The sequence below is a fragment of the Psittacula echo genome (assembly GCF_963264785.1).
Source record: "Psittacula echo genome assembly, chromosome: 2".
Lineage (NCBI taxonomy): Eukaryota > Metazoa > Chordata > Aves > Psittaciformes > Psittacidae > Psittacula > Psittacula echo.
In genome coordinates, this window is record NC_137737.1 from 70,683,668 (window position 1) to 70,814,564 (window position 130,897).

At 42.1% G+C, this 130,897-nt stretch overlaps 1 protein-coding gene across 2 annotated transcripts; it reads left to right on the forward strand.

Moving 5' to 3' along the window:
• The first annotated feature begins 47,681 nt into the window (after positions 1–47,681).
• Positions 47,682–113,222, forward strand: F13A1 (coagulation factor XIII A chain). 2 transcript variants are annotated; one of them, XM_080610603.1, is made up of 16 exons: positions 47,682–47,804; positions 49,856–50,042; positions 51,991–52,142; positions 57,684–57,872; positions 70,017–70,268; positions 77,429–77,547; positions 82,998–83,105; positions 85,748–85,922; positions 90,205–90,343; positions 96,667–96,770; positions 97,560–97,648; positions 98,585–98,738; positions 99,394–99,678; positions 103,770–103,930; positions 106,964–107,100; positions 111,009–113,222. In XM_080610603.1, exons 3-16 carry the CDS (start codon positions 51,992–51,994, stop codon positions 111,151–111,153), a joined length of 2,208 nt encoding a protein of 735 aa, XP_080466729.1. In that variant the 5' UTR covers positions 47,682–47,804; positions 49,856–50,042; position 51,991; the 3' UTR covers positions 111,154–113,222. The 2 variants fall into 2 exon arrangements, with proteins under 2 accessions (XP_080466729.1, XP_080466728.1); XM_080610602.1 differs by lacking the exons at positions 47,682–47,804; positions 49,856–50,042 and adding an exon at positions 50,919–51,035.
• Positions 113,223–130,897: the final 17,675 nt, after the last annotated feature.

The window sequence follows — 130,897 nt, forward strand, 5'->3', positions numbered from 1 at the left end:
TTCCCCAGTCTTATTAAAACTTGCCAGAACAAGAAAAAATGAGCTAAATCCACAGTAAGCTCATTCTGTCTTAAGAGCAGAGAGGCTGTTGCTCCTCACAATGGTGGCTGAGTCAAGGCTGGACCCTATTCAGTGCAGAAAGTGGAATAACTGTCCTGGTGTATCAGTAGGCATCTGCAGTGTAGGATGGGTTATTTGTCCTAGATTGTATGGGAAAAAAGTGGTAGAGAAGACAGAGAGGCCAAGACACTGACCTGCATTCACAATCTGAGCATGTAGGCAGCATGGCAGCAACCTCATCCCTGCCCAACAGGCATGTCTGGCTGCAACAGCAATAAAAATAATGTAACAGTGAAATTTATCATCTTCTTTCTCACTATGGTGTCTTAGATTGTATTCAGTCACATTCACCAAGATAATTGCCCTGAACTTGTGTGCTAATGGCATGTTAATGTGCAAGAGTGGAGCTGACATCTTCAGGTCACTCATTAAAAGAGAAAACCTCCCTTCCCATCTTGAAAAAAAAGTGTGAAAGACTATTTTTCTCTTTTTCTTTTTTTCCTTTTATTTTTTTGGTCAAGTTTTCAAAGGTGCAATGGAATATCTACCTATGGGTTGAATTGGCATCTGATTGGATTCAAGGCTTTTTGGCTGTACAAGCTCATTGTTTTGCTCATTCTCACAGTAATCAGACCAGTGTGTCAGACTTGATACGTAAACTCCGTACAGAGGAGATTCAGGAATTGCTTTGTTGGGGGAAAAAATTGAGCCATTGTTTGCAGGTAAACTACTTCTTTTTAAAAATTGGAAAAAAATCCCTTTTTGTTTATTTGCCATTCTGAATAATTGATGTTTTTCTGTTTTCCACAGCTATTTTCTGACATGCAAATAGCAATTTATTTTTATGTGGGATAAGTCCTTCCTGTGTGCTTCCCACTCTGTGAAATGGGTTGGGGGGAAATACGCCCTTTTCCATGAAAATACTAGTGACTGCATCAAAGCATGACTCAAGTGGGCACTGTTCTAAGTAATAATATCAAAGTTGTCACAATTGTGTGTGGGCTTTAATGTTCTGGATGGTACTTGCAACTAGTCTGCAGATCCATGAGTCAAGGCAACTGCTGAAATCTCTCCAAACATTAGGTGGGGTGACTTATTTTTTGACGTCCTAATAGAATCATTTGAAGGTATAGCAGAACTGACTGAAAAACAGGGCCCACTGAGAGCATAGGTGATGTAGGCTGCTGCCTTGGGCAGCAGCAGCCTGCCAGGGGCACAGCAAAATGGTCATGTCTTCGTCGCTTGCTTTGCCTCTGTCTGCACCTGGGGAAATCAGGTTTGCTGCCGCTTCCAGGACAGGGATCAGGGTGTGTGAGATTGGGACCAGCTGCCTTTAGTGGTCACTGCTCTTGCCTGGCAATTTACCTTCTGACAGCAGGAGCTGCCTGAGATGAGATGTATAGGGTCATGATTTAAGGGGATGCTTTTTCCTTGTGAACATACAGATAATCCTTACCAACTGTGATGGCTTGTTCAAATCTTGCAAGATTTGTAGCCTCTGTGACCATGGGTAGAGTCTCTGATATGTTCCTGCTTATAGGCCTGTGGCAGCCCAGCTGGAGGCTGTAACCCTCCTCATCTTCCTCTGTCCTCTGAGCTAAGTTTTGTATGACTGCCTGGTGTTCCCATGACTGGGATGTGGCGATAGTTTGGAGCTCTGACAGCTCTGCAGTACAGGCAGGGTGGTTATATTTTCCAGCACATGGTGGATGTTGCCAGTACATTTTATAGTGAATTTCAATGTGAAGAAAATAAAGTAAATTTTATTACAATACATAAAACTCATGTAATGTGAAGAAAACTTAATAAAAACACCTGCAAAGATGTGACCCTGACATTCTGGAGTCAGTGTTGCTTGTGATTGGTCAGACTCCTTATTGCTTTGACCCTCTCTGTCCATGCTGATTAGTCTTGGTAATTAAGACAACCATTTGACTCCCCTTTACAAAATTGTTGTGTCTTCCATGATCTTCCACAACACTGGGACTGCGCAGCAAATGAGTTGGAATCATAGAATGGTTTGGGTTGAAAGGAACCTTTTAAGGCCTCATCTAGTTCCAGCCCCCTGCCAAGGCCAAGGACACCTTCCACTAGACCAGGCTGATCAAAACCCCACCCAGCTTGACTTTGAACACTATCAGGGGTGGAGCATCTACCACTTCTCTGGGCAGTGTGTGCCAGTGCCTCACCACCCTCACAGTAAAGAACTTCTTCCTAATTTGTTTCTTTAGGGAAATCTCCCTGTGATTTCTGGAGACAGAACCCTCTGCATAGCATAAGCATCAGGTCGGAGTGGCTTTCTAGAGGATGTGTTCAACTTTCACCATCTAATTTGATGACTTCTCTCTTCAGCAAGAACTCTTAGTGAAACAGCACAGTCCCAGCAGTGTACTCACAGTCCGAAGCAGAGAGCTAAACAGAAGTGGGCAGATGTTCTAGCTGGAAAGGTGACATTTTCTGGTAATCCTCACCCAGTGCCTACACATTCTCTTCAGGCAGTTGTATTAGAACCAGGTGTGGATACAGGAGTATTGAATAGTTTCAGGAACAGAATGGAAAGATTTTCTTTGAAAGCCAGAAATAATTTTGCAATTGGCTGTAGGATGAATGTCGTTACTTCTGAAAGCAGCAGTGCAGGGCAGCGTAACTGGCTTGGAACAAACATCCCAGGCAAGGCTTGCTCAGGTGATCTTTCTAAACACTTCCTCCTTTTTTTCCTCATAATTAAAGAAGTATTTGTATGGGGGAATATGTTGACCATTTTTAACCCAGATTCCACTCATTAATGTCACAACAGTCATCTGACACTGCCATAGTGGTATTGCTGGCAGAAAGTGGTGGCAGAGTACCAGAGACTGGCAAATATAGGGTTATAAGTGAATTTCTTCTCGTAGATATAAAAGGTGAAAGTTTCTCCTTTGCTGTTCTGAAAGAGTATTCAGCAGCAATCTTATGCATCTTTATTTAGAGATATTTCTGTACAATTGCAAATTACTAGTTTATTGTGGCTGACCAAGTGAGCTCTCATCAGCCAGCTGAACTGTGGCTACTGAGCACACACCTTCTTGTAACCTGTCCCATCTGCTAAGGAAAACATTAGCACAAACTGGTCCCTGGCTGTCTTCAGTGTAATAAGTCTCGTATGTGGCATTTCAGATATGAAGAAAAAAATCCAGGTCACTGGAGCTCTTTGTTGATTGTGGTGAGATTTCAGATGTAACTGCTGTTTACTGGTACTGCAGTAATGAGTGAGGCAGTATATGTTTTTAGCTACATACATTATTTTTTTACATAAAAGGGAGCATATTTGATCTTGGGATTATGGTATGTGGGGTGGGTTCATACTTACTTGTAAATGTGCAACCTTTTTACAGTAGGAAGTATCTGATTGAAAGTGATTCCTCAAAAAGGGGGTGCCTTTTCTGAAAAAGCCCATATATCTCTGATGGATGTGCACATTGCCTGAAAACTCTTTGGACTGCTGCGGATTGATACTTGACCGATCGATCCTAGGAGTGACCTAGATGACTGTAGCCTCAAAGAAGCTTCAGTACCTGGTGGTGAACTTTAAGTCCAAGTGCTGCTTAAAATGAAAATCAAATTTCAAATTGTATGTTCCTGGCAAATAAGTTGCAAGTTACTGCCTTATTGCAGAGAAGTGTACTCTCAGTAATTCTAAGGCAGTTGTCACTGTTACGTAGGCACTGGTACTGCCACTGCATTGCCTTATTGCAGCAGCAGCAAACAACTGAATGGTGAATATTTAATGAAAAGCTTGACGTATATCTACAGTGAATCATTTGCTACAGAATTGTAAATAAAACAGTATTTTTAATTCGCTGCCTAGGGCTATTTAAGTGTAACAGGTATGAGTTATGTCCACAGGGCAGAAAAGCTAAGGTTAGAGTAGCCTGGGCTGCAAATTTGGCAGCATATAAATATGAATTTTTATCTGCTGGCAGCAGGAGTTTTCTGGGTCAATTTTCAACATAGGATTGTGTCTCTGTGTGTGCGTGGTGTTGTCTGTGCACCAAAAGCTGAATGTTTAAATACACCTTATTTAAATTAATCCATCCAAACCCTTGATTTGTCTCACCATCCTTTTCCTCAAATATGCGTGTGAGTTTCCATTAAGACAGTCTTCAAGTAAGGGTCACACTCACTTTGGACTTCTCATCTCAGTCAAGATGGTTGGTGCTTTTTCATTTCCTTTTATTTTCCTTTACATTACTCCATCCTCTGAACCCCACACTGAATACAAACTTCCTTCAGGGACTGCTAATGCCCTAATCATAGTTTCTAAGCTGTTCATGAACAAGGGGGAAGTTTTCTCCCCTCAGCTAGCACTCCATTGAAGTGAAGTGGAGTTAGCTCCATCTCATATGTGAGCCTCTGAGGTGCAAATGTTAAAGCTGTTACTGCCTGATATGCCCACTCATTTTGGATTCTATACCCTGGGATACAGGGGGTGGGGGAGACCAGGGTACTTAACATTTTGGTCCTCTATTTGCCTTTAAAGCATAGCCTCCACTGACCTTCAGTGGGAGGTGGGAATTTTTTATTCATGTACCAGATGTCACAAAATGGACACCTGAGAAATGAGACTTGGGTACGTTTAGGATCCTGGCTTGGGAAGGAACTCTATGATGCAAGAAAGCTGTGCCCAAGAGAAGGGTGAAAATCTTGTTTTCTAGGGTGACACAGAATTGCCAGTATTACAAACTCACCCTTCTAAGGCACTTTGAAAGACAGCTCAATCTGGCTGTCAAACCTGCTGATGGAATTACAGCTTGTCCCCGGGTCAGGTGTTTTGGCTGTGCCCGTCCCTCTGATGTTGACAATGTGGGTACTTCTTACTGTCAGCCCCTCCCTCCACTGCTGAATTTGAGGGTGAGGACCTCTGGGCCTGAACAAGGGAAGATTCTCTTCAAAACCTACAGAATTCCCATATCTTCCCTTCGGGCTCCTTTCACAGCCCCAGAGGTTCCCACCCACAGGATTTGGCATATAAGTGTTTTTTCCTTCCTGCTCTGCCACACACTCCTAATGATCTTGCAGGAGGGGATTTAGGACAAGAAGAGGGGCTCTTGCTCTACACTAGGAAGCCTTAGCTCCTCTGTGGCTATTCAGGAAGGCAGTCTCTGACACACTGCATTTGTACAGCCACCTTATCTCCAGGTTTAACATTAAAGGGAAGCATCACACATCTCCCAACTTCTGTGACTGTGAATCTATCAGAACAGAGACCACTTTAACATGCCCCTCTTTGCATCTAAAGAATTCATGCTATACATTGAAGGAGGTTGGAAACTGTGGGAAAATACTATATAATTAGATGTTGGATTCTGGAGTATACAGTCCATGGGAAAGAATTAGGGTTTGCACAGGCATCTCCCAGAGGCTAGCATTTGCAACACTTTATTTCTTTGAACTGAGAGAAATGGACTATGTGCCTGGTCTTTCTGAAGGGGAAGGAACTGACCTCTGCAAGCTGCCTGAAAATGAGTCTTTGATTTATTTTTTTTTCTCTCTGTGGTTATGTGATTTCTTAAGACTGACTTTATTGCTGAACTTGAGCACCTTCCTTGACAAGTAGCCTCACAAGTTCAAAGCAATGTGCTACAAAACAGAACTAGTATAAAGATCAGTATCTGGCAAGACTGGCTGTTTCAAGTGCTGTAGCAAAATAGCAAGAAAATAAGTGTATGTGAGACCAGAAGGCCATTTATCCTACTAGCAAATCTCATATTTGCTCTCTCAAGCTTACTGTGACATACCCTGGGGACTCAGTCTAATGACAGAAACATTAAACTTTGGCATTAATGGAATGGACCGTGTAAGTTGGTTGGCAAAAATAAGGCATATTGTCAGCGAACAGAGACACCTGTTTTAAGTATGTTAGGAGAAGAGGAACCAGGACAGATTCAAAAGCCAGAACTTCACAATAGTCTAGTGGGTGGGAAAGTCTCTAAAGATTATCAAATCCTCCTATTTCAATAGAAAGTTGGTTGGCAAAATAAGACTGCTTCATCATAAATATTGTAGGCAAAAATAATAAAACCTCTTGCTTCAGCCTCAGCTTTCTAGGAATAGGTCTTATTTTGTTTCCTTCTGATATTTTCTGTTATAAGAAATGTTGATTTAAAGAAACTGTGCAGAAGCAAGCAAACAGTAAATTTCTCAGAAATGTTTCCGTTCTGTTTTTGCAAATGTTGTAGGCATCTAAAAATCTGAGATTTTTCTGTGAGACAGGATAAAAACAGAGATGAAGATCAGTTTGGGGTTTTGGCAAACTGTATATATTCGTGGGGCCAAAGAGTGAGAATAACTTGGTATCATACCAGCCAGGGCTCTAAGCAGGGAACAGGCACCTGGTTTAAATACATTAGGAGAAGAGGAACTAGGAGAAATTCAAAAGCGAGAACTTCAGAATAGTCTAGCAGGTGGGAAAGTCTCTAAAGATTATCAAATCCTGCTCCTATTTCAATAAGAAGGAGAACCCTGCTCTTCAGCGTCCCTGATGAATACCTTAATCACGGAACTAGTGGAAAACAGTCAGACTTCCCTAGCCCACTGACTTGGTGTGAAGCACATGTGTGAAAAGGTCCCCTTCGCCACTTTCCTTATGCTTTGATTCATACATTAAGTCTCATCCCAGACTGATTTCCTTTTCCTTTCCCTTGAATTTCCATTCTTTCTGAGGGAGATACATCCCAATGTAATTGACTATCACTTCCTCAAACCGCTGACGTGAGCCATTGCAGCACGGATCCTTGCAGGGCTTGCTGAGCCTTGAGGGGTTGTTAGTGAGGGAATCAGCCAGAGCTGCCTTAGTCAATGCTGCCTTTGAGCTGTTAATGCTTCAGCTCTCAGCCTGACAGAGAAACAAAATGGAAATCAGTCAGGAGCATGAACCAAAGTGGAGGTGCTCCTGGTACCAGAGGGAGAGGCAACCCAGGTGCCTTTGGCAGAGGATTACGGATGTCAGCTTTTGTGTTTCCTTGGTGAATGAGTCACTGTGGCTGCGCATCTTCCTTTTTTAAACATTCACAACAGCATTTTTTCCACGTTCATATGACTACTTCCAAATACTAACTTCAGATACATCCATGTGGGCTTTTGCAAATCTGTCTGAGCCCTCTCTGCTTTCCTGGATAGAAGCCAGCTTTGACCCAGCAGACATTTAACCATGTTAGTGTGGTCCAAAACTTGGCCTGATCTCTCTGTCAGGGTTTAAAAGCTCAAGATCAGATTTTTCTGGCTGGCTTTCCATTATAATAATGGGCTCTTCTGCAGATGGATCAAAATAGAGGCAGACAAAGCTTGTAGTTACTTGCAAAGTAAGTCTGACTTTATCCTATGAATTTGCAGTATAAGAAACAACAAGCTTAAATAGCATGACAGTTCTTGACTCCATTTTTCATTGCTTCCTCTATTCTGGGGGAGCTGCTACCTTGTCAAAATACGATATGTACAAGAGAAAATCCCAAAAGGAAAATCAAACGACATATGGAACATTCTCATCATGTTGAATTTTGTGGTGCAAAATGGAACTCTGAGAAACCATGTACTAGAGATCAGGCCATGGTGCATAACCTTAATTTGAACTTTTTCGCTGCCGGTTTTGTTGTGTCAGTGTTTGAGTACTCTGCTGAGTTGGCACTGCCGGAAGCAGGTTGTTCCTTATCAAGTGCTGGCAGGAAATGTTACATCAGAAGGGTGGACACAGAGACCCTGGCTGCTGGGCATTTGCAATGGGAGATAATTTCCTGAGTGTCATGAGACAGCGTGGTTTGTTCATCATGTAAAAAGCCCAGCTCTTGGGGTATTTTCCTCTGATTGCTAAGTCCACTGCAGAAGTGTAAAAACATATGATACTTAAAAATAGGATATATCCTGAACTGTTGCAGATGCCATCTGTTCTCAAAGAAACAACTGGCAGAAAAAAATAACCTTGGGTTGAAACCTTGCATGAAGTTGCCATTTAAAATAAGCGGGGTTGGCTTTGTTATTTTTATTTTTTTGAAGGTGTGGGGAAAGGGCTGTTTGATGGCAACTGACAGAAAACAGAAATGTGGAACTAGAATGTATGCATTACAGACATGTAGAAAAGTCGTGTTGTGAAGACCTGTTAAATAGCAAACTCAGAGATCAAAAATCACAGTGATACTGGAAGGGACCCATGTACTGTTTTAAATAAGCTCATGCAGAAGACTGCAGTAAAGTGTCTGCCCACTACCAGAAGGTGGTTTCTAGGGAAAATGTCTGCCTTACTAGTCATAAGCAAGTAAGACCTAATTTTCTAGTTGGGCTCGGTTCTTTGGTGAAACGTATGGCTTCTTTACCCATTCAAATTCCATCTAGTCTGTCAGTGAGGGGTGGATCAGTAGCCATGGGAATACTGACTCCATCCCTGTATGTTGTTCCCTCAAATCACACCCAGAGCCTATGGAACATGAGCAAAGTCTCTTTGGGCTTTGGCTTTGACCCAGCCGTCAGCACTGGTTCTTCTGATCCTGTTGGGGTGTGATTACATGATTGAAAAGAATTGAGTTTTCACACAGTGACAAGTTGCTGTTTCCCAAAGAGCTGCAGTCACTAGCCATGCCAGCTGCCCCAAGTCTGATGAAAAATCCCAAGAGCCCATTAGTGGACTTGGTCACTTGTGCTGTTTTGGATACCCTTCTGAGAAGTCAAGTGGGATACCTTTATCATATTCCCATGATTTTCTTTGGTATTGGTACAGTCTGAAGGTGAACCACCAGTTACTGAGCTGAGGAGCAACCCACCTGCTTCCTTTTACATGAGCTGGTGGCTTCAGAACATCTGTGGGCTACATGCAGGTGTGATAGCAGGTGAAACTGGCATGCCACAGTTGGGAGTCTTATACAGGTTAAAGGTCTGAAAATGGCATGCCTGCATTTCAGTGAGTTTACTCCTGTTCTACACTAATGTGGAAGGCAGCAGACTTATACCCAAGGTACATGCCAAGAAACTGTATGCAAAGTAGAGCATGAACACGGCATGGCGTTCTCTTAAACAAGAGAGTCATGTTCCAAGGGAGGGTCCTAATCCTGTCAACCTCACTGTTTTTGCTAATCCCAAGTGGCACAGTGTGGTGAGGTAAGAAAAGGGTGTTTTAAAGAATAGGATTGATAGTGATATTTCTGACTCTGTTCTTTTTTTGCATCTCTCAGCCCAGGAATAGCTGCAGTGATGTAATGTTGCTATTTAGAATTTTTTCAAAGCATGTTTTGAGTTTGGTGTCTGTGGGATTGATAATTTTACTTTGGAAATGAGTGCACCTAAGGTAAAAGGCTGTGTGCATGCATTTTCAGGCTCTGTCAGTCTACCTGAATTTGATCTGCCATACTTCCAATCCTCTTATCTCCAGTCTGAACATCAGAAGATTTGAATGATATTAGCTTGTGCTCAGGCTTTGTGACAAGCAGCTGAGGGATGGGACAAATCTACTGAACACATTGTCTGCTGTGCAGGGCAATAAAGCAATAATCTGTTTGCCAGTGTTAGGCCCTAGTAGACCTAACTCCTGAGATTAAGACCTTTTGGTACTTGCATCACGGAATGAGAGATTCTCTTGTGATGTGTTGCCACAGCACGTTTCTGCATTCTGGAGGTAGACCTTAACGTGCTGCAGCAAAACCTGGCTGGATTGCCCTGCAGTAGAGCGAAAAACCACTGCGGCCTCGAGGGTAAAACTCCATGGAAGCATGAAGAGTGATGTGCCTGGAATACTTCACAGTGGGTGGGAGAGCAAGATTCTGATTTCATAAGTGACAACACGACAAAACCCTCAGTTTTGCAGGAACTATTTCTCCACCAGCCCCCAAAGTATTTTCATACTGAAACAGTGCAGCTTACTTACCAGCCCAAGAAGAGGGGTAACACTGAGCCCTGTTTAAGACAAAATATACTGTTCTTGCAGCACAGCTCATATTTCTGTATTTGAGCCTTGCATGTGGGTCAACTATAGATAATGTTTTAATAATCTAGCAATATTTCAAAACCACTCTGCTTTTGTTTACAAGCATTTCCATTCCTTGGCAATGGCCGTCTTGATCTCCCATGGCTGAAGTTTGATATCTCTGAAGTTGAAGTAAAACCTTCTGTACTCGGAAATACTGGATCAGCCTTTTTTTTTTTTTTTTCTCCTGACTGTCAAGCGTAATGCATTTTTTAAAGCATTCTACTTCTTTAAGATACAGCTAAGGTTGTGGGTAGTGAGTATGTAACAGTGTGTATATATTTACTGTACATGTATGTGTTCATGAGAGACCTGAACTGAAAACTGAATTCTGCTATCGTCTAAATTTAATGGAAGTTTAGCCCTGCTCCCAGGTTTAGATCCAGCTGTGAAGTTTGTAGTTTTGTGGATCTTTATAATGATTTAAATGAAAACTCAGGTTTTAGGCAGTACTGCATTTTGACCCAAAATTTATGGCTTGCAGTACATTCCCACCGTGAGCTTCTATGTCTGTATCCTATCACGTTCTCTTCTGTGACTTCCACCTCATATTTGCCATGCTGCCTAATTAGCTCATTAGATATGTCCTTGTTTTAAAAATATGAACTGCATTTTTCAGGCTATGGACCAACATGTTAAAAACCATCTGTGAAATCAATTGCTCAACTTATGCTCTCAGAGAAGCCTGCTTTACTTAAGGCGAGTGCTCCGTACTTACAGAAAATGAAGATGGTCATTAAGGACTTGAATTCACTTTTGAATATTTCAGCTGAGACTGTATCATTATAGCTTGTATTATATCTAACCCTGTGGGCTCTATTGTTAATGTGGAAGGGTCAAGTTCTGTCATTCATCCTAGTTATTTGTAAGCCCGAATGTGGAGTTAGGTAACTGATTTTGAGCACATAACCTTCAAAACAGGTTCTGGAAGTGGTGAGTAACAACTAAGAGAAATTCCACAGGTGGATGCTTAGGTAAAATGTCCCTTTGGCAGTTCAGGTTAATGTGATTACCAGGGGAGGCTTCTTTTTCCTGAAGCATTTATTCCAGATACATTTCACTCTCTCCTGCTTGGCTGACTGCAGCCCATTCTTGCTCTTCTGTACATGAATAAGCTGAATTGTTAGATAGCAAAGTAGGAATTCTGTTCTGCTGTCAGAATGATATTTAAAGAATGTAAGAATATTTCTGACTATAACAAAATGTATATTTCTAGGTTGTATTTTGTAAGCCACACTGGTATGGCCAGTGGTTGTTGGTTATATGGCCAGTTGGTTATCTAAAATTGTTTCATTGTAAAATGCAGCAGAACTGACATAGAACTGAAGGGGGAAAGGCATGTCACACAAAAATTCTGTATTTACAAAGTGACCTTCTGCACTGCAGGGGCATTTTAAAGAGGAACATTAAGGTTGATAAACCTTAGTTGTAAAGCTCTTCAGAATTTTAGTCCTTTAAAACATATTTGATGATCAGTACCTTATGCCATGTAGGAACAAGAAAGGACTCCTCAACACAACAACTTGAGATAAAAAATCTCCGATGGTTTCTTATTTCATGCTCATTCTGCCCTCAGCCACTGGAAGTGGTGGGCATCTTGATTTAAGCAGTGAAATAGACAGGTTTTCTGCAGGTCACTGGGCATTTCTACTCTGTCATTTAGTTCAGAGAGAAAAAATTTAAACATACACCACCCCCCCCCCATGCCTGGGCTGTGAGCTTTTTAGACTAATGCTTAGATGTAACCTTTGAATAATGTAACCTTACATCCAGGTTCTTCAGCTGTGTCTTTTTTTTTTTTTTTTTCTCCCAAGAATTTGAGGACTTCAAACTTCTTCAAGAATTCCAAACGGTTTGGAATGGTTGGAGCAAAAGTAATTGCTTATATTGCATAAATAAATTTGGGCTAACAGCCACACCTTCTCTGCACACACTCTGAAAGCTATGTATACTCCCTACTGCTCTAAGTCCAGCCAGCATGGGGCATGGACAGTGAAAAGTTTGAGTCTATGACAGTCTGTGTACAAGTGCTCTTCTGCATTTCCCAGTTAACATTGTGGCTTGGGTCTGTCTTGCAAAGCTGCTGTCAGCCACTCAAAGTGGCCCATTCTTCCAGTAAAGATTTTAGATGCCCAGAAGAAGTCTTTTGTTGTCAACTGTGGCTTATTGCAACTCTTCAGAATTCCAGTATCTTTGTGCAAGACTCTATTGACCATTACAATTTGCGTAAGACATGTTGAATCATACTGTACAAACCGTCTTTGGTCATGTACAGACTTGGCTGTTCACTGACCCCTGCACAGCCATCTATTTCCACCAGTTCCTTCCTCAGGTCATGGCTTTGGTCAAGCAAGACTCCAGGCTCACTTCCGTACTTCTAGCTTTTCCTAGAAATACACACGTTTGATTAGTTTGTTGTCAGCATTCTCTGATTTGTTGTTAGTGTCTTATTAAGTGAGACACCAGCAGGTTTTGGGCCAGTTTGCTGATAGAGTACAGAAAGTAACACAGTAATGTGAAGCAGCTCTATGCCAGGACTGGGATGGTCCCCACACTTCAAGTTAATGTAGTTGGTTTGTATTTTTATAGAAATGTGGGTTGAAAGTTTTCACGAGCCTTACTTGGTTTAGTTCTTAGTTGCTACATTTTTTTTGTGTTTTGGTTTTGGATCACCTTAAAAATTCTCTTTTCATACAAGGTTCCCAACTTACCTAACCATGTGAGTATATCAGCATCCATAATAAAGTACAAAGACCTCATTAACACCTTTCTTTATAAAATAATTGGGATTGTCAAATTCTGATGGTGTAGTCGGTGGCTGAGTTACCAAGAGTAGCAAAGTTTCTTCAGAGTGGAGGTCTGCTGCTGTGCCTGGCTAATTAGCTCTCCCATTTTGTGACCACGTGGTTAGAGCTGGAATTAAAAAGCTAAAGAAAAAATTTACTTCTTCATTTAGCAAGAGCTTGTGGCCAAATTAAATCACCTGGGGCTAGTGACACTGTAGAAGCGCAGAACACTGTTGCTGATAACACTCTCAAATTTGTTGCCATTATCACACTAGCCAAGCATGCAGAAATGGTATGAATTGTGTTAAGTATTGTTCTGCTCACTGAGAGAAATGTCTGAACAGAAACACAAAACCCCCTTGTATTGGCTGATGAAGTTGATCAAGGTTCTCAGAAGCAAACGAGATTCTGAAACTGTTACCTTACTAAAGCAAAGAAAAAACCTGTAATGCTGTGACTCAATTCATGCTTAGCTATGCTTTACCTAAACAGCTATTTCTGTTCTTACTTTATTATACACTAGAAAAGTAGTTTCTGGATAAAGATCTTAAGTTTTCAAACAAAACTTTCTTTTCCAGTAAAAGTCTGTATCCTTTGAAATTAAATTTTTGATACAAATATATTTAAAACAACGTACAAAATGCTTTTTCTTAAATCAGCTTTCTTCACTTTCAAATATGAATAAAGAAGACAATGTTGTTTTGATGAAGAGATGTGAATAGGGCACTTGGACAAAGTGTTGAGTTTGGTGCAAATATGGCCCATTTCAATAATTGCGTAAGAAAAGGGTTATTACACTCAGCTCTGAACCAGGAAATAATGTCCTTGCAGTGAACCCTCTTTCTTTTCAGACTGTCATCTACAGTTTCAAATGGTAGCAATGATTCTAATATTTCTGACTGAGAAACGTGGACATTAATATTTTCACAAAGAACTCACAACAGTGACTGTAAATTACATGGTACTCTACAAATGCAGCAGGAGGTGTTTCCATCGTTGGGCAGTTTAACACAGGGCCTTCATCCCATAGTGTATTACCCATGTTTAACTTCATTTTGAGTAATATCATTGTGTCAAATAACAATGTTGTGGAAGCTGTAGCACATCTCCTCCTGGATAGAGGGCTGCCAGGAGTGCCTGTCCATTCAGGTGAGCTGTCCTTCATGGTCTGTGGCTTATCCTGTGTGAGAGCAATGAGACATAAGGTTTGGACTGACATCTTCTATTTTCCTAGGGATATACCTACTTGTAGGTAAATCTTGGTTTTTAACAAGATTTATGAGGATTAACTCTTTCTTAGCCTTTAAAAATATCTGTCTGCTTTATTGTCTTTACTGACAGTGATGTCAGGTTTGGAGAAGTTTCTTTTGCTTCATCTGGGGCCATTTTTTGGGGTGTGAGATTTTCTTTTTTTTTTGAGTGTGGGATTTTTTCAAAATAATCAGAGTATCAGATTGAACATTTTGTGGACATTAGAGAAGGACTCTGTCTGAACAGCCTGTGTTCAATGTGAGGGGAGGATAGCATGTTCAGCTGGCATGTCTGTTTTAAAGGGGATCCTTCTAGGAGTTGTTCCACCTAACACTGGTAAATAGCAATAATTGTTACTTACTCAGGACAGATGAAGACAAATTTACGTAACGACAATACCTTCAGCTGGAGCCAAGTCATTAAGTGGTGCTTAAATTCGTATTACAGTGTAAACTTTCCAAGTAATTGTTCAATGAAGATGCAAGACAACAAATGTAATTTTTAATTGTTGAATTTTAAATGTTTTTTGCCATGTTTTGCATCTCTTGACACATACTTAGACTAAAGTTTTTAATAGCTTTTCTTTTTTTACAGCTGTTAAAATAGACCAATTCAGTGTTTAGCAAGATGTCTCAATTCAGATCTTAGCGTGCTGCTGTTGGCAGGTAAAAGTATAATTTTTTCACATGCTTTAAGTACAGGAGTTTCTCTACAGGCAGTTTTTCTACACATTCGTGCAAAAGCTGTGACACAACAGTGTTGCTTGGCTACCTGGTTACTTCAGGCATGCACTAGTGGACTAGTGGAGAGGGTGGAGGAGGCAACATTCTTGGATGCTGTCCCATCCTTGGCATGTGATTCCAGGAAACAGTACTAGCCTTTGCTAGCACAATACTCATCTTTGAGGTGGGTGGGGAGGGACCCAAATGCATGTGGAAATAGAGGTACCACAGTGCTAGGTTAGGGGGAAACAACCCTCAGAGAAATGGAGGAGTTGGTGGAGCACTGCATATATTCTTGAGGAGCTCTGCAGGGATGGGACCTTCCCCACTTTTACTTCTGTATTTCCAAGACCACCCCAATGGGGAAAGGGATGAGGTCTGAACGATGAAGTAACTCAGCATTGTTCGTGGTTTGATCCCACCTGAACACTGCCTGTGAAAAACTACATCGTCCTGACAATAAATCAGCTGCTGCCTGAAACCTTTGACTTTGAGGTAAAGAGAAACCTGGAAGTTGTGTGTGTACTTGCATAGGTAAGAGAAGGGCTGGTGAGTAATCACAGTCTGTGTGATGAGTTAAAAAAAATTACTGCAAAGAGTCTGAACAGATCTGACATGTCTCTCAAGTAGGATATTAAGGTGATGGATAGTTTGGCCACAAATATTTTCTCACTGATATTTTGGATCAGGTGCATTGGTTAATCATGAATGAGAGCCAGAAAACATTGTTTAGAAGATCGTATGTGTACTTAGAGGAAAAGTGCCAGAATCTCTACCACCTTAGGACAACAGTTTCATTTTGAAGTTACCCAAGTACAGCTCTGTGCCAACCTGAAACATCAGTCTCTTTTGGCTAATCTTACAGAATTAGATACCTTCTGAGGGCAAAATAATGGCTATAGGGTTTGGTTTTATGAAGAAAAAGTTGACAGTTTTAACAGATGGGTGTGCTTGTTACAACCCTACTTGTATGTCAATGAGAACTCGAAAGCACTTACCGTTCTTATCTTTTACATGGTCCTGAGGCAAGGAAAAAAGGACTCCTATCAAGCATTTTCATAACTCTCGGATCTGAGGTCAATAATACTCCTATCTTTATTTACTGTGACATAATGCTATAAAGCCATTCCAGCTTTGAGTGTAAAAATGAGGAGCCTGAGACCTGTGCTTTATCATTTGTCTCCCTGGCAGCGCAGGGCTGGGCTTCCCTGTCCTCTGGGAGGATGCTCACAGAGTGATTTTCACAGCCTTGCTGCAGTGTTCTGTCTCAGCTGGCAGAGCAACATGTTGCCACAGGTCTGAGTATTTCCACGCACACTTTGTTTCTCAGCCTGTGCTTTCATTTATGCATGCAGAGGAACTGTGGCCAAATGCTGTGCACGAGGTGGACATGGGGGATCTCTGGGAGACCATGGAGCAAGGCGAGCAGGAGCCTGGGCATGGCTCTGATTGCATGCCAAAAAGTCAAGTTCTCTTGAATTTAGATGTGCGGCTAATAAATGAATAATGCCTAGAAAGCAGTTCTGTGGAAAGGGACCTGGTGGACAGCAAGCTCAATATGAGTGAACAGTGTGCAGCTGTGACAAAGAAAGCCAACAGGATGCTGGGTTGCATCAACAAGGTCATCAACAGCAGAGATAAAGAAGTCATCATCCCACTCAGTGCTTGTCAGGAATACTGCTTTCAGTTTTTGTTCCTGCTATGCGAAAAGATGTGGACAAGCTGGAGAGGGTCCAGAGATGGGCCACAAAGATGATCAAATGACTGGGAAGCCTGTCGAGTGAGGAGAGGCTGAGAGAGATGAATTTGTATAGCCTTGAGAAAAGAAGGCTCAGGGGAGACCTATTTAAAGTCTTTAAAAGGTGGCTACAAAGAAGATGGAGACTCCCTTTTTACAAGGAGTCACATGGAAAAGATGAGGCATAATAGGTATACATTACTCCTGGGAAGATTCTAATTGGACACAGGAAGAAAATTTTTTACAATGAGAACAATCAGCCATTGGAATAATCTCCCCAGGGAAGTGGTGGATATTGGACACTTCTAAGATTCAGCTGGATAGGGTGCTGAGTCATCTTGTCTGCACTGTGCTTTTGCCAAGAAAGATTGAACCAATGATCCTTGAGGTTCCCTTCCAACCCTGTGACAAGCAGTGGCCAGTTTCTTTCATTACCTTACTTTTCACCTTTTAGTCTTTGGCTGTGCTGTGTGCTGCGTGCTGCGTGCTGCTGGTATCAAGAACCATGAGTAAAGTGGAGGTCAGTCTCTCAGCTACTGGTAGTTTAAATGCAGAATGGAGAGAGAGAATTGTATCTTTTGAAATACCTTAGCTGCTTCTTGGGCAGGCTGCCTGAAATCTGGGGATTTACCTTGCTAAACATACATGGAATGTGGCACTTAGCTTAAAATGAAGACTCCTCTTTCTCCTCCCCTGGAAACCTCTTCAAATCTCAGCACACCCACACACTGAAGGTCGGGCTCATTTGATGTGTACCCAAGATCTCCCTGGGTGGTACAACACCCTGCCTCTGCACATCTTTCCTCTTAATCTGCTGTGGGGCTTTTTTTTGCAGTCAGGCTATTGCAGTTTCTCAGAAGCACTTTACACTATTTCTGTGAGAAAAAGGGTGAATTTTTAAAAACTATGTACTGCCTGTCTTTATAAACAAACATGGGGTTTGTCTTAATGTGAATCTGTAGCCTTTGCTGAAGTATTTGTTGATATGCAAAGAAAGATTTTCTTCTATGAAACATTCTGTCTTCTAATTCTTTCTCTTACGGTAAACCTCAAGTCCTGCTCAAATTCCCATTTTGGTTATCCAACCCACTTTCAGCATAATGCTGAAATAGAGTGAAGGCAAATTATGTTATAGCTGTCATAATGGAGGATGCTATTAGCACAGTAATAATGGGATGATTCCTAGTTGGTGGAGTCAATACATTCAGGGTTGAATTATAGTATCTCTTGACAATACTTTCAAAAAGTGGATGGAGGACCAGGAAATGCCTTTATTTGTGGGAATTTCTTGCTAATCCTCTTTACTGGAGGAGAATGATCTTAGCACCTGCTGTTTTGACTCAGTTTCATGGCTTGCTTTTCCATATTGCTATCTCTCTGTTGGTGTCTGTTTTGGCACTATTACCTGAAATAAATACATCACAGAAAAAAAGAAAAGAAAAATGTAGCTTGGGAACTTTTAAAATGCATCAAGTCTTTAAAGTGAGTAAATCATGGAGAGGGAAGTGTTACAGAAGATGGAAATGAGCAAAATGGAAAAAGGTTAGGTCTTTTATGTTATACCTATGGTCCACCAGATTTTTACCACATCAGTTTGTCTTAGTCCTTCACAAATCAGAATGAAGTTCAGCCAATGACTTAAAGCCTTAAGAAGAGTCTACTAAAATGAAGCAGAAGTGACAAACATGAGGAATAGAGGGATTTCTGTCCTTCAGTGTATCAGGATTTTCTTTGTATCCATGTCTACTTTAGGGCACATCATTCTCAAGCCCAGGTGACATTCTCAAGGTGTCTAACTACTAGGACTTGGTGATCTGAATTTCCTTTGTATCTTTGAGTCATATCTGTATATTTTCTGAATCTGAATATTTAAATGTTATTGATGGACAAAAAAAGTGTTTTTCATTTCAATGCCTTCAGTTCACTTGCAATTGTGATACTTCTTACAGTGGCAAAGGAGAAACCAACATCCCTTATGCATTTCCTCAGATAAAGAATGGCTTGTTGAACTACAGTACTTGTGATGGAGATTCATGGTAAAATTCCTGTTCTGCTGCTCTCATGTCTTGGATGAGTTCTCTGAAAATCAGCAAACAACTGCTGCTCTAGAAGTCAAGAAATCTCAGAGAAACCTTGATTATGATTTTGTCAGAACTGTCATTTCCCTGAAAGAGATTCTGATGACCAATTTAGTATATTCTAATATCAGAGCTTGCTCTGGAGAACATTTTCGTAATCTCATATGAATAGCTTGTGTAAAGAGTTCTGGCCATAACTGGAATGCAAGTTAGTTCCAGGGGATGAGAGATGGGAAGATGGATCGCAGCACTTCTGGAACAAGTTAGAGGCAAATGCCCTGTACTTGTTCCAAAGCAGACTTTTGCAGTCCCAGCATTTACTGAACTGCAAAGACAAATAACAATTACTACCCTTCTCAAACTCTTGTTCCACCATGGCAGGATATCTCTAAGTAATACAAACCATGGAAGGTCTGAGTATATCTCCAAACAATTATCATGCAGCATTGCTCTATCAGATAGCCACTGTTCAGTGGTGGCTAGTGTCTAATTCAAGTCTCAGATCATTTAAAGATCTTGGCATCATTGAAGATGAAAGGTATAAATCATTTTGAGAGAAGCAGATTTAAAGTAGAGACATTTTCTCTGAGGAGACAAATTTAGAAACACATTTATTGCCGTTTATCAATTTTACATCTGAGATGCCTCAGCATATCCTGTTCAATTTTCTGTTCTTGTATGAAGTCTAAAAAGAGTATTTCTTGGTTTTCCAGAAAGTTGTAACTAGCTAGGGAAGCATCATTAGGTCAATTTTTAGTTTGATAATAAGATAATAGCCCAAAGTTCCAATGCTGACCACTGAAATGCTTCTTTGAACACCTCTTTTGAATAGTGCTGGCTGTAATGGCAGTAGCAATCCCACTTGGAGGTCCACGTGAGGAACATATGTTTCTGTAATAGGTCAAGTTGGTGTTCTCTTTCTTACATCTCATGCAAATACATATTAAACCAATAGTCAAGGGGTGAATTTATTATTATGGTCTGTTACTAAGAGCCTCCAGGAGATTCATACAAATGGTGCTTGTTAAGTCCAGCCTTGTAGGGAGAGGTCTGTGGCTGAGCAGATGATACTGTGTTAATGGAAACAGTTGTCTCTAAAGAAATTGGATCTCTTGGCGTTTTAGTGAAGAAAATAACAGGCTTCAAAGATTAGGCAAAAAATGCAACCATCACAATGTGCAAAAATGCATTGCTTAATATCACAATGCTGCACAGCTGGAGAAAAATTACTGTGATGGTTTGTTGAAAGAAAAATCCCAGACCTCTACCATCTCTTCTGATCAATAGTCATTTTTATAAAATCTCAGGTAGAAAAGTTGTTTCTTTAAAAGCTGTAAGAAAGCAAGCGGGTGGTGAACAGAGGTGGCCGGGGTTTTTGGAATTCTGTGGAAACACTTGTGTCATAAACAATAAATTTGAAGCACCATTTGTCAAGTTCTCTTAGGCAGCACCCCATTACTGACTCAATAAATGCATTACTGGTGCTGCTATGCCTCTCCAGAGCACAGGTACCTTTGCGCAAATCTGTTTTGAGTTTTGACTGTACAACATTAACCACCGCTGTAGCCATAATAGGCTTTCCACAATTCTTAGTAGCACCATGCGATTCAAAAGGTGTATTAGTCTTTTTTCAGAAGCCATTGTACTTCCAAGAGCAAACGTAGCCCTTGTCTAAAAGGTTGAGCTCAGCTAGGTTACATGTGGAGCTAGGTGTTGCTGGTGCTAGCATATGCAGAAAGTCTCCATACCTTCTCACATCCTCTCTCTTAATCTCTCATACCACCCTGGCTTCTGACCAGGTAGCTTTCTTGGTGACTCTGTTTCTTTAACTTAGATTCTCATTTTTGGCAGATTCCAGGTATTTTCCTAAGGTGCCTTCCTTAATATAGTATGTCACTGCTTTCCTTCGTGTGAACCATACTCAGTTCTAATGTGCCACACGTCAGAGCCTTTTGCTTTCTGTTGTTTAGCTGGAACTGAGCAATGTGTGTGCCATAGGCCTTAATATTCTTGCTATTACAGGATAGAACATTAATTTGGCATAACCTACCTTACATTAAGGAGCCATTTAGAGCGATGGCCAGCATAAGGAATCTTACAAAGAATTTGAAAAAGCATTTGACAGGGTGAAGTAAAAATATTTCATGCTCTTCTGTGCAGCGTGCTGGACTATAAAGAAGAGGTTATTTTGAAATGTTTTCTTTGGTATATCAGCATGTATTTGTATTGAGAATAGGGAAAAAAAAAGACTTTCTTGAAAAAATTTTGAATTTGAAAAATTATTTTAAATCACATTTTCCCTTGCCTTTTCCCTGCTCAATCCTCTTTATACATACATGCATACATACATATGAAAATAAGAAATGGAAAAATAAGCTTAATTTGAAGGAGCGATGCCTATTTGAAAGGATCTCTAAATAAGAACTGGTAAAAAGGAGAATTTCACTTCATTAATTTGAGTTCTGTTTGTGAGAACACGAAAGGAAATTTTTTTATAGTTTAGAAGTTTTTGTGAAAGCTTGTTTATACTAATTCTGAAGAACCGGGGAATGCTAATTTGGCAATATTTCTGGAAAATTGAGCAGTTGAAGGGATAAAAATGTTTGCTATCTTTGGGTTTTTACTGTTACTTTGCTTAGAGATTGCTATATAAAATTCAGTTACCATCAAAAGGCCTCACAATCATTATCAATTGCTCAACTATTGTTATATTAATAATTTATTTTGCAAAACTTATTTATTATCCAGTATCTTACCTAAATAGTATCTGGTCTTATTAGAAAACAGAGCAAAACAGAGAAACAAAACTTATAACCTGGGTTTCTTAGGAACTGAAATATTAATTCCACAGGGAATTCTGTTATTTCTAATGCATTTGTTTGAACTTCAGAAGAAAAGCTAAATATTATGTATTTCTTGGAAAAAACAAAAATTGCTTGGATTTCAAGTAAAGGATATGAAGATATTTAGATATGACATCCTTTTTTTTTTTTTTTTTACTGTGTTTTTACTCATTCTACATGCATTTACTTTTAAGTTATACCAAGATATCAGTAACACTAGATGTATGGCAATGCAGTGTCCTAAATTAGGCTCTTTGAAACACAAGCTGTGTATTCACTTCTTCAGTGAGCTTTTTTTCAGGATGAGGGTGTACAGACACAGCCTGGATTGGGACTTGATCTCACAGGAATCAGGGGTGGGAAAAGGATCTTCCACAGACTAATGACATCAGGGAAAAATGTGTGGCTTGTAGCAGAGAGTGAGCAGATAGCCACAGCCTTGAAGATCAGGAAGGAATTTCTGACTCACTCATGGACTCAAAATGTGGGATTTAAAATGGCATGTTCATCCAGAAGCAAGAGACAGATGCTTCAGTAGTGGGCTAAAGAAATACTCCTACTTTTCCTGCTTTAGAGTACCTGTAAATCAGCACTTCCTTATTTCTGTATGTCTTTTGAAATTTCTCTGTTCAGAGCATACAGTGGCTGGAAAATCACAGGAGTGCCTGAAACCCTCCAGAGGAGACTGAGTGATTCAAAGGATATTCTTAGACACTGATGGGAAATGGAGAACCACACTTCAGGTGTAATCTGGAGAGGAGTTTGCTGCCAGCAACATGTCCCTTGAGGTAGTTGCAGCTCAAAAGATTGCTGAAATGAGCAGAGCTGGAGTTTGACTGGAAGTGAAGAAAAAGAGTAGCTCAGGTCAGGTAATCTACCTCATTGCATGTGGGGGATCTGTGATATAACACTGTCTCTGCCTGCTCTGAAATAGTGTAATTGAAGGGATATAGTCTTCAAATGTATCCTTGCCTGAATGGTAGCTGTTAGGGCATGCTAGACACCACTGATGTAGGACTCAGGAAAACTGCCCTAGAGAAACATTGGAACCGGTGAGAGAAATACTCATGTAGTAGCTTGTACGGCTCACAGAAGGCATCTTTGGGGAGGAATATGAAAAGTATGGAGACATTTCATATGAAGCATGAAGACCAAGCTCTTCAAAGGTATGAAACATCTTCTGTACAAGCAGCAGCTGAAGAGAGTTGGATTCTTCATCCTCTCAGTGGTGGAGTGCCATGACAGAGACTGATAAAATTATGAGTCTGAGCTTCTTGGTGACTTGAAGGTGACTTCCAATTTTGCTGTTATTCTTAGTCAATATTTAGACACCCTAAACCCTGAGCAAACCTCCTGTGCTTTACACATAGCTTTCTTGACATGTCTCAGACACAACTGAGGGTACTCATTTTTGCAGACACAGGAGGGGATGCAGGAAGCAGAAATACTCAAAGCTAAATGGATAATGGAGCTTGGAATAAGAAGCATTCAAAGAGGTGAACTGAAATCTTGGGGGAACACGCTCACCATCACCTCTCCATTCTGAAGAGAATTTCAATTCCAAAGTGGTGATATTTCAGTACTCTGCCGATGATCAAAACAAACAGAGAAAACTGTAACTATTGGAAGACGAAATGTTACTTGAGGTTTTTTAAAAAAAGGTTTTAAAAAAAACCAACCCAGCAAACACCTCTCTCTTTCTTGGAAATAATCCCCACTTTCATCATACACGCACTCTCACACCTATCCACAGTCTCTTTCCCCCACATCCTAAAGGGCAAAGCGCTCAATGAATGATGAAGAAATTAAGAAGTCTTAGTCCAGCTGCACAAGGGGATATCAGCCGACGGCAAAGTTCTTGTTTGGCTTCCCAGTAAGGGTAGAGGGTTGGTGCACTTCTGGAAGATACCTCTGTATTTTCCCTTTAACCATCCCTGAGTTCTGAGAACTCTAGTGTAATTGCTCTTTTCACAAATCTATAGCTATACCAAAAAATTTTGTTGGCCTGAGTTCAAGATTGAGTTGTGCTGTGTCATCACTGTAGCCTGTTCTGATTTCTGGCTCTGGCAGGCTGGCTACCTGGCTTCAATGAAAGTAATCTCTGTGAACTCCAGTCCAAATCCGAAGATATAAGCAAAAAATTCACACTGGTGAAGTTGGATCATTTGAATGCAAATCTGAATATTGTAAATAGATGCCTGTACTTTCATCCACAGATTTCGGAAATGTGATAGGTATTTCCAATAAAGTTTCATCTGATTCGTAATGGTTGCTGCTGTGCTAACTAGGTTTACAGTGGATCTGCTGGATTTGTTGATCCCTTGAGCAATAAACCTTGCAGTTAGAAACAAAGAAAAAGCAGAAGGATTCTAATGGAATTTCCACTTAGAAAATTTCATTTGACCGTAAGCCAGAGAGACATGCACAGCTAAGGAGAACCTGATCTTACAAACTTCTCCCATTCGCTACCATTTACTACTGCTGATTTTCCTGACCTTGCATCTCACTAAATAACCTGCCTTGGGCAACATTTCAATTCTCTTTTTGGTGCTGTATTTGAGGTCTCTTCTGGGCATTACAGTCCTACTGAAGGGCTGGCTGTGAGAAGCAACTAAAGAGTGTCTGTTTGTGGCCCTGGAACTGTTGAGTTCTCTGTACTTTTCCCTTGGTGACCCCAATTAGGGGATATGACACCTGTTTTTTTTCTCATGTGTGCAGCAAGATCTTACAGACTTATGGAATAGGCAGCATCCATTGAGATAGAAAGGTGACTGTCTTGCTTTGGGTGCTCCGGGCATCCTGAGCAGCACTATCACCTAGGCATTTCTCAGGAGGACTCTAAAAGAGAAACCAAGACATGGCCACTGTGTGTTTAGTTACCGGTCGTGCATTCATATGTAATCTGTATGGAAAGAGTATTGATGCTGGAGTACTTTTATCCTGTGGGTGTATGTGCATGCAAACATGATCAGTCACTCAGGGACTACATGGTGCTGTGGCTGGTGTAGGATTATGTGTATTACTTGAGCTGTGGTTTTGCCAGTTGTACAGCTTATAAGCTACATGGCTTTTCCTAGAGCATAACTCAGTAGAAGTAATTGAGAACTATTTTAGACAGATTTGGAAAATATGTAGGATCTTGTTTTATCTGTTCAAAAAGACAAATGCTTTAGTTAGAAGTCCTAATTTTTAGATTTAAAAAGTGACCATAAAATGCCAGAAAAAATTAAATAACGTCGTGGTACTAAATTAAAGTCTCAAGATTACAACTAAGTCCTTTCTGCTCCCTGTAAGACCTGAAATTTCCCTGTGGCCTTTGTCACAGAGCACTTATTTCTGTGTTGGTAGGATGGGAGAAGAGAAAACTGAAAAATCTACCAATTATTTGGCTTTAGGGTAAGCAGCTCATTTAGAGCAAAAAGGAGGGAAGCTTTACCAGGTTGATTTATAAACTGTTATTACTTGGATTTACCTGTAGAATTGTGATGTGTTATCGTATAAATCACAGAGAGATGGATGACTAGACAGAGGAGAGGGAAAGCCACAGGATTGATTCAGGTATTAAAAACCTGCAATTTATTGTGTTGTGATCCCAGCTAAGGGTATGGACATCATTTTCACATGGTAGCAAGGATCATGTAATATAGAACTAAAGAGTTCAATTCTGCATGGGACTGTTACTGGCTATTTTCCTCTCTGGTTTACAAACATTTGCCCAAGAAAAAAACTTCTTTACTGTGAGAGTGACAGAGCACTGGAACAGGTTGCCCAGGGGGGTTGTGGAGTCTCCTATGTTGGAGATATTCAAGGCCCAGCTGGACAAGTTCTTGTGTGATGTACTCTAGGTTACCCTGCTCTTGCAGGGGGGTTGGACTAGATGATCTTTTGAGGTCCCTTCCAACCCTTGGGATTCTGTGATTCTGTGATTCTGTAATGGAAGTAAAGCTCTATTCGCTTTATCTGTGGGGAAGTATTTTAAGAAAATATGTTTGGGGCAAATGCTGTTCTAAATCTCACTGGGTTACTTTCTTCTTTAGTGAGATGACTTGATTATCTTCCTGGGGTTTTTATCAATATAGTGGTTGTGGTTGGAGTGAAGGAAGGGTCCTATGTTTAGCAATTTTTTTCTGGCAAAACTCAGAGCAATACATTGAGTTCTCTCTTTTTTATTTTTATTTAATATCATATAGGCTGCTTCTTTTCCAGGGTTGGCAATTTCCTCCACTTCCAATTTCTTCCAATTTCCTTCCTTCCTTTCTGTCTAGAAGTCTTTAAAACCATTGTGAATTTGTCTCTCACAACTTAATATTGATGTTGTGATTTGGAATGAAAGCTCCTGGAGAGGGCAAGATGAGGTGTCCAGCCTTTATTTGCTATGCATCCTTTTTTTAGCCTGTAAGACTCAGCTCTCGTAAATTATGTGGATTCTGAATCATAGATGATATCGATCCTTTGGTTTGTGGTTCTCAGTTTGAAGACATCAGACTCCAATGAATGTAAACATCTGGGGGTTGGATATGAGAAACCACCCAGGGTTTTCAGCCAAGTGGTGTGGGATCTGGGGGAAATTGGGGTTTTTTGGGGTGTAGGTTTTTAAAAGAAATAATCTACTAATTAGCTAAAAATACATAGGTAAACTTTGTTCTAGGTAATACCTCAAACTATGCTACCATTTTCTTTCAACTCATATTCATTTACTGAAAGACAAGTGGAATACTATATCTCAAACTGCCATCAGATTGCAGTATTGCACACAGGATTGAGGCCGGCCTATCAGGAAAGCTGTAACCTTCCTGCACCTCCTTATCACCTCAAAGAACACTCAGGAGGAGACACAGGTAGAGCATGTGGCCTAGTTTTTGCTGCCTTTTGGTGAAAAGTTTGTGTCTGACTGCTATTTCTAAGTTCATAATACTTTTTTTTGCATTAAATAATAGTCTGAATTGTGTTACAGAAAATCCCTTTTTCTGATGCCCACTTTTATATCTCCCTGATGGAAAACTTTCTGTTGCAGTACTCATGTGACAAATTGAAATGTTTTACAGAAACATATATTGGCTCTATTGACATTTTCATTTCAGATATATTCCATTCATTTATGCAAAAGTCAAAAACATAGTGACTTTATGCAAACAGTCCTTTTGGGCTTTCCAAAAAAAACATTCAAATGAAACATTTATAGGGGATTTTGTTTCATGAAATATTTGGATTTTTCGACTTTGAAAAGTTGTGTAAAAAGTTTTGTGACGGTTTCTTTTGTTTGTTTGTTTGGGTTTGTGTTTTGTTTTGTTTTGCTTTTCCTTGAATCAAATCTAGGCCTTGAGATGAAATGTAAGCCTTGAGAGGTTTTGTAGGGGCTCTAGTTTTCAGAGATTGCCCTGCATGTAAGCAGATGTCAGAAACTTGCAAACATCTGCACATGACCTTCCTAGCTAAACCTCGGGCTGGGCTTCTTCCTGTGTTTCTGAAATGGACTCTGTTGGAAGAAGAGCCACAGGACTCTGCTTCTCTTCCTGTTTTTATCTCCTACTGGTTTTGTCATGAGGATCCTTTTGTGTGAGGATCTTCCATGCAGATACCACTGCCTTGCTATGCCTTGGTGTCTCAGGAAGATCAGGACAGGTCTCAGATGCAGGACGCTGCTCATTTTGTGCCTTCTGTGTCCAACCAAAGTCGAACAATGCATAGTCAAGTTAGAGGCTGCACATCTTCATTGACAGCAAGTCCTACTTATAAACACAAAAGAATTAAATCTGAGGACCAGCACAAGTATGACCAAAGAATGTAGTTTCATCCTTGTGAGAACCTGTGTTGGGTAGACAAGCTGATGAGTTTTTAAATAAATTAAATAAGTACAGGTAATGATTGTTATATTTTAGCTTCTGAAGACAATAAAGGTAAGAACAAAGTGGACGAATCAACAATTTAAAAATATTTATAGTCTAAAAGAGCACAGCCATTTGTGTGCTTAAAGGAATTGGAAACTTGTATGTTTGCTGATATTCCAAGTATCCCTCTGAGGATGTAAAATGCTTAACTGGAATGGACCCTGATCCTTGGCTGTCACTGAATTCACTGGAAGCAGGTTTGGGCTTGTGGTCTGGAACAATACGCAAGGTGGGCTTTTAAGCCGGGGATAAAAGGAATATCTATGAATTTCTTAGTTTCTCTTCTTTTTCTTTCCCTACTCAACTCCCCCAACAGACTCTCCCTCCAACTCTTTGACAATATTATGAGCCCACTAAGGGCCGATTCTCTTTCAAGTCTTCTAGTAAACATGGGGATTTCTCACTAGAAATCCCCTTCCCTGTCTTTCACAGTCAATCACATGCAGCAGTATGAAATGTCTCACTCTTCTAGGTCAAGTGGGCTCCCATCGTTCTCACATACATGGCCAGGCTCTGCCCTTTGCTTTATCGTTGCCTTCCGCAGCACATCAGTGAGGTTCACAAGGGCAACCTTTCTTTCTTCACTTTATGAGCACTAGCATGATTCTACTAAAGACCACGTATGGTAACTCAGCCTGGCGTTTGTTCATTATTTCAGCACTTATTCTTTCCCTGGCAGTATGGGTAGTCTGACAACATATTTTGGTGGTCTGTCATACAGACTCTTTTTCATGTTTGCTCAGTGGGCTAGACTTTTATTGGTTTGTTTGGGGTTTGTCTCAACAACCAGAAGAAGATATTTTGAACAGTGTTTTGGACAATGTCTGCCTGAAAAGCTGTACAAATTGGCAAGAACTGAGAGACCTGAAATAACTTTTAACTCTATTATCAGGATATATCCAAAACTGAAAGAATATCTGTTTAGAAATCAGGAGAAGAGATTGAATTGTTTTACAATTTTAAGTAGGACTTGTTGTCAATAAAGATATGCAGCCTCTGACTTGATTGTGCATTTCTTAGGACAGACTCATAAGGAAGGACATAAAGGAAAAACGAAACTATAGATGTGGGTATCAGTAAAGTCTTCAAGATTCCCATTTACATTCCTGGTAAGAATAGACTCCTGTCATGGTTTAAACCCAGTCAGCCATAAAACAGCCATGCAGTCTCTCTCTCACACCCCCAAACCTTCCCCCCCCCCCCCGGCCTTTTCTTCCCCCTGCTCCTGAAGGGATGGGAAGGAGAATCAAAAGAATGTAACTCCCACGGGTTGAGATAAGAACAGTCCAGTAACTAAGGTATAACACAAATCACTACTGCTACCACCAATAATAATAATGATAAGGGAAATAACAAGGGAAGAGAATACAACACCTCACGACCCATCGACCAATACCTTGCCCCCACCCCACAGCGTTCTAGCCTTTCCGGATAATTCTCAGTTCTACATCCTGGACATGACGTGCTGTGGTATGGAATACCTCTTTGGCTAGTTTGGGTCAGGTGTCCTGTCCCTGCTTCCTCCCGGCTTCCCCTCCTCCTTGGCAGAGCATGAGACTCACAAAGTCCTTGGTCAGACTAAACATTTGAGCACTAACTAAAAACATCAGTTTTATCAGCGCTGTTCCCTGGCCAAAAGTCAAAAACACAGCACTGCACCAGCTACTAAGAAGGAGAAAAAATGACTGCTGCTGCTGAACCCAGGACAACTCCTAATGATAATGGGAAAAGAGAGAAGAATTGAGGCAAAGAGAAAAGTATATATGAGATTATTAAGGAGAATCAGACTCAAGAAAAGGTGAATTTGTTAATTTACAAAGGAGGCAATCTTTTCACTGAATAATGATTATTTTTTTGTTGTTGTTGTTGTTGTTATTTTGAAGATTGGGGTGGGAAGATCAATCTAAATTTCTCTCTTTTTATTAATGGTATGTTTTGTAAGCATATATAGAGATTTCTTTCTTAAAATTGGCATTCTGTATTACTTGGGAAATAATTAAGAAAGGATTCCCTGCATACAGAAAACACTTTCCAAAATCAAGGTTCACTTAGCAAGGAGAGGGAATCAACTGGTGCTGTAATGACTTCCTGATTCTGAAAAAAATTGGAACGACATGGTGAGCAAAGAAAGAAATATTCATACGTCCAAGGTGTCCTTGATAAAAACAAGGCTTCTAAGGCTTAGAAGATAAAGCAGCAAGCTCTGAGGCTCACAGGGGCAGAAATTAATGGCTAACAGAAAAAGAATTAAAAGGCTTCAGTCATTAGTAGTTTCAAAGGAACAGTTTCCTTTGTTTTCCTTGCCTTAAATGGAGGCTGATGAGGATCCTGGAGAACTAGGTTTAACCTTGATACAGAGTTTTAGAAGTTTGAAAGAAACATTTTTGGCTGTTGACCCAAATGAAAACCTAACAGTGAGCATAGTGTTGCACAGGAGTCAGCTCCACAGATCAGTGCTGAATATGCCCTTTATGGTCTTCACAACCTCCTGAGGACACCAGAAATCACCATTCCCACCCCTCAGCTTGAAGGTGATAATGTAACGGAGAGGACATCTGGGTTTCCAAAGTAGTGAACCTCTCCATCAGTCAGTCAGTGTCTGTCTTTCAAATCTTTATTGTTGATGCTCGAAGAGTGGCACTGCCAAACTGTAGCCATCTAAATGTTCAGCTTCTCATCTAAAAGCATGTTGTCCAATCTCCTGCTCTCTGAATACAGTGGGATGAACAATCCTCTGGATCTGTCTCTCTTCCTTTACTGCAGAGAAATCATAGACAACTGATTTGATTTAGGCTGTATCAAATTCCTAGCTGGCTACGGTGAGAGGAGAATTATCCAACCGTAGCTTGCTGGGTCTAGGTCTGAGTATGACAAAGAAAGCGAAAAAAAGAGAGTTACAGTGAAAGTGAGTAAGATAAATAGACAAAAAGATGACAGATCCTTACTTCAGGCTGTGTAAGGTAAAACGTCATGTGTGAATGTGGCTGGGTTAATGGCATTTGCTGCAATAACTTTGCCTGCTGAAGCTTGACTATCCCAAAGGACAGGGTGCAAGAGCTAGTCAAAGGGCTAGCAGAATCAGCAAAGTCAGAGAAGGAAATGGGTCCAGCCTTCCCGAAGAAGCCTTATTCCAGAAGGGAAGTTTAGGCATGTTCAGCTGAGGGGAACTATGTTTTTGGTTTTTATCAGTCTTAAAGTGACTTCATGAAAGAGAGAGGCAAGATATCAAAGATATATTCAGGGTAATGTGGTGTTGAGATCTGGGTCATTGGGCTGAGGTCTAAAAAGCTGAACAGCCCTAGGAGAAAGCAGTGGTCTCTGGCTCCAAGTTCCTACTCTCTTCACAAGGATTGCAATATGAAGGGAAGACAATATTTCTCCCTGGGGTAAGCAAAATTTGGCTAACCAAGTACCTTGATGCTTTTTTCATTTGTGCATTGTTTTGGGGTTTTTTTGTTTGCCTACGACCTCTTCAGACAGTTACCACCTGGAACATGTTGTGCTTGCCATTTCATTCACTTTCTTTCTATGCAGGTGGAAGGCGTGCAAAGCCTGTTGAAAAATACATTCATTCAGGAGCTCTAGGTAACACTTGTGAGTTCTTTGATCATTATTTGAATTTCTGAATTTATCTGCTTTTGCACCCAATCTACAAACTGAGAGGAGTGTCTATAATTCTCAACCAGGGAGGTGAGGTAGCCACAAGATTTTCACAGGGTTCACACCATACCGAAATAGGCCAGTGGGAGGCTATGATGGGGATGTCTAGCAGTTTCCATTCTAATTTGGAAACAGCCCCTCAGTATATCTGGTTGCTCTGGTCCTAAGCTGTTACCTTAGACCAGAACAGAGATGGCTGGTGATCCAACATCAGCTGCATCTATATGAGTGGAAAAAGTAGATGGAGGTGGTTTGGGCATAGTGATCCCTGAATGCTAATGTAAAGAGAAACATATTTGGCACCATTACAAGTGAGGCACTCTGAGGATTTCAAAATCGTGTCCTTTTTTATAACAATAATAAATTTGTCAGTTATGTGGGCAAGCATTTTGAAAAATGAATGTCTTTTACTGCGTTCAGAGCCATTGCTCCACATCCAGTGAGATAATGGCCAATAAAACTGAGCTGGGAGGTTGAGTTCTGCATTGCTAAAGCCTTCATTATGTATGGTTTTAGAAAATGTACACATGTGCCAGAGTGTCTCATTGTTCTTTTGCCGTTTTATTATTTTGTCAGTATGAAGTGGCTCTGATTCCAGCTATGAAATGCAAGTTTAGCTTATATTGATCCTGCTGTCCATGTATAGGTCCTTAGCAGCTTTGCAGGATGCTGTTAAGAGCAATTAGGTTTTATTTGCAGCCGAACCATACTGTGCTCTGTTCCCTATTGAAACAAAATTGCATCTCAGTCCAAATGTACTTGCTTTATGCTTTTTATTTTTCATTTGTTTTCATTATAGAGGGGCATAGTTGAGATCCCCCAATTCTTTTGAATGCTTAGAGAGAGTCGAGAGTCAATCTGTTTCAATCTACTTGGGCATCCCAAGGCAGGGAATGTGGCTTTGCGGTTCCCAAAACAGCATTGTTAAATGGCTGTCTCTGCTATGGGTTCACAGTATAGCATCCACAGTCTGACCAGACTACTCTTGTCTTTATAGACTTTTTAGATATTTAGGCCAGATTCTTCATTTGGTGTTAGGCTGAAGCTCACCATTACATTATGTGTTGCAGCTCCTAGGGTAACTCAGATTTCCTTTACATCTTTGACAAATCCAGTAACTCCTTGTTTGTCAAAAGTTTATAGTTTCTCAGGTTGGCAAAAACTTAGGAGTCCTCTAACCAGGTTCAATTTTCAGCACTCAGTGAAAGTCCTCCCTCTCATGAGAAGTTAGCAACTGAATTTGTAGGCATGTCACAATACCAGTCCACTTGTTGGTTCTTTAAATGTTATAAATCCAATTCACAACATCACCACTTCCCATGTAGTGTCTTTTTTTTCCTAACTGGTGTACAGTTTAAAAAATTATGTATATGCTGCACCCTTTATCAGATGCTTGGAGGGATGGCGTTACAGACACGACGACTTCAAACAGCACTGAAATATTGCAGCCTTTAGGGTTGGATATGTGAGGTCTTTTTGTAGTGAGACCAAAGCTATGCTAGGAAAAACATAACACCTCAGGCTGAAACAAAGCTAATAGACAAGGGCATGTGCTTGCATACAAACACTAGCCAGGTTTATCATAGAATATTTTAAAATATAAGAACGATGTGGTACCAAAGGAATGAATGAAGGAATCATTGGTTAAATGTAAACCAGGCAATGTTCTGGCAACATCAAAGGTCTTACAAAATGCTAGGAGGACTAGTGCACCATCACTGGTATATCTGATCAGATCCAAACTGAACTCCTTGAGGGACTGTGCCATGTATTTTTTTCAGCACAGATGGACAAATGCCTGATGAAATGATAGTTATGAACAGCATTGTGCCATTGCAAGGAAGACTTGGGCACACAGCACATTAAGACTTTACCATTTAAAACACTGTGCTGGAAGAATGGTGGCAGGACAGTTGGACATGGGCTGGCTCCCACCATGCTCTACTCCAAAGGACACCTTTCTTGGGGGCCAGCAATGTATTGGTTGTGGGTCCCCTCCTTGGGTAAGGAAAGTTCAGTGCCGGCAGTACATCAGCCAGAGGATCAAAAAACGGAAATCGTTATTCTTCACTACTACTTTCCTATCTCTGATACCTTGTCTGTAGTGCATAGTTTTAGTGTAATACTGTCCCATGCACCTGTCTGGGGTTGTGTAATGGGTGTGCTGTACCAAAAGAGTATAGGGAGATTTCCTGTTCCCCCTAGTAGGTTACAGCACAGACATCACTAGGAAAGCTGTACTTGAAGTCACCTGGCCAGAATTTGTTGCTGGTCATATACTTTTGGAGAAATGCCATAGGCTTCAGTACTATCCATTGGATTGTACAGGCAATGGGGGGGGGATCAGACCCTTCTTTTTATGTAAGGAGTCAAAAGCAATTGCAGCCATTCATAGCTGTTATAAGACCTGCCTCAAAAAGTCTGTCACAAATGCCAGGGGACCAAGGCGCTCGTTTCTTTTTAGACTAGACTCTGACACTACAGCAAACCTAACAGAAAAATCCCCAGGAGTGTTTGTAGACATAGTGGCCACACAATGCAGAGTGCTGGTGCCACACGTATCATTCAGGTATGGTTCAAATGTCAAAAGACCGTGAGGTTGGAAATGGCAATGGCAAATTTTTTGCCAGAGCAGAAATTACCTGTATCTCAAGTCCTACGACTAACTTGATAGAAATGTAGTCTTCTGCCCAGATCCAGCCCAGATCAAACTTGTCTTGCTGAACAGTCTGCTGGTGGAGAGATCCAGAGCCTGTTGCTGTGAAACCCTGGTGTGAGACCGTTTTACCCCTCTCCTCCAAGTATCAAACATCCTAGTTCTATGTCATGTGCAACAGATGGTACAATAGAAAGACAGAGCTGTTGGTTCTCTGCCTGTCACCTGAAAGCTGTCTGTCTGGCCTAGAAGTAGCTTCTCAAAGATAGTCTTCCTGCTTTTCCTATGGTCAGACCACACTACAGAGAAAGAATTTATTAAAACACAAACAGGAGAGAAGCAGGACGGTCCTGGGGAGCCTGGGATGGGATAACTTTTGCTTGAAATAGTGCAATGAGGTTGTGTTAGGATCGGACCCTGTCATGGAAAATTAGACCAGAAGACGACTTTGAGAGATCATTAAAACATCTTTCCATCCGAAGGAAAGTACAACTATAATGACATAATCCTTAACAGAGGTGTATATAACTCCTCCTTAAAGGCTTGAAGTTGAGGTCTCAAAGATCAAATAAGCATTAGCAAGCTATAGCAATGAGCAGCTGTGATTACTAGAATTAAGCCTGTATTCTAAGAAGGCGGAACAATTAATCATCATTTTAAAATATCAATGTGTAGGCTAATTAGCCAAGCCACAAAGCTAATTCAAAATTAAGCTCTGGAGAAAGGTGAGACAGTAACTATCCTGTTCTTGCTATTTTTATTTTCCCCTCCTTCAAAACTGAGCTTTCCCTGTGTCTTTTATGATACCAATTTGACTAAAGATACATAGCATCTTAACACCTTTTGGTAGTGGGAAAGGAGGAGGATTGCAGTCAGGAATGAAGGCATTCAGCCTCGTTTTAACTGCAAGTTTCCTTCTGCCTTATTTCACATGGGGTGGAGGTAAGCAGGTGGTGTGTGGTAAGGCAGTAACTAGTTAAGACTCTCTTAACTTCTTACCTGCCTTGACTTAGAAGCCGTTAAGCTCCCCTCTATGGATTTGCAAAAACTGCTGCTGAAAATCTGTATTGGTTACTAACTTGAGTTTATTTAGTTTAAGTATCAGCCAACAGGTTTTGTCTCTTTTGTGCTTACTATGGCCTTCTTTTAGCAGTCTCTCCTTCCAGAATTGCTGAGGGATATATGAAGAAAATTATCTGTGAACTGTAGTCTTGACTTCAGAATTGGGTCATGAGTTACTGTCTAAGAATTGGTCCTTAAAACTAAACTGTCAGCAGGAATCATCAAAATTGCTAGGAGATACACTGTTAGAAAATTCAGCTTGTTTTTACCTGCACAACTTCTTGTCAAGCTCTGTGAGGATTTGATTCCAAGCCCCGTACAGCCAAAGGAGATGACTGTTTGTACTTCAGGAAGGCTGGGATTTGGACATAAGTTAGGCTTGCTTTATAGCACAGACTTAATTCTATCACATGCCTTCATCTCTCTCTCATATTTCACTCTAGAGCCAAAGTAGTTAAGGCCACAGGATTTTGAGCTGAGTGCATCTTTTACAGATATAAATCCCTTTTCTAAAACAAGAAAAAGAGAAGTATACTGTTACTGACAGCTCAATCTGAGCTTTGCATCTAAGCAAAACCCCAGTCCGCGTGCAAGGCAGGAAGTGAATTGCAGAGCTTCAGAAATAGCACAGAAACCTACATTCTGCTTGCAAATGCACTGTTCATAGCTCCCGCAGGGGCTGTAGCTCAGCCCCGTGCAGCAATCTGGGTGTGGAATAACACGTAAAAAACCGTGTTATGATATACACTCACAATAAGGCTGCCTTACAGCAAGTAGGAAATCTTCTAATTGTTTGGAGTATGTGTCGGAAGGTTGCCTTAATGCAGAGAGTTTGCACAGGAATGGAGCTGAGTGTGGCAAGAGCGGGATGTAGAAGGATCAGCCTGGTCCCATGAAGCTCCAGTTCGGTCAGGTCTAGTTCATGCTAAGGGGAAGTGAGCCAAAATCCAGCACCTTTGGCTGAGCATGGGAAGCAAGACCTGGCATTTATGGCTAATGAGAGGTGTCAAAAGTAGTTCTGGGCAGGTTGGGCTCCATCCCTCAGTCTGCTTCACTTTGGTTTCTTCCTCTTACAGTGGGACTGGGCTTAAATTACAGTGGGTGTGTGGAGTGAAGTCTGACTCTCTTAAAATGACCCAGAAAAGAGGTTCAGCTGACCCTGTATGCTTTTTCCCAGTTTCCAGGGCTGCCACTTCCTTTCTTTGCAGAATTCTCTTATTTCTAAGGTACAACGTGAGCAAGAACACACGTGTACACAATACGTATAAATGCATGCCTGCAGATTACTTTGGTGGTGGTGACATCACAGTATGTGATAGGGCATGGAAAAGGCCAAGATGAAAGCAAACCAGCTGTCAAATCCTGACATCCCCTGTCAGTGCTAAATCAAGAACACAAGCTGGATTGTGCCTTGTATGGTCTGCTGAGGGAATTGGCATGGAGCAGTGACACGCTGGCTGCAACTATGGGAGGCCTGCTGGCATCGTGCATATGAGCACAAGCACAGCCTTCCTCTTCAGCCACTGTGCAGAATCCAGGGCATCCCCAAAGTACCGTGCAAGGTACAGCTACATGTGTGTCATCCATGTCTGATGCGTTGCTTCTAGGGATCAGTGGGAAAGCAGAGTCCAAGTGTCCTCACCAGCTGTTGACAATTGGAAAGGATTGGAGAGGTGTTAGGAAGACATGTCCTAATTCCACCAGTGAGGGACAGGCTGTTTTTTTGCACCTCTGACGTCATTTGCTGCATCAACAGGCTGCTGAATATACCAGCATCTATTCAGGGAGTGTTAAGACCACAGGGAATTGAACTGCTTTTTTGAAAGGCATGAGTTTCTAGCACTTACTGAAAACTTGCGGATGAAATCAGAAAAATCCTGACATTCCTAGAGAAGCAGTTAGAAACAAGAGACATGGGCACATGCATGCTGTTGTATTCTGTCATCGTGTTTAATGTAGTTCATAATAAATGTGCATGTGTAAATACACATCTGTTTGTTAAGTAGTTCCTCTACTTATGGTCCTAGGAGTTTTCTTGTTAAAATGAAGAAAATGTTTTATTTCATCTCACCTATATTCGCAATCCCACTGCAAGAGAAGGTTTTGTGGTAGCTTCTGTTAGTGCATCTCAAGAACAAATATCTGAATATGGTTTATTCAGATATACCAAGCACATTTGATTGCAATGATGGAAATTACAAAACCTTTTAGAATGTCACTTTTTATTCGCCTGAATGGAAAGTAAACAAGCCCCTTGTTCACTCCCACCTCAAACAATAAGAATCTGGAAATTGTTTTAAATGCTGGAAAACACCCATAGGAGATACAAAATGGAGAAACAGGATTGTCAACTTTCCCGAATGATTAATCCTGTATTTTAAAGTAGGCAAACAAAGTTTCATCTCAGACAATAATTTTCAGAAAATCACGACTAAATGAGAGGACAGCTTTCCACCAGCCCAATTGAGTTTTTATTTTCATCTGTACTGCATGGTAGCCTTTCTTGTGATTAATCCCAGGGGAGAGCTTGGTGTGAGGCAGGTTACAGGAAAACAGTCAAAGGAAAGTGGTTTTGCATCTTTTAAAACGCAGCTATTTTGCTACACGAAGTGAAGGAGGCAAGCACAGGATATTTGATGGCTGGACTTCTACCCCCACCAGCATACAATGGCAGAGCTTAGATTTGGGCTGGGGGGGGGTGGGTGCTACCACCCTTACTTTGGTAGAGCCCTGCAAGAATGTCTACATCCCAGGCTACAAATGGGAATAACTTGTCATCAGCCACTTCCATCGGTAGGAGAAGGTTTGTACTTCTTTTCTTACTGTGCATAATAGTTTTCCCTGCCAACAGCTTCATTGATCAGGGTTTAAATGCAGGCAGGGAGCTGACATTTGCTGTCCTCTCCCCAGAAAGAGAAATGCTGGCTCTGCAACCTCATGAATGAAGGAAAAAAATGAAATCACCTTGCTCCCCTTCTACAGAGCAGTCATTAACCTCACTAACAAGGAAGAAGGTACTTTTTTTAAGCCCCATGCCTGAGGGATTATACATGCAATTACTCTTAATGTCAGCATTGATGTTTCTGAGTAAGTATGTACCCTCCTGAAAACATATCCCAGGCAAGCAGAGGTTCTGACTATGCAGATTTATACCAAGAGAATGGAGGAGAACATAGGTTACAAGATAAAGGCCAAGCCAGCCCTGTTTATGATAAAGGAATATCTATGTGTTTTCATTTGTAAAAGTGAATTTCAAGGAATATACATACATACATACATACATACATATAATATTGCATGAAAACCAAAAAGCTATTCACCAGTAATTTAATATTGTGCCTTAATAAAACAACACTTTCCAGAGCCAGTCATGACTTTAAGCCAGATCATGGCTAAAAATATTAAGGAAAGGATCACCACAGCAACAGTCACATTGCTCCCCTTTTGCAGAAGAAATGGAAGAATACTCAAACTTTGCCAACCTGAATAAATTTATCCAGATTATCAGAACTGTAAGGAAAGCTGTGTGTAATCAGCTCTTTGTGCTTGGGTGCCAGTGAGAGTATGCAGGTGTGTTAAATGGATTGCAGCCTGTTAAATACGTATGTCAAAGGGGACAGCTATGAAAATACCTCCAAGAGAATTACAAATTACCATGGTTGTACCTTACTCGACCAGCAGACATCATGTGCAGTGTGGTGCTCTCTGCAGCACTGGGGGACTCCCATCCAGCTGCTGGGCTGGGCTCACCTGCCTCTGGGGGCCTGGAGATGGGATGGAGGACACAGGTTCTCTCTTGCTCCTGCTTCAGTGTGAAGCCAGGAAATGGCTAACATGCTCACCCTGATTCAGAAGCACAGACTCACTCTTACTTCAGGCTGGCAGTTGTTTTTGTGTTGGTCACAGTTTGCTTTGCCAAGAAAATTGCCTCATTATCCAGGAAGGGAAAAAACAGGGTAAAAGTGGGGAGGGGGGCAGGAGAAATGTCGTCACTGCTTGGCTTTACGCACCTTGTGCAGGCGTCTTCACTGGAAGACTCCTCTTACCAAGCTGCCTGTATTGTCAGCAAAGAGAGGCTGGCTTTTTAAGAAGCAACCCAAGGAAAGGACGAGACATAGGATAATGGTAATGATGTCAAGATCTTTAACAAATTCAGAATGCATCGAAGACTTTAAAGTCATGTTAGGGAAGCCCAAAAGCACGTGGCTTTTGAGCACAGGAAGATGAGGTAAAGCTTGGAGTGCAAAGGCTGTGTGCTTCCATTCCTGGCTCTCTTGCCATTAGGAAGAGCACTTGTTCAGCTCTTTGTTGGTCTGGTACTAAACTCTGGATTGTCAGCCAGCCAGCGGGTTGCCATCGCTTTCTGGCTTGGATTTCTAGCTAGAAACAACCTTCAGTTTTTCTGGAATCACACATTTTAAACAAACAATGTGTGACTGGTCTGTGTCTTCAGCCTTTTGTTCTTTCCTGGCTCACAGATGTTTTGCTAAGGAGGTTCATGCTCCTGCTGAAAAAAATTCAGCCCATTCATAGAAGACTTGCTTTTGGGTTTTTTTTAGTTTTCTTTGCAAGCCAGTGCAGACTGGGCTCAGTTAGATGAGCTAAGTAATCCCAGTAGTATCCTGGCCCCCACTGGAGCATCTACCAAATGGTGGGTCCAGCATATACTGTAATGTTGGGGCAGACCGAATTCCAGTAATGACCTATACCTGATGGTAATGTGCCTGAAAAATGGCTAAGATGACTGCTGTCAGAAGTGCATGGGGCTTTCTTGTGACTTGCAGTACATGCTTTTCAGGGTCTTTGGGTGCCGGTGGCAGAGGTGTACATGAGAAGCAGGAAGTTTGTTTGATCACAGCTGCAGAGCCTCTCTTGCTTTCACTGTCACTATGTCCACCTTGTTGTAAAGAACAGTTTGGGGCAAAATTAGTTGCTTTGCAATATTGTGCTTTTCAAATTATTTATTTTTTAATTTGAAGGGTGCTATGGGCCCATCTACCTTTTGCTCTCTTTTCTGTCCTTTGATATTTTCCACCTTGCTGTGCCCACTGTGGTTGCAAGGCTGGCAGCCTGCTGAACTGCAGTCTTGCCACATGGCATGTGCTTTTGGGCAGGGTTTTGTGCTGGCTGACAGTGATACTGAACTATTGCAGTGGGGGAAAGCTAACAGCAGCAGCTGGAGTTAGTGAATCATACATCACCCAGGAACGGGCATGGAAATCCAAGAACTCAGGGGGTTTTCATGGAGGTCTGTGGCAGTCTTGATGTGTGAGTGACTGGGGGAGATGAAAGCACATCTGGATGGGCTGAGGAATACATACGCACTGGAGGGGTTTTTGTGATATATTTAATTCAGTGCTTGTGCATTAGGGGTTTTTTCCCCCATCCCTTTTTAAAGTCTGCTTGCTTTTCTGGGTAAGGAAAGACATGAGTGGTGCATATGGTTAGATGAATGTCTACTACGATTCTGTTATTGTGTGCTGGACCTTTAAAAATAAAGTGTTCCCTAGGCTGTAGTCTAGGAGGGATTGCTATCCATCAATGCAAGATGGCCCTTACAGTGAGTTACATGCTTGTTTTTCTCTCATGTAGTTGTCGTTTCTCTCCTTGCTTGTTTGATTTAATTTAAAACAAAAGCTATTTTGGTTGTAAGTAATTTTGATTTAGGTGTTCAGGAAATGGAAAAGGATTAGGTCTGTGGAAGACATCACTGAGGAAATCCTACAAGAACAACATACTGCTTCACCCACCATCAAATCAAAGCCAGGCCTGGTCAGGATGTCTCCTCTGTACCACCCTGACCTACCTGTTAGGAGGACAGATTCTGAATGATAATCCACACTGATTTTCTTTTTCCTTCAAACTCTCTCCATTCAAACTAAGGGACCTTATATTATACCCAACAGTCTGCTCTAGAAAGCTGAATAGATTCTTGGCTGAAAAACTCCTATCTGTATTCCTGATAATGTGATAATATCTAAGAAGCTACCAATTTCTTTAATCCAGATCTACTGGTTGAAAGTCTCAAATATCAGGGTTATATCTAGACCAGCTGTTGGTCAGATGCTTCTGCTATGTATATATTTTTGTCACAGAATCAGCTTGCTTGCATTATAGCTGCATTGCAGCCTCTAAGCTGAACTCAGCCTCACGGAGTGCGTTCCTGAGGGGCTATTTTATTCTCCTTGTTGTACCTTCCTGTCAAATGTGATGGGAAATCAATGATGAATAGGAGATCCCTAATCTCCATGGATACTTGTCCCTGCATGGTGTCAAAATCTGAGTTGAATGTTTAGTTTCTCATATTTCACATGCAACTAATTTACTTAGGAAGGGAATGGGAAAGGAGGAGGCTATTTGGGGTTCAAATAAAAAATGAAAGAAAGAAAATTTAGCAGGGGTTCTCAACTGGAGCTGCTGGGAGGCCTCAGAATCCTGTCCCATGTCTGCAACCCCTGAGCTTGTCATCTGCTCTCACGCTTTGTTCTGTGCTCACAGTAGGGTCTCGAGGGAACACAGCTGCTGCAGCTGCTTGTAGACCAAAAGGTGACCTTTTGAGTAGCCGAGGAATGATGCATTATTTAGTGCATTCCTGGCTAAAATGGAGATGAAATGATTTCGTGAGCAGAATGATTTGTTTGTCCTTCCACTTGGATGCATACTCTTTGCATCACACAATAGTATAGCGTGCACAACACACCTCATGGTTTCTTCTGGGTAAAGGTTTCGGTGAGGCAGGTATTGCACTTTAAAAAACACTGACTGTTAACTAGAAAGACCCTACTACCCAGATGTAATAAACTTTGGTGTAGAGGTACTAAGTTTTCAAAAACTAACTTCTATTTAAATAACACGTAGGAGTAACAGCTTCCTGGTGAAGTATATGCCTCTAGATTATCAGCTGATAGTGGTATGTACCATAACCAGCTGTTATTTCAACACAAAGTATTTTACTTCTTTCAATTAATCAAAAGTCTCTTGGAAGGTGCCATAGCAAGGCATTCATTACAGGGATGTTTAATGAATAGAATATTTGTCATTTGCATAAACAAGAGGCTTCAGCAACTGCCTCCCAGTCATATGTGATAGCCAGGTACTTAGACACTCTGCATATCTGTTGGGTGAAGGCGGGGAGGCAGACGGGAACAATTTTTCAGAATGTCTAACTAAGTTTCCTATGTGGTCTTTCAGACAGAGATTCAAAGAACCTGAAGCTGGAACATACCTCTCCTGCTGACTGTGAATGAAGACTGCAGTATACTCTGCTGCAAGTCCATCTGCTCTTGAACTTTATAAATACATTTAAAAAGATTTATCTTGCAGAATTTTTCCTTTGAAGTTTCCAATACCATTTATGAAGGCTTGAAAATGATATTATTCACGTATTTCAGATAGAGAGCTGAATTGTCAAGGTAACAACTGATTGGAGAATTGACAGTTTTGTCCTATAGACGAGCACATGGAGGGACCTGGGGGAAGATCCAGTGCTTATCAGGGATTTTACTGAGCTCAACAAGCCCTGAAACATAGGAAGGAAAAGAAATCTGCACAAATGAAGAGGTGCCCAGCAGACCATGTTATCTCACTGGAGAGCCCAGTGTTAAAAATTCTCCATAAAATGATAGGTACCTGCTTCTATGGGTTTATTAGTAAAGGATTAGATGAGGTAAGGCGAGTAAACAGGGATTCCATAAATCATAGAATTATAGAATGGTTTGAGTTGGAAGGGATCTTAAAGATCATCCAGTTCCAACCCCCTGCCGTAGGCAGGGACACCATCCAACCTGGCTTTGAGCACTGCCACGGATGGGACAGCCGCAGCTTCTCTGGGCAACCTGTTCCAATGTCTCACCACCCTGACAGTAGAGAGCTTCTTCCACCCTTTGGCATTGTCTTAATTGTTACAACACACAGCACAAGATGACAAAAAATTACCTTTCTACTCAGAAGATAAAATGCCTTTAAAAAGAAAGGAATGAAGCACAGCTCTATGGTTTCTAGGATCCCAGTTAATTAAAATGACTGGAGAAGCACAAACACCTGAGCAGCTTCCAAGACATTTCTCTGGCATATTCTTAATAACTCTGAGCCCTAATTTCCAACTACGGTGTCTGCTCATCCTACTGCAGCACCCTTCAAACCGGTATCCCCTGCAGGATCCAACAGATGTGGTCTGAGAGAAGAGCTGAGCACAAGCTGGTAAGCATTCACTGCGGGGAGTTCTAAGTGCTGTGGGATTTAGTCAAACAGCAAAGTACAAGCTTCTACTATGACTCATCTAGTGTAAAACTAGTGCTAAGTATTGTACATAATTAAGACAACATTATTACAGTGAGATAGCACTTCTTTTTTTGGCATGGTTAAAGTCTTGAAAAGGTGTAATGTTTTCAGCCTTCAGAGCTGTGAAGAAGATGAAGAGTTCTGATGGGAGTTCATTCTAAAAAATATCATGACTACAGTGAGTTTAGATCATAATTTGCGTTATTCCTGAAGCTCTGCATGTATATTTCAGTCATCTTCATGGAAGGTTGTGGTTTTGCTGAAAATAAACACAACCTTAAAGTAGCATTCATTAGATAAGATGTGCAACAGCGGCCTTTCTAGGCATTCCAAGGGTTTTCTGACTTTTATCTCCAGAAATCACTTATTTTACTTTGAGTCACGTTCTTAAAGAGGTACTATTGGTATTTCAAATAATGGACACGAGAAATGACATTTACCATTGAATGCAATAGAAAATGTTGGCAACAGTGGTGTTAGCTATAGATTCAACATTTGAACATGGATTGTCAGCAGGTATGGAACAGAAGTATTAGGTAGGCAATGGCCTTACCTATGAGAAAAGTTAAACAAATAGGTCATTACAACTTCCCCCAAATTTTTATTTCAGATATCAGAAAATCAGCTTTGATTTTTATAAAAACATGTTCTTGATTAGAATTTATTGTAGTATAATGCCAAAAAAATTCAGCTAATTGGTTCCTCAAAAGTCATTTATTCAAGGTTACTTGTTTCTCATTATTCTGAACTAGTAACTGGTTTTTATGGTGTTACGATGCTGTCATTCATTAGTTGTCTGACTTGAAAGCAAGAGGTGGGAAAGCAGACTGCAAGATGGTGACATGGAACTTTCTAAGCGACAGGACTTTGGAGGAACCCATTTCTATCCGTGTATTCCACTGAATGCTTTTGATGCATGTTCATTCTCTCACTTGAAAATACATTGGCTACTTCTTCAAGATAATGTTACTGCCCCTTTTCTTACCATTTCCTAATATGCTGCTTGCACCCATTTTCATGCACATCTCCAGGGAATTATCCAAGTTACAGGGACTGCAGAGTTTCAGGAGGAATCCCGGACAAACAAGGCTCTTGGGTCAAGACACCTGAGCCACAACCAGTGAGCCCCTTCTTTTTGTGTGAGTTGAACAAACTGTAATTTTTTAAAAGTCTTAAGATTAAAAATTCCAAGAGCCTTTCTGAGAAAATGATCATTTAATATGGGAGATAGATCGATCAATTCCCATTTTATTTGCACTGCTGTTTTCCGGATGAGTTTCCAATCTATTAGTGAAGTAGTAAGTGCTCCCCTAGCAACAAACCATTGATGTTTTGAAAGAAAATCAAAAGCTGTGCAAGGTTGTTGGAGAAAAAGTCTTGAAAGCAAAGGAGTGAAAGATCATACCATTCTTATGAGGCTGCAAAAGCTAGTGAAGATTAGAGCTGAGAGTGATGGCCAGAGAGAGACCAAGGAGTCAAGGAGAAGGTATCTGCCTGCAGAGCTTTGCCCTAGCATGCCTTCTTTCAGGCTCACAGCCTAAAACTTTATAGTGGTTGACCTGTTAGGGTCACACAACCAGTGTGGGAGAGGATGGATAAACGTCAAATGGAGAGGGCACCTGTTGTCTGTGGTTACTGCCTTGAACTTTGTATAGCTTTGACAGAATGTACACAGCCTCTGAACATGTGAGACAAATACTGTGCATGCCTGTTCTTTGTAATATAGGGTTTTAACATCAGCTGAGGAGCCAGGGACCTTGCTGTGAGTGCTGGAGATATCCTGATGCAGTCTCAGCTGATCTGACTTATCTTTACTCCAACCATGAGCTCACTACAACCACAAAGGGAAAAGTATTTGTATTCCACTGTGCACATTGACAGTAATATTGTGGATGCAGCAAAGCACTATTGAAAGAAACAGGTATATGGAGCATTTAGAAGGCATTAATTTTGGCTTACATTCTTTTTCAAACCACACTGCAAAAGGTTATAGTGGGAATAGCAAAGGAAAGAACTTGCAGACTTCACAAAAATCAAAGCATACAGCTTGTGCTGGATGGGTATATTTGGCACACATCTGTGATTATGAAATTACTTTTAAATTGCTTTTGAACTTCATCTGGATAATGATTCATCCTTTCAATTTCCTTTCTCCCTCCAGAACATCCACTATTAACAAGCCAACCAGTTGTGATGTTTTACAATCCATATTTGAACCTACTTCTCAAAACATTGCACACTTCCTTAAATAAGCAATTACTCAGCTCATATGCACAAAGATAAGGTCAGTCTTGGGACTTAAGGATGGATCAACAACCCAGTTTGGCAACCATCCTTGAAGCAAATCGAGAAGCAGTTGCACTAGACTTGTTAAGCTGCAACATCATGTTGCAGAAGTGCAACATTAACAGGCAGCTTCAGTGTTTCTGTACAAACAGATATTATACAGCCTTGATTTGATTGAGCTAAGCCTCTTACAGGATTCAGGCATATGCCTAAAGATGGAATTACTTACAGGACTGAAGTTAAGATGTGCTTAAGTGTTTTGTTGTGTATGGGCCTACACACTACATCTGTGTTTGTATTAAGATGAAAATCTGTTCTACAAGACATTCTAGTGTTTTAAAATGTATTTTTGTTCTGAACTGGAACAGGAAGTTTTACTCTGATATGAAATTTAGGAAATCTTTAATTCCAGAAATCTTGTAATTGAGTGTACTTGAAACATGGTGTGTCAGTAATGTTGAAACGCTTTGTGGTATTAAGACTGAAACATTGCATGTCCACATATGTTACTAAATTAATTAGAACCAACTGTGAACCAAGCATGCTGGGATTGCCTGGGCTGTGTATTACCCACACCCCGGCTGCACGAAGAGCTCTGGTCTGATCTAGCTTCTTGGCTGAGGTGTAATGCTCCATGAATGCTGCTGTTCAGCCTACCACTAACGCAAGGATATTCATCTGTGTATGATGTAGAGCTGGACCTGATAGACCCTGCTCAGCCCAAATGGCTTTATGTAGGGATGTTTCGAGTGTATTTTACTAGGTTTTTGACATGAGTCCTTCAGGGATGCTGGGCACTGACTCTGTGCTTGTGCTTGTAGGTAGTTTGGGTCTTCCTGGGCTTATCGATTCTGGCCTTGATGTATCCAGGACAACTCCTTGCTGTCCAGGAGCCATGGTAATTTGGGCACAGCACAAATGGATGACCTTGTTTGTATGTGATGCTGTGCGTGACAAGCGAGCTCCTCTGGAGCTGTGGGATGAAGCTTTGCAGCAGCCAGTCTTGGTGCATGACTGGGCTGCAGCTACTTAAACTCAATCTAGGTCTTTGCAGAGGCTTTAAGGTTCCCTTCCCTGAGTTTCCCAAGCCTGTCCTGCCATAAACATCCCAGCTCGGCTTCTGTCTTACTCTTCCTGTAAGAAACTAGGGCAGCCCTCCGTACACAACCAACTGAATGCTTTGGATTCAGATGTCAGTAAGAATAGGAGTAGGAACCTGGATTGTATGTTCATAACAGGCAGTACAGTTACTTTCTTATTTTGCTGCAGTTACTACACACAAAGTTATATTTTTGTCTGAGGAAGCAAAAAGCCTTCACAGAAAAGTACAAAAAAAAAAGCATGTGTTTTCCCAAGCCTGAACTCATGAGCTTGTATGTGCTTTACTGTAACCTGACTCTTCTTGTAAGAAATATATTTTACATAATTGGCAGCGGCAGCCACATATTCTGAGAGAAAAACTGTGTACGCTGTGTATCATTGATGATGATTTGCAGCTGAACCTTCCATAAAAGTAAAGGATAATTTAGCACTTGAAAGCCAGGCCTCAAAACAAAAATAAAATGTTTTTCGTTTTCTGTGCCTAGGCTAGGATTCATCTCACCTCACTGTAGACACTGGCAGTGTAGACACATATGGTAGGACCCATCACCCAGCTCCCTTTGCAGTCAATCCAGGGAACAGGCACTTTTTAGGCCGTGATTCATCTGACCTATTTACATGTCTGCTGTAGGAGGAGATGAATCACTGCCTAGACTAGATCTGTGCGGAGGATAAAGGGAGCCTAAGACGGCTAGCTCAGATGTAGATGCATATACAGAGCTACAGTTTGAATTTAGGCTTGCAGTTTGGAACAACAATTTTTCAGAGAAGAGTTAAATTTCCTAAGCCACATTTTCCTAGCAGAATGTGTGTATGAATATATATATGTTTTTTTTTCTTCCTGCAACAGAAACATTTGCAACAATATATTTTGAAAACTAGCCCTATATCCCCTCCTACAAATGTTCCACCATCTGAAGAGCTACCATTTTATCTCTCTCTGCCTCTGCCCCTCTTTCACACATGCAGACATGTGTACCCATGCCACGCTTCAGAGCTGGGCCTCCTGAATTTTCAGCATTAACTCAAAATATACTTCGCTGTGTGTGGTAGCCAGAGCTGTTACACACAGATAGATATATTATCTGGGGGGGTTCGTTTGTTTGTTTGTTTGGGTTTTTGTTTGGTTTGTGGTTTTGTTTTTTTAAGTGAAAGCAAAACATGCAAACAAAACCATCAAATGAACATCCCCAAAATTTTCTTATGTTTAAAAGTAATAATTTTTTTTCATGCTTTCTGCTAGAATTTGCTCTACTCTGCCTGCAGCCTTGGTGAAGCAAGGCATCGTAGGAAGAAAAACATCAGTTTCTGGGAGACAAGCACTGATGCAGAGGAAGAGGGAAGACAGACTTGATTATCTGGAAAAGGGTTGCAAGTTCCTGAGTGAAGCTCTGAGAAGACGAGAGAGGTAATGTTATATTATTATGTATAGAAGATCAGAGTTGAAAGTATCTCGTGTGTGCAGATTGAGGATGATGTCCTCACAGGAACACTAACACACTTGCTGCCCTATAATGTCCCAGTGCATCTGAATATCCATTGACACTGCAAATGGCAAAAAAGTAATATTTAAAAAATATTTAGATGTTTTTAAAAAGGAAAAAAGGAAGCCACCCTTTTGCAGAGCTTTACAATGCTCAGTTGGTGCTGAGCAGTGCTTGTTGTAGCTACAATAGTGGTAGGCAAAATCTCTCTCACATCCAGCCATTGGCACACAGCACAGCAACCCATATATGTGAGCACCTGGTTGATCAGTTTGCTTGTGACAGGTCTTGGCACACCATCTCCGCTGGCTGTACAGCTTTACAGACTCCTGTGTTTTGTGGGATTTTTTATCTTTTCCCCCACAAGCTCTTGTCTGCCATGGGAGAACTTGGAACAGAGCAACACTGGCGCTGGCAACAACAGGAAACTGCATTTTGGATAACCCTTTACGGTGCAAGTTTTGCAGCCATTTAAGGGCTTTTCTGTGGGGATCGGGAGGAAAGGCTGTCCGTCATCCAAAGTCCATTGCAGAGGGAAGGGTACCCATGACTGCAAAGGTCTTTGACAAAGGCCAGGAGCATCTGAAGGCCACCTCTGAGAAATGGGCATGGGCTTATGGTTTCCCACAGGGTGCAGTGCAGAAGAAGCTTGAAGAAGAAAGAGTGCTCCTTCACCGGTCATCCCAGTGCATCATTCATTAAATATAACGCCCTACAGGAAAACCAGGGCTTCGTGTTCTCTCTGCCCCCTCCTGCATCAGCCCTGACGTCAGCAGTTTCGAGACATGGAAGTTAAATTAAGGCCAGTGCAGCCTAATAGGCGAGGAGAGCAAATGCTAAGAAGTCCAGGTAATGAGAAAATACCTGCCATCTGGAGCTGTCATAAGCTTGAATTTACATCACTTCCCTCAAAATAAATATATTACAGCGTGGAGAACATTACTTTCCTTGGATGCAGTGCTCCCCTACTGCCCAAAATGTTGGCCTCCCTGCTTTCTGTGTGACTGGTGGCTTCTGCCAAAAGCCCCAGAGAGATGTGCATGGGCACAGGAGGCATCTGCAACCGCTGGCTGTTCAAGCGCAATGGCTGGAGTGGGATCTGTTTGGCTGCATCCGCTCGCTCCCTTCCTCGCTCTGATGGAAAGTTTTCCTCCCAGCTCTGACAGCACCGCAGCCACTTGGGGAAGCACATGACTTCCTCGGGAGCCGGCATTTCTTATTTGTGTTGCAGGCCTCCAGCAGGCATGGCACTGAGGCAATATTTATATCAGTTTTTGTAACATCGTGGCAGCAGCTGCAGTTTTGGGAACTGAAATGCTGGCTGGAAGTGGAGAGAATGGCACAAAGCACACCACGCCACGTAGAAATCAGGGTGGAAGAGGGAAAAAAGGAAGGAAAGGGAGAAAATCATCAATCAGCCTCCTCCCCTAGAAAGCTCGTTGTGTTCCCATGTGCCAGGTGTGCCACTTGCCCTCCAGATGGTTGCCACAGGGTCCATCTGTGTGAGACTGAGTCAATAGAAATTGCAGCTCAGGATGACAGCAACAGGACCAGATCTTTCCCCACAGGGTGCTCATGTTCCGGGGGGCACAGGGCAGGGGAAGGGGAGTCCCCTGGCTGGATGATTTTCTGTGCTACATGCCTAGCAGCTCACTGCGGGGGTGGGGGAGAGCTCCAGCCCTTTGGCTATGAAACAGCACAGTGTAACCCTCCCGTGCGGCTAGCAAGGCTGCCTCCAAAAGCAGGGCAGCCCAGCACCATGCCTTGGCAATCAGCCTTACCAGGCTTATTAACCTGGCTGCAAAGCCATGCTGGTGCATCCATGCTGCTTTCAGTTCTCCAGCTGGCATCTTTGCCCCATGCTATGCAGGTGTCCCGGCTTATGTGAGCTACCTCGCTGTGGCTGGGCAATCCCCAGGGAGCTAGGGTGGGGGACCTGTGTTCCAGATGATTTACTTGTTGCTTTCCATTACAGGAATGTGACACGATTCTCTCCACTTTTGCCTCCTGGCTTGATTTCCATGGTGTTAAGCCAGCAGACGTTTGAGGCTTCACTATTGCTATGGGCCTGGAAGTCATAGCTGGCTGAAAGACAGTGGAGACCTCTTCACTGTGTCTCCACTTCTTCGTCTACCCTGCAGCTGAAGCAAGTGCGCGCCATGGTAGGTCCCATGTGTGTAAGAGGGGCTCTCCGCTACCCATGCATGCTCTTAGTAGGTACCTTGTACCTCTGCTGCCAAAGAACAGTGGCTTTCAGGAGAGTGGTCCTGAATTCTTCCCTGTACACTGCTTGTTCTCTGCGCCATTCCATTGATCTGTGGAATTATGTCTGACAGAGAAGGTATCACACAGTCCCCACTTATCTTAGAGCTCAGTGAAACTGAACAAAGTTGGCATGGAACTAAAATGTTTCCACCAGACTGCTCCAGACTCCAGTTATTATGTGATGCACATTTTATCATGGGCAAGAGCTGAAAGTCATTTGCCTTAAACATAGCTGTTTAGTGCAAAATACCTTCACTCTCCTGAACTACACAGGGTCTCAAGAAAAAGGCCTGTGGGCCTTTGATGGGCCACCAACGAGCATTCCATGTCCATATGCCCCACAGTCCTCTGAAAGGACTGCCATGGAGCACCAGGCAAGGGAACCATCACTGTCATCTGCCTGGGTGTGCAATAAAAACTGGCACTTTAAGTTGCACTGCAGGCAGCCTGAGGTAGAGACACCATTAAAAACTGGTAATATTGTGAGCATGGCTACTTGGGCTGTGTCCCTCAGAAAGCCTCCTCCAGACTTCCAGTTCCTAAGCCCTTGTGCCATGAACAGTTCTACTCTATCTCACCAAGAACTGAAACCTCAGTGCCCAAGCAGTTTCCTTAGCCCAAGCACTCTGAAATGCTCCTGGTGAGCAGGGCTGGGGTAATACAGGCAGGGAGAGGGAGGGAGTAAGCAAAGACGTGCGGTCAGTGGTGGCAAATCCTCAGAGGTGGTACGAAGAGGAGGGCTTGGCAGCCCTTTTGCCACTGTCCTATTGCAACAGGAGGGAGGAGGATATACAGAGGTTACTTAAAAGCTCCCAACTTTTTCAGGCTTCTATTGCACTTCAGAAATTCTGCAAGTGAGAAGGGAAAAAAAAAGACTATCTGAAAAGAAGGTACCCCTGCTAACTAAAAAACTGCCTTTAGGAGCTTACCGCTGTTAAATAATTGCCACATTTTGAATTGCTGTTTTCAGGAGCTTTGGGAAGAAGTTGAGTTCTCATCCATGAATATTTTCTTAGAAGGATGGCATGGCTTTTTCATTGCTACATGCTTACACTGAAATAGATGTGAAAGCAGTTTTGACTAGCTCAAAGAGAAGTCTCTGATCAGCCTACATCTGAGAATTCCCTTAAGGTCGTTAGTGGGAGAGAAATAAGTGGATAAGTGCTTTTTTCTTCCTCCCTCCCCCCCACCCTTTTCTCCCTTCTCTTTCTTTTTTTCTTTCCCACTTTCCCATTTTTCTCCCTCTCTCTCTCAAAAGTGGATTCTCTACATGCAGGAGTTAGCCCTTTAGATACTGGGTGTTTGTGTGCATAGGGACAAAAGTACAGTTCTCCAGTAATCATCCAGACTGTTGTAGGCTGTAGTGTTTGATATGATTGCAGTATAACTTTGCATGTCATTTTTATTAGGGGAGATAGTATGTGATGCACTTTCTGGAAATATAATTTGATATTTTGGATTCAATAATGCTGTTTTGGAGGGTGGGAAAGTGAATGATTTTCCAGTTCTGTCACCCAAAACTTCCTGATGTTTTTAATGCCTTGCTTCTTCTTGGCAAATACTTCTGTTAGGCTTCCCTCTCCTTCTTGTGCCCCTCTTCTTCTCTAATTCGTGTATTATGACAAACACAAAATGCCTTCCAATCCTTAGAGAGCTGTGCTCCATCATTATACTGATGTTTTCTGCCTCTCAGTTTTTGTTTATGTGAGTTTAAAAATGTGTGGCTCACTGATACCCCACACTGTTTCTGGTTTCTCCCATCTTACATGTGCCATGCTGGCTCATGTTTGCTTTTTCCTTGTACTCTTTCTTTCTTTCATTGTGTTACAACATTTTTTAATACAGGATGTCTGAAACAATGAGCACCAATGAGGAAAAGAAGAAACCTCCCCTGAATGGGAGACGAGCCATCCCATCAAACAACTCCAACGAGGAAGAAAATGAGGTCCCTGAGATAGAGGCTTTTGGATTGATACCTAGAGGATTTAATCCAAAAGGTATGGTGTACAATTAACCCATGAGTCTATTTTTGCATCTTCCAAACTCACCTCTGCCCAGCTCTGTGAATTAAAACCAAACCACATTTTTCCTTACATGTCTTGATCTCAGATAGCTTTTATTGCTTCTCATGAGAAAACTAGCTAAAAATACCCTCCCCTCTTAATGGCCCCTCTGGTTTGTGTGGCCTTAAACTGACCGTGAAACTACTGCAAAATGTTGGCTGGCAGGGAAAACTTGTGCTAGATGTTCAGCTCACTCGTAAAAACGAATGTGAAACTGAAAGCAATCTCCATATTTTTAATTTTTCTCCTGTGAAAAGTGTTTCAATCATTTGGCTGGGGAGACAAAACAGTATCATTGTAAGCGATGGGTAAATCAAGCCACATTCTCAGCGCCGATTCTTTGGAGTGAAGCTGAATAAAAGTAGGGAAGATTTGGTTTAAAAGAAATCAGGGTTGTCTCCTGAGGGAGTCACCAACCAAACAACGTTAATTTTTTGGCCTATTTGAAATGAACAGGAGAACTTGTTGAACATGGCAACTCAGGTTAGCCAGATGTAGTAATACTTACTACTCTGATGGGGCTTTTCATCCAGGGTTGAAAGAGTGCTTAATAAATGTAGACAAGCATTAATTACTGCATTTTACACACTGGGAAACAGGCACTTTTAAGTGACAAGTTCAAATTTCTATTGCAAAGCATTATTTCTGTAATCCTGATCATGTGCCTTAACCACACATCCCCCCCATTTTAATACACACTCCTTTCTTTAAAAAGCATTTCTTTTTAAAAATGCTTGAGCAAACCAACTGTCATGTTAAAACTGTAGAAATTTCGCTTGAACCTTTTCAAACAACCCTGTAGCTCTGGGGCAAGTATGTGTGTTGAAATTGTCAAATGTAATGCGGTACAGGTCCTGACTAGACATCATTTCAAACCCAATATGTTCCCAGAAGCTGGGGACGTGTAAGTGTGGGATACCTTAGAAGGAATGCAGCCTGTAGCTAAAGCCCACCAGTACCAGAAGAAAGATTGCTATTGCTTTTTGATGTGCTTCACATGATGCTTTGAATGAAGTGCAGTGCTGGTGGGTGGGAGCCTCTTGCTTTTCAGAAATGCCATGGAAACTTAGGAATGTCAGGTCAAGTGAGTTGAGGCAGGAGCCTAACATGTGCTTAAAGTGATGCTGCTGGTGAGAAAAACAGCCCTTGTCCAAAGCTAGGGTTTGCATGGCCATAGGATAAACCTGGCTATGGAACTGGTATGACTGAAAAATAAATTTGTGTATGACAGCAAAGCTCTTTTTGTACAGCTAGATCAGCTCTGCTGTGCAGTTCAGCTCTGTAATGTTTGCAGCAACAACATGAAATGGGTGACCTGAAGGGAAGGGCCAGCAGCAGTGTTGCTGTTTCAGTGCACATCAGCAGTGATCTAAGCCTTTGATACCAGCTGATGTAAGTGTGATCCCTGGACACACTCTTTTGGGCAGGATGCTTAAGTCACCTGTCAGACCATATTAAAGTTTTATAGCCTAATGGAGCTCAGGCTGGGACTTACATTCAGGAGCTGAGCCTGCCCAGAGCACTCGCAGTGTTGTGCTTGGGGAATAAAGTGAGTGCTGGCAGAGCAGGAGCAACAGAGTGTGACGGGGCTCTAGTGCCACAAGCACATCCTTGCGGAGAACTGCTTGTGCCACCTCCTTCTCCTTCTGCACACCTCTACGTTTCTGCGTTGTCCAAATTTTTTGTAGTGGTTCCCATGTGTCATTGCCATTACACACTGAACAAAGCATGCAAATGCTTTTATCCCTGCTGCTGCAATTAATGAGTTTCCTAGCCTTTGGGGTAGGACAGGACACCTGCAGTAAACACCCAAACATCACTGTTTTCACATGTGCCAGACTGTAATCAACACAGAGATACTCAGTGAGTGGAGGTGAAGGCACAGGCTGTCCGGAGGGGCAGTGGGTGTCACTTCCAGGGTGATCTGTAGCCTTCTCTCAGCTTTGCTGGCTGCAACAACAAGCCACCAACTGACCGTAATAACAGGTTACATACCAAGCTCACTTCGTTTAGATGCCTAAATTTAACTGAATCCTTCCCTTGATCTGTGCAGTGTAGGTGTCTACAGCTGAGCTAGTCACCCTCGTTTCCCTTGACAGCCAACAGAGAGAAACAGGCATTTTTAGGGTGTGATTCATTTGACCTATTTTAGCTACTACTCCAGGATGAGGTAAAACCTTGTGCTTGACTAGCTCTCTGCTGACACCCACTTCTACTCAGCTGAATCACAGCCGGAGCAAGCAGTGGATGCTGTCAAGGACTGCTGCCTCCCCAGTCAGGTCAGTGGGCTGCCTGCTGCTGGAGCCCGACTTGCTGGCGGGAGGAGATGCTCAGTGAGGAGGATGCGGGGCCCCTGAGTGCTTCTGCATCAAGAAGCCTGTATCTCCATGAGCACGCCTGTGCCGTGTCCTCCCCCTGGCTCTTCCTCGCCAGCTCATCTCACTGCAATGTGTTACGAGTGGGCCTGGTGCTTACAGCCGCTTGGTGGGAGGACACAGCCCTGCGGCCCCGCGGCCCCGCAGTCTACAAGCTCCCCACGCACCCTCCTTTGCGAAGTTTGGCAACTCACCAAAGAATCGTGCTTCCCCTGTCAGCAGAGTGATGGGCACCTCCTTTGGAAACTCACGCTATTGGGTTTGTAATCCAGAACCCTTTCTCTCTGGACCTCCAAGAAAACCTGATGTTTGAAAGCTATTCTTGTTACTCAAACAAACAACTCAAACTTGTGGTCATTTATTTCCATGCAAGCTTAACATTGCAAAAGCTTTAAGAAAGCATCAGACTGCTGCCTCCTGTGCAACAAACCTGCTTGCACTAAACAGCAGACCAGGCTAAGCTAAACCATCGTATGCACCTGTCTTCAAAGGGGGTCTTGATGATGACCCTTTGTGAAGGACAGATGCCACATCTGTCCCTCACAAACAGATGAGCATAGACTGGAGCCTTCATTTTGATTGCACCCTAGTGACGGTGTTAGCAGATCGCACTATCCTGTTAGGTTTTGTCCTCTGTAATTACCATTAAACTAACACAGGCTCGGTCACAGGTTATCTTCACCTGGCAAGCTCAATATACATTCTAACACTGAGTGCAAGTGGAATATGCTGTCCACAGATGTGTGTGGTTGTGTTTTAACAGGAGCCATGTAAGTCCTGAGATGAAATGCAGCAAATGGTGAACTGAAGGCCCAGGGTGGCTCAGCTTCGCAGTTCCTTGAAGGATTAATGTGAAGGAATGGCTAGGTCACTATTGCCTTTTATTTCAGAACATGAGATGAAAATACAACAAACCCTCAAATTCATTTGTATGCTTCCTCAGAAGGAGGGAGAGGCTGAGCAAAACTTACTGATAGCTTCACCCCTCACAGAGCCCCAAGACATGCAGCCTTTTCATGCAGTGCTTTCAGCCTGGGAGGGGTTGGGACAGATGAGGGGAGAGCCTCTTCCTTGCCCCCATTTTGCCCACCTCCAGGGAATCCCCACCTCATGTAATTTGATTGTGAGCTTTGTCAGCATTATTGTGAGCGATCATCAATTTTTTTGCAGGGAGAGAGGCAAAGCGTGCCCCACTTCACAGAGGGGCAATGAGAATGATTTCTGAGCAAAATGTGTTTAATGTTTCACACAAAAACCATCTCTGTAACTTCAGCCAGTGCTAAAGCCAGCGAGGATCTACAAAAGTTACTCCAGAAGCCTGGTGAATTGAGCAAAGAATAACAATAACATTACCATGGGACTTTAAGCCTGGCTCAGGATTGAACAGGTATTCCAGCCTTTCCTCAGGTTAAGGTTAGCAGGATGGTCTGGGGTTCAGTTGTCCAGGACTTTTCCATGAAAGGATCTTTATCTTGCTGTGTCCTTGGGCATTTTCCTTTCCGTTTCCCAAAGGGCAGGGTGAGGCAGCTGATGATGACAATGCACAAGCAGTACCTGCTCCTGCTGCCCTTATTTTCCCCTCTCCTGTTATCTGTAGCCCAGAGCCCAGGCTGTGTGGTTTGGTTGGAGCATGAGAAATATCATGTTGGTGTCCAGGGGAGCTGCTGCCTGCAGGGCTCTGCTGATGTCTTGAATGCATCCCTGCAGAATGCCTGCTCCCCAGAAGGAGTTGCTTTGCTGCTTGTCCAGAGCTGGCAACTATGCAGTGTTCCACTGCCCTCAAGGAAAAACAGTGTGCAAGACTGTTTTCTGAGCTTCTGTGAAATGGGTTGTGTTCAGCCTTCAGTGACTTGAATATCCAATTCATTCGCTGAGCACATCATTTCTGCTCACAGTGTACTCAGTAACAGGCCAAATTAACCACCATCATGAGTACACACAGCTCCACCAGCTGCTGTAAATGTGCACCTCTTTCTGCCAGGCATGAGTTTGGCTCTGTTACCATCAGTATAAAATGCAAAAATTACCCAGTTTCTAACTGTCAGCACCTGGAAAGGCAAGCTGAGAGCTTCAAATCAAGCTTTACTCTTCTGTCTCTCTCATGGTGGTGAGCAGTAATGGTCATCCTGGCAGAGGTTTTGTGACTATCTGCCCAAGCATGTAGGCGAAAGAATGATGCCCGGTTTCATTTTCATGTGGTTGCTTGTTGTGTGTGAAGACTCCCATTGTGAAGATTCCTGGTATGGTACAGTCACGTAGCTCATGGTGACTGCAAGCACCTTTGGCTATCTCAATGCCACCACTGGACATTAGCTGAGCAGACTGTCTTCTAGCAGTGGTAGGCTTTTGGACAGCCCTGATTTGAACAGAGCAAAGATTTGCTCATGCATGTTACAGATACCTGCTGCTGTTTGCCTATAACTCTATGCTGTAATTATATACTGTAATGTTATATTTGGTTTTCATAAGAAGACACTAATAGCAGTGGAGGTGTACTAAGAAGCTGAGTCTAGACACATACAGTACAACAAAACCTTATTTAATACAGACAATCCAAGCTCTCAGCTGAATGAAAGATCATTAGCTGCCTCTGAGGTTCTCCAGCACTCGATAGTGGTAGTGCTTTGCAAACATTATAGTATTTAAGTGCCACAAAACCCCTATAAATTTGCATTTTGCAAATGGAGGGCCGCAAGAAGTGAGACATGAAGGCACAACTGTCAAGGCCCACAGATTACTCTGGTAAACTTGTGAAAAGGAGGCCCAGACTTGCAGAAAGCTGAGGCCAAAGGAATGTCCATCTTAAGGACATTCAGTTCCACAGGAACCTGTTCATTCTGCAATTGCTTTAGTCATTCCCTAGAAGCCTGGCAACCTCTGTGAAAATGGCAGGTGGGCAGACAAGTGTCAGTCCATAAGTTTCTTGCTCACCCAGGAAGATATAAGTCCCAAATAGATCCAGTGTGCTCTGTCGCGCAGTGTTCCTTGATGAGGCAACGCATAGGAGGCGGAGGACAGGGTCTCTAAAAACATTGATATCGGTGCTGACATTCCAACATACTGACTCCTTCCTTCTCTGTTCATTTACGTGTCTCTGCAGATTACCTGCGTGTTGTGGACATTCATATGTTCAAGGAGCCCCACGAGATCAACAAGCAGCAGCACCACACTGACAAGTACTACAGCCCCAAGCTGATAGTGCGTCGGGGACAGATTTTCCAAATCCAGATTGACTTCAACCGACCCTACAAGCCAGAGACAGACCAGTTCTGGCTGGAATACTTGATAGGTAAGTGCCTGGCAAAGTCTGTGTCATATCAGCAAAGCAGAATTGAAGAGTCTCCCATAAACAGGAACACAGCAGTACTTAATGGCTGTCTCAATTAATAAATCAAAAAATACCAGGCTTAACTATAGGCAAGGAACTGCTTTTCTAAATAGGGTCTGAATCCTTACTCAAGAAAATCAGCAGAAATACTTGTGACAGAAGCAGGAGCAGTATTTGTGGCATTCTGTTTAGCAAGAAACTGTACTTCATTGAGCTTTCAGACTTACCCCTGGTTAATGCCGTATGTCAATGCTGAAAGGTAGGTGGAACACAAAACATCTTTTATTAGTGTTTAGGAGACGTACAGAGGAGGAGTCTTGTTTGAGGTGGAAGAGATGACTGTGTAAGAGGTGGGCAGAGAAATTACACAGAGTGGAAGAATAGGAAGCCCTGCGACTTTGCAGCCTGCATTTACAGCCAACTTGGTGACAAGGGAGAAGGTTCAGAGACTGTAGCTTTGGGCCAGAGACTTACTCAGGCTCACATCAGAGGCTTCCTTGATTTACTGCAAAAAGGGCAAGAAAGCATTTTTCCTCTCACTGAGACATTTTTGACAGGCCCTAATGTACCTGTTGGCTTATGAAGGTACAGGACTAGGGAAGGGTCAAAAACAAGTGATGGAGTGGAGCTTTCTGCTGTGCTCCAAAGATGGCCACACCGAATGCCACTCCCTGCATGACAGCTCTGGGAAAGCCCCAGCTTCATCTAGAGTTATCTGGGAGTTTCTGTGTTAAGACATCAATGTTCTCCTTATAAAGTCTTTAAAGTAGATTTGAATTGATGTTTTAATTTACCTTCCTGAGAGATGCAGTTCCGAAATTTGTAACATTGATTTTTTTTCCCACTGCTGAATTATGATGATGTGGCCATTTATTAGATTTGTTGCCTTTTAAAGCTAGATGGGCGTTTATCTCTTAAACATATGTGCAGTGAAAAGGTTACTATCTGCACACTTTTTTTCATGGATCTCTTCTTTCGAATTTAAATTAGGGTTGGGAGGCATGTTATGACAGTCCAGTGAATGATTGGCTGAACAGCCACAAGTGCCTTTAAAAATTTAATATGCATAAATATCATTAGTTCTTTGGGGATTTAATTAAATTCAAGACTCTTCCCTTAATCTTTATATGCTTAAAACAAACAGCTGTAGCAAGAAGAAGTGGAAAATGGAACATTTGGTTTTTTATTGCATTGTGTGCAGTTTGCATTTGTTTTACTCAGTTATTCTATATTGGAAGAAGAAATTTAACACTTGTTTTAACATTGCACAGTCCACTTAAAAGAACATATTCACTTATTTTCCTGTTGCTCTTTCCTAACATGCCTGTATGTAGTTTGTACCTTGAATCTCCAAACATGGATAAAAATCTCCTAATCCCCAGCCACAGTAGGAATGGGGTAAAACACAACTCAAGCCAGGGGAGACTTTGCTACAAACTCAGATCTGAATGATTACTCTGGAGTCAGCTTTGAGCCTGTGGCTGATTTCCCCTTACCATTCTTCAGTGTTACCGTCCTTCCTGTGAAATGGGAATGGTAATGCTGGTGTCTCATGTGTGGTGGCTGGCAATCAGCTGAATGGAAGTGCTGCATATACAGGACAGTATACAATACTATTGCTCTCCCCTGCTTTTCAGGCGTCTGCTTCCGGGAGCACCACTGCACTCTTGCCACAAGGAATTTAGCTCACAGAGATTCAAGTGGGAGATGTGCAAGCTCTTTTTCTAGGAACTGGTTAATTCTCAGTGATCCACAAATGTTTTCTCTTCATGCACATGTGGTGAAAACAATGTACATTTGTTCTCAGGGACTAGCAACAGAAAGCAAAAAAAAAAACAGTCCACAAAGGAGAGCGCAATTGTTTGGAGATGATCTGTTTGACTCTTGCTATGTCTCCTTCTACTGGCAAGTCCAATATTTAATGCCCTGAAGAGGAGAAAGAGGGAACTTCCTAAGTATAACTTAGGAAAGGGCACTGAGGGCACAAGGTTTCAGGGTTGTGCTCTCAAACCATTTGTCATGGGGAAATGTGGCCATTTTCATCTAGGTTTTTTCTGTTCATCTGCCTGAAGAGCCAGTATGCACCTCTCATGATGCTAGCTGCCTGAAAGTCAGAGCCCAGTCCAAAAGCTGTTGCCTAGGCTGCCTCTGTAAGCCGAGGAGGGAGGCAGGTACCTCCAGGTGGCAGTTTAGCCTTTCTGTGTTAGCATGGGATGGATGAACTGTCTTCGGGATATTTTTTCAGTTCCTCTGTTGACTCTCCCCCATAGACCAGCCTCTGAATTTTAAGATCACCAAGACAGGGGAGATGAGTCCTGCCCTTTGGTACTCTCAGGTAGAAGCATCACAGAATCATAGAATCATAGAATAGTTAGGATTGGAAAGGACCTTAAGATCATCTAGTTCCTACCCCCCTGCCATGGGCAGGGACACCTCAAACTAAACCATGCCACCCAAGGCTCTGTCCAACCTGGCCTTGAACACCGCCAGGGATGGAGCATTCACAGCTTCCCTGGGCAACCCATTCCAGTGCCTCACCACCCTTACAGTAAAGAACTTCCTCTCTATCTCCAATCTAAACTTGCCCTGTTTAAGTTTAAACCCATTATCCCTTGTCCTATCGCTACAGTCCCTCCTGAAGAGTCCACCTCAGCATCCTTGTAGGCCCCCTTCGGATACTGGAAGGCTGCTATGAGGTCTCCACGCAGCCTTCTCTTCTCCAGGCTGAACAGCCCCAACTTTCTCAGCCTATCTTCATACAGAAGGTGCTCCAGTCCCCTGATCATCCTCGTGCCCCTCCTCTGGACTTGTTCCAACAGTTCCATGTCCTTTTCATGTTGAGGACACCAGAACTGCACACAATACTCCAAGTGAGGTCTCACAAGAGCAGAGTAGAGGGGCAGGATCACCTCCTTCGACCTGCTGGTCACGCTCCTTTTGATGCAGCCCAGGATACGGTTGGCTTTCTGGCCTGTGAGCGCACACTGAAGCCAGCTCATGTTCATTTTTTCATCGACCAACACCCCCAAGTCCTTCTCTGCAGGGCTGCTCTGAATCTCTTCTCTGCCCAACCTGTAGCTGTGCCTGGGATTGCTCTTACCCAGGTGTAGGACCTTGCACTTGGCATGGTTAAACTTCGTAAGGTTGGCATCAGCCCACCTCACAAGCGTGTCAAGGTCCTTCTGGATGGCATCCCTTCCCTCCAGAGTACCAACTGAACAAAGACACCTGGGGACTGACTCAGACAACAGCCATACAGCAGAGGCAGCTTGAGCTCAGAGAGGCTTTTTGCGGTGACGTAAGGGGTATACCTCCCAGAAAAGTGCTGAGTTTGAGAGGTTAACGTGATGGAATATACACAGAAATATTGGCAGGATGTTCTAAAATGACCTTTCCAAGGAGCTCTCTGTGTGCCTGAGCAGTGGATTTCAAACAGTGTAGCAGAACTGTAGAATAACCTACTTTGGAGGGACCTTCAGCAGACTCATGTCCAAGTCCTTGCTCAAAGCAGGTCCAGGTTGCTCCAGCTGCTCAGGGCCTTGCCCTCAGGGCTTGCTCAAAACCTACAGGTTTTGAGTATCTCCAAGGGTGGGGATGTTACCACAAACAGTGTGTCCAGAGCTGTAGAATATTTTGGGTGTTTAAAGGTGCTATTCTCATAAGGTACAAAGATACTTTTGATGGGGATGGATGGCCTTAGCTCCCAGGAATTCAGTTAGAGCTGGGAAATCTCAACGTCTCTTTCTTCAGGGCAGTTCCTACGGTGAGGTCTATTTATACAACAGCACCACAAAAAGCTATTCAGAAATTATTAGTTCCCATCACTGGAAATTTCCCAGCACTGACGTTAATCCATCACAGAATTTTTATCCATTAAAGACTAATTTTGCTCCTGAAAAATGTGACAATGGTAATGACTTGATCCTGTCTTTGTGCAGAACTATTCTATTTCCTTTATGCCCTAAAATGTAGTTTTACGTCTCTCCTTCTCCTCCTATTTTTGCTTCTTTTGCATCATTAAAAAGATGATTAATGAGGCAAATAAAGCAAGTAGAGACTGCTTAATCCTTCTAATTGATAATGAATCAAAGGTACCTGGGACAAATGCTTCTTGTATCATGCGGAACTAGGTCTATGACACTCACAGGATAATCTTCAGTAAAAATCTTTTTTAATCCACAGTCCATTTAAAGACCATTTACACAGAGTCTAGAATTCACAAGCTAAATTGTATAAACAAATATATATACGTGTGTGTAAACATGTAAATATGTCACCTTAATCTCTTGAAAGCCACTTTTATTGATATTCTTCTGCGATGGTTCCTTATGCCTAAAGCAGGTTTTGCTTTAACAGACTGTTTTCCATAGAGTAATTATTGGTGAAACTGGCTGAAGTGCTAACATGTGAATTATTTTAATTCAGTTTTGTACATAATGCTTCATTAAATTAGGACCATACTTGTCTGCTAAAGTATGGAAATCAATAAATGTGCCAAAAAATCCAAATGGAAAAATATCCATTTATAAAAAGTAACGGGATGTTATTCCAGTTCTTGTGCTGGACTGCATCCATACATCAGTACCTGTGGTTTGGGAGCTGCACCATCACCACATATTTCCTTTCTCGCAGCCCACTTCCTGGCTTTAATGAGAGAAAAAGTGAGCATCACCCCTTGGGAAATACTCATTTTATTGGCCTGGGATTGAGATGAAAGAGACAAAAAAAAAGTGTAAATGCTGTGCTTACATCCAGTTCCTCACACCAGGAACAATTTCAGCTTGCTTGGAGTCCCGGGGACCCAGAGATTCCAATGACCCCTTCACCCATCTTGATCTCTCCTGACTACTGCCTTTGTGGTCATGGGTATACTTTGTGCTGCTCTTAGCTTTCTCCTCTGTGGGGGTTGGGGATCAGCCTGACTGAGCATGGCTCTCACACCTGGGGCAGTCAGTTTGGCCAGAGTGCTGCAAAGTTTCCACAGTCACTGCTGCACTGGCAGTGATTTCTCTGAAAAGCAGATATATGATTAGATGGGCTTATATGGCCTTCAATCTTACTTTTAGTAGTAGTTTCCTGTACGTGGCTGTAAATAAATTCTCATAATTTATTATGTATAAATAATATATATAATTATTTACAGATAATATAATACACCATATAATACACCATATAATACAGATAATATAATACAGATATATATAATTTATTACAGATAATATAATTATCTGTAATAAATCCTCATAAATTGTTGTCTATTTGTGTTTTCCTTAAATGGCTTCATAAATCCATATATATTGGTCTAGTCCTAAATATTATTATGAATGTTTTATCCATTGGCACACTTCTGGAACTGTCATAAATCCCAGTCCTCCAGGCTACTATCACCTTTCTACACATGTGCATGCTTGGACAGTCATGCACCCACTAATATGCACTTCTCAGGGTTCTATAAATCATTGGCTTTTGGCCTGAGATGAGAGCAGAGACTTACTGTTCCTTTTTCTACAGTCTTCCCAGGCCTCCTGCTCCACAGGAATAGTTATAAACACATGAAAGCTGCTAAGAACACAAAGATGCTAGAGCTGATCCCATATGGCTTATTTAGGTGACACCAAATTCCCACTTATAGTCAGATGGGCATCTGAGTACAACAAAATAACAGGTGTCCTATTCAAGACACCCGTGCCAGAATCGATGGAGCTCCTCATACTGTCCTACAGTGTCTACAGCCTTTCTCTAATTTCACAGCAGTGCTGGGACACGGGTTATTCCAGGAGGGTTGAGGGTTTGTTCCTTTTGTCAGGCAGTAAATCTGTCTTAGTGGGAAGTATTGCTGCCCCTGCTGTCACCTGTCCACCTCAGCAGCTCTGGAGCAGGGCAACTGATAGCTAATGGAGTGGCTGAGCCATGAGGCATTCCCCAGCACTTAAGATGGGATGTCAAGATGAGTTCTGCCTCTGGGGCAAAGTTGCTCATTGGAAAATTCTGGATCTTGATATTTTGTTAGGAGCCTTCTTGGCATTATACAAGACCAACTGACTCTGGTGCTAGGGTCAAACTCTGTGGTACATAACACAACATTGAGGATTTATTAAATCACCATCTAAACTGATTATTTATCACTGCTAAACTATTTACCATTTAGGCTTGGCACAATTTGAGGCTCTGTTTGACAAAGAACTATTAGATTTGAACAAAGATACAGAAACACCGGATAATCTAAACAGGGTGTCCCATTTGGGAGGAGAAAGAGTAATTTATTAGCAGTGGAACACATTTCTTACAGCTTGACTGCAGACAGAGAAGAGATCTGTTTTACAGCTCTTAGAATACAACAAACCTCTCCACTTGCTGAACAAATTCATTGGGGTATTTTTTCCATCCCTCTGGAATTCCCAGCCAGGCCCCAGCTGAGCAGAGAGGATGGTTTCCCTCAAAATATTCCATGAATGCAGTATTTCATGCAAAGAAATCTTTATCTTTATTAAGTCCTCTTCTTGTACTCCTGCAGCAGCAGCAAGTGGCACATAAAATCTAGCTCTGTTTTTTAATGATTTGAATAGCTAAGGTGCATGACTCCAATGTGTGTTTTAAAACTGTAAAATCCTATAAACATTCACTCCCGGAACTGAGTGGTCAAATGTTAAGGATTCTTAACTGGAGTCATAAGCAAAAAATATTTCAAGACATTTGGGTTTCCTACATTTCCAAGTTTGTATGTAGCACTTCTGAAGGCAATGGAATTTGAGGGTGGGAGGAACGCAGGTGTGATACTAAAGCAACGGCTTGAAGACACTACTGGGTTCTTTTACAAAAATTTGTCTCTCCTTCTTGCTTGTTTTGTCCTTGTTTTACTTTTCCATGTTTTTTCTCTTCTCTCTTTCTTCCTTCTCTTCTCCTCCTTTTTCCTTACTCCTTTTTCCTCACTCCTTTTTCCTCTTTTGACATTTGTTGTAGTTATTTATAGTGATTAATAAGGCATAGTCCCAGTATGCTAACACCCATTCTCAGGTTGCTTGCTACAAGTAAGGCTTATCTCTGTTACACACCTACTGTACTTGTGGGTTCCAGCTCAAATTTATTTATTAATCTTCACAATTGTTATACTTCCAGGGTTGACATTGAAATAGATTCTTTACCCTTTGTATGAAAGAGTGTATCTAGGTAAACCAAATGAACCTATGAGGAAAATTGTTAACCTTACTGTGTATAATGTATGTCCCAAAGGGAGACAGATTCCTCAACTCCTTTAAAAAACAGTCTTCTAAGGAGGGTTCGTAAAAAGACTATTGAGAAATAGCTGTGTTCACCTTCCTGTCTTCTGCAGTATCCTACTTCCATCAGGGGGGAAATGTCTCTAAAGCTCACTGTATCTCTAATCTCTGTCCTACCAAATTTTCCCTCCTCCCTGTTGAAAGTAAAACATCTACACACTTATGAGTAAATGGACCTATACAAGGGCACCCGTTGGTGCTTACAGTGGCTGTGCTAACAGCACAGCCCTAACTCACACACACACAGAGGGTATTGTATATGTTCACTGGGGATCAAGGAAAAAACTAAACTAGGTGGAGATATGAGCTTCCAGGTACTGGGCAGGGAAGGAAGATGATGAGTATCATCTGAGCAAGCCCTGGTCCCTGTTAGTCACTTGTAAGGAACAGCAGCAGAATTGGATAACCGGAGGAGGAGCACTCATGTTTTTCTTCCTGAACTTGCTGTACTTATCTCTCCCTTTCCCTCTGTTGCTGTAAATCTCTGTGGTGTGGCAATTTAACCCAGAATTAAACACAGCTTGCCTCCATGCCTGACAGGCCCAGAGCTGACATGCTAAGGAGCTAAGGCATATGTTAAAAATAACTCACTTTGCGTGTGTGCTTGGCCACAGTTCTGTGTTTCAGATGGCTCATTCTTTTGCTGCTGCATAAATGGGCTTCGGCAAGCTCTGACAAACACTGCACTCTACTTTTTGCCCCTGCAAATTGTGTGTATGTTGCAGCACCCCATCCATGCCCACATCTACACATGCCTAATTCATGGTGCATTTTGCCATGTAGAACTTCACTCTCATTTGTTTGTTTTCAAGGCCTTGTGATGCAACACTGAGGGAGCTCCTTTAATAATGACAGCAGCTATATTAAAAGACAGCTTCTCTTTTCCTGGGTGCCTGGAAACCCCAGGAGTTGCTGAGCTGAGCTGCAACTGAACTGAGCAGGACCTTTAGGAGCCCAACTTGGATAGCTACAGAAATCAAGGTGGGATAAAAAAGGATAAGAAAGAAGCATCAAAAGTTAACAGGCCTGTGCACTGTGCAGCAGTGGAAATAGATATGTTTGTGCCATTAAACCTCCTGTACAAGGGAGGTTTCTGTAAATACAATGTGTTCTGGCAATATCGCAGCTCAGTATCTAGCATTGAAAAGCAGAGAGTGGGAGGCCCATAAAGAAAGAGGGTCACTGAATTTTCTCCTGTACTCTCCTGCCTTGAAGGCATGGCAGTCAGCAGCCCCCGTCACAGCCTGATATCTTTTAATCTCCAAAGGAAATCTATAAAAAAATTCACTCTGTGCCTGGTGGTAACAGTGCAGCAACCTTCAGGCTTTCTGAGCTCTCAGGCTGGATTTTCCCATTTCCATGTGCTGTTAGAGCAAACAGGAACATCCCAACAGCATGATGTCACATAGCAATTCCCTTTCACAGAGCAATTGGCTGTGAAATGTCCTCATCTGAGGGCCAAGGCCTCCTACACCCAAAGCACACGAGAACATCAGGCAGTAAAGCACCCACAAAGAACTGGCTGTGGAGTGTTTCAGACTGCCAACTCCTGGAGCAAATCAGAGTAGGAGAGATCCTGAGCCAGCTGATGCTGCTGGCAGAAGGGCCCTCCTGTCAGCATAAAAAGGGCTTATCTTGTTTACATGGCTCCTGGTCCTGACATGCACCCAAACATTCCTCCTGCCTCTCTATAGGTTGGGTTAGCACCAGAGACCCTGCAGAGAGTGATCTGCCAGACATTCCTGAGCTCTTAGTAATAAGTCTTTGGATAACATTGAATATTCTTGCTTAGAAACTAACCCAGAGAATGAAATCACTACTGCATGCTATCCATTCTGAGGAAGGGCTGACATTACAGATATCCCAGCTACGAGCCAAAGTTGACCCTACTTCTCCACTGCAGCCAGAAATGTGTGCTTAAGATGTAGATAAAAGTCAAATGGAGTCCTGAGAGGACTTCCTTATGATGTTGATAAACATAGTACTGAACCTACGTAAGGATTCTTTTGCCAGCAGCCTTAGCATGTAATGCCAAAGTTACTCAGCTTTATAGCACTTTAGTATCAAGACAACAGATGTGTGTATATGGTACAAGTGCGGCTGATGCTGTCAGGTGTCTAGATGTGTGATTACGATTCAGCTCCACAAGCTCCTGTCAGAAGTAACAATTCCCTTGCTCTTCCATTTGCCATTCAGTTTTTGTTTAAGAAAATTAGGGAACCCCTCCTGTTTTCAAAGAAAACATTGGAAATTACTCACTGTGCTCTTCTCAGACTTCCTTATGGGTTCAGGATTTATGAGAACATTAGGGAGCACCAAACCCTGCTCATCTGTCAGAAGAAAGCAATGTTCTCTTGTATTTACTGTTTATAACATCTGCAAATTATTCTGACTTCTAGGATATCCTTTCTCTGACATCCCTGCTATGTCTGCAGGGATGCAGGTAATACCCCAAGAGCACCTCCTTCTCACAAGTGAGCAAGATAGTGCAGTGGACTCTCTTACTGCATGGGAGCAGCTTTGTGGGGCATGCACAAGCTCTGGGCTGGAAAGCACCTTGCATACTCCTCAGCACCAGCTACCTGTGCTCTCTTGTCAAGAAACAGGTATATTAGGGTGTCTTGTGGCTTTGCATGCAACAGGGACCTTTGTTTGGAAGAGCAAATGGAGGTTTCAGAAAAGTGAGCATGTTGAGGTTTCAGAAAAGTGAGGCTTGGTACTTTGCCAAACCTGCTATGTGGTGTCAGTGACATGGTTTCCATAAGAATGTTTTGCAAAGGCTTCATTGCCTTTTTCAGATCCTATCTTGTTCCTACAGACAGCTTTACTGGGGAGTGATTCTGCAGCCTCCCCACAGGTACCTGTGAGGTACATGACATAGTAGTGCAAAGCCCCCGCCACAGCACAGCTCCTTCTGCCTCTGTAGGCTCCTACACAGACATGCATCTTCCAGTGAAGATATCAGTCTATTCCTAACCATGTCAAAATAGAAATCTCTGCCCCCTCCCACCATTCTGAAGGAGATAAGGGAGGTATTCTTAAAAGTAGCACTTGTTAATTGTTTTCAAGAATATCGGTTCAATTACTTGGTTTGCTCTGCTGCTTTGTTTGAGTGGACTGCTTTTTAAAAAAAACAGTTATGTCAAAACTAGAAGCAAAATATCAACCGTAGAGGCAAGCTGGGTCATACCCAGTTGCACTACAAAGAACAAGAATATGTTCAGCTCTTAGATCGCAATTGTTAGCAGGCACAAGACTCTCATCTCTGCTACCTCTATAGGCTCTTCTCTCTAGGCTGGCTTTTCTTTGATGGCTTATATTTGAAGCATCCAGTGCTTTATCTTCTAGTGTTTTCTATTGATTTTGCTCTTATTCTACTCCTTTTTTCTTCTGTAGTTCTTTGCCTTCTGTTGTATCCCTTGCTGATCTGAATGAGTTTCATGGATTACAGCATCCCTTGCCAGCAGAGCAAAGCGAACTATTTATGTGAACTGAACATCTGTAAAAGGGAAATTCACATGAGCTCAATAATCTCTCAGATGAAGCACAGTAGCCCCAGATTTCACAGATATTGTGGCAGCTCATAAGCTTCAGATTCAAAGCTGGAGTTGTCCTTTCCCAGAATGTATCAGTGCTCAGATTCGGGATTATATTTAAATCAGTTGTATAAAAATAAGCAAGCAGGAATATCAACGCCTTTGTGAGTTTAAATTTGAAGTTCTTAAATAGTAAGAATGAAAAATATAGAAGTCTGTCTCTCTGCCATCGTTGTGTTTCATTACCCTATTTTTGAATGAGAGTCTGATTTTCAGCCTAAAATATGAAATGAAGAATAGATTTGAGAATGAGATAAGGAACTCAGCCTTCTCACAAGTGTCTTTTCTGTCTACACTGCTGGTTGGCTTCCAGATATAGTTTGGCTCTACCTCGCGCTCAAACAGTGGAACCTCACACAACTTTGAATCCTGGCAGTGTATATGTTCACATGTAGCCTATCTGTCTAGATGTTTTTTATAGTTGGCAGAGTATAATAGGCTTCTCTGGGGCGTGACTTGTCTTACTATGAGGTAGACTAACACATGAAGTACTTTGGAGGTAAGTCATACTTTGGGACACATTGCTTGCAGACAAAGTTTGACTATCCAGGCCAGATGTCTTCATCTGTACTACTGGTGTCCAGAGTTGGTTCACTCTGTCCATGAGAAATGGACACTTGGGAGGAACTAGCATTGGGTATCTGTTGGTGGACTGACTTGGCTTTCCTCTATCTATCTATGTGAACTTGCATGAAAGAGCACTTGGTCTCTGCTTTTTATCACATTAATGCAGTGAGAGCAAGGTTCGGCTCTGCTTAAGAGCCCCAGGGTTGATGTCTGAGCCCCAGTGGGCACCTGTGTGCTAGTGAAGAGGGTGGTGGGTGCATCTAAACTGAGGACAGCATTCTTACCTAAGCTTACCAGCAGTGTACCTGACACCAAGGCAAGGAGCAAGCTGGAGTGCAGCTTGCTGCAATAGGATAAACAGTGGTGAGTAAGGAAAGCCTGGGACAGCCCCTACTCATGCTGCTAGGACTACACTCCTGGCAGTGCCCTAATCAGCAAGACTGAAGCTTGCTGGAGCAAGATGGGTGGGGGTGGCAGCATGAACTGCCTGCTGGGAGGTGTTGCATGTATTTGTATGGCTATACAGCGAAGTGACCAAGCACTGTGCAAAGTAATGAGGGATGTAGGTGGTTTCCACCCACTAAAACTTGCCACCTCTGCTGAAAATAAGGCAGAGGGACAGAGAACTGCCAGGAAATTAAGAACCTCTTCACCTCTCTCTCTAGGTCGTTACCCACAGCAAAACAAGGGCACCTACATCCCAATCCTAGTAGGTAATGTGCTGAAACCCGGTGAGTGGGGAGCCAAAATTACCCACAGAGAGAACAACTCCATTCGCCTGTCCATCATGTCCTCTGCCACCTGCATCGTTGGGAAGTTTCGTTTGTATGTTGCTGTCTGGACTCCCTTTGGCATCATCCGGACACAAAGAAACTCAGCAACTGACACTTACATCCTGTTCAATCCCTGGTGCCAGCGTAAGTACCTTATCTAAGTCAAAGGTTCACACTTTCTGCTGCCAGGCTCATCGAGTTTTGGGAGAGTGTGGTCCCAGGAAGGAGAGCTTAGTATCAGGGAGGTTGAAGAAATGCCAGTTTGGGTCTGGAAACTGTATAGTAACTCTGCCAAGAGAATTTGGTGTGGGACAGGATCTGTCAAGTTACATCACTGACCACCACATTTAGGATTGAACGTCTGCAGTCAAAAACTTGCATGAATTCAACCTGCTGTGGCATCACTGGTGGTGGTGCCTTCCTGCCACTACATGACATTTGCCCTTTTAACATACCCTTTACTGGTGACTAATTAGCAGCAACCATGCTCTCTGTGAAGAACAAAACATTTGGCAAATTAGTCCTTTTTTTATTACCCAGTGGGTTGAAAAAGAATTTGTATTTTTAAATCTCCCCAGACCAGATCTTAGACTGACAGAATTGTATTTTACCCAATGAACTCTGTGTGGCTTTAAGGAGAGGGCATGGAGGACCAGAGACGTTTGGCTCAGCCTTCTGACAGGCTGTAGCACTGTGTCTCAGCTTCTGACACTTGTCAGGCTCCAGGTCATACATATTACTGTATATTGAGGTCAGCAGCTGACTTTAATATTTTCCTGCCATCCTCCCTTCATCTTTAAACCTTTTACCAGAGTATTTGCATCAAATAATCCCATACCAAACAAGGGCCATCCTACCTAGTGACAAGTAAGTTTGGCATTATTAATAGAGCCCATTATTCAGCTGCACCACTGTCAGTACATTGCATGATTTGTGCTGAATTCATTACTTGCTGTTGGTCCAAGGGAATATAAGCAATGATTAGTTTATGCATTATTTAAGAACATATATGTTAATGCTGCATAAAGCGGAGTTAGTTAAGTGGGAACAGGAGGGAAGGGCAGGGCCCAGGGCCCATGACACCGTGAAATGCTTCTGAAAGCAGTGCAGAGGTAGGTACCTTACAGCAGCATGCTAGGAGTTTGTTCTGGGAGAGGCAGGAGAGTGTGTAACAAAAAGAGAGGAAGCATTGCCAAAGTTATGACCTACTGTGAGCAGACAAAACTAAAGGTTTGTGAAGACATTACCAGCCTCTCACAGCTCCAGCTAGGGAGGTGTAATTCTCCACCCCAGGGTAGAGCATCCCTTGGCGTTAGTTCTGGGTGTCCTAACTGCCAGTTTTTTAGCCAGCATGGTGACTCTGCAGTGGCACAGCATCTACTTGTAAAGGGATAAACCCCAAAGAAAAAAAGCTTCTTAAATTGCCTCATTACTAGCACACAACAAGCTAGGGCGGCATGCAGCCTTAGTGTGGAGAAAAAATGTGATGTGGGGGGCTTGGCTACCCCACAGTGGTGTGTCTGGGACTACACAGGCTGATCAGAGGCACTAGTCAGGGGGTGGGAAGGGAAAAATCAATCCCTTCTACACACCCCTTTTCCCACCAGCCCTGTGTGCTGACTGATCCACTTCAGTTTGTGACTGGGCACTATGCTCTCCTGTGCCCTCCGTCCCTCACGCACACCAGAGCCGAATGGGGCCAAAACTGAACAAGATTAAAACCATGGCATGAGCAACCCAGAGGGAGCAAGACATGCAGCAGTTTCCTCCACCAGCAGCAGCCATCCATTGCCCTCAGACCCAGGAGAGGCAACTCGATGTCACCCCTGGAGGACCACATTTTCACCACTTGCTTACATATTCAGGTACCTTGATGGTTCCAGGTCCTGTCCCTTGTTGAATATTACAGGTTTCATTTTCTGCATGTTTCATGTGGATTTATTCTCATTTCTTGCCCCTACTTTGACTCCTAGGTAGTTTGAGCTAATTGACACCTGTATCTGCCTTTTCCCCTTTCCTTGTGTTAGAAAGCCAGAGACTGCCTTTCCTTGCTTTATCCCCTGGCTGGAAAAGATTGTTCAGTGGAATGACAAAAGGGCATAAAAACTCAGGCAGTAAAGTGCAGAGAAAACAATAGTTTGAAAATCTCCTAGACTTGTTTGCTGGGTTAATAGCTAAGCAGAAAAGTCTGAGTGAAAAGCACCATTAAAAGGAGAGAAGGCTGATGCCAGGAGTGAATGGGGATTGGGGATTGTTGCAACAGGCAGCAGAGTATGGGCTCTGTCAGTGTCTAGCTCAGCTTTCCAACTCATCATTTTGGAGAAACATCAATGTGTCAGTATAAGCTTTTCTTTAAGACAGAGGCATTTGTGCCCTTTCTTACTGCTCCTTTTCTCACTGTAGTTCAGTGTTGACATATCTTCCCAGCCAGGGATGTGGGGTTTTTCCTGCTGTTTCAGAACAAGTTTGGATACCAGTCAAGCTACAGAGTACTTTGCTTCCAAAATCATCAGATGCTTTCTTATGTTTTAATCCCCTTAGCTACATTTAAGGCTGATCACCAAGAATATTTTAAAGATGCAGATGCAGGGCTTGATTCTGCCAAATGACATGCACCAGCCCAAACATGTGGGAATTCAGCAAGCTAATGGATTGAGATTTCACATACTCAGGTGGAATTTGCATTACTTAGTGAGCAAAGTAAAGCCTGTGAGGAGAGGCATCATCCTTTCTTCAGCCAGCTGACATATTTGGGAAAATCAGGTTTGCTTTTGGGCATGCAGAGCCCTCTTCAGTTCCCTCTTCAGTTCTGAAACACGATACAAATGGCAAGTAGTTAAGGATAACTTCTAGGAGTTTATCTTAACTCTTAGCAGTATCAGACTACATGAAAGCAGAGAAAGGCTCCTTTGATCTGGATACTTGTAAGCTGTTTCCAAGGAGGCGCTAACTCCTAGCAACTTTCTGCCGGGGAACATTCAATGCTTATCAGGACAAGACCTTGCATTGACTTGTGTGGCTCTCACCCTCCCTCAGGTGGAGATTCATAGTGCATCTGAGCAAGCTGCAGACTCTCAGAGCTGAGGTGTGCATTTCATTCACCCAAGCTTCCTGCAAAATGCATTATATGTAAGCAATTGAGTATATTGCAACTTTATTGAGTCACAGTATCACAGTATCACAGTATGTTAGAGATTGGAAGGGACCTCAAAAGAGCATCTAGTCCAATCCCCCTGCCAGAGCAGGAACACCAAGATAAGGTTACACAGGAATGTGTCCGGGCGGGTTTTGAATGTCTCCAGAGAAGGAGACTCCACAACCCCCCTGGGCAACCTGTTCCAGTGTTCCATCACCCTCACTGAGAAGAAGTTTCTTCTCAAGTTTAAGTGGAACCTCTTGTGTTCCAGTTTGTACCCATTACCCCTTGTCCTATCATTGTTTGCCACTGAGAAGAGCCTGGCTCCATCCTCAGGACACTCCCCCTTTATATATTTATATACACTAATAAGGTCACCCCTCAGTCTCCTCCAAACTATAGAGACCCAGCTCCCTCAGCCTTTCCTCATAAGGGAGATGCTCCACTCCCTTAATCATCTTAGTTGCCCTGTGCTGGACTCTCTCCAGCAGGTCCCTGTCCTTCTTGAACTGAGGGGCCCAGAACTGGACACAATATTCCAGATGCGGTCTCACCAGGGCAGAGTAGAGGGGAAGGAGGACCTCTCTTGACCTACTGACCACCCCCCTTCTAATACACCCCAGGATGCCATTGGCCTTCTTGGCCACAAGGGCACAGTGTTGGCTCATGGTCATCCTGCCATCCACTAGGACCCCCAGGTCCCTCTCCCCTACGCTGCTCTCTAACAGGTCGTTCCCCAACCTATACTGGAACCTGGGGTTGTTCCTGCCCAGATGCAGGACTCTACACTTCCCCTTGTTATATTTCATCAAGTTTCTCCCTGCCCAACTCTCCAGCCTATCCAGGTCCCGCTGGATGGCAGCACAGCCTTCTGGCGTGTCAGCCACTCCCCCAGCTTAGTGTCATCTGCAAACTTGCTCATAGTACACTCCATTCCCTCATCTAAATCATTGATGAATATATTAAATAATACTGGTCAGTGACACATTTCTCCTGCTTAAATATTCTAATACAGTTTGAGGATTAGTAACATGTGGTTAACCTTGGACTCTTCTTAAGTGTTACCAGTCATCCAAATTTGGCCCAAAAGCATTTTCTTGCACTTATAGCTAAATCCTAAATTTGATCTCTCATAGCATAGATTCCAGGTGGGCAAAATGCACACAGAGCTTCATCCTTCTGCTATATTAATACAGACAAGCACTAGCAGCTGCAAGGCAGCATACTGATCTTGGTCCTGGAGGTGGAGTAGGTTTTGTAGATAACCTTATTTAGCTCTTGAAGCTTTGTGCTCACTTTAGTGCCGTCCTCTTCCAGTGAGACCCACTCCTGCATTCCTGGATTCCCATGGGAGTGTGTTAAATGGAGGCTGAGTATCAGGGCAAGATTGCCACATCCACCCATCTGTGGTGCTGCTGTGCTCAGCGGTCACTGTCTGCACTACAAGATAGAATTTCCAGCTCCAGGCAGTTGCTGTAGTGGGAATGGGGTCCCCCCATAGTGGCCAGGGCCCTCTCATGTTTACTCACTTTCGCATATGGAAAGGGCTGTTCTTCATTCCTCAGCCTTGAGCCTGGGAATTGAGTGGGATTCCTCGCCTGCAGTACTGTCTTCCCGTGGAGTGTATTTTCACCTTATCCATCTTCAAACAGAGAAGCACAGAGGCTAATTTGCTTCTTTGTAGCATTGCTAGTGTCTTAGTAATTTCCCAGGATGAAAGAAGTGAGTAAAAAAACCCCTTAAACTGCTAGAGAAGAAGAACAAACAAACCCAGCACATTTCCATGGAATTCTTCCGTTTGTCAGATGTGAGCCTCCACTTGCACAAAATAATTAGGAGTTGTACTATGTAGAGCACGCTTAGCATCAAAGTAGTCACAGATGCCTCATATTTTCTTCTAAACAGTCTCAGGGGCAGTGAAAGCTGTCAAAAATCAAAGCAGCTGGTTTCTCTGGGAAACACAGAAACACTTTTTACTTTGTCAAAAACCACAAATATTTTAAAATAATTGACAGAGAAGTTAATCAATTTTCATCTGATTTAGCAAAGATCAGGCAGTCTCAAAATAACATAAGCATCTCAATTGATACCAACCAGATCAATATTGATATTTTTAATCCCTGAAAGAAAACAACAGCTGTCAAGAAGGCATATGCACACACTTCACTGAATACAGAACTGTACAGAGGAAGGTGTGAGTTCTCCTTCTTTAAATGCATTCTCTGCACCATTTGTGTGGATGTGCCTTAAGAAAATTCAAAGCTCACTGAGAGAATGCATATAATTGTTCAGTCAGCAAATCAGGCAGACCTAGCCTGATGAAACAGAGCCTAGATGATCTGTAACATCTGCAACATTTTTAGTGGGATGTTATGCAGAACTTGTTCAGAGCTGGGAGCTGGCCCTTAAAAAAATAGAGTTTCGTAAGTATCAGAGTCCTTGCTGGCATAAATGACTGCACCTTTTTGATTCACTGTCAAGTTTTAATGCTTTCTTTCACCTAATAGCCTTTAAATATAATAAACCCATGACCTTCCACTTTGTCCTTGGGTAAAGGTTCACTAGGTCAGGGGTAATGACAAGCCTATATGGAAACTTATTGATGCCCCAGCCCTTAGAAGCCTGGTGAATACCAACACTCCACCAAATGCAAAAGTGGGTCTCAGACATTCCCACCTTAGGGAAAACCCAACAAAACCTGCTGCTTCTCTGTTTGCTTGGATTTGGAAGCAGTTGGCAGAGGCTGTACAACATCCCTGTCAAAAGCATAATAGGAAACACTGATCTCCTCAAATGCAATAAAGGTGTGTTGTATCTAGCACCTGCTTCTGTATCATTCGTTGCAGACTAATGTGGAGGTCATTATGTTACATATCTATTCATAATGCCTCCTGTATATATATCTTCAGAGAAAACAGAACTCCCAGCAGGATTAGGTGTGTAGACTGGTAAAACCCTTCATGTAGCTGAAGCCAGTGTAAGTTCTGCCATTGATTTTTTCAGAGGGCTCAGATTTTAGCTTTATTTTCAGCCAAATTGCAGTTTTATGGGCAAATGAAGAAGCTTGTGAGGATGAGGTTCAGAAGGAAGTACAAATCTGATTCACATTTCAACAAAATACAACGAATCAATAGGCTTTTAAAAGTTAAATGATCCTCTAGTAATTTGTAGTGGGATGCTGAAGAAATCTACAGTAGTGAGTGGTAGTTTGCCCATATCAAACTACCAGAGGTTACTGCTTCCCTTTAATTTCCTATGTGGTACCACATTACTGATTTCCTCAAATTAATTAATTCCCATACTATTAATTGTTAAGCTGTATCTCTTAGTCTCAAAATACAACAATTGGTACAGTAACGAAATCCTCAACTATTCTAACATCACAGAATCACAACCTGCTTCATACCTGTGAATGTCTGAATGTTTCATATCGTTTGGGGTTATTTATGAATGCTAAAAGGGAGTTATTTAATTCTGCAAATCATGTTTGCAGGGTGAGGGCCCAGGCATATGTTCTTGATATAAGACCAATCTAGGATATACCCTTTGTATATGTTTTGATAAAGTTCTCCTCCAAGTACTTTCAGTTTTCATGGACACACTTGAATTTCTCCCCGTATTAGCTGGTCAGTCAAGCTACATGGGGGAGGGATACTCCAGTCAATAGCTTACATACAGAAAAAGTAATCAAGCCCTTCTGTTAATACATTATAAAAACTGTATTCAATTTTTTTTAATGCACTACAGATTTTTCTTTAGATCTCTTGACTTGAGCTGTTTTCCATTAACATTAATAGGTTTGAAATTGTTCTTTGATCTGTTTGTGTGGATGCAGAATTGCGTCATGGTGCTCCAACTTTTAAATTAGTGGTACACAGTAATCATAAAATTCCTGATAAGATGTGACATTTTAATCTTACTTTACAGATCCTGAGAAAGCAGGCAGGAGTTGTCAGCATTTTTGCATTTTACGTGCTTTTAAGTTGCTTATCATATTCCTGACTGGGTCACTACCTCCTTGTACTCTGTTGAAGCAAGTAATGCTTTGTTTGATGGAAGAGGGGTGCTTTTTATCAAAGATGACTGTATTATATGCTAAGATGTTTTATTTGTCCTATATGAAAACTAAGCAACTGTGTTAACATTTCTTTTCGGTGAACTGATGCAGAGGATGCCGTGTATCTGGATGATGAGAAGGAAAGGGAAGAATATGTCCTGAATGATGTTGGTATTGTTTTCCATGGAAACATCAACGACATAAAATTAAGAAGCTGGAGTTACGGTCAGGTGAGCTATTTAGACATTCCCTGGCTGCTCCCAGTAGGACAGCAAGTGAGTTTAATTGTCTGCAGACTGTGGTCGCGACTGTGGGCTCTGGAGTGCACTATTGGTCACTGCTTCAGAAAGGCAAGGGGCATAATTTTAAAATCGTGTGAAGTGGGTATATGCCTAATCCAGAAAAGCAGTGTTATAATAGCTAATATTCAAAGATCTTGATTTGGGAGCATATTTCAGATACTAAAAGACTGCCGGTTCAAAGTTATAATCATTAGCTGAGATTTCCACAATGCAGTAATATTTCTGCTGCTAAGTTGTTCCTGCTTCAGGATCAAAATGATTTGGAGAAAGAGCAGAAAGATTGATTGATTGATTGATTGATTATTGATAGATTGATTTTTAGCAATAGGTTGCACTGCTTTTTGACCCTTCCTTAGCAGTTTGGCAGAAATAATTCTGGCCTTCTTGGGGGTCAGCTTGTTCATATGACAACCTGTGATTTAATCCCAGAGTTTTAAATTTCCTCACTACAGTAACCAAGCAGGAAAACCTCTTCCTTTGCTGCCTGGACTTGACAACATCAGTCTCCAGTGAACTCTTACAGCCTGGGGAAGCACTCCTTGTCAGGCTGCTGTGCAGTATTGGTGTACCTTCAATAACATCAGACTTACTGTTTGACTATTTTACCTCAATCTGTTTGAAAGCACTAACCAGCCTGAAAAACCCTGCGGGATGAAAGAGTTAAGTTGTTGTGTGAGAATGGCAAAAGGCGTTAATGTGCAGAATCAAAATAAGCAAAACTCACGCTAGCTGTCACTTGTATATGGTAAACTCTGCTCATCTCACCTCCTGGATTTTCACAACAGCACAATGAAGAAAGTATTGAAATATTTCCTTAATGCTTTGGTGACAGATCCATTCAGTTTTCGTGGCACCTCCCTGGCACAGCCTTGCATAAGGGTCCTTCTTGCTTTGCTTTCTTTCCGTCAGCTAAAGACAATCTCAGAGCTTGAACTAGACGGATTGCCAGTGTGCTTGCCCTGGAGAGCTCTTTGAACTCACATCTGTCTTGTTTCCTTATTTAAGGGGACAATTTCATCTTTTTTCCTGCAGCAGCACTGCCTTAGGGAGTTCCTGCCTTTGCACCATTCTTTTGGTTGTGTCAGTGCCGTTGTTTGTTGGGTCTGACTGTTATCTGAACTGTGATAAAAATAACCCTTAAATTAGGTGTTGACGGAAAGGAATTCCATAAGCTGATGGTGCCTCTGATATAAGAGATGGGAAGCCAGATCCTGAGGCCAAAGCTGGTGTGCCTTTAAGTTGACCAAAAATGCCCCCTCCTGGCCCTTCCTTCCCCCTGCAAGTGCTTGTGCAACCGTGCTGTGAATCAGACTGGAGATCTGATCTAGCTGAATGAGCATCTTCTTGATTTCTGTTTTTGGGGTTTTGTTTCAGTTTGGGTTTTTTGTTGTTGTGTTGTTTGTTTTTTCTTTCCTTCCCCTGAGTTATTTTTCGGGCTTGCTCCCTTCCTGGATTTGGGATTCACTCTGTGACAGATGTAAGGGGAAAGGAGGGGAATGAGTGTCTGGAGCTTAAACCAGCTACTGGATTTATGTCCTGAGATGCTAAATTTATGGCCTATACTGGCTTGGCCTGAAGTGCTTATATTCTGAAAATCTGGCACCTTCCTGACACAAACACCAGCCTCCCTTGAGAAACTGCATTATTTATTTGGTTTTGGTAGGAAGTAGTTCTGTCTGTGAGGTTAGGGCTGTTCCATAGCCCTCTGTCATGTACTTTCATTCTATGTTGTCTGAAGTTGGAGGACCTGATTTCCACACTGTGCCGTGGTGCACTCTTAGCTGTCACTTGCCCATGTGAAAACTGTGGCAGATGCATCTAAGGGGGCCAAGCAAAAAGCTTTAATGGAATCAGTCATTTTGTATGGGTGTAACAGACATCTCAAACTGCAAAGCAATGCAGAAGTACAGTTCCCTCACTCTCAGTGAAATGAATGGTGTGATATTCCTGACCTTACCCTGAAAACTTCCAAGCATTAAAACCAGGCATCTTCCTCATTTTCAGCAATCTTAGATGTTAAGAATAAGAGCATTACTGTGAGCAAGTAAAAATACTAGCAGCATGGCCTATATTATGGATATATCACCCAAGTATGCACTTTATATTTGTGATATATAGCCCTTTATGACAGTGTAGGTAAAAGCATAAGGCCGCATACAGTCATGGAGAGGAAAAGTATTGGGTCACATACAAAGTACAGATAGACTCAGGCATGGTAATATTCTCAGGCTAAAAAATTGCTTTGACCAATGACAGCTGGAAGCTTTAACTCAGGTTGTAAATTAAAAAAGAACATAGAGTTCAAAACTGGGTTACTAGGGGGAGATTATTCTTGCAGCTGCTGTATTTGATGAGCAGCATCAACATGAGAGGAGGAAAGGCAAGAAATATGGACCAAGGAATAAAAACAACAGAGCAATTGAAACATGGCTCTAATGAATGAGGTTGGAGATGATCCTTGTAACATGACTGTGATTCTTTTCTTCTAAGAAAGCGTAGTCAGTCACTCAGAAAAGCCCACAGGGAATTCAGGGGAAATGTTGCTTTGAAACAAATCTAGGCACATAGGAATTCTCTAGCTGTGAAATGTCAGAAGCTGGGTGCTATATTGTTCATTTGATGTTGGGGTTTTTTGGTGAGAAAAATAAAATTAGGCAGGTGGTCACAGAATTCTTGTTGCCATCATGAGTTGTCTCATGTCCACATGTTGAGCTGCATTAGCTTTGCAGCCCACTGTGCAAATGTGATTCCATAACATGTGTATTTGGTCAGATCAGACCATAATCAGTAGGAGATCACATATGCCTGCAACTGACTGTGAGAAATACAGCCCTAACTCAACTAGTGCAAACAGCCCTTCTGACTTTGATTTCAATGGAATGTCATCTATTAGGAACAGTTGAGCATGAAAGAGGATGCCCACTGAAGGCCAGCCCAACTAAACACATTGCTCTGTAATACAGTGCATGTCTGTGTGCAAACAGAACCCCTTTGCCTATGTGCTTTCTCATGCCTTGATTTTCGTCTGCAGTCTTTCCCAGGTGTCTTTGACAAAGTTCCTTGGTCCTGAATTTGGTTTATTTCTATTTCAACTTGTGTTGAGAAGACAGGGCCTGCACCTGGCCCAAGTTCACTCACTTGTCCTGGCTACCTACTGCTGCTCTAGTTCCTCTGACATTTCAGAAGCATTCAGCCTCACAAATGCTGTGTTCCCATTCCACTTCTCTCTAGACAGCATTTTCAAGCCAAGAATGAGAGCAGGAAACTGATTTAGTTTGATTTAATATTTTCAAATCCCTGGATAGTGAAGAAGAGCAAAACTCGATTTAGAGTTAAGGCTACTCTGCATCCTACTGCAACAGTGTAAGGCAGCTAGACTTTACAGCTTTTCCTATCTCTTCTGCTGTTAATCCAGTTATTTCACAAGCATTCATGTCATTTTGTAAATGCTAAGGTGGAAGGCAACAACCCTGATAGCAATTTCTCTTTATTCTTTCTGTAAATGCTGGCAAGATTGACAGTGTCTCATAAACTGTAGATGAGAAAGATTTAATTTGCAGGGTAAACTTCTTATTAATTTAACTGAGGTCTTAGGCATTGCTGATGACTTGAAGTGCAGAAAGCAGATTTTGATCCTAATGAAAGTGATAAATCATTGGGCCAGACCAGAAGAGAAGTGAACTTGAAGCAAGAAGGATTGCTATGAAGGCTCAGAGTTTACATTATCTGCTATGAGGATAATGGCAAGGAGCGTCTCCGCAGCATCTCTCCACCCAACATTATTTACATCACGTACCAGTGGAGAAGACTGGAGAGTCTACTGTGCAATTATACAGCTTCTCAGGGATGATACAATATTAGGAGTAGGTCCCTGGGAAACACTGATCTCTCTTCTCTATTTGCCCAAACACCATTAATACAGTTTTGCTCAGACTATAAGGTGTTACTCACTAGTGAACATCCACTCCAGAGAAAGTAATTCAGTGCATGTGTGGGTGATGATGAGAGAGGTGTGTTGCCTTGTTTGCTGAGAAGGCAGTGGTAACCTGAACAATTAAAGCCAGGTAAGCTCAAGACAGAAGCAGAAAAAGGGGCTTTCCTTGGCCAGGAAATATCTGAGAGTGGTAAAACATTGTGGTGCCTCTGTTTTCTTGGTTTATGCCAGAGCTCTGCTGCTGCCTGCGATGTCATCCCCATCCCACCCATCTTCCGTGCAGCATCAGCAGCAGTCTCGACTCTTTTGGGCTTCTTTTCCAGCACCTCAGATATCTTCTCCTTTGCCTTTCCCAAGGCAGCCAAAGCAGCAGCTTGGACTGGGCTTTTGCTCACTTCCTTCAGGAGGCAAACCTTAAGATCTCCCTTATCTGCCAAGAAGCCCTAAGCCCATCTGGAGACAGCTGCAAAATCAATGCAGCTCTAGTAGCAACATGAGAGCAAAAATCCTGTTACAGGGAATTACATCTTTAAGGATGCAAGCATAGAACATAAAACCTAACACAGCGACTGGAAAAACTCTGTGGAGTTTCTGTCACTGTCTTGAATGTTAATATAAGATTGTGTATCTAGAAGATACTTGTTTCATTAATGTGCATTTCCCTGTCTCCTACCATTTTCTAGGGGAGAGGTATTTTCCTTTGCTATGCAGTTTCTCCTCAGGAAAATGAAATACACTGCAGGGCAAGTTCTGCGACAAATGGTTTCTGGTCTACTTAGGCACCTCTGCCCTCAATTCATTCGTGTGCTTGTTCATGGTGGATCGAAGAAAATGTACCTTTTCATTCTATTTTGGAAGAAGACTACTTTAGGTTATTTGGTATTTTTGATGTCTACATTTTGTAGTCCAGGATTAATCTATATAATCAGTGTTTGGTTGTTAATTTTAAAGAGATTTAAAAATTAATTTAAAAATATGCCTTTGAATTATGTTTGGCAAGCTACTTATTGTTCAGCTTCCCAGCATTGCATTGCCTGTGTCTGAGAAGTCCTGAAATTAACAGGTCTAGAATCTGTGAAGGACACGAGGTCCTTCATGAGCCGACCAGCTTCTTGTAGTTGTTATTATAATATCTTCCTATTATATACTTGTTAGCACTTAAAATTTTATGTTCTGTCAGAAAGGCAGTGTTGTCATTTCAACCTTCTGGAAACCGGACTGAGATTGAATTGAAAATTGCACTCTCTTTTCCCTCACAGCCTCTCACCTTTTTTTCTGCCATACATGGGCGATTATTCTGGAAAAAAGCTTGTATTTTTAACAGAACTTTGACTTGACTAAGCTGATGAGCTAGTATAACAACAGTAAAATATAACTTTGCTTTCCAGAATAAAAAGTGATTCAGTTTTCCCTGCTGTTTCCCTTTTTATTTTCTTTTATCTAGTTTGAAGAGAACATTCTGGATGCTTGCCTGTTCCTGATGGACAAGGCAGAACTGGAGCTCTCTGGGCGTGGAAACCCAATTAAAATCTGCCGTGTTGCTTCAGCAGTGGTAAGTAATGGATGCCTAATATGTGTCAGAAATTACTTGTAAATCATAGAATAGTTAGGGTTGGAAAGGACCTTAAGATAATTCAGTTCCAATCCCCTTGCCACAGGCAGGGATGCCTCATACTAGAAATCAAAGTCAGGCTGATTGAACTGGCTGGCCCTCATGGCCCTATGTGCTTACTCCAACAGATGCCAGATCAATTGTCCATTCTGACCTCTAGGGCCTGGCTTTTTATTTTACTGTACTAAAGGTGAAATACGTATGTTTGTTCATCTCATTTTCCTAATGATTGTACCTCATTGGCAGGAAAGATACTTCCAGACATTGCACTCCTGGCATGATAACATTTCGTGTGACACTGTGCTCATTTTCCATTAGCTGAGATAATTGTGAAAACTCTGCCACGGAGGAACATGCCATGCAAGGAGGCATGGGTGAAATTTGGGATGGGGAGCTGAGATACTTTATGTGGACTCTATCACTAACCTCCATGTGGTCTTCAGACACTGCAATCATTACTGTGTTTGATTTTTGAGCCCCAAATGGCCTAGTTAAGCTGAGAACATTTATATGTGCTACCTTGAGCCCAGATGAAAACACCGTGAGAGTTGTCCTCTTAAATATGGGGTCAACAAAACTTACAATGCTTGGAATGGAAGTACCTAAAATAACCAGAAGCAATGAGTAAGGAGAAGACTTTTCATATCTCCACTTTTTCCAGCTACTAGGCACCAGGAGTCATGTGGGTGCAAGAGCAGCCCCATCTCTTATGTTCAAGATGGAAGACTCATCCACCATGTGAAAAGAAGAGGCTGAGTCCTTACCTCTGCCTTCTAGAGGTCTAAACTGAGGACTTCCTCTGCCCAGAATAATACTCTAATCAGCAAGCTGGTGTCATTAGGTGTTCTCCCAAGGCAGCCACTAAACACCCACAGCTGTATGTGTGTCCACAAAACATGGCTGCAGGGGCTGACTATCATCCTGACTGAGATAATGCTTTAACTCACTTGTTACAGCATTTGCCCAGGCTTTAAGAGAATGGGCTCTTTGTCTTGGATGACATTGAAATGGGATCTCCAGCCTCTCAGTGCCACATGCTGAATCTTGCATAGCAACATGTGAAACAGAATAGCTTCAGCAAGAAGTATTGCGAACACCCCTACTTCTCTTTCTCTTTTAACCTTTTGGTTAGCTCTTTCACCTCAGACATTAGAAATATGGCTTCAGACCTTCAGATAGAAGAAAGAATTTAATGTGGTTCCCTCATTCCTGGGCTAGTAGATGTAAACAGTCCCTCATACAGGGACCATGGAATCTCTAAGGGCAGAATAGCACAGAATTTATGAAGCCAAAGAAAGCTTAAATATTTCTTGGGTTTTGAGCCACTCAAACATTTTAGGGAGGTGGAGTGCTCACCGTTGGAAATACAGGATTCAATGGACTTCAGGTCTAATCTGCAGGATTAGGCCATAGTTGAGTGGGAGTTTTGGCCACCTGAAATCTGGACCTCAGTAAGAAAAGGCCAAGAGATGTTGAAGTCCCACCTTCTGTCTTTGCCCTTACTCTTGCTCAAGCTGAAATGTGCTGGTGCCGAGCTCGTCTGAGGAGGTGCCCCCACACTGGAATCCTTCTGAGCTATTCTGACATTGCAGACTGGGTAGAGTCATCCCCTTCTTCCTCTCTTTACAGCCAGATGAGAGCCTGAAGATCAGTGCAATGCCCTGTCCTTGAAGTGTCTCTTTTCTTGGCGTGTTTCCCACAACAGTGAGATGGGCACAACCCCTTAACCCTTGGGTTATGACTCTGAATACTTATCTTTATTCAGTCCTAGGGTTCACAGGAAGTCGATTTTCTAATTATGAAACAGTAGTTAATCCAACCAAAAGCTTTTAAATGAGAATTGTGATTTATTTGGCTGGTGTGTAGCTGTTCCACATTAGCATAATTAAAAGGTACAGAGCAAATGAGATTTTTGCACAGCCTCAACTGGTTTAGTTCAGATTGCAGCTAGGAGATATATTGCTCGTTAATGCCTATCAGTATAGCCATTAGTCAGCAAAACCCTTTGCTCTGTATAATCTTACCAGGGGGAAACTTACACAGCAAATTCCTTCTTGTTTTCATATGTGCTGGACCAAAGAAATTAGTTTCTGCTCTAAAAATAGCAGTGGACTGATTCTCCTCTTGTTCTGCTGTAAATTAGGAGTGATTTTATGAAAATCTCTGGGCTTATGTGGACAGAAAAACAGACAATGTTAGGAAAGCTTCCAGCTTAATATTTCTGAAGCTTGCTTATCCGTGTATAACTGATCATGTTTATTAAAAATGCATAGCTGTAAGCATGTTTAATGTTAATAAAACTGACTAAACTGGCAACACGAATACTCAGTGTAGTTGTTTGATTTCACCATTTTTTTAAAGTGTCTGATCTTCTTTCAAAATTGTTCAGTGATGGAGAATCCATGGCCCTTAGCAAGATTGCTTTATTCATCTCATACCTTCATAATTAAACATTTCTATCTTACTTTTAGCCTAAAATTGGCTATATTCAGTCTCTCCCATTCTATCTTTGTCTGCTGGGTTAAAGAGCTCTTTTATATTCAGCCTCTGACATCCCTAATGGTTGTTTCCTTTGTCCTTAGATCAACTCCAGGGATGATAATGGCGTGATTGCTGGATCCTGGGACAATACATACACTTATGGTGTCGCACCTTCAGCCTGGACGGGAAGTGTGGATATTCTTTTGGAGTACTACAGTTCTAAACAACCTGTGCGATATGGCCAGTGCTGGGTCTTTGCTGGTGTCTTCAATACATGTAGGTATCAGTGAGAAAAATTCCACACTGTTATGTGATTCTTGCATAACAGAGAGAGCTTTTTGGTTAAACTAACTAAAATACTTCCTGGCTCTGTGATGTTCAGGAGTCAATAGCAGAGATACTTAAAAATATATGGCTAAAATAGATGGTTTTAAATAAACCTTTGGCATCTCCTTCAGTTTGGCTGCTCTTCCACACAAATCTGTTAACTATTGGTTCTGTAAAATGTGTTCAGTGACTCACAAGGGTAAGTTTGGGAGAGAGAAAGTTAGTTAGGAAATCTGAGATGAACAAGGGGCTATTTATCTAGATATGCAAGATGAAAATATTACCCAATAAAGGATATAGTGTTTCTGCTTCAAAAAGGCCAAACATCACCTACTGATGATTGTTCCCAGCAAAACTGACGTGCGCTGTAGCAGCACTTGTCTACTGGCCACAGTTAACTTTTTCTATGGAGTTCGTGAGCCAGAATAATGCAGAAAATGTTGGCCTGGTTTATGAATTGTCTAGCACTACAAGATCAAGTCTAACCACACTTGCTCAAGCTAGAGTTCCAATGTTGCAGCAAACTGGGTGTTGCAGGTTGTAATACCCAGTAGGGAAAGCAGTGTTGGATTGGTCCCATTTTTTACTGTCTAGCACTTTCTAACAGCATCATCTACTAATACACTTGAACACACTGCAAGCATATTAGCAGTCAAGAAAAACTCTGAGAGTGTAAAAAATGTGTGTTATACAGATAATAGGAACCAGATTTGAAAGCAGTGCTTATGTCAAGTGCCAGTGTAGATCCAGTCAAGCAGTTCCTATGCTTACAGTGCTGGCCCACAGAAGAAGCTGAACAGATATTTAAAGTGCCTTTCTTAAGCCCAGCTGATCCTCCTTATAAGCACCATCAACATATGCATTTAAGTATCAACCTGGGAGGGACCAGATCAGCTTAGGACCAAGGGAATGCAATGTGAATTTCTGCAGGTTTGGAGGCTACTTTACATCAAGTACTTTTCAGACACAGATGAAGGTCTAAGATTTGGTCCTTATATTTAAGCTGTGAAAAGGAAATTACAGAAAAACTTTCTGTGACCCCTGTCCCCTTTTCATTTGCGTCAATACTGTCACATATTGCTGTTTCAAGGAATAGCATTATACTTCTCTTTATATTATACTTCTATCAAAAGTGAAGGATATTAATCACTCACCTTCTGCAGCAAACATGGAAATGGAATAATTAATGACAAGTTACAAGACTAATTCTTCACCCTTAGGCAACCCTGGACATCTCTGGATTTTCACTTTATTTTTGCTTGTTCTGTACATGTATGTTTCATTTTGTATATAATTTTCCTACAATCTGGATAATTGAATTTCATAGCTCATTTTGGTTACCTGAGGTAGTGCAAGAGCTATTCAAAACAGCAAGGACTTTAGAAATAAAGCTGCCTTCTGTCCATCTAGCCTTCTGCTATCACATGCTTCTCATAGCTGCAGTAGAGGATGTAGTTTCAGGTTTCTGTGCTTCTCGTAGAGTCATAGAATTGTTTGGGTTGGAAGGCGCCTTAAATATCATCTAGTTCTCTTCAGAGACTTCTTTTCTCCAGGCTGAACAACTGCAACTCTCTCTGCCTGTCTTCATAGGAAAAGCTGAGTTCCTCATCAACCAGTACCCCTAAGTCTTTCTCCTCAGGGTTGCTCTCAATCCATTCTCCATCCATCCTGTATTTGTGCTTGGACTGTCCCAACCCAGGTGCAGGAACTTGCAATTGGCCTTGTTGAACTTCATGTAGCTGTCATTGGACCACCTCTCCAGCCTGCCAAGGTCCCTCTGATTAGCATCCCTTCCCCACAGTGAGTTAACCTGCCCACAAAGCTTGGTGTCATTGGCAAACTTGTTGAGAGCACACTCAATCCTACTGCCCATGCCACTGACAAAGATGTTTAACAGTGACAGTTCCAATATTGACCCCTGAGGGACACCATTTGTCACCAGTCTCCACCCGGACGCCAAGCTGTTGACTGCAACTCATTGCGACCATCCAGCCAATTTCACTGAGTGATCCATCTGTCAATCCATGTCTCTTCAGTTTAGAGACAAGGATGTCATGTGGGACAGTGTCAAATGCTTTGCATATGTCCAGGTTCTCTTTCATATATCTGGAGAGGCTCCTGTTTTGATGTGGGGAGGCGCTGGCAGGTGCTCCATCCTTTGACACATGAAATGGTTCATTTTATTCCAGATGCAGTGGCATAATGAGCAATCATCATCCAAAGAATCTGAGAGTTGTCTATTTCCTTCACTACCTGAGGTGGCACAGTCTGTACATGATGCTTCTGAGCCTCTGCACAATGCAATGTGTTCGAAGAGGCTCTTGCAAACATTTCCTATGGATACAGTTCCTTGCAGTGGCTTTCACAAGCCTCTTTTGTTCTCTGCCCATTGCCTCATCAGGATTTTTCTAGATCACAGACAGACACATCCACCAGTTCTCTCTCCTTCCTTCTGCACTGGCCCTGAATCACCACTGCAAAGTATTTTGCCTGCAGGCCACTGTGAAACTGGAGCAATGCAGCAGAAACCTGGAGTCTACTGTGTTAAATGGAGGGACATATTTATTTGGGGAAAAACTAGATTCAGTTTGCTGACTAAGTTGGTCAAGTCAGAGACATGGCACTTTGGACTGCTGCAGAGATTGCTGAAATATAAAGTCTGTTGAGCATTATAAAATGAAAATGTTGTCCAGTGGTTGATCTGATAGGTAGCCATCTACATGTCCAGCTGCTGACTGCTGCATAGAGAGGACAGTAAAGGTCCAAACAGCCATGTGCAACTCACAGGGTTGATTTGAGCTGATTTTGAGTCTTCCTTAGCTGCCAGCATTTTATCACTGTGACCAGTCCAGCTTTCCAAGGTTACAATATTGTACATTCTGGATAGTCATCCATTAAAAATGCTAAAACATTCTGAAAAATGGTCATTAATCTTGAAATTGTCAGACAAATTATTTTCAATGAGCCCTGATGGCTCATGTGCTGCAAGCCTGGGAGGGCACTTGAATTAAGTTTAATCAATAGGTACATATGGTATTGGATGCACCCAGGTAATTTGTCATCCAGGAACTTGAAATGAATGTGTAGCGTTACACTTTATTGGGAGTCACAGTAGTGACACTAATGAATATACAAAACCCAGCAGTAGGAGCAAGGGCTGTTCAACATTGCAGTATCAGAACTATTTTTAAATAGGATTTTCAGTAAAAATATTCTCCTGTTCAAAAAAAACCACCCTCCTCTCTGTTTTCTGCAGAACCATGTTGGCTCCTAAATTGGAAAACAGGAACTTTTTTTGGCAGAGAGACAAAATATTTCATCTGGAGAAGCTGAGATATTGTGTCATCCTGCAACCCCAGTCCCCCCTGGGGCCATGCTCCATGCCTGTTTATCAGCCAGGGTGCACCACAAACACAGTTGCCTAATGATACAGTACTGCACTTCAGACATAGCCGTAGCATTTCCATGTTTCCCAAATTTACCACTTGTCGAATGAGTGGAGGTGTTACCAGTGCTGCATTGTGATGCTCTGAGATTTAGAAGGGGGGTTCTTTTTTGATCCTCCTTTTAAGATCCTTTATGAGAAGGGACTGTTGACTCCAAAATACTGTTACTTAGCAATCAACAGAATCTATTTTGTTCAAACTAACTCTGACATTTCACTTGCAAATATTTCATCTTTGTCCCTTATTAGAAATAATTTTCTGCTTTATTCTTTGTGTTCTCCAGACCCCTTCTGACAGCAGATGTGAAACAGGAAAACTCTAAATTAACCAAAATGAGATGCTTTCTATTAGTTTTCTCTTTAGTGCAGTTTCATGATTCTTCTGGGTTACTGTTAGTAGGAGACATAATATATTTTCCATTTCTTAAAAGCTCAAAATTATTTTTCTTTGTGTCACATTTGGTCATGCAGCTGACTCGTTGCATCCAGATTTGCCCTGGAAAGCTACAGTGTAGTCGCTATGCAAGACTGTTCTAAAACTACTGATAAACAGCTGCTTAGGTTATAACCATTGCACCATTACATATCCTGAATGTTCATATTTTGGGACCAAATAAAATATTTAACATATTCTATATGAAGACAGATAGCAAGAAATATTTGGGTTGATTTGATAAAGTTTTCCCATTTTATTCTTGTTATTAATAGTTTCTCTCCTCTCATCCTGTCATTCATGAGCACAATCTTCATATTGTTCTTCTCATCACACTTCTCTCTTTGCCACAGTTCTGAGGTGCCTGGGGATACCTGCAAGACTCATTACCAACTATAGTTCTGCCCATGATAACAATGCCAATTTACAGTTGGACTTCTTTCTGGATGATGAAGGGAAACTGGACACCAAACTGACAAAAGATTCTGTCTGGTGAGTTCTCCTGACAAACGCCTTTAATGTGTCAACAGTATAAGCTGAAAAAATCACGACAGCAATGCCTGTGGTTGGTTTATTTCTCTGTGCATTAAATAACATAGCTAGCTTCTGTAAAACAGAATGAAGGGATTGTGAGTAGACTAATAGGAAGTGCTTGTCATGTAAAGAGAGGAACCCTAGGAGATCCCACTACTAAAGTTACCACACAGTGCACTTTCAAGCACACAGAAGAGCTGGAATGGGTTTGTGCTCCTTAGGGCCAGGCCATTTCTAAAAATTGCAAGGAGTAGAATGTGCACTTCCATGGGTCTGGAGCCAGGCTTGTAGTGATACCACAGTATCTATGGAAAAATGCCCTTCTAGTTCTGCTTCTGCCCAGCTCCTGCATTTGTAGACTAGTTTTACACAGTGTACATGCAGTCACTCCTGCAAATAGGTACTTCCAAAATAAATACAGTTCAGCTGAAACAGAAACAAGCCAAGGTATCATACAAGTTACTGAAATGCTACTGCCAGATTTATAAAAAGAAAAATCTCTAGGGACAATAAAAGGAGTCTGTGTATTTTTTCGGAGAAGACAGTCCTCTTACTTGCTCCTCAAATTCTTACTGTCTCCTGTCTGACAGGAGAAGTGTAGCATATATTGATTATATGCTCTGTTCCGTAGAAATTATATGTGGGCTATTGGGCCTCAAGCCTCTCCTCCTCAGAGTGCAGCAGTGAATGTGACCTCTATATTGCTATGTTCAGGAGATATTTGTTGTATTCAGTGTTCATATACCTGATTGGTGTCAACGACGTCTTGAACTTATCAGCATAGCTACTCATCAGCATGTTTCATTAATAACTTAATATCTGGAAGTCTTTATAATAAAATTGTAACCCATTCTGTGGTGGTGAAAATGGTTGAACCTGATGCTGTAACCTCTTTTATGTGATTTCCACAATCCATTACCAAGAGGGACTCTAAGGAAAACAACTAGGTTTATTCACATCTGGAGCTCGTATCACAGCATCACAGAATAGTTGAAACTGCAAGGGATCCCTGGAAGTCATGCTTACCCCCCTGCTCAAAGCCAGGTCAGCTAAAGCCAGTTGCTCAGAGATGTGTCCAGCTGGGTTTTGAATATCTCAAAGGACGGACACTCCACAGCCTTTCTGGGAAACTTGTGCCGGTGCTCAACCATTCTCACAGTAAGAAAGTGTTTCCCGATGTTCACACAGAATTTTCTGTGTTTCAGTTTGTGCCCATTGCTTATTGCACTGAGAAGATCCTGGCTCTGTCTCCTCCCCTCCCCAACTCCCTAAACATTTAAACACATGGATAAAATCCTGTTGAGTCTTCCCATCTGCAGGCTGAACAGTCGCAGCTTTCTTAGCCTCTCCTTGTGTACAGTCTCTGGTGTATCATCTACCCCTTCCAGCTTTCTATGTAGCAAACTTGTTAAGGGTGTAGTAGGTCTCACATCCAGGTCATTAATAGAGATGTTAAACAGTGTTAGACCCAGTATCAACTCCTGAGATACACAACTAATGACTAGGTTGCAGATGAAGTTAACACCACTGATCATAACCCTCTAATCCCAGAAGTTCAGCCAGTTTTCAATATGCCTTACTGTTCACTTACCTAGTCTATAATTCAATAATTTGTCTATGAGGACATTGTGGGAGATGGTGCTGAAGTCAAAAGAGGAAACCAGCCCCTATGCCTTGTCTCCCGTTGTCCGCTCAGTCATTCATTTCATCAAGAAAGGCTATCAGGCTGGTCAGGCACAGCTGGTCCCTTGTAAATTCATGCTGACTACTGCCAATCACCTTGCCCTTAATACGTTTGGAAATGTTTCACAGAGGAAATTGCTCTATAACCTTCCCAGGGATCAAGGTGAGGCTACTAAGTCTGTATTTTCCTGGGCACTCATTCTTCTCTTTCTTGAAGAAAAGAGTGATATTTGCTTTCTTCCAGTCCTCAGGAAACTCCCCCAGTCACCATGACTTTTCATAGATAGACATGAGCAGTCTTACAATGGCATTGGCCAGCTCCCTCAGCACTTTTGGGACTATCTCATTGGACTTCTGTGTGTCCAGTTTGCTTAAATAGTCTCTAACTTGTTCCTCTGATACAGGTGTTAATTTTTCATTGCTCCAAACTTCCACGCTGGTCTCAGGGGCTGTTCCTGAGGGTAAAGACTAGCAGCAAAAACCAAGGCAAAGAAGACATTGAATACTTTGGCCTTTTCTTAGTCTCTCGTCACCAGGTCTCCTGCCCCATTCAGCAGCAGATCCACATTTTCCATAGTCTTCCTTTTGATACTGATGTGCTTGCCTTTCTTACTGCTTTTCACATCCTTTGACATACTTCATTTGATTTGGGGTTTGGCTTTCCTAAAGCTGTCCCTGCATGCTCAGACAGTGTCTCTATATTGCTGCTGGTCGCCTGTCCCTAGCTCCACCTCCTGTGCACTCTTTTTTAATGTTTGAGTTTAATTGGGACCACCTTGTTCACCATGCAGGCTTTGTGCCACTTTTGTTTGATTTATTGCACATAGGAATGGACCATTCTTAAGCTTGGAGGAGGTGACCCTGGAAAAATAACTAGCTGTCCTGGATGCATCTTCTATCCAGAAGTGCCTCCCATGGGATTCTTCCAAGCAGGACCTTAAACAGGCCAAAGCCTACTCTCTTGAAGCCCAGGGTTGTAATCCTGCTATTTGCCTTGTTCCCTTCTGTTAGGATCCTTGGGGATTCCCAGTTTGCTAAGCTGCATCTGGTCTATGTGACAGCAGGACCTCAGAACCTCTCATGGTGCTGGTTCTTCTATGAGTCATAGAGCTGTAAAGGAGCAGTCACTCTCCAGAAACCTCTCTGCCTATAAATGATGTGAAACAAGACCCAGTGACTGGCAGTCTCGCTGCTCAGTCCATATATACTCAGTAATGGACTATTGCCACGCTTCAGACATTTCACTATCTATCTCATCCCTTCTTGCCTTCTAACCTGATCTATGAAACACCTCTCACCCACTTTTGACATTTCCTTTTACTTCCCTACCTCTTCTTTTCTCAGCTGTTTTCCAAGACTTCTTAATTCAATGTTTTTTTCCATTCTTTTGGGACAGGGGCAGATAATCCAAAATCACCCTTGCTCCACTGAAATCCATATGCAACTTCACACTAGCATTTCATCTCCCATCCTGCCTTTGCTTTTACTTGGCTTGATTACTTTTTGAACTGCCTTGTTCATCCTTTTATCCTTCTGGTACATTTATTAGTACATGGTGCACATAACCCTTTGGGCATGACTTAATATATTACACACCTCTTTTCATTTCTCCTCTGTGTCCTTTCTCTTCATTACTCTGTAACACTCCATGATAGCCTATATGCCAACTTTAAATGGCTTGTGTCTTAACCTTGATTTTATTTTTAATGTGTCTTTTTATTTCTTTTATTTTTTTTAAGAGGACAAGCTCAAGGTGTTTATAATGGTTTTTTAAATATATTTCTCACTTTTATTTATAATCTCCTGAAAACTGGAAGCAGAGCTCTTTTTCTTTATTATATATCATTTCGATTGCCTTGTATTGCTGGAGCTGATCTCTCTTCAGGTTTTAAATACTCTCAGACTTCAGGGATACCTGGAGCCAGGATTTTTAGTCCAATCAATCTCTAAATGTGGGGCTCCCTCTGAATGTTATTTGACATTTATTTATTTTTATTAAAGATCATCTTTTTCCCTCAGGGTAGGAAACAACAACAACAAAACATATATACAAAATTACGCAGACTTTGTTATTTTTATAACAAAGAGATATTTTTATAAAGCTGGCCGGATTTGAGCCCATCAGTACTGCCTCTTACTTTGTTCTCCTTGTCTTTCCTAATGATGATGTAAAGACACTTAAAGAATATTTCTCTTGGATGGAAATCAAGACTCACTCCTACTGTGAGGTCCAAGAAGATCAACATCAGTACCTCAGCAGAAACATACTCGAAGTCACCGAGCCCCATGGGGGTCCAGGCCTGTGGAGAAAGCCCTTCTGAGACCTCTGCTCTCCCATTCGCCTTCAGCTCACTTTTCTCTGATTTCTCAATAATGTTATCAGTGCCTCTCTCAACCCCAATGCTTGAGTTTATTAGCTAATGAAAGGGCAGCAGCTGTTTCCAGCATGTGCTTGTCTCATAAGCAATACTAAGTACCTTTCTTAAATTGTCTTCCAGGCATAAAACCCACCTGGTCATCTTTTATTAATTTCCCCATCTCTTTGTTTAGTCTATTCGTAACTATCTCTGTAAATATTTAATGGTCACCACATTGATCTGTATAGCCATTCTTGTTTTCTTTAATGTCTCAGGCTTGCTGTAGAATACAAGAACTACAGAATCAGTTTAACAAATTATGGCTGCAGAGCCAGCTCCTCAGCTGTGCTCACTTCTACCAGAGAGAAGTTTCTGCTACATTCTGGAGAGAGAAATGTTCCCTTCATCCTCCTTTCCTTAATACTCATGTGGTTTAGAAGCAACGTCTCTCTGTCTGCATTCAATATCCTTACATGTATTTGTTATTTGCATGGCAGCAGACCTAAAGAAATTGCTGTCCTGTTGTGCCCAGCACTACATCAATAGAAACCAGTAAGAAATGTCCTGTCCCTTAGGATGAATACAGAAAAATATAGAAAAAAAAAAAAAGCATTACCTAATTGCAGTATTTAAGCAGAGCTGCCATTTTCCACACTGTTACCCCCCCTTGGTTTTATTGTCCTTCTCTCCTGCCTGCTCTTCAGGTTCTTGTTTCACAGAACACAAAGCCAGAAACACATCTGACTTTGATTCAAAGTGAACCAGTGAAGGATTCAGGGCAGGGATTGTCTCTCTCACATGCTGGCATAACACTTTTCAAAACCCCACCTACCACAAAGTGTGTCCCTATTCTCTGGTAGCCCTCAGCAAAGCTCTGTGAGCATGATTCAGCATTGACTACTCTCAGCAGCATCAAAAATTCTCTGAGTGCGTCATTTTCCTTGAATAATTTCTTTTTCTGTAATGCTGCTTCATTAACTCCCCTAACTGACAAGTTTTACCCTGATCCAAGCTTTCATTTCCACTTTGAAATGTCTTGTTAGACAAGCCTCAGATCCTTCCGACTCCGCTCCATGGCGGGTTTTTACCTATTATTAATGAAATGGTCGGAGTTTAACAATCCCCATTTTGGTTGCTAATATCATTGCATGTTTTAGGGGCTGTACCAGCAGCTATACAGATGTAATTTTATTCATATCTGCTGTAGGATATGTATAATTTGCAAGCAAAATTGTCCCTTTCTTTACTCCCTCCTTTTCATTTTCTGCAGTAATGGCATTCAAGCACTGTTTTGTCTCTACTGCAAGACCCTCTTCCTAGTTTTACTTTTCTTCTTGTTTGTGCTCTCACTTGAGCACCAGTAGCACTGCAGGAATTTACAAGATCTTTCTTTTCTACTCATCTTTGAAACATTCTGGGCAGAGTGATGGTGCTGTAGTGGATTTTTGGGTTTTTTAGCTTTTCTTTTCCTAAGCATGTTGCCAAGTGAAGGCATTTCAACCCTGAGTGCCAAGATTAATGACTCTCGGAAATTCACCTTTCAGCATACTGTTCTGGGCCCTAAAGGCAAAACTTGGCTCACAGTGATTGTAAGTGTGTTTTTGGAAAGCTGCACGGTCTAGGTGATCTGACCTCCCTCGCTGGCATGACATGCTGGAAAAACTTTATAAGGAATCCAGAATGAGGATAGTCTTGTAAAGCCTTATAAGATCTTTTTCTCAGCCAAGATGGAAACCAGTTAAGCATGTTTGTCTTGAGCCATGAAAACAAATCTATACACTGTACATTATGGATTTGATCCTGAAATCTCTTCAGAAGAGGCACCAAAGCTTCAGAATGGCTAGGAGGAAATTCAAAGCTTGCTTTTGCAGGCAGACTGAAGTGGAGGTGTCTGGTTGGAAAGAGATTGTAGTTTGTGTAGATCTTCATATACCCCAACAATCTGCAGGTACTGCAAAGTTTTCTGAGACATTAGCATTCAGAACACATTAGAAGAATCAAAAGGTTTCTTCAACTTGCACTCAAGAAACTACAATGAAAGATTGTGGCCTTCAGGTTTTAACGGACGAGTACCTAACTCTTTAACCTAAAAATCTGTTCTCTAAAAACAGTCAGATTTTTCATCCCTAAATCAGCAACGGTCATTATTGAAGCAGTGGCAGGACATAAATACACAGTTTTGGTTTCGGCTGTATGCTTCTTTCCAAGAATTTAATCTTCCGGTCCCATCTCTTGTCGAAGGAACTATCATTGCTGGAATGAAGCTTGGATGACAAGACCTGATCTTCCCGTTGGTTTTGGAGGATGGCAGGTTGTTGATGGGACACCCCAAGAAACCAGTGATGGTAATACTGCTTGAATTCCTCTTTAGCTGTCTTTCCAAAATTTGAGTTCTTTGTGGCAAACAATGAGCTGATGATAGCTGAACCGGTGGCACCATATGGCCAATGACAACTTCTTGCACCAGATAACCACATTCACCTGTATTCAGGACCTTCTGATCTGATCTCTAAAATATTAGATTTGGTTTTATTGTAACATGGCTCATGATGCATATGCACACAATCCTTCATGAGAAAGGCCCTGCTTGCTATAGAAGAGACGTAGTTCTGTTGCCAAAGATGCCTTCTAAGATTTTAGAGGACCAATACAAGAGACAGATCAAATTAATTCTCCTTCATTTTACGTCTGCAGTCCTTACTAAGCTTCCTGAGCAGGCAGGAGAGAAAAAGTGAAAAGCCGCTGTTATTTCTTCCTTGTCCTTAATTTTCCAGTTCTTTAAATACATTCTTAGCAAAATTGCACTGATACCTTTCTCATTCTGTGGTGTAACTGAGCCCTTCCAAAATTATCTGCTTAAATCAAAACCAGCTGTATCTGCGTTTCAAGCACTTGAGACTTACAGTGAACTTTACAGTGCCATTAAGGTATGGAACCATTGAGTCATTTCAGACTTGAGTCTGTGTTGTGTAGAGGACTGGAAACAGAAACAAAAATCTTCACTTCTTAGTCAGCAGTTCCTGTAAACTATTAAAAGAGTTCACCAAGCCCCAAGAATTATTTCTCTTTGAGAAAATATAACATTTTGACATGTTTTTAATTGATCTCTCACTTTATCTCTCTTCTCCCTGCAGGTATGTACAGGTGTGGCCCAGCCTCAGTTCAAGCCATTAAACATGGTCACGTTTGCTTTCAATTTGATGCTCCTTTTGTCTATGCTGAGGTACAGATTTGAAAATTTTCACTACATTGAGAGATATTAGTGGGACCATAGGTGAGACAGCAGATAGGGCTCCACTGCAATATATATTTGAGAAGTTACTTCATGTATACTCCACGTCAAAGAAAAAATTCACCATTATATTTTGACATGCAGGCCAGCAGGTGTGATATGGCTCTAATGAATGACAGAGATTTCTCTAATCTCTGCTCACCAATGTAATAAGCAGGAAAAGCTACTCTGGCTCTAATGAAACTTCAGGCTGTGGTCATTTATACTTCCCAGATTCCAGCTATGCTGGCAAATGAGTCACTAGCTCTAGCTGCTCATCTTCATCCCTTGTTAGCTGTTACCTGCTTCTCAGGCCTGCCAGCAAAGCTGCTTATGTTAAAGCTTCCTTTCTTTTTTCAGTCAAAATAGATGCAATGATTTTAAAGAAGTCTGCTCACAACATTCCTTTTGGCTGCAATAGGTCAAGGAGAGCTCACATGGGTGGTTTGACTGACAGATCTGAGAGGGAAATATCTCCATAAGGAGAAAGATGGCCTGATCTGGAGTTTTAACCTCTTGCACCACCAGAGCTGGTGTTCTCAGAATTGCAGCAGCTGCAGAACAAGTCTCTCTCTAACTGAATTGTATATAGGTTAGGACAGAAAAGAATAAAGATATTTTATCTATGAAGCATGCCCCTATCTATGGTCTCATGTAATCATGCTCTTCAACCCTACTCAAGTTTATACTGTCAGTTATTCTGGAGCTATGACTAGTAAAATGCATCTAGTCATTATTATAGCATATGACTAATTTTAAATATGGGATTTCAATGCAAGTATTTAGTGGGACTTAAGTCAATGTCTCATTATTTTGAGGTGATATAGGCTGGCTTCCCTTCCTCTCTCTACTTCCATTTACTCTGTCCTTTGTCATTTAATTTTATAGGTGAATAGTGATATTGTTTTCTCAAGAAGGCAGAAAAACGGAATCCAAGTGATAGAAAAAATTGACACAACCCATGTTGGGCAGTTGATTGTGACCAAGGAAGTTGGGGGTGATGGAATGATGGAGATTACTGAGGAGTACAAGTTCCAAGAAGGTAACCTGAAATGGTGTGGGACCATACCAATGCAGATTTATCTCAATTACATCCTGGATGGTGTATTTACAAACCTCTGGCACTGAGGGAGCTTCATATAAAGCTGCCAAGGTGCCGCTGGAGCTCTTTATTTGTAGCTTCATCCCATAAACACTGCAGATGCCTTGAGAAAGAACAAACTTTGCTACTCAGAAATGCTTTGGACTGAGTAAGCTGTAGTGAAAACAAAGGGTAGACATGGAATAACTCAAAGCATTCAAAACAGTTCAAGGCTTTCTGTACAGCTTTTAGACATTTCTTACTCAGGCCAGATGCTCGCACAGAATAAATCAGTTAATAATTATATATTATTATATATTATATTTATTATTATTATTATATTATATAATATATATTATATATTATTATATAATTATATATTATTATATTATATCAGTTAAGCTACATCAGTTTATTTGACATGGCTTGAATCTTTAACACAGCTCACTTGGAAGCTGTGAAGTTCTCCTATTATTGACTTTACCACAGGAAGGTTCACTGTCCTCATCCATTCATTTCAGCTACCACAAACTATGGAAGGTGCACCCATGTGATAGGTAATTGGGCTAATGCAGTACCCGTTTCTTTTCTAAATTTGATTTTCATTCAATTTTAGGCTCAGAGGAGGAGAGACTGGCTCTTGAGACTGCTGTGATGTATGGCGTTAAAAAGCAAAGTACCCAAGATGCATATCAGCCACAAACAGATGTTGACATGGATTTCCAAGTGCAAAAGGCAGTCCTTGGCAGTGACTTTAAAGTCACTATAACTGTCAGGAACAGAAGTCGCAACTACTACACTGCTACTGCCTACCTTTCAGGCAACATAGTGTTTTATACAGGAGTCGCAAAAAGTGAATTCAAGAAACACTCTTTCAGTGCAAAACTGGAACCCTCTTCATGTAAGGCTTGCATAGTTGTTTTCAAACCTTTGTTTTCTGTGATATTGCTAGCTGTGTTTCTCTGTGTCATTAGCTGTCACCCAAGGGTAGAGGCAATTCTAGTAGCTAGGAGTAGGATACTCTATTAGGTGTCAGGAAGCTCCACTCTCAGCTCTGGCCCTGCTACAAGGGTCATTTAAAGCTAAGGCTGTTTTCTTCAAGCTGTTGCTCTCTGCATAATGCTCTCTTACACCAAGGTGCATGTTTGGGAGCTGTTGATTTTTCTTGTTTAGTACAAAAGAAAACAAAGTTGTGCAGGTATTAAGCTTCAAGGTATTGTTTTTCATACATTTAGTCTTCTAGCAGTATCACAGCAAGTCAAAGAAATGGTCTGGTTTTTCAGGGTGTCATTTACAGGGACAAAAAAGTGGATACCTTGTCTTACCTGGTAGAAACTGACAAGCTCTGAGTGGACTATGGAGGACTGGGTGGTTCAGGATTTTGTATTTACAGTGATCTAAAAAGTTTCTGTGTAACTAGAATGTGCCACTATGGAGCAGGGGCATTTGTCAGTTGGGCAGGCACCCCAAAGTTGAGTTATTATTTTATAGACGTAGGATTTGCTTTTCCTAGTGCCCTCTGGATTGTGACGAGAAGATCCTGCCTCCCTCTTCTCATGAGAAAAGCAGTTCATGGCAGCCTAACTCACACTGCTGAGGGCAGGATTTTGCATGGCTCAAAGTAACAAAGAAGGATGTTGTCCTGTTTTATTTTGGACATAACTGAACTATTTCATGGCAGCCATGGCAGCCCCACTCAGAAAACAGCAAGCAAGTGTTGAGGACCTGCTGTACTCCAAAGCAGTATGGAGCAGACCGGCTGTAGATCCCTGGCTTCTCCAGCAACAAGTGACTGCCAATCACTTGTTCTCCAGACAGGCCCCCTTGATCTTAGGTCAATGTCTCCAGCTCAGCAAAAGTGATGAGAATGTGCCCTCATGGAGGTTAAGTCAGAGGATCCTCCACTTGAGTTCCCTACTGAGAGAGTCAGGAGCAATGATTTTACTGGTCAACAGCAATCTCTAGTGAGCACAATGGGAGTGGCAGGACTTTGCGTGGCCAAAGGATGGGCCTCTTGATCTGAATCTGGTGCTGGATCACAGCAACTCCGAGCTTTCTCATCCATCTTGTCTATCCCATCCCAGCTCAAGTGACACTGTGAGCCCTCTCTTCTCAAAGAGAACAAATTTTATATCAGTGACAGGCCCCCATGGAACCACAGTTCCCACCATGCCATGAAAAAAATCCTCTGCTTTCTTCCTCCCTTTGAACATCATTTAAAACTGCACATCTTTATCTGGAGCTGATTAATCTCCATAAAGTAGGACTCCACTTAGAGGGATCTATAGGTGAAGGTTAATAAAAATTCTACCTCTGGTCTATAACAAAGCCCTGACAACTGCCTGATGGTTCTTTCTAACTCCCTGACTCATTTGTGGGGGGTCTGGAAATGGGCATTGGGTTGTTCCAGCACATCATATCAATCAAAACACAGTGTGGGGTTTTATAGTGTCTTGTGTCAGTTACTAAGCATTTGATCTGAAATATTACAAAACTTTTGGACACTTGGTTAGGTACAGTAAAAAAAAATCAATTTCAAATGCTCAAGTCTAAATTCTGTGCCTCTTCTTTGATGGGGGAAAATTCAGGCATCTTTTAAGAAATGTGCAAATAACTGCTGTGATTTGTGCTTGGTTCCAAGACTTATATCTACTATTGCATCAAAGGTCTGTGTAAGGTATTATTACCTAAAGCACAGCTTCTGCAGGGCTTTGAGACTCATCTAGCTACTCAGTGCAAGAAATTAAATGAATAGATGCTTAAGCATCACTGAACCTCATATTCCTTTTTTTCTAGGTTAAGTAAATGGTTTGTAAAAAGCTTATTGAAACCATGCTGCAAACTCTGAATTGACTGATTGTGAGTGAATACAGGTTAAGAGAGAGGCACCTGAGAGAATAGAACATGGATTTTATTGCGTGGGTATCAAAAGTATGTCCTCATCACTGCTTCTGGCCAAGGAGGCATGTTTTAAGGTATTACCACCATTCAAGGTAGAAATTAGCTTATACCTGAGCTACAGTTATCAACTTGTGGAGCATTTTGTCCTGCAACAGGACAAAAAACCCTCACAAGTTGCGCCATCTCTGAAGGTGATATATAAACCTTGATCATGAATTCTTTCACCTTTGCTTTGGAAAGGAGTGCTGTCAGAAACAGTGTTTGAGCAGACAGGCAGTGTGAAGGGAGGTAGCATGATCATTTGCAACTGTGTGAGAATACTCTGTCAGAGGTGTGATGGAAGGATACCTATTCAGGCACTGAAGCAGAATTTGTAGGCTTCATTCATGGCAGATAGTGTATATGTATATCTGGAGGTAACAAAAAAATACAATACAGTAAAGATGTGTCAGAGGCATTCTTCCAGCCCACGCTGCTGAGAGAATGAAGCAGAGTAAGTTTTCAAACAGGAAGTAAAAGCATGATTTTCAGAATAATGATTAAAGGAATTGTGTGGCTTGAAAACATCTTTGAGGATTTGAATAGCTTAAACCTTCCAGTGCCTTCAAAGGTGCTCTCACATCCACTTGGTTATATTTAGTTTTCTCTGTTTTCTGTAAAGGCTGTAAGGCAGCTCAGTGTTGTGTCTCCCTTGGCTTTCCCAGGTGCAGTAAATGGTAGTGGCATCTTATTAGCACAGACAGTGCCAAGGAAATAGAAGTCAATTATTCTTTTTTTCTTTTTTTTTCTCTGCTGATTAAACAGAAAAGTTCATCTTTCCTTTCACTGTAAATTTCTCTTTGATTGTAAATCATTTCTTTATTTACTTATTTTACACAAATGATAAATACCTTTCCCGATTTATAATTTACAATTTCAAGCATTATGAGAAACTCTTCTATAAGAGACACAGAGTGAAAGGAAAGGAGAGAGGGAGGAAGGGTGAGCACATCAAGTAAATTTAAGGCTGGCCTGGTAAATCCAGGTCAGGTGGCCACCAAGGGAATAGCTTTGAAATCAAATCAAGGAACTAGTTTTGATGTGAGTGGATCAAAAGAGTGAAAAAGGGTGAATGTCATTTACCTAACTGAGTTGAATTATCTCGGTGTGTACAGTGTATGTCACAAATACAATACAAATAATGGATAACAGTAATAATCATAGTTAACAGATGGGTGATCTTGATATGTTTACTAGAGTTATAATGAATGTTTATAAAGGTAAGAGGATCAGATCTATATATCCTGCCTGATTACTTAGTTAGCAGGTCTGCTTCTCTGCGTCACATTCTCACACCATTGTTGGCCTGGGAATTGCAGTTCAATATGGTTAAAATTAATGATTCCCTGCATCTCAACCATCTAGCCCAGGGGGATGTGTTCCTTCCAATAATTATTGTCAGGGAGCATGTGAAAGCTCTCTGGAGTGCATGCTGGTGACAGGAGGACCTTCTTGCTAAATTTTGCAGGCAAGTCCAGTGTAGGACAAAGGCAGATATCCAGATACGTCCTGCAGAGCAGGTTGTCTCCCACATAGCCTGCATGGGTTCACACCCTCCAGCGTGAGCCTCAGTGGCTGTTCTGGAGGCGTCCCTGGTGGCATCTCTGCCAGGAAGAGAGGCAGAGAAAGCACAGGTATAAAGTGGAAGAGGAAATATTTGCAGGGATGACGTGACACTCAAAAGCTAGTTTTGACCTTCATGCCCAGTAGCTACTTATTGCCAGTCTTACTTCTCACTTGTTTTGTGGGAGTGCCTAGAAACCTTCAGCTGTGGCCTGGGCCCATGTTGACCAGCATTGGGCAGAGACTGTGCACAAACACAGCTTTGACCCAGGGAGCTCACAGCCTGAATGGAAAGAGGTCAAGATAAGAGGGGGAATGGTGTGGTGAAGAAATGCAGATAGTTTGTGAAAGAAAATCAAAGCCATTCTTTGGGTGTGGGCCACTTTTTTCCCAAGGCACTTGTGTAACTGGCACTGGCTATGATGGGAGGAGCAATCAGCCATTAGATTGCTTCAGATACCTTTTCTTCTTTCCTGTTTCTCCCCTCAGCTAGTGCTTTTGATGTTGTGATCAAAGCAAGTGAGTACATGAGTGACCTGCTGGACCAAGCCTCCTTTCATTTCTTTGTGACGGCACAAATCAACGAAACAGGGAAGATTCTGGCCATGCAGAAGGCGACAGTCCTGGAAGTTCCTGCCCTGCAGATCAAGGTAGCTCAAGGCTGTGGTGAAAGGGGATGGATCACTATGCTGCATGCAGGCTGTTCTGTACAAGGCTATCACATTGACTGTATATCTCTGATGGAGGGGTGTATGCGTATGTGAGCATTAGACCTTCAGTTTAACATGGACCTTATAAAGCAGTGGCTGGCTGGAGTGTATGAGGGTGTATAGGTACGTTATATATTGTACTGAGTATCCCTACATTGAAGTCTGAGGCTGGCAGCATCACTGGTAGTAGACAGCTAAAGTGATCTCAGTGGAGGAAGGAGGGGAAAAGATCTGAAAAACCTGGAGAAACTCAAAGGCTATGAGAGATTACTCACTCCAGTCACTCAAGTCTTTAACTACTTCAGAAGTCTTATATTTAAAGCAGCACAGCACAGAGGCCTCCTGCTGAAGAATGAAGCTAGTGACGTGAATTTTCTTGGAAAGCTCCTGCAGGTGTTGTGGAAAGTTTCTCTAAACCTGGACAGGCAGCATTGATTTTAGACAATGCTTTCAGGATTTCAGTGCTTTGCTACCATGCTGTGAATGTACTACCAGTGGAGTTCCTTCAAAGTTCAAGCATTTCTGCATGTGGCATGGTGCCTATGAAAATGTAGAAGTGTAATGCTTGTGATAGGAAAAAGACCCTATGTTGTATGGCAAAGGCAGGGCTGAGATTTAAAGTTCTCAGTCATAACTGAGCATCCAAATAAATTGCCTCATTCTCAAAAGCACTGAGCCTTTGTCTGTTCTGAATGACTTTATTTGGATCTGCTTTTTTTCCTAATACTCAAAAAACAAAATAATCAGAACACCTGTTCAGGAAGCTTTATATAGACATGAATGCATCTTCCTAAAATTCAGAACCTTGAAAGAATCTGTTTATAGACTTTTTTTCTCCTGTATATTATTTGAATCAATGTTCAGGTTTCCATATAATAATCTGTATAGTAACCACAGCCTGCTGCACAAAAAGTTGGGGTTTTTTTAAACGTAGATCAAAACTGCAGTGAATCATAGAATCATAGAAAACAGTTTGTGTCAGAAGGGATCTCTAAAGTGAAGTTTACAAAAAAAAAACACTCCATTTTGTGGTCTACAGAAATGCCATAATGATCTGATGAGACTTCTTTGTATTGCAAACAAAAAGTCTTTTGTTTTACTGAGCATTCTAGAGAGGAGGTAAACAAGACAGATAAACTCTACTTCAAATACCTGCTTTCAGTAAACGAATTTTAAAATTAGAAAGTTCTTCCAATTCAATACTTAAACAGAACATCTCATACAGCATCTCCAATTTCAGCTTCAAAATAGTTTGTCCTCTCTGCTGTTAGAACGGATCTTTAGAATATAGGATAGGTTGTTGTCCAATAATCGTGTTTTCTAGTAAAACTGAGTTTGTTTCTTCAGTTCTTTGTGATGTGCAAAAATATGCTGAAATTTCAATAGTTGGATCTTTCAAGTGTGTGCGCACACGCATATGTATATACTTATATATTACTATTTATAGAGGAAGCTTCACTTTGTTGTTAAGAAGTGTGAGGAGACTTCCTAGTTTTCTTGTCAGATTTCTTCAGTGAATGTGACTGACAGACTGGAGTTCTGAATGTGAGAGTAAAAAAGTAATATGAAAAACATATTCCTCCTCATCTTCAGATCTTTCTCTGTTGGTCTAAGATGATTGTCAGAGTTAACCATTGAGGGAATTACACCATATGCTAATTTAGCTTGAGACCAGGTTACAAAAATAAGCTCAGAAAATACACATCATGGTCTCAGTTGCATCTGTGGATGTTCAGGATGAACGTCTAACTGTGATCTTAACTGGGCAATTGAAATATGAGGACATAAGACCTCCAACTGAGTTAGAACTTCTGAAAATGCCACTGATGTCTTTTTGCAAATGCAGGTGGCTAAATGCTATTGAGAGCTCAGGTGTGAGTAGCTCATCCTTTGCTCCAGTCAATATATTGGTATTCGGTGCGGAGTGATCCCTTTGACCTGAGTCTTTACAGCTTTTTTGCAGCTGTCATGCTCCTTAAAAATTTGCAGTAGGGCTGTAGACCCCAGCAGAGCACTTTAAATTCATTGACAAGATACTTCTCAACGCCCTTTAAAGTAGTTCATGGACCTGCTGGGTTCTGCCAGCCATAAGTTGAAAACCCTTGCCTGAGCCTTTTGTATTCTGTGAGAAATGTTGTGTTTCTAGGGAAAAAACAAAACAAAACAAAATTCCCATGCATGTAGTCTGTGTTTAAAAACATGCTCTTTTGGAGGTATTTTCCAGGCAACTGTACTACCTGCACTGATCTGAAGGGACAGACAGATATCCCTTCAGCTGTGTACAGTTCACATATATACATATGGAATTCAATGTGATCATTGCTTATTAGTCCCACAGCTTAATATTTTACAGCACAAAATGTATTGCTTTTTTGTAATGTAAGGGTTCGGGAGGACAGTTGGCTCTCAGGTCTATGTAGAGCGCACAAACAGGGTTAGAAACCTTTCAGAGCACAAGAGGCAGTTGGGGAAGATGGGCATGACACTTTTCGGGGCTGCAAGCAGTGTGACCCCATGTTTCTAATTTAGAGTAGTAATTCCTGCCCTGCTCTTCTGGAGCTCATGTCCTGAGCAGAGTGTGCGCTTCAGTGCTGCTGAGGAGCCTGGGGAGGGAAGCAGACTCTGGGGGAGAGGCCTCCTCAGCTGGACATGCCCTCAGTTGGACACTCAGCTCCAGGACTGTGCACGTAGACTTCTGTTTCTTCCTATGGAAATGAGGGCCTGCCTCCTGACCTACCATGTAGCTTGAGGGAAGATTGCAATCTGTAGAAATACCTGCAGTGGTACCTATGGGCCCATCCATCTTACTAGGCTTTCTCTGCCTCATGCTGTTTTGCTGTGTGCTTCATTCTCCTTACCCCTCTTCCTTGCAAGTACATTTAAAGTTAAATGTGTATTTAACTCTACAGATTTCACCGTGGGGCATTTAATTATTATTATCTTGTGGAGCATTGTCCTTTCTGTGTCTTGCAGACCCAAGGTGAGCTGGTAGCTGGTAAAATAATGTCTGTGACTGTGGAATTCACCAATCCTCTGAAACAAACCCTGGAGAATGTCACTCTTCGCCTCGAGGGACCTGGCGTGCTGAGAACGATGAAAAAGGAGTTCAGGTAGAGAAGAAAGCACAACTAGCTGGGAGTTCATCTCCTACTTGCTCACAGGAGGAAGCTCACAAGAGGCACTTAACTAATGCTGTGCTGAGTAATTCAATTCAGACACTCTCTCCTTACTTCCAAATTCAATACACAGGGGAGCTGTAGGTCTCAATAGTCAGAAGTCAGGCTGTCCAGAGAGATCGTGCAGAGAGACTGTGAGAGCATTTCACCTGTTCAGCACCAGCACTGGAAGAAGGGGTAGTGGTTGTAGGTAGTTGTTAATGCAGCCTGAGTTTACTTTTTCACTGTATTATGTTATTTTTAGCATTTGACAATAGCACCTATGAGCTTCTATCACAGAAAGGCAGATTTATTCTACACATGAAGTGTTTACTGCCACTCACTCAGAATGTGCAAATCAGGTCTTGTGCTGTCTTTCAAAAGGGCTTTTCTCCACTCATGTTAATCATGATTATACAAGACATTCAGATACCTCAGATGATCTCTGCAAGCTTATGTCAAGACACAAGACGTGTGTCAAATGCAGCAGAGCCCTCAGTGATGGCTGCAGCGTGTGTGATAACACAGCTCTCCCCCTGCCCCCAATAGCACCACTGCACAGGGCTGCCCTGACACAGAGGTGTGCTCTCGACACAGGATACTCCCAAGTCTGATGAAAAGGAAAGCCACCTTCATTATACTGAGTTGCACCTCATGCTGACACAGTGGTACCCATACTCTGAGCAAGTTGTTTCCTAGACCCTCCTCCCATTTGAGTTCAGCATTGTGAGTCCAGTGTTACAAGCTCAGCATTAGCCAGTTCCAGGATAACTGGAAATTTCGCAGCCATTGCTTAGTCTTGGGCAGCCAAAGCAATACCATCTATCATTACTTGAGCTGAGGGTCCCCGGGTGTGTGCAAAAGGAGTTTGAAAAATTGCCTGTGCTTCAGCAGCTGCATAAATTGTCAGCATTATCTGCAGCCAGTAGGGGAGGTTTGAGTTTGATTGCACCTGGGCCAGGGATAAAAAAGATCAAAACCAGTCTGCAGAGTAGAGCTGGGCAGAAAAATGACTGTGAAAGGGCATCATACTGTGTTTGCTTTGTGCACAAGGCATGTCATAGATGCTGCTGAACATGACTCAGCACAGTCCACATGAGTTACGCAAGTTGCAGCAGTAGCCCTCATTGCTGCCTAGCTATGCCAGTCTCCCCTGTTGTTCTGCATCCTTCTCAAACCAAAAGCTGCCATGGGCTGCTCTCACCTTGAAAGATGCAGAAGTTGCCAGGCACATCAGGAGATAGGGCATAAAAATGATTGACAGAAAGATATCATTTTCTTTCAAGTCAACATGTTTCCCCTTTTCAGTAGTGCCCTTGTCATCACTTAAAATAGAAATGGATCAGCTTAGTCATTTTAAGATTTAACTTATCTGAGATGAATGAAGGGTGCAGGTTATACGCACAAAGGACAGAGCAGCAGGCAGTTGTAGTTTATTTAAATAATAATCACAATTTGCCTCCATGCATTCAGAGTGATAAATGGTTCCAGTGTGGTGATGGCTCACCATATTACTCAGAACCATTCATCACTGAATCCTCTCCCAGGAGAATCATATTAGGGTGACCTTACTCCATTTGCAAAGAGAATTAAACCTAGTTTAGTCTTTCCTCACTCTTCCACTGCTTCCCTGTCCATCAGGGACTGTCACATATGGGACGTGGCTTCTGCAACTCTTTGTGGGAATGAGACTTTTGACCGCTCTGTATTTTTAAGTTAGCTTTTCTGTATCACTTGGGTGACTCCACAAAACAGGTATGTGGGATCCAGCTGATACAAGATTATTCTGGCAATGTAGTGGCTTGGGGGCTTCAGTCTTGACCATTCATAAAAACAATATATATATCTATATATAATGGTATTTAGCTATTGGCCTCGGACAGATGAGGGGCATGACTCAGGAAAAAGCCTTTGGCAGCAGCAATTCCTACATAGGTCATAGTATTTGCATGACAAATGAAAATTAACCAGGCAGTGATGAATAGTTTTAAATGGATTTTAGCCAAGCATGCTTTCACACTAGCAGGTAAATCACTTAGGGTGTTTCTATGTGTGAAAGCTCAGCTAGTCTTAGCATTTGTAGAGAAAAGCAAGTTGTTTCAGAAGTAGTACAATAAAGAAACAGGAAAAGGTGTGTTTGGTTTCCCAGGGGAGATGTTGTCTTCCTGCACACACACTTTTATATAAATATATATATATACACACACATATATGCAGAGATAATAGCACTAAAAATCAGGGATGGTAGTGCTACCCTGTCTCACTAGGGCACTGTGAAAATTTGGTCTGGAAGCCTTCATCCAGAGAGTGCATCCCAAGTGCTCAAGAAAGTAGAGTGAAACTTGCTGCACAGCAGACTTGTATAATATCTTCTTCACTTTCGATACAGATAGTCCCTTGCAGATCATTCCCATAAACTCTTACTTTAAAAAGGTATTTAACCTTGTGCAACAATTGAAGTCATTGCTTTATCATGCTACCATTTTAGTGGGCATTTGGTGGAGCAGGCAGGCCAGCTGCAGGAAACAGAATATCTCTTATTAAGAGCAAAGGCAAAAAGAAGAAAAACACTTGCTGGAAGCAGTCTACACATTATCACATAAAAAATATGATCTTCCTCTGCTTTTTCTTTTCTAAAACTGGGTACGTGCCCCAGGTTACCTATGACTGTATATGCAAAATGCAATGCAGTACCATGTGGAGGTACTTAAGCTAACCTCTAAGGAACTAGAGTACCTCTCATTTTAGAAGGCGCAGACATGCACTGAAAAAAATGTTCAGGTTAGGTAGCTCATTTAGAGCTAATTAAGGCTTCTTGTCTTGTGGCAACTGTGTTAAGCCTGGGCTGTCATTTCTGTCCTGACCCTGTCACAGGATATGGAATCTGAGAGCCAAATCCTACCAGATGAGAATTTGAAAGTGCAACTGAAGTTTAGGCTTACTTTATTCTGACTTTAATCTGTTCTTTGTGGAATACCATAGCTATGTGAGATGAAAACAGTGGCTAAATTCATAACCCTCGTAACACTGAAGAAAACAACGTTTATTTTTATAAATAGCTGCCCTCTATGCTACCTTCCCCGTTGGTTCCTTTGTAGCAGCAGTATCCTGACATCCCCCAAACATAATCAATCAATATCAGCCTTCAAAATCTGCACACAGAACATAGTGAAAGCACTGAGAAAACACAGAAACCCAATACTTAAGGCTGTCTGTGCACACCTTAGTTGTAGCAGAAATGGAAAATCAAGAGCAGTGCAGAATGCAGTTGCTTTATAGTATGAGTTATTAAGAGTCATACATAATGTAAAAGGGTAACTGCTAACAGCAGGAGTCTCACAAACACTTTGGCCTGTTTGTGTGGACATGAAGTCATCTGAAGTGGCCAGTGAGATCTGCTGATGTTACAACTATGGGAGGGTAGTTGAAGGTAGGAGCTGGCAGAGGAGCTCAGCATCTCATCAGCGCTGCATTGGGTTTGCACAGGAATGCCATGGACGCTTCATAACAAGGACTTATTTGACCATTTAAAGAATCACTAACAGGCAAAATGGAAGTAGAAAAAAAAAGTCTTAGATTATTCTGAAAGGGATTGTGAGAGGAAGTGAGAGGAGGCAGAAGAAAATGGATTCATTTTGGAAATTTAAAATTAGCCTGGAGGAAAAGCTAGGAAAAGCTTTAACAGAGTCAGTTCTGAGAGGAGCAGAAGATGGACGAAATAATTTATAGGACACTTATGAGAATGAATGAAACATAAAAAAATTGAGACATGTTATACTGTCCACCTTCAGTTTCTCCAGTGGGTCAGGCTGAGAGCACTGGCTGGCTGATCACAATACTGTTACTTTCCTTTTCTCTTACAGGCAAATCCCAGCGAACTCTACTTTGATCTGGGAAGTGAAAACCGTCCCAAGACAACCAGGTTTACGAAAGCTGATTGCAAGCCTGGATTCTAATGCTTTGAGGCATGTGTATGGTGAGCTGAACATCCAGGTTCAGAAACCATGAACCAGGATGCTGCCTTCATCTCTCATTTAGCTATATTTCAGAATATCATGCTGGGGGGAGGGAAGGAGAAGAGGTGGAAAATTGCTTATTGTTATTTTGGTCATCCTTGTGCTGAACAGAAATTTCATAAAGAAACCTAACTTGGTAAGATTGGGGAAAGCATGAAAAAACACCTGAATGATTTAAAATTAGATTCATGTAATTAAAGGCAATTCTAGGCAATATTATTCCTATAGTTCACTTGTATTTATAGTCTTTTGCATTAGCGCTGCAAGGGAATCTGAAAAGCTCCATTCACCAAAGTAGTCTGAACTTTAGTTTTAATTAAGGCCTGATATTTCACTGAAAGAGAACCCAGAGTTATAAATTCTTAGATTGAATTACACAACCCTATGGTAGATCATTCAGGCTGCAATAAAAACAGGTATTTCTAGCTAAAGAGACTGCTTTATCTTACAACGTTATAGTTTTCCAGTTCATGAAGAGCTCACTTGCTGGAAGCATCTCTCAGGACATGTTAGCTCCAGAATATTCCCAGCTCCTTGTTTCCTCTTGCTGCTTCCCTCTGCCTTTCTCCTAGTCTTTCATGTGTGCAGACACCCACACATACTCACTTATGTATTTCATGCCCTCATCCCACCCCTTTGATGTTGATATGCTGTTCCTGTCTTTTGCTTGATGAAAATCCAGGGTTTTTCATGCTCCTGCTCAGAGTTCTTCACACCAAACTTGCATTTCCTGGTCACATCTCTTGTATATGATGTATTATTTCTTCATGCTTTCCTGCCTTTTCTTCTCTCCTCAACCCATCCTGTAGCCTCATCTCCCACATGTGTGTGCTGCCCAGAGCAGTCCAGGCTCTGACAGCTATTAAATGGGGTGAAGGAGGGAGGAGTGATGGGGACAGCCTGAGGGTCTTCTCCTGCCAGCCTCACAAGACTAGCAAATATCCTGCATTGGAGCTGGGGGTGAGTTTAGGTGAAACACTTGGGGATGAGTTTAAATTAAACCATGCCTGAAAGTTTCCAGAAATCACTGCTACTGCAGAATGAAGTGCTGTTATATGAGCAACCTCAGGAATGTCCAGGGACAGAAGCTCAGATGGAAAAGGAATAAAGATGTATCCTGAGTCAGAAACTTCACAAGCTGGATCTAATTCCTGTCTTTCTTGCAGCATATGCCTCTGTGGGGTGCAGTAGGGCCTCCCAAGGCATTGCTCCTCCACTGAGGACATTCTGGTTTCCATTAATCTTCCATGCAGGGTACCACTCCGTCCTAAGCCATGTACTCCATTGTGCTAGGTCAGCAGGGGTGTGTGTGTGTGTTTATTTGTCATCTCCCATGAAATCCTAGAGATCTCTTTCCATGAGGCAAAGATGAAGATGTCACAGGCTGTGGCAACTCCTCTCCACCGAACAGTGTACAAGAGTATGCCACATACTAGCAGCACAGGTGAGCTAACTGAGCTTCCAAAGTAGTTAAAAGGAGCCTCATACTCATTAAATGGTGGGGCTTTATTGTAGTGTGGATGGCTGTGTCATTTTGTGGTCTCATTAATAAGAAAGCAAGGGAGATGAGTTGCCTTCTGCTCCTCTTCTTGCCACACATGGCCTCGTGCAAAACCTGTCATCAGCTGTTAAAAATAAGCAAGTCCTGGGAGGGTAGAAATGCAGGCTGCTTTTCTGATAAAGAATGTGGAACAAAGCAAAGATTCATACCACCTGATATGCTCAATGAGTACCCCTGGATCCAGGAACACCAGACCTTTAGGCGCTTTCACTTAAGGCATCTGCACACACTCATTTTGTACAGCTTGTGTGACTACATTAGAAACTGCAGTGTCAAAGTCTCCATATAAAGTCCTCTGGGGTTCAAGGGACTGAACAGTGTGTTGTAAATGCAAGGTGACAATCTCTGTTAAGTAATTAAGGAGTCCTACCAGAGTCTACATCTTCTTAACAAAATTATCTTCTTGTTTTGCTCTTGCATATAAGCCTGCTTTCCATTCCAGACTTTGTATAACTACAGTGTAATAAGATTTTAAAATAAAGCATTGCACTTGTGTGTTATGTTCTGTATTCTGATCGCTTCTACATAGTAGCACCATGGACACCACTTCCTGCGTCTGAATTGTGAAAGTTAAAAAATTCTCTTCTAAGCCATGATAATGGAGGTGCCTTTTTTTTCTTTTTTGGTGCTAAGGAGAAAACTCTACCTTTATTTGAATGAACATGAAAAAAAATTACAGGCTCACTTAAACTATTTGCCTTTGGTTTTCTTTCTGTTTGAACAACTGACTGCCTAATGCATTGGAGAAGGTGACAATTTCCAGGAGCACATCACGGTGCCAGCACAGAGAATCTCCAGATTCCCCTGGAAATTGCTTTAACCTGTGAGAGTCCATTAAGTGGCCAGTGTGCTTCTAATGAAACCTTATCTACTACATCCCACTTTTAAAGTGTGCTTCTCTCAGCCAAATATTTCAAGGCATTTTACTAACAGTTGTTAAGCTGAATAATGTCCACCAGGAGATAGGAAGTACTTTTTTTGGTAGTTTATAGAGGCGTACATGGCAGCAAAGAGAAGTGATGACTGGGAGTAGAGGCCAGGGATGACGACAGCCTTTGGCATCCACAGCCTGCTTGCTGTGTACAGAGTTGCTCACAAAAAAACTGAAGACCAAACAAGGATGGCCTCTAGGGTTTCAGTCACTCATCACCCTGTGCATGGGCTGTCCCACTAATCATGGGTAAAACCTGACTGAAGAAGCAGTAGGTGCTGTGTTAGCGCTATAGGTACACATAGGAAATAATCAATCACTAATAAGATCAGATTGGCAACCCCAGATCTGGAAGACCTCTGAACCTGAAAATAACTGGAGTTCAAACTCTTCAGCCAAGGGTCTCTTTTGAGTGGTGTGAACTTGTGTCCTCAACTCAGTCATCACATCTCAGAGATGGACTGAGGAGAAAGAAGTCCAAAACCAAACCTGTGCCTCCACAAATCCCACTCTCTAGCATCTCAGAGAAGCCAAGTACAAACACTCCTGAAAGCACACCTCAGTTGTTACCAGCTTGTTACATACAAGCTACAGAGCAGGTTGCTTCAATTCCCATCAATTTGTCACTTTCAAAATCTTGTTATGATCAAAAGGAAACACACCTTACATGCAGACCTAGAAAGAATATATTGCTAGTCTTGTTAAAAATAATGTAATCAAATAATTACTATTAGCTGAGATAATTAGGATTGAATTATATTCTTGTATTTTCATTACAATGACACTAACACTCATAGTCCAAATTATATCAGGTTAACTTGATACACATAAACTTTCTAGCATACTCCCCTTTCTCTTCTTCTATATGCAACACTACAACGCACCCCCGATACCTTCCATCTGGGACAGAGGCATGTGTAACAACATCAGTCATCAGTGTCCCAGGTCCTCCACCAAGCAGAGTCTGACAGTGGGAGAGTCTCTCTTCCTCTTTGCACAACTGAACATTTCTTCCTTCTCACCCTATGATCCACCAGAGGTCATTTTTACAGCCGTACTAATACACTCCACATCTTGCTCTTCCTCCATTGGTTCATAACTCCACAATAGATCCAAATTTGCAATGTGATGCATTTTATATATGTTGGATACTCATATGTTTGTTCTTCTTTGTTAGGTTAAGATTTGTCTTACAACTGCTAACGTTGTACCCTTTGATGACCAGTAATTAACTGCTGGTGAGCTATTTGTAGCTTGAGGCCTCCAATATCACCCTGCAACTGTGCTGCCAGAGCCCCTGTTATCCCATGCTAGCAAACCTTTTCATTACATTTTACTTTGGGGTCACAAAAAGTTCATTCTACACAGAATAACTACCTGCTATTACTGTCTACTAGTTACAAAAAGTACATATAACAACAAACGCTTAATCATGTAATTAAATAAAGCAAAGAAAAGGTTAAAACAAAGTCAGTAGTAGATATCAGGTCATTAGATAATTGCTCTTGCAGCTAAACAAGGCAGGGTAAAATCATGACAAGTCCTGGGGCCTCTGTTGCCAGCTTATCACCAAGATGTGACCTTCCACAAGCAGCATCTTAGTTGTGGAAAAAAAATCAGAGAATGTGACTGAGCATTGACTTTTCTAGTGACTGGTACTACCAGTGATAATTGGTTTAAACTGAAACTAATCAATAAATGCTCTGCCAAATGGGTGACACTCCTGGCCCCCCCCCAACTTTTTTCTCTCCTTCTGGTGACTTACATACTGCCCTTTCCACAGCATATTGCTTCCATGTTTGTCCTTATCTTTTCTGAGGAGGAGGTAGAAGCTGCTGGTGCTGGCTTCTGAACCTGAGTGACAGTGCAATGGAGAGGATATCCAGATCAGAGGGGGTGAGAAGAGTGTCTGAGCTTCTTCAAACTATAATTAATAGCCCCATTATGACAGAGGAGATTCAGAATTACACTGTGAGTGTTGATGGAAAGAGAGGGATTGTCGTGTATATCGGTGCTTGCATGATAGCTGGTAGTGAGTAGGAATGTGATATATACATTAACGTACACTGAAACAGCAACTGTAATGGAAGACAGTGCCTGAGAGAAGCCAAGAGGTTTTGGTGTGCAGGTGAGAGGGATTTACTTAGTGCTTAAAGGCAAAGTGTAAAAAGCTGAGTTGAATATTGAGGAAAATGATGCAAAGAGAAGATTCCTGGTGGGGTGATGTGAGGGAAAAGAAAGATGTAAGAGAGGAAGGCCAGAGGACTGTGATTCAGGGAATCAGCAGGAGAGACTGGCAGCGGTGGCAGAAGGCAGACCTTGTGGCTATCACTGGAGCTGGATGTGGACTGGTAGCACAGGGATTCACCTTCTCCACAGGCAGGTTAGTAAGCCTGTGCTGAGGAACACGGCAAGGCTCAGGAGCAAGCTTTATCTTCAAGGCTGGCAGATCATGGGGAGGGGAAGGTCAGACAGTGGGTTGGGTGATGGAAATCCGGGCACTGCGAGGCAGTCAGCAGTTGCAAATCAACTGCGTGGCCAAGTGTGCACTACAAGGAGATTCAGGCTGGGCTCAGCATTTTTCTTAAGTCACCTGCAGCCCAACTGAAACATGGGTGTGTTTATCTGGCCTCTGCAGTATTACTCTGTGAATAAAAGGGCCCCCTCATAACTCCTTGCTCAACTCCTGCTCAGGTTTTGGCTAACACAGTGCTCATGCTAGGACCTGATGTATGCTGGGACCTGCACCATTAGGTCAAAGCCAGAGCAACTTTTAGGCAGGGTGTGATGGACAGGAATGGGTAGAGGTCATTTTAAGCTGTTATCACCTGCAGCTTGCTGTCTCCTGCAGCCATAATCCCTGTGTATTGGTTGTGTGACAGTTTCTTCAGAATCCACTTACTTCTGGAAATGCTGCTGATCAAACTTCCAAGCTGGAGGTTATAAATATATCAGCTTACCCAAAAATCTTTTGAAGTGGATCCAACAGCAGCCTTTCTTGAGGCTTTTGTGTGTCCAGGTGTGATAGAGGGGATACCCACAAGGTGATGGAGGAAGAAAGATGAGCACTCACTGTGGATTAGGTAACTATTTTACTCACTGCTGCATGAGTTATGTATTAGAGAACTTGAGTTAGAAACATTAAGTGATGAATCAGTGAATTTGCATGTTAAGACTAGTTTGTACAAAGGGGATTTAGACCTTGTTTGATGCGTTTGTTTTCTTTCGTAGTGTGTTCATAAAATAAAGTTCATAAAATAAAATTTACAGGGTACATTGTCCTATAAATCTAAGTGACTTGAATGCATGAAGCCACCCCTGATTGTGAGAAGCAGGAAACATCTCATCTAGCAAAAACTGTAGTAGCAATGAGTGGCATTGCAGATGCAGGTATTTTGCTTACGCTACAGGAGTCTCCTTATTGGGCACAACTGCAATGCAGTCTCTCTGGTAGCTTTGGTGGCTTTTTCTTTTGTGAGCTTTTGCAGCTTTATTAGCTTTTAGCATCTACGACACACTTGGGCAAGGAGTTCCCCAGGTGTGGTACTAACAGGTATGAAGAAAGATTTGGATGTCATTCTCCTACTGGCCTCCTTTGATGCTATGCATCTCTAGTACTGGAATAACCAGGGAAAACTTCCCTCTCGAACATGTGCTCTTTAATTTCATAGACTTCTGTACTGTATTTCCCTCAAATCACAGTTATCTTTTTCAGTCCTACCTCAGTCACTTTGTACATAGAAACTGTCCCACAGCTGTCATCAGTCTCATTTTTCTCCTCTGAACTTCTCCCATTAGTATGTTACTTTAAGTACCATTTAAATCCAATAGAGCTGTTTTAAGCATCTGTATTCTGAAAGGATACTGCAAATGAGAGAATGGCCTACCTGAGTAGGTAGAATGTGGATCTCTTGGGATCTAGATTCCTCAGGTTAAACCTGGACACAGTTGTGGCTCAAATGAAGCCAAAATCTGCCTTGGTTACAAGCTCTGTACAATTGAAGTTGAACGTATTTTATTCCTGTGCATGTGTCGTTTCTTGAAATCCTCACTCTCTCATACAACCACCAGTGTGACTGCCTTTGAAAAGACCATGGACACATGTCTCCTTTTAACCAATGCAATTCCATCCTTAGCGATGTACACTGGCTCCAAATCCTGTTTGCAGCTGTAAAAATTTACCCTGCTGTCTGTTTTAAAGTTTGTTAGGTTTGTTGTCCTCTACAAAGCACACAACTTGAGCTAATTTAGGGACTGTTATAAAGACGGTGTTCCAAAGCCTCTGCTAGCTAAACAGTTTAGTTCATTGGAAGGCATTTTCCTGTACTAAGATAAGCTTTGCACAGGGCCATTACAAACCCCACTGCAACATGCTAGTGAATGATTTTCTGCTTTTCAGCTGGTTAAGTAAAGTAGCCACAGTTTCTGCATTATAAAGCAATACTTTGTGTTCCAATCAGATAGCTCTGAAAGAGCTTATAAAGCCATTCCGAAAGCTCTGTTTGCCTTATCAGTGTTGCTGGTGCCCAGGAAAAAAATGCCTTTGTGTTCAGAGGCACTTAGCATTGGGAAAACGTCATAATCAAACTGCAAATTAGCTAACATCCAACTGTGTTTACAGCTGAAGGTGTGAGGTTAGGTAAATGGGAAAAGCCATCATTCTGAGGGGGAAGTGGGCGGGTGGGGAAACAGACCAGACTGCGGGGGTCAGGAACATAAGAAAGCAAAATAAACATTGTCTTACTGCTATCTTTCTAGTGAAACTGTGTAACATCAGCATGCTTTCAAGAAGACCGGTTGTAAGGTCTTGGCCAGATACCATTACCAATGGCTTGAGTATTTCAGTGTGTTAGATCAGTGTGAATTTGTTCTACCACATCTTCTGTATTGAACACAGAATGGGTATTACCTGTCCGCTAAACAAAAACTGCCAAGAGAGGCCACTCTGGGTTTTAGAGCAAGTGCAGCACTACGCAATTATCAGAAGCACACAACAGTCCCTACAGTATAGCATCTCAGTCGACCAATATGGATTGAAAAGCAAGTGAGGTTTATCTTTTTCTTCTTTTGTTTACATGAATGTCTTTTCTTGACAACAATATTTTTGCATAGATCTTCTTTAGCTACTTTTCATTCTTCAAAGCACCATGTGTTTGGGAACTCCTGTAACAGATCGTATAATTTCTGCTTCTGTTTATTTTTCTGGATTTTCTACTTCTGATCTGGTTTTGCCACTGATGGCAGCCCAACTTGTACCTGCCCATCAGGATACCGCTGCACAATGTACTCAGTGGTTTGATTTGCTGCTTGATCAGATTCTGAACAATTATAAAATTATGAAAAGCTACATTTAATGGTATTTGAAGAAAGAACAAGTTAAGACTTCATAGAAAGAAGTGAGTAGGGGGAGGGCAAGTGTTGAATTTCACTTATCTGCTTTGGTGGAACTGCTCTCTGCAATGTTGCTCACATCTGTACATCTCCTACTATCCCAAAGGGCCTGAGGCTATGAACACTCAACAGAAGCACAGTTAACAGTGTTTTTCCAAGCTGGACTGCAAGCCTTGGGAACAGTGTTCTCCCTGAGCATACTCACAGCAACCAGAGCAGTTGTGGCCAAGGTGGGAAGGTGACACATCCTTGCGGTGCCAGAGGAGGGCTAAGTACAAGGTGTCCCGAAAGCCTTCTGTCCTCTCCACTGCCTCAGAGGTACTTCACATGAGCTTACTGCCAGAACTGAAAGGCCTTGAGAAAAGTAATACTTGAAGAGACTTTCAGGCACTGCAATTTGTTCAGCCGGTATGTCTCTTTTGCATAAAACTTGTCCCTGGAAGAGAGGCGCTTAGAAACAAACCGCAGACTAAAATAATACTGCTGGCAGGCCACATGCTGCCCATTCAGCTGCAGGCTAAAACTGCAGGTTTCCCAAGATTTTAGCAGCTGTGTTCCCCCTGATTCTGTCTGGTTTGTGCACAGTGGACAGCCCTGACCTCACAGGCCCAAGTACGTAAAGACAGTCTGGGTACTAGGTACTCACCTTAACCTACTCTTGCTGCGTCTACATAGAAGACTTTAGCCGGTCACAAAGTCCTGTGCTACAGGAATGTATGATGGATGCTAAGTCAGCCCCCTTGCAGGGCAATGATCATTGTTGTATAAACCAATTGCACACTTTTTTTCCATAGGAATAGTCGCTCCCTTGGCAGATGGATGGTGCAGGAGGGAGGCCTGTGAAGTAAGCACAACCCCCTGTCTGCTGGATCCCAGTCTCATCACTTGAAAAAGTGGAGGAAAACATAGTGGATAAGGGAGAGGATTGGCAGAAGAACAAGATGAGGGCCATGATTGTTTAAGTTGTGCGTGCCCTCACTGGCACTGCACTCTTCTGGCAGTGGGCTGGTAGGTCCATCTGGGATGAGTGATTACATGTTTGTAGCTCTGGATGATGGATAACAGGCACAGGGCTCCTGCACGCAGAGGTAGAGTATTCATTGCTGTGGGAGAAGTTAATGAGGGTCACACGCTGAATCCATAAAATGCAGCAGGAAGTCTAACTCCTCTCAAAAATCTGCTGTTAATTGAGCTTTCCCAATTTTTTGAGGCAAATTTTGGCTTCTTACTACTCTGTGCATTACAGGGCTTATTGGGAAAATGCAGTCATGGAGTACAAAGGAAAGGCTATGAAAAAAGAGTAACTCTGCTTGGAGTAGGTTGCCTGTACTGGCAGTTTAAGAATGGGAGTACCTCCTGCTGCTTTCGGTGGGACAGCAGTGGCTGAAACTGCAACAGCTAACTTTACAAAGACTTCATTGTCCAGTTCTTATAATCTTTTACTTTAATGACTCATTATAGCAATTGAAGTTACATATCTGGACAGCTGAACATTTTAATCTTCCAGGAGGATCAGAGCTTTCAGGCAAATCCCAGCCTGGTGTGTTTCCTTAGGGGAAGTCACCACCAACAAGGCTGCTGGACTTGCACAGCCTACATGAGCATGTGTAACACAGTCCAGAGGCTTTCAGTCGTTCAGTCCCTGAGTCTACTACCTCAGTGTGATGGAGCTGAAGCCTGGACTTAAATGTTGATGTGGCTGGGAGGTAGCTGAGATTAGTTTGGCAAGCACCTGTAGCAGTAGAGATCAGAAATCCTTTCCTCTCCCCTTTCTTGGCCATGAAGATTCATCACAGTGATCGATGTGGGGAGAAAGAGAGATTTGACTTTGTGGTTCTGTCTATGTCCCTTGAAAATTAAATAAGAAACATGTGAAACACCAAATAATTAAAACAAAAGAGTGGGTTTCCTCTTCTTTTTTATTTCTTGTGCTGCATGAGTTTTGAGGTATATTCTTGTCTGGCTGGGCTGAAGTAGATCCATTCACTATTGCAATCCACCCTAACAGGCTGCTGATAAATGACATGGGGACAATGAAGTAATGAAATCAGCTTCAGGAGCAGCATTAGTGCACACCAGAAAAGATGAACAATGACAGAAAGAATAGCTGGTAAATCTTCTTCAGAAGCCTGAGTGTTGCTTCTCTTGTTGTCAGATATTTTAGGGGATTTACAAAAAAATACAAGAAAATCAAAGGAAATAATGGGAATAAAATCAGAGAACCTGCACAGGAACCATAGCTCCGTACAATAGGAAACAACTGAACCCACTGCTGAAGCCAGAGAAAGAGGGAAACATTTGCCAATGAGACAATCACCTGCAGATGCTCTGCAGATGATTTTGCGACATCCCTGTGCAAGCCAGTTCTCTGGTTTATCTCCTGGTTTTACAGCCAGGAAGGGATCACACTGCTTGCAAGCATTGCCTGAAGTCAAGGACCAGTGCTGAGCCACACACTCTAGAAAGTGATCCCCAGAACAACCACTGCTGGTTTTTTACAGCAACTTCACACTTGTAGGGAAACAATAAGAATAAACAAACTTTTGAAGCATGGCTAATTCTCTTTTGGCTTCAAATGAAAAACTGTGCAATGGTCAGAAAGTTGATTTTTTTTCCAAAATTTTGCTTGGGCTGTGGATTTTGAAAAGTCTCAGGAACATGGTATCACAACACTAGATTATTATAAATCGTGTATGTAATGTAGAAGTAGGTAGAGGAGTTAAAGTTATCTTGTGTGTAACATCTCCAGCAACAAATGGCCCAGATGGTTGCTTTTGCTAAGGGTTGATTTACAGAGAAGTACAGAGCTGTTTTTTAAAGCTACTGAATAAAAGCGCTTAGCTCCCACTGACTTCAATGAAAGTACATGGCCCCTATCTCTGCCAGCTTTTAAAAGAATCAATATTAATTATGGGGTTTAGTGTTATAAAGACAGGTAAAAGTAATACCCAATGTAGCTGTTGTGTCAGGGTTGGACTAGCTTACATCATTTCTTGGTTTGGCTTTGTGCTCTTTATTGACTAAGAGGTAGTATATGATTTAAACAGAGAGATCTACTTTTAATTAGCCCAGGTTTGATGCTTGTATCCTGAGTCTTTGATAAATTTAATTTGATACTAGTGCAAACACCAAATTTGACACTGCTGAGTCATCTTCGACTCAGAAGTTTCTCTTGAGAAGTACATCAATTGAGCCCTGCTGTGTGACAAGCACAGTGAAACAACATCTCTGTACTCCAGCCAGGTTTTCTTTTTTCATCAGGGACCAGACTTTTTACTACTATGTCAGCCTTGGAAACACTTTTCACCTGTTTTCTCTCCCAATGCATTTGTAATCTTAAGTGTTTCACTACACTGAAGGCTGGTCCAGGGTGGCTCAGAGTGATATCAAGCAACACAGTGATACAATATTTTTTGGCACCCTAGTAGAACATTCAGTGATGTTTTGATGCCTTTCATTCAAAATTAGCCACAACTGCATCTCTGTAAAAGTTTGTTTCATTCTGCTGCTATAGCCGTGATGATTTTCTACTGCCTTTGAGTCAGTCACTTCAGATGATACTGATTCTAAAGCATTACCAATTGTTTTCACTTTCCCTTGACCCAAGGATTTTTGAAATGTTAACACATATACAGACTGTTGACATGGAAATGAACCAACATTGTAAAGTACATTATATACCCTGTAGCTTGAATGTTACCCTGGTCCCCTGGAGGTTTGACAGGAAGATTTGTAATACCTTTAAGCTCTAAGCTTGGTTCTTTATGAATCAGTAGCCTTGAGAACATTATTGAGTTCTCCAGCAACTCAAATCAAGCACTGAGAAGTAAGAGCAAGGGCACCAGAAGCCCAAAGGTCAATGTTTCTCACTTGCCATCTCCATTGCCAAAACTGTTTACCTTGATTCATTTTATCTTAGGCAGTCCTTCAAGTCACTTGATTAAATGTTTGGACATTATCTACCAAAATGCCCTCAAGATCTCGACACACACACATTACACACACACACCTACATGTTGCTCTTCAGGAACCTCCAAAGCACTCAGATGTCCAGCGATGTTGATCCCTGGCCCTTTAGGATGTCTCAAGTTGGTAAAAAAACAGCTTACATTTTTTCATTTCTCTTCAGGTAAAGGGATATTCAAGAGCTACTGCTAAGAAATGATCTAATTTAAGACATGGCAATAATCAGGCTAACGGCTCATAGAAGCAATACCAGGACCTGACCAGTTACTGCAAGGTTAAATTTATTCTGTTAACTCAAGCTCATACCATGGTCTGTGCTGATCATTCTTCCTCTTTCCCTGCAGTGCAATTGTCACAGAGGTCCCTGTCCAATCTCTCCATGCGGTCCCAGGGGTGTGCTTAAAATACCTCTTGCATGAGCATTATCATCTGGGATGGAGCCCTTTGGGTTTGGTGATCATTTGCTGGATTCCCTGTGCTAGTGAATGTAGTATGCAGAATGCTTGCCTGTGTTTTAAAGATCTGTTTACATCTGAAAAATAACTTTTTTTAGAAAACAATTCTCCTTTAGCTTCTCCCCTAAGCCAGACAATTCGCTCATGTCCTGAGTTATATATATCTCTTTTCTTCATGCTTTTCTAATAATGGCAATGGTATTTTTCTGGGAGAAGCTCCTTGCTTATTAACCATTCCTCTTCTCCTGCAGCTTATTTCCTCATTGGGATCATAATTCTCTGCAATATCATCATTGATTTCTTCTGGAAATGTTAATAAAACTTAGGTTTTTATCCATAGTGATCTGTAATTGTAAGGTGTCAGGGTTTTCGAAAGTTTCTAGAGGTTTTTGCAAGTTCAAACTGAGATGCTGCGAGAAAGCTTGTTTTTTCAGAGAATGTTCCTCTGCCTCTGTAAATAAGTTTTGCTCCTCTGAAGTGGTTCAGGTTGGACAGCCATGATGAAGTGACCAAGAAAACGGATGCCTGCTACCAGGTAACTACCACTTACTGGCCAATGGTTCTGAGTGTGGAGTCTTGTGTCAGACTCAGTACACTGGAAACACCCACAGCAATCTCTACCAAGGCTGTGCTCCCTCCACTGCTGGTACAGTTGCTGCACGAGTCTTTGTAAGGCCACCACGCACACAGATACACCTCATCCTCCCATATAAAGCCTTTAACACTTAACTTTCAGTTGGTGAACCTGCTAGCAAGGTTCTCAAGCAGATGGCAAGTCTCTCACATAAAAAGAATTTCTATTTGTAGCCCCATTTTGCAGAACACAAGAGCTCTGTCAGAGCTGCTAGTGGCCTTGCAATGAAATCACAGAACTGTGTTGAGCAGCCAGGTGCTCAGACCTCCCAAGCACCTTCCTCTTGCTTCAAGGCCAGGGTGAGATCTACATTCTTGCCAAGGGCCCTGCTGCTCTTTCAACTACTGTTAGCTGGCAATCTCAGGATCACAGGGCTTTGGGCAAGCCAGTGGTCATGTCTTACAAAATTGAGTGGCCACAGCATGAGAGATGTCTTTTCAGGCTGTGTCTGACCTTCAGCCCTGGGTTTCTTACCCCTGCATTAGACTGCAAACATACAGCATAAGGGAATGAAGAGTGACCAGGAAGTACAACTGAGTATGCATTGTCTGAAGTGCTCAGATTTTCAGGCTTTTCCTTTGTTCTACTCTGGCTTTCTGACACATTTAGATGGTCTAGTTGTCAGGAGCAAAGGAGTCCTTCCCTCTTGGAAACTGAAAGATTGTGGGCACTGCACAGCACAGTAACAGCTTCATGCTGTCTCCATTGCCTGCAAAGTCATTTTGTGTGTGGAGCTGAACAGGTAATGGTCAACTGACAGCCAGGCTGGAAACCAGTGAGAGAAAGTCCTTGGTCCAAGGTATCGCTGAGACCCTCAAAAGAAAGGTGGCTGTCCTTAGCCTCTCTGTACAGCCTGAGTGAGGTGAGAGAAAGGGAAATGCCACACCAGACCTGGGAGAGACTGTCCTGCAGACCAACTCGGACATCTTCCATTCTTCCGGTAGAGAACACAGCAGTGCAGATCTGGAAAGGAGGGTGGATTTAGAGTTGCAGGTGCAAGAAGCTGCTGGTAGAGCCGAGAACTGAGCAGTTAAAGATCTCCTGGGTAGGCAAAACACACACTGTTGATTACTTTGGCCACCACAGGTGAATGGGTCTCCTGGTTTGATAATCTAAACATGGGAACTTTCCCATGTGTGCCAAGCAGCACACCTATATCACAGTGGTTTTGAAGCAGGTGTCTCGTGGGAGTGGATCCTTCACAAACAAGTTTTTCCTAGGCTGTTTTAATAAATCAAGAAAGAAAGCATATTCTGACCAGCAATTCCTTGTTATTATTTCAGCTAACTGCGAACTCTGCTACTATTTTGGCTCAGCCACCTGCTCACAAAGCTTAGTTTGTTGCTAAGTGTCAAAATACCCTAAATCAGAACTGGTGTCTCAGCTAGCAACCGAGCAGCAGTAACACTAATGAGTCTGCAACATGATTTACATACAGGATCTCAGTGCTTGCTACTATAAGAAGAGCAACTATAAAGACTACTAGGTCTGCGTGAGCATAGATATAAAAATCGATCACAATTATGGTCACTTAAAAAAAAAATCCCACATATTCAGGAGAGTTAGAACATTTTAGTATTATGTATCCCTTCCTGAATTACTGAGACATTATATTATGCTATGTAGGAAGTCCTAACTCAAGTCAGTATTTTTCAATCATATTGCAGAAATAGTTTTTAGACTTCGTAGGCTTTTTGTTTTCCTGTTCTTGACTAGAAATGAGTATTTGTACACAGGACAAAGCAAAAGTATGGGTAATTTTGCATTATTTGACTCTAGAATTGTTATGGTCAGCAGATCAGAATTAGACTATCAGGATGTTTGGATTAGGGCAGAGTGCTACTTTGCTCCCACTTGGCTTGCTCTGCTTGGCTCTGGATATGCTCTAGTCGAAAATGACTGCTTGTGAAGCTCATTAATGTTGCTGGAAAATGTTCATGTGTGCAAGAGGATGAGGGTCCAAACATCCAAATACTCATCAGCAGTGACTCAGAGACTAGAAGACATTAGCTCATAGCAGCACAAACCGTGAGGCCAATGCTCCTGAATGATGTGATTTGAAACCTGGGGTGGCTGGGGGAATTAATTACATAAACAAGCCACAGTGGGCCAGCACCACTGAGAGTTGAATAGTAGGACTGGCAGGGCGCATGGGACATCCACAGACTCTCACCTGGAGTTCCTTTCACTGGTGACACTTGATAACGTGCACAGGAAACGCCAGCATTCAGTTTTGACCTTCACTATTTAAAAGCATAGAGGGAGAAACAGGGAGGGACGGGGGAAGGATAATGATCTCTTCCCCTTTATTTTCCTTTTTAAGCCAACAGGCTTGACCCAGCAGGCTGCCAAACAGTACAGGCCTGCTTTTCCTCTCCTCTCTCTGCCCCAGCGGGAACCATCAATATCTCAAACTGTGCTGTGCTGGGAGCCCTGTTTGGCAAGACAGCTGCTCAGCATCTGGGAAGTTGCAGGCATTCACTACTAATGCGCCAGATTTAGAGGGGCTGGAAGAGCTGGTGGAAACTGGCAGGATCAGGGCAGAAGGAGCAGAGGGTTTCAGACTTTGAAGGAGGGATAACACATCAAAACAAGGGAGAGTAATTTGCAGCACCCAGAATCAGCTTGCTGATACTCTAGCAGAGGGAAGACTACATCTGATAGGGACACTTCATGCTTCAGGTGTGAAACTGTCTGGTTCTGATACAAAGCAAAGCATGAGAGCACTTGATGATGTCTACATATGAAGTAATCACACGCATGTCAACAGGGTGAAAACATGTTCACCATGGCAGGTGTATATTGAAAACGACATCTCCAACAATGACTCTACTATTTGCCTGCTGGGAAGGGAAGGGAAGGGAAGGGAAGGGAAGGGAAGGGAAGGGAAGGGAAGGGAAGGGAAGGACAAGGCATCTTTGGGGGTTGAAAAGCAATTTCAAGACCTAGAAACAATGTGACTTTCATCTGAGAAAGGCTTTTGTGAAGGCTTTCCCAGTCTGATCATTCCCCATGAAAGAATGAAAATAAGGCCAACACATTTTTTAAATCCATTAAAGGTGGAGGAAGTAAGGCACACATCAATATTATACTTACCTTCTGCACAGGTGAAAGAGGGATGCATAACGAGGCAAATTAAAGCCTAGGTGCAGTTTCTCTTCAAGTTTAGGCAAGCAGAAAACCCAAAAAAATTAAACAAAAGCCACAAACAAACCATAAAACTGAGGAGGAAGAAAACAAGGAATGAGGAGAGAAATCTAGTCACTCTCTTAGGAAAACTGCATAGAGAACTTCTTGAAACTGTACTGATCCACGTAAGGAGATACTCAAGAAGAAATCCTGTTCTGGATGAAGTCAACTTCACTGCTGCTTTGGACTTCAATGATGCCACAATTTTGTGTGTTCTGTTGCAAATAAAGTGCATGAAAAGTCAATGTATAAAGCCTACCACAGAAGAGTGGACCAAAAGTATAGAAGGCCTATTCTTCATCACTTTTTAAAACTGAACACTGCACTACAGAAACACAGGTAAGTACATTTTTGGCATGGTGCTCAAAAGATAGCTTCAGCTATATCCATCAATGAAAGAAAGAATATTAATAATGCCAACTCTCTTACCCATAAAGAGCATTACTGTAAGAACAGGAAGCTAAATAAAATACATCTACTACCTCCTTTCTCCAGCACCACAGTACAACGGTATTTAAAACAGCTATAATTGGATATAGTGTCGCTTGAAAATGTCCTGAAAGGGCATAATTACAATAATCAATGCAATAATGTGGGATGAGACCTTGTATTATAACTAGACCTGAATCTTGATTAAAAAAATATATTCTCTCTAAAGCCAAGCCCTAAAATCCAAGTTGTTTTGCTTTCTGAAGCTACAGCTGATAATCATGTGTAGCATCAGTTCCTACATCACTGCTCCATTTCAGATGTTGAATTCTGGATCCCTGTCAGACTTCTGCCCTGTATGCAGCCTCACTTGTTCTGGTGAGGAACTGGAGACAGTGAATGGGCTAACTTAACAGAGCACTGTTTATTCATAACAAAGTCGTCTGTACAACCCACATCCATTAAATAGAGTTTGTAACACCAGGCAGAAAAGCAAATGCCTAAAATTTTCATGAACTGAGATATTGGTCCTTGAGACATGAATGGAAAGAGAACCAGAAACGAACTTGTGATGATGACTCGTAGTTTTAAAGGGTGTCAGGTAAGTACTTCTTTTCAGACTTCCTAATTCTATTGCCAGCACAACAGTTTGTCTTGCCACATCTGTGAAAATCTGCAGGGCTCGACCCTTGCCTGACAAATGTCAGCTGAGTACCCCAAGCCATCATTCCCTGTTTCACTGTTTTAAACAGACAGGAGATCCTCCCTGTTGCTCTTAAGCCCCAGTCCAGTCACGATGGTCAGCCATAGCAGGTCACCAGTCACCTGCACAAGACAGTCTTCAAGCTATGAGGGAGCAAGGGAGGTGAGACATTCACTGGCACAAAGCCTAAATGATCACACCAGCATCGAGACCACAGGATTGCCTTTAATTAAAGAATACTTCACCACTAGTCGAGTGATGTTCAACTGTTCTGGCTGGGTGTGCCATACACCCTATTGTGGTGGCAGAAGGGCACCCATTAACCAGCTACTGAAATACTGCAGAGCATGCAGACATCATGGCCCATGAGGGGTCCATTTTAAGAAGGGACTTCTACACCAAAGCATGGGGTGGTCTTGCAACACTCCTGTCATGGCACAAACTTGTAGCAAAGCAAGGCATGCTTCAGCAAAGTTCCAAGAGAGCAAATTACAGGTAAACTACCTAGATTTCCAGAATATCTGTATTAAGACCTATACAGAAATTCATGCAACCATCTAATCTGCTACCCACCAGTAATGGAGCCTATAGGAAGGAGATAAATTGCAGTTTCTTACTCATCCTTATGCTAGACTATCTCTGAGAACAGGACCAATCTTACATTTGAAAGTATTGCTGGGGAGAGAGATGGATGTCCCAGTCAGTCAACAGTAAGAACTTTTCCAAAGGTGAGATGATGCGTGACATTGGAACAATGGGCATGCCAACAAGAAAGCTGCAGATAACATTTCCTTTGTGGCCTGCAACTGCCCAAGGAGATATCCTACACACAAGGAGTGCAGAGAAATCTCTCACCCCTTGCCTCATCGTGGTATCCATGCAGGCCTTCGTAACAAACAAGTTTAATTATTTTGGAGTTCTATGATAATTCAAGGGAAAGATTTTGTCGTGTCCTTTGCACGAGTACCGGAACACTGTATTCACTGTATTTATGCACAAAACATTGTGCGCAACTTCGTGAATGTCCAGCTATGTCCAGTTCATCAAACTATCCATTGAATACCATCTATGTGCTGAGCATCACCAATGTTGTGTAGCATAAAGGTCTGTTCTCTAGGTATCATTGGACCCTGGCACGACCAAGGGAACCTGAGGTAGCAGGCTGTGGCTGACAAGAGGAGATGGTGCTATTTGAGTTAAGCTGTGAAGACTCTGCTACAATTAGCACCTGTCTCCAGATAACGTACAAAAGATTGTAGAAAGTAGAAAAGCACATTAACAAGGGCTGCTGAGCCAATCTGGGAGGCACATGAGGCAAGAATTTACATTCTGTTATACTGGTGTTAGACTAATCCCTCACCACACTCAGCTTTAACCAAGACCAAAGCTCAGTTGTGACCTGTTTTTACTAGCTTAAGGTAGAAGGTCAGATCACATTTGATTACGTTTGGGTGATTCAAACAGATTCTGTCCCTCTTGATGCACACCTTTATGTGACAGGGAAACACATTCAGATCATGGCAAACTGTCATGTGTGTTCTCCAGGATGTGCACCATGGATTCTTTTTTGAAGGAATGTGAGGGATGGGAGGGCAGCTGGTAGCTACTTCTCTTGCTTCAGACAATGAAGAGTCTGAAAGAGAATTAATGTTGGGTTTTTTTGTCATAGAGAGAGGATTTCGCTGAGAGAAGGTGGTGAATCCAGCCACACTGGTGGGGCAGGGACAGGAGAGTCTGTCGCGTGAGAAGAGAGAGGGCAGAGAGGGAAAGCTATTAGAAGGGATGGAGTTGGAAGTGATGGAAAGAAAGAGAGGCATCTCAGGGGTAGGCAGTAGCATAGCTGTTTCTAGTCATGGTGCAGAGTGATATAGAACGTTATGGAGACAGAGGACTCTGATGGTGCATGCACAGATAGCAGCATGTGCTGCTTGTCCCTTGTGGGAATCATATTCACCAAGAGCAAGGGGCTTCTGGTTTCCTGCTGCTTGAGTTGTCAAGCTCCCTACTACCTTGGCACAGGTTGTATGAAGGACCTGCATGGCAACAGGAATACTACTTGTCTTCTCCAAGCTAGAGACAAGCCCACCATCAAGGTAGGCAGCACTGAGATATACCACAGGTCCTCCTCAGCTGGCGCATCTTGTAATGTGCAGAGTGGATTCACATGAGGCACCACAGGCAAAGCAGTGTCAGTAGGCATCCTTGTGTAGAGTAGTGCTTAGATGGTTACGCTGACCTCTGTAGTCACTTAATTCATCGTTCTCTGCCTGCTAACAACCATGCATTAACTGTCATCCTCTATTGAGACAGCAGGTTCCTGGGGTTGGGACCACCTTCATGAACTGTGTTTTGTTCAATATCCAGCACTGCCTGGTTGTGGTCCTCAACATCTTGCTGGGAGACAAATAGAGTTGCAAGGCTTCATCACTGAACAGCAACTCAGCGCAGATTTAGGGGCAGTAGGAGGGAGAAGTATT

What these genes read in the sequence shown, in the direction of transcription:
- F13A1 (XM_080610603.1), top strand. Translation starts at nt 51,992, where the DNA reads ATGTCTGAAACAATGAGCACCAATGAGGAAAAGAAGAAACCTCCCCTG. An exon ending in CTGACAAAAGATTCTGTCTG is followed by an intron (nt 90,344 to 96,666) that starts GTGAGTTCTCCT and finishes CTCTTGTCGAAG; the next exon opens with GAACTATCATTGCTGGAATG. An exon ending in ACCCCAAGAAACCAGTGATG is followed by an intron (nt 96,771 to 97,559) that starts GTAATACTGCTT and finishes TTCTCCCTGCAG; the next exon opens with GTATGTACAGGTGTGGCCCA.